This window comes from Zalophus californianus, chromosome 2 (genome assembly GCF_009762305.2).
Source record: "Zalophus californianus isolate mZalCal1 chromosome 2, mZalCal1.pri.v2, whole genome shotgun sequence".
In the NCBI taxonomy this organism is placed as follows: domain Eukaryota; kingdom Metazoa; phylum Chordata; class Mammalia; order Carnivora; family Otariidae; genus Zalophus; species Zalophus californianus.
Window position 1 is genome coordinate 96,848,900 of NC_045596.1, and position 144,179 is coordinate 96,993,078.

General features: G+C 36.1%; 1 protein-coding gene, 1 long non-coding RNA gene and 1 other non-coding gene across 3 annotated transcripts; 2 read left to right on the forward strand and 1 right to left on the reverse strand.

Moving 5' to 3' along the window:
- The first annotated feature begins 31,726 nt into the window (after positions 1 to 31,726).
- LOC118356491 lies at positions 31,727 to 84,221 on the forward strand. The gene is made up of 3 exons (XR_004819802.1): positions 31,727 to 31,872; positions 68,126 to 68,198; positions 82,562 to 84,221. It is a non-coding gene; the product is annotated as an uncharacterized LOC118356491 (long non-coding RNA).
- On the forward strand, positions 55,551 to 55,685 carry LOC113925998. Its single transcript, XR_003521106.1, has one exon. It is a non-coding gene; the product is annotated as a U4 spliceosomal RNA (small nuclear RNA).
- On the reverse strand, positions 79,609 to 82,531 carry TRAM1L1 (translocation associated membrane protein 1 like 1). Its single transcript, XM_027597283.2, has one exon. It carries the CDS (start codon positions 81,972 to 81,974, stop codon positions 80,862 to 80,864), a length of 1,113 nt encoding a protein of 370 aa, XP_027453084.1. The 5' UTR covers positions 81,975 to 82,531; the 3' UTR covers positions 79,609 to 80,861.
- Positions 84,222 to 144,179: the final 59,958 nt, after the last annotated feature.

Below are 144,179 nucleotides of genomic sequence, written 5' to 3' on the forward strand. Positions count from 1 at the left end.
TTAGACATAGTCTAGTTTTTCCCCTTAAATAGCTTATTTTCAGAATAAAATATCCATGCTTTAGTTAAATGGCTTAAATGCCCTATAGCTGTTGTGGCTTCCTCTTTTTATATAGGACTATTATTTTAAACTCACAAATTTTTAAATATTCAATGTAAGTCTATTCATTATAGTTACAATTCTTTTTTATACTTAATTGACTCACTTTTGGAACTGGAGACCTCAATGTAGGTTCTTGCTTCCTTTGGTATAAGTCCAGTAATGTTCATTAATTTCTGATATCTTCATTGTTTTTTGGCAAAGAAGAGTCCCAAGGTCTTCCATATTTTTCCTCCTCAGACCTGGAATAGAATTTAGATACCACAATTCAAATGCTAGTTTTGTCTACTGCTACTGGATTGAATTGACATCTAGACTAACTCAGCTAACAAAGCAAAAAAAAAAAAAAAAAAAAAGTATTTTTTAAAAACAAATATTCCCAATTTATATTAAATGTTGTAAAATTGTAAATGTTTGTATTAATTCTATCACACTGCATACTTTGGTTGCTAAAGATTAAATACTTTAGGGTGCCTGGGTGGCTCAGTCGTTAAGTGTCTGCCTTCAGCTCAGGTCATGATCCCAGGGTCCTGGGATCGAGTCCCATATCGGGCTCCCTGCTAGGCAGGAAGCCTGTTTCTCCCTCTTCCACTCCCCCTGTTTGTGTTCCTGCTCTCGTGCTCTCTCTCTCTCTCTGTCAAATAAATTAAAAAAATCTTTTAAAAAATAAAAAAATAAAGATTAAATACTTTCATTATTTTCTGAAATATGCTCAGAATTCCAAAATGATACCTGTATTACTTAGCTAATTAAACCACTGAACACAGTTTTAAGTGTTTATTGCAGATCTATTTATCCTCAGACTATATCTTCCAAAAAATGTACAGTTAGCATTCAGTGTTTAAAATCACTTGAAATAATTATTTTTGATTTGGTTATTTTACTACACTTATTTATTTGTACTTTTTCAATCTTGGGGAATTATATTTTCCTTCTTAATTTTATTTTTGTATATTTAAATCACCCATAAATTTTCAATCCAAACCTATAAGATATATTCAAAAGTCTATAGATGTGTGTAGAGAACTTTTTCATTCCTTTTAGTTGCTGGAAATATGTTAAGTCATTATGACATAGCTTCTTCAAATGGTCTTCTCTTTTCATTTTCTTGAAAGATAAAATAGGACAAAAATACTACCTGCTCCACAACATTTGGGGAATGATTCAGGGAGGGACACTTCCACAACTTATATTTATGCACAGAAATTTGGCAAATTCTATACATGTTTATTGAATAAACTCAAAATGGTTTCAATTAATTCTAGTTACTGTATTTATTATCTGTAAGTTCTGCCATTCAAAATTCATAACAAGTGTAAGTAACAATCTAAGTAATTTCCTCCTGATTTGCATTTTGAATGGAGAGAAGATTACCCAGTCAATGAATTAAAAGAGAAATAAACTAAAATTCTAGTCCTTAAAAATACAAGAAGTCTGGATAGTGCCATGAGCTCTATTACCCACTCATGTTCTATTGAGTACATTGATCATAATTTTCTGACAATAAGAGTTGTAATAGTTTACTAAAGTTGGGGATATCATTTCAGAAAATTCTTTTGAATCTTTCTGAATTCACTTGGTATTAACCTGAAGAATATCAATGAACTTTCTTTTTTTCTTTCAAGATTCTGCTCCATTTGTCACAATTACATAACTAACAAGTTTTATGCTTAATGCCAGTACGTAGAAAATGTCAACCATCTATTACATCTACCTCCAGTGACCCACAGGAAATGGGTATAACTTGGAACAGGAGTAATTTAGATTTGATATGAGGAAGTAGTTCATGAATGCAAAAAACTTTATGGATACGTACGTTATCAGATACGATTGTAGAATCCCTTTCTTGGACGTTTCTAAGAATAGAAAAGTCATCTTAGGGTAATTTGGGAGAAAAACTCAGTGATAGTTCTTGGATGCTAATTCTTTAGCAGGGAAAAATAATACTAATAAATACTACTACTAATAATAATATACTACAAAGAAAATAATCACAAACAAGGGTCAAGCAATAGGGAACAGGGACATGATAAAAAAAATCACATCAGATTATCAATTTAACATCTGTGGGAATATCTATATAAACTACTTTTAAATAGGATTGTTTGAAAAAGTATTTACATAGAAAAGAAAATAAGCCATGTATTTTAACAAGGATCATAACTGCCTCCTTAGAGAAAAGGATTGTGGATCAGATGAGTGCTTTTGGGCTTTGTTTTGTTTTTTAGATGAGTGCTTTTGAATAGTTTCTTCATTCTTGGTCCATCATGGCTCATTTTTTTAAAGATTTTATTTATTTATTTGACAGAGAGAGACATAGCGAGAGAGGGAACACAAGCAGGGGGAGTGGGAGAGGGAGAAGCAGGCTTCCTGCTGATTAGGGAGCCCGATGCAAGATTCGATCCCGGGACCCTGGGATCATGACCTGAGCCGAAGGCAGATGCTTAACGACTGAGCCACCCAGGCATTCCATCATCATGGCTAATTTCTTTGTATTTCCACTTACCACAGATTATTGCTCTGTCATCTCATCTACAGCAGATCTCAAAGATCCAACTTCTCAACAGCAGAAGTGCTATAGGTGGTATAGCTGTTCACATGTTTCCAAAATCCCCTTCTTAACCCTGCATTTGTTTCCCTATATGAGGCCAACAGCATGAACTGCATTCTGAAAAACAGCAGCAGAATCTGAAGGATCAGCATTGGCTCTAACTAAAGGTGAATTCTCACTACAGCTGTATTCAGTTGTCCTGGGCATGATGGAAGAGACTTCATATGGTGAGGGTCTAAAACCAGAAGCTTCATTTATGGCAAAGAGAAGCCATCTCACTTCTATTATTTGTATTTCCAAGCATTTCCTCTGGCACAGGAAATATAAGTAAAATAGATTGTTTTTAAAAACAGCCAAAACTAACTAATGCATATCCACAAGTTGCTATTTTTAAGATTTGACTCAAATTTGCTGTAATTACCAGAAAAACAAAATACTGCCATATAGGTAAGCTCTAATTTTTATAACGATAAATTTCTTACTAATTTTTTTCTTACCAATGTTTTATACACATTTCTGAATGAGCAGTGAAAAACTAAACAGCCATCCAAATGCCAAATATCAGAATATTTTGCCAAGTCAACATTTTTAAGACCACTTTTCTTCCAGAAGTTGTTCATCACTGTACATTTAATCATCCTTGATGAATTTTGTCATATTTTGCAAGTGCAAAATGAACAAAAAAAATTAGCACATTTTAATTCTCATAGAAATCAAGCTTAATTTGGGGCAGGCATCTGGGTGGCTCAGTCGGTTAAGTGTCTGCTTTTGGCTCAGGTCATGATCTCAGGGTCCTGGGAGAGAGCCCTGTGTTGGGCTCTCTGCTCAGAAGGGGGCCTGCTTCTCCCTCTCCCTCTGCCCTTTTGCCTGCTTATGCTTTCTCTCTCTCAAATAAATAAATGAAACCTTAAAAAATATAAAGCAAGCCTAATTTTATCTTCATTGTTTGTGCTAGTGACCATATTCCAGTCTCTTGACTTGTCAACAAAATAATATTTATAATAAGTTATGAAAATGTATTATCAATTTGAAAAAAATACATCATTTCATCATTCTGCCATTATTCTTTCTATTGCTTAATCACCATAATATATTGCAACTAAAGTACTCTTTGTAATTAATAGCTATTATTAACATGATGGGTTTCATCCTGGATAGCACTTTCATTGTTTTCTACAGAAAATGTAAAAGTTTAGAGCATGTTACCCCAAAATATGCCACTTTTACATGTTGAATATTTTGAGTTAAAGGCACTTAAGAAATAGCAGATGCAGGAGGGACACTTGGATCTTTTTTTTTTTTTTTCATTCTTGAAAGCAAGAGATAAAACTCCCACATGAAAGGTACCCTCCTTGTACAAGAAGAAAGGAAGGGAGGCATTCTTAGAACTAGAGATGGGGAGTCAAGGCTGAGAGGGATCCAACAAACAACCTGCTAAACCACCCTTATCTTCTTAGTTCTTTTTCCTCCATTGACTTCCCTAGCTCAAATCCCCATGTCTGACATGTTTTCACAATTCACCACTACTCTTTGTCCAACTTACTATGTAAGTGATCAGTTCTAACTGCTTCTTTGGGGGTCTTCAATTTTCTTGTGAAAGCTCTCACTTACATGTAAAATTTCCTAGAAATTTGTATGTTTTTCTTCTCTTAATCTGTTTTATGTCAATTCCTGCAGGAGACCCTAGGAGGGTAGAGAAGAAATTTTATCTCCTCTACGAAAGTGGTTATTAAATCAATCTCATTTACTTTTTTTGTCCACATTGAAGTTTCTGTGCTGTCCTCACAGGTTTTCCACCTTTTTTTTTTTTTTGCTTGATTCATCTTGATGGACTTCCAGTTTGTAGTTTTTAGATTATTTAGACCCATCTCTAATAGGAGAGCCCATATTGGGTACAATATATCCATCCATTGTCATTATTTTATGGGAATTTTTTTCTGTTGGTTAAAACCTTACTTTCCTTGTTCAACAGAAAAACTAAACCCATTTCAAAACCTACACACATTTCAAAGTGCAAATATGGAAATGGTCTGTGGGTCCTAGCTTATACTGGATGAAAGTATTCTATTCAGTCTAATCATTTCCTAATAATATTGTTGGATAAATAAATTTGTAGCCCAGATAAAACTAAGGATCTATCACAAAGTTTATGCACTTGAAAACAAAGAAGATAGCATTACACATATAGTGCATCCATCTTTTTACAGTTCATCGCATCCTGACAAATTGATATTCCTTCTCAATTTATGTTGTGATTAACTTATACCTTCCTCTTGCTCCATCACTATAGGAAAAGAAGCATTCACATCATGTTGGTTTAAAGTATACAATTCAGGAGTGCCTGAGTGGCTCAGTTGGTTGAGCATCTAACTCTTCATTTTGGCCCAGGTCATGGTCTCAGCGTCCTGGGATCAAGCCCCACCTCAGTCTCTGTGCTAGGCTGGAGCCTGCTTAAGATTCTCTCTCTCTCTGCCCCTTCACCTGTCTCCCTCTCTAAAAATAAACAAACAAACAAATAAGTAAAATATATGTATACAATTCAAATATGCAAATTTGGTTATTTATCTGAGAGTTCCAGTTCTGTGAACAATAAAGCAAATATGGGTTATTTTCATTACCTTAATAGACCGCAAATCTGGAAATATTAAAAGCAAAACTGAACATTTCAGGAAAATGCTTTCTGTAAGCACACGTTATATAGATAATTACTAAATAAGATTTTTAAATATTCTTCTCTACTAAGGCCTGTGCTAGCATTCCAAAGCATACATATCAGCTCCCCTCACACGCTGCCCCTCCCCCCACAATTTCTTCCACTTCAGACCTAGTTTGGAAATCTTTGGGATTGAATTGTATGGGTAAAGAAAAAAATCAAGGGCACATCTAGTGTGGGAGACAACTTCTATTTGACACCTACAATATAATACTGTACATAGACTATCACAGAAAAAGAAGAACTCAAGAGCTCACCATTTTCAAATCACTACCCTCTCTCTAAATTCCTGTATTTGTAGAATTCCTCCTACGGTATGTAAATTTGTCTTCCAAAGTAACATTTTGGATGCTATATAAGGAAACTAACAAGTATCTAGTACCTTACATCACACAAGATGATAATGATTATTTTCCATACCTTAACTTGCTAAACTTTCACAACCAATCTTTTAAGGCATAAAAATTTACTAACACCATTTTACAAATGAGAACAATGCCAGTAACTCGTAGAGCTGCAATTTGTACTGACACCATCCAGCTTCATAGTTTGTGTTCTCATTCAATCCACTCTATTGCTTCTTGGGTTCAGTTATGGGCTCAAAAACTTATGCCATATTGCATGAGCCAGTGTATCCACTCAAGATCACTGTGTTGTAGTGAATAGAAAACATGGATTAGAATGATAAAATCAGTATTTGAGATTTGAGCCTGGAATGACTTTGTTCACTTGCTTTTGTTTTTTGTTTTTGTTTCTGTTTTTGTTTTTTGAGGGAATGCTACCTTTAAGAGACCCAAACTGATGTACAGTATACATACAGGAAAGCGCACAATGAAAAGTATATATCTTATTGAATGTTCAAAAAAGAAACACATTTGTCTAAGCAACACCCAGATCAAGAACAGAACATTACTAGCATGTCCAAAGCCAGCCTTGTGCTCCTTCCCAGTCACTAATCCCCTCAAGAGTCCTAGTAGCACAGACTAGTTTTGCCTGTTCTTGATTTTATATAAAGAAAATCACAGTGTGTACCTTTTATGTCTGGCTTCTTTTATTCAACTTATTTTTGTGATTCAGCCATATTGTTGTATGTAGTATTTGTCCATTTAATCCTCACTACTATGTAGTGTTATATTGTAGGATCATAGCAAAATTTACTTTTTTTCCTACAAAATTTTCACCATAATAAGTCTAGTTATCATCTGTCACCATTACATTATTATTGACTATATTCCCTATGTGGTATTTTACATCTCTGTGACTTAATTATTTTATAACTGGAAGTTTGTTCTCCTTAATCCCCTTCACCTGTGTCACCCACTCCCCCACATCTCTTCCCTCTGGGAATTCCCAGTTTGTTCTCTGCATTTATGAGTCTGTTTCTGTTTTGTTTTTTCATTTGGTTTGTTTTTAAAATTCCACGTATTTTTTTAAATTTTTTATTGTTATGTTAATCATCATACATTACATCATTTGTTTTTGATGTAGTGTTCCATGATTCATTGCGTATAAAACCCAGTGCTCCACGCAGATTGTGCCCTCTTTAATACCCATCACCAGGCTAACCCATCCCCTCACCCCCTCCCCTCTAGAACCCTCAGTTTGTTTTTCAGATTCCATTGTCTCTCATGGCTCGTCTCCCCCTCTGATTTCCCCCCCTTCATACTTCCCCTCCTGTTATCTTCTTCTTTTTTCTTTTTAACATACATTGTATTATTTGTTTCAGAGGTACAGATCTGTGATTCAATGATCTTGCACAATTCACAGCGCTCACCATAGTACATACCCTCCCCAATGTCCATCACCCAGCCACCCCATCCATCCTACCCCCACCACTCCAGCAACCCTCAGTTTGTTTCCTGAGATTAAGAATTCCTCATATCAGTGAGGTCATGTATCATATATGATACATGTCTTTCTCTGATTGACTTATTTCGCTCAGCATAATACCCTCCAGTTCCATCCACATCGTTGCAAATGTCAAGATCTCATTCCTTTTGATGGCTGCATAATAGTCCATTGTATATATATATATACCACATCTTCTTTATCCATTCATCTGTCGATGGACATCTTGGCTCTTTCCACAGTTTGGCTCTTGTGGACATTGCTGATATAAACATCGGGGTGCATGTACCCCTTCGGATCTCTATATTTGTATCTTTGGGGTATAAAATCATATGGTATTTCTCTTTGTCTGACATATTTTACTTAGCATAATACCCTTTAGGTCCATCCATTTTGTCAAAAAATGGCAAGATTTTATTTTTTATGGCCAAGTGCTGTTCCATCATGTATACATGCCACATCTTCTTTATCCATTCATCTACTGAAGGACACTTGTGGTACTTTCATACACTGGCTATTGTCAATAACACTGCAATGATCATAAGAGTGTATATCTCTTTTGGAATAAGTGTTTTCATTTTCTTTGGACAAATACCCAGAAGTGAAATTGCTGGATCATATGATAGTTCTATTTTCAATTTTTTCAGGAAACTTCTCCTCAAAAAGCTAAAAATAGAACTACCATATGATTCAGCAATTGTACTACTAGCTATTTATTCAAAGGATACGAAAATACAAATACAAAGCAGTACATGCACCCTGATGTTTATAGCAGCATTATCAACAATAGCCAAACTATGGAGAAAGCCCAAATGTCCATTGACTGATGAATGGATAAAGATGTGATATATAGGTCATATATATATATATATATATATATATATATATATATAGGTCATATATATATATACACACACACATATATACACACATATAAATTAAATGTATAAATGTGTGTATGTATATATACATATGTATGTGTATATATATGTATGTATATATATATAGAGAGAGTGGAATAATATTCAGCCATCAAAAATGAAATCTTGCCATTGACAATGATATGGATGGAGGTACAGTGTATTATGAAAAGTGAAATAAGTCGGACAAAGAAAGACAAATACTATATGATCTCACTCATATGTAAAATTTAAGAAAGAAAACAGTTAACATATGGGAAAGAGGAAGAAAAAAGGAAGAGAGGGAAACAAGCCATAAGCGACACTTAATGATAGAGAACAAACTGAGGGTTGATGGAGGAAAGTAGGTGGGGGATGGTCTAGATGGGTGAGGAGTATTAAGGAGGGCACTTGTGATGAGCACTGGGCATTGTATGTAAGTGATAAATCACTGAACTCTACTCCAGAAAGCAATATTTTACTGTGGGTTAAAAATTTTTTTTCAGAAATCTCCATACTGTTTTCCATAGTGACCATGCACCAATTTACATTCTTACCAACAGTGCATAAGGGTTCTTTTTTTCCACATCATCACCAATACTTGCTATTTCTTGCCCTTTGGTAATAGTCATTCTGACAAGTATGAGGTGATATCTCACTATAGTTTTGATTTGCATTTCCTTGGTGATTAGTGATGTTGAGCATCTTTTCATATGTTTGTTGGTCAACTATTTGTCTTCCTTGGGAAAATGCCTAGTTAGCTCCTCTATCCATTTTTTAATTGGATTGTTTGTCTGGTATTGAGTTGAGTTGGTATGAGTTCTTTATATATTTTGAATATTAGCCCTTCATCAAATATATCATCTGCAAGTCTGTAATGGCTTCACTGAACTTTCTTGTCCTCAGTTTTCTCATCTGTGAAATAATAAAAAATTCTGCTTTGTATTGCTTCAATAAAGTTTTAAGAGTGCAATGAAATAGTTAATGTAAAAAGACATTGAAACTATAAAGAATTACAATTTAAGACACTTTCTTCCTACAATGTAGCCTATTTGTGTTTTTTTTAGATTTTATTTTTTTTTTAAGATTTTATTTATTTGAGACAGAGAGAATGAGAGAGAGAGAGCACATGAGAGGGGGGAGGGTCAGAGGGAGAAGCAGACTCTCTGCCGAGCAGAGAGCCCAATGTGGGACTCGATCCCGGGACTCCATGATCATGATCTGAGCCGAAGGCAGTCGCTTAACCAACTGAGCCACCCAGGCGCCCACAATGTAGCCTATTTGAATGGTAGCCTATTTGAATAGTTTTAATTATTAGAGTTTTCTTCTGAAAATTGAAATCTGCCTCCCTAATATCATGTGCCCACTAATTTTTTTTTCCTATTGATATTAAAAGTTCAGATTCTTCAATACACTTTCCAAGTCTTTCATCTTCCTCTTGATAAATTCAGGTTTGAATGCTGTTCTAGATTATTCAACATTTTTTTCAAATATTACATAATCCTCTAGATAAGCTCCAGTTTTAAAGCAGTGTTAACATTAAAGAGACAAAATAAATAAAATAAATAAAGTGACCAGTGCAGATATATCCCAGATTTTTCTGGAGAACCTATCTATTTTCTCAGTAATTCTAGGAATATACATTTACTACTAAAGCCTTTCTTTCTTTTTTCTTTTTACTTTTTTATTGGCCTCCACATATCATTAATGCTGGATTTTGGATGTGTCTAGTGAAATCTTTAGATCTTTGTTATAAATCTAGAAAGGTGTCCGACCCCACATACAGGTAAATTTAAAAAGAAGTGTCCCATCTATCAAATGAATAAACTGTGGATTTGAAGACAAAGAGAGAGAACAGTCAAAATTTTTATATTTGTTCCAGCACTTTGTATGTGTGCCTACATATTATAATCTTAAACTTGAACTCACTGATATAACTTGTAGAAATATGAATAGCTGAAATGTTCTTTGCATCAAACTAAATAAGATCATTGCTTCTAACCCTGCTTCCCCTGTACACACACACACACACACAGACACACACACACACACACACACTTTTAGAAGTAATAATGTTTATAATCAGAATTTTCTACTGCCTTTCAGACAACTTTTTAAGAACATGGGCTGTAATAAAACCTCATAAATGGTCATTTGAAAACATGGGAAACAATGGATGAATTAGGAAGAGCATCCAAAGAAAAAAATATCCTATAAAAACTAAGTCTATATTGTCTTATTGTAAGCTAATTAGAAGATGCCACTTTAGTTGACATTAAAAGTTCAAACTAATTTAATTAGGTACTGCTATAAAGATATATGTTTCTCCTCAGAATAAATAGTTGAGGTCAGAATCTCTATCACCATTGGAATAAACAAAGTTCACCCTGGTTACCTGATTGCAAATTGCCCTAAATTACAAAATGACAGAATCCAAATGAAATTTTCTTTAAAGAGATAGTTATAGAGCAAGCTTAAAGCACCTAAACATATTTAATCTGCTTTTTTTTCTTTTAGACAGAGATTTCTGAGTCTTAGAATTGATCACTTACAGTATCTCCTTCAGTAATACTCACCTGATGTATTCAGAAATCCGTTACAATTTATCCCTTATAATAAGAATGCATTCTTTTTTATTGAAGTATAATTGGCACACAACGTTTCATTAGCTTCAAGTGTATAACATCCCTTGTAATATGAAGTAATTGCACTCTTTATTGCAAGGAGTGTGTGTGTGTGTGTGTGTGTGTGTACAAAATCATGGTTAAAAAAAATTTCTCTCTTTAACTCAAGGTGGGACTTAACTTATTTACCAAGAAAAATTTCTTAATGCTAATATAATTTTATCTTTTTTAGTACTGTCCATCAAGTACAATCCTTAGAGGCAATCTTAGTTCCTACATAATTATTTTATTACTCCCCAGCTATTTTCTTTCTTATGTGGGGAAAATGGCTCAAATTCCTCCCCAGCTTTCTGTCCTTGTGAGTATCATATGCAGGCATCATTGCCCATGCTTACTCATGTAGTGAATGGAGCAGAAAGACAGTGCAGCAAGCCTATAGGGTTATGGTCAGCCCAGAAATCTAATGAGGATATCTTAGAAAACACACTTATATTAAGTCAAGATTCTAGACTGAAGTTCAACAATTTCAGACACTTTTGACAATGAAAGAGAATCTTGACATTTTCTTCTTAGGCATATAAGTGTTCTTTGTCATCACAGAAATTAATTATTTCAAAGGCAGGAGTTGAAAAGCAGAGACTGCAGTGTTCTGTCTCTGAAACAGATTTCAGTAAAGAAAGTAAATATTGAGTAACTTCAAATTAAAATGGTATTCACATATAAATATATAAAAAGGAAATGGATACAGATTAAATAGAAGTACTATATGAATATGGACTTTAGAGAACTAAAAACATTAAAATGTGAAGCAATTATTGAGGGCATTCCAACATCTGAGCAGAGCAAAGTATATGCTTTATAAAATCTCTTTTGGTTGCAGATATTTAATGATTTGATTCATTAATTCACAGTAATATTAATACTCTGAGATAGAATTTTTTTAATCCTAGGGGAGGTTTTCCATGATTATTTAACTCACTTTTCAGATTGGATTTCAATTCCACAATCTGTTGGTTATATGGATATGGGTTTAGTCAGATTATAAAACCCTAGTGCTTCCACTTTATTATATGTAGATTGAGAATAACAGTACTAGCCTCAAATTGCTTTGATATTATTAAAGAGATAATCCACATCAGGAGTTTAGAAAATACTTACCTTATGAGTGCTCAGTAAGTAACTTATTATTAAGGGAAATGTGTTATCCATATTTATGACCCCAAATATGGTGACAATAGTTTTGTATAAATTTATGATTGTCAGAAGCCCAAATGGTGTTACTCTTTGCACTGTTTTCAAGAGTGTTTGTGGTATAAGATTTTTAGGTTTAAGCTTCCAAATTATATAAGTTTTAGAGGGCTATTACATGAAGTTAAGTGTAAGTGGGTTAAAAATCATGTGATAGATTTCATGGCTTTCGGAAATAGGAAAAGGAAACAGAGATCTCCTAGTACCATCATATCCCATCCTTGGAATAATTCAGTTAGGTGGCAAAGAGAGAGGAAGAGCAAGGCAGGGGATGCTATTATCAGTTTCGTCATCTCAAAACAATCACACTACGAAATTAAAGTTTAAAAAATTGTTGGAGGGTGCCTGGGTGGCTCAGTTGGTTAAGGGACTGCCTTCAGCTCAGGTCATGATCCTGGAGTCCCAGGATCCAGTCCCACATCGGGCTCCCTGCTCGGCAGGGAGTCTGCTTCTCCCTCTGACCCTCTTCCCTCTCATGTTCTCTATCTCTCATTGTCTCTCTTTCAAATAAATAAATAAAAATCTTTTAAAAAAATAAAAATAATAAAAATAAAAAAATGTTGGAGAACTCTCCTTTTTCCTTAGAGCAAACATTTCTCCCTGTGTATTTACTACAAAGAAATAGTTTATTATCATCCAATAAAGAATAGAAGCTAAAACTTAATAGACAAATGGATGAGGTTATAGACTAAAATACCATAAATAGAACATCTCTGCTGAAAGAAAGAAAAAGTAACGTTATGTCGATAGATACTGATTTGAATACAGGATTCACTGAAGCAGAGATAGAGCAAATGAGTTTGTAGACCCCGTTGGGTGTCACTTGAGAGAACATTTGAGCTATATTCTGGTTCTCTTTGAAGATTTCCTTCCAGGCAAGTACCAGATGGATTGTGTATTAGAAAAGATTTCATCTGGAGCATTTCCAGATGTCATTATACAGATACTTTCTTATGAATCTTTACTGCAGCAATCTAGGTTGACTCCCTGATGAAACCTAAACAAGACTGTATTATTTCTGAGTACAATATAATATAATGTGAATATATTGTTGCTGGAGGCCACGTGTTTTTGGTTTTCTCGTTTTTTGGTTCTTTCAAACAACCTATTTTATAAATTGTAAAATAAATATTTATTTTTTTTAAAGATTTTATTTATTTATTTGACAGAGACAGAGATAGTGAGAGCAGGAACACAGGCAGGGGGAGTGGGAGAGGGAGAAGAAGGCTTCCCACTGAGCAGGGAGCCCAATGCGGGGCTGGATCCCAGGACCCTGGGATCATGACCTGAGCCGAAGGCAGACGCTTAACAACTGAGCCACCCAGGCATCCTGTAAAATAAGTATTTAATAGGTTGGTATCCACTTAAAACTGAAAGAATAAATATCCTAGATAAAACATCGCTGGTATAAGAAATTTATATTTATTGCTTGGAAAGTGACAGAGCCAAATGGCATTGATTCTGGCATAATGTATGATAGCCCTCATCCATCTGTTAGAGACCTGATGTAGAGTTCAATTTGTTCTTTGCCTGGAGAAGTACAAGGCATCCTTTGGCTTTAAACAGAGTCTCTACATTGCTGATGTGATTAAAGAATGATCAAGGTCTATTTTAGAAGCTTTATTTCCAACACAGTGTAAAAGGAAAGTTTTTACTTCAAAATTTTTTTTCTGATCAAAATTTGGTCTTTATCTTGTTTTAGTTCTTGCAAATCTATCATAGGGTGGATTTATAAATTATATCTTTTGAGACTCCCAACTCAGTTTAAGTAAAGGACATCCGTATAATAATCTAAAACCTAGCACTAAGTACAATGTAACTCTTTTTAAATTATCAGTAAATATTTATGATGAAATATTATGCTGCAGCTTGAACACTGTTTAAGACCTCTGTTCTGAAAACCAGTCAGTATTATATTCTTTAAACAATTGTCCACAATTTTGTAGATTTGAGGATTGTTTAAAATGTTTCTAAATTTTTTGGTAGGTTTTTTTTTCTAGACTAAAAATAAAAACCATTAAATATGTAGTGTAATGCTAGGACAATTTTAAACCATTAAAATTTATACTACTTTAATTACTTTACGGACATTAGTATAATACACTAGACATCTTAAGCATAGATTGTTCTTCAGTTTAAATAAATTTACATAAAGCAGAAAGAACTCTGTTCTTCTGAATCAAAGAAAAATAAAAGCTTTCTGTTAAAAAAATATAATATGAAAATGCCTGCAATGCATGCTGTTCTTCTGAGTGAGGGCTGGTGGGGAGGGGCCTTTGATATAAATAAGTAATTGAATAAATTCTTATAGTCTCTCTCTTTCTTTCTTTCCATACAGAGTTAAGTCTTACTTGAAGGGCATTTAAAAAAATACATTTGTACCAAGAAAAGTAATTTGGAATGGAAAATACAAAGCAAAGATAAACATTCTCACACCACTTCAAATATTCAATGATTCCACTGATTAGATCCAAGGCAAACTGACTGCAAAGCAGTGACATTTACTTAACAGATATCTGTACAATTATGTCATGGTTTCAGAAAATGTTTCACAGGTTTTAATTTTATATTATATTATAGGATACCCATTAGTGGGTATCCTATCACTATCAATGAATGCTTCATAGAAAATGATTTTTTTTTGAGATTTTTATTTATTATTTTTGTAAAAGATTTTATTTATTTATTTGACAGAGAGAGAGAGATCACAAGTAGGCAGACAGGCAAGCAGAGGGGGAGGGAGAAGCAGGCTCCTTGCTGAGCAGAGCACCTGAAAGGTCTCGATCCCAGGAACCTGAGACCATGGCCTAAGCCTAAGGCAGACGCTTAACAGACTGAGCCACCAAGGCACCCGTTATTTATTTATTATTTGAGAGAGAGAGAGCATAAGCAGGGTGGGGTGAGGGTGAGAGGCAGAAGGGGGAGAAGCAGTCTCCCGGCTGAGCAGAGAGCCTGATGCGGAGTTAGATCCCAGGACCCTGAGATCATGACCTAAGCAGATGGCAGCCAATTAACATACTGGGACACCCAGGCATCCCCAAAATGAAATTCTTGTGTAGGACTTTTATTCAAAGCAGAGCCATAGTTACCATCAAGGACAAATAATGGAATATGATGATTGTTTTTCAGTTACCATGTTATCTAAATCTGCCAGGCTTCACAGTGACTAGCAGTTGCTATCCTTTGAAGAAATATTTAATAGCTGATAAGAAATCTGTGGTATCAGTTTTGTTCCTGGAAAACACCTGATGGAATTTTAAGACAGAAAATGAAGACAATTGACCTAATAAGCCTTAAATTGAATGGGAAGAGAGTCATGTTAATAATTATCAAAAAATTATAAAGCTGCTGAGGGACAAGATTTTGAATTATTTTATATTTTCTTAAATAGAGGTCTTTAACCAAAATAGTTGATTATTCATTGGACTATAATATTTTCTATATGGTGTAATGATGTAAAATACTATCTGCTGGATTCAGGATTGGGTTATGACATCAATATCAGTGATCGTCAAAAAACCCAAGATTGTTCATATAGCAGTTTTCAATTTGTGATATGGTTAGAAAAGTATAATTATATGTTAAATTGAAATAAAGACAACAATTTAGCCTGTAGACTTCACATGGATGACTTCATTTCAAAAGTTTGAACACCAAAAATTATATAGTAAATTTTGAATATATAAGTTAATGAAAGCATGGGACAAAATATATTCAGAAGATGCTTTGGGATATTTTATGACCTTTCAAGTTCCTAGTTGAAAAGAGTGTTGTGAGGAACATCACTAAGTTTGGTCAAGAAAAGAGTCTGTCACCACTCCCTATGAGTTTGTATCCTTTTCATTGTTTTTAGATAATGTCAGAAAAATGCAATCACATACCTGTAGGAAACCTCACATATATTCTTTCTTTATTCAATGTCTTTGTTTTGTAGACTTAAATATGCTGATAACCAAATAAACAACTTACTAAAGAATCCAGAGTAGAATCAAGTTCCTTTGACCCTATATTCATATTTTAGCTTGCTTTATAAATGTTTCTTCCACTGATGTATATTGTCTTTTTTAAAATAGGATAAACTTTCCTTTCTAAACAGGGAATGTATTTTAATAGGGTCTATTCTACCAGGCAATAATAAAACAGTATCTTCTTCAACTTCAAAATGACATTAAGAAACTGTTGACTGTAAAGTCCTTCTGAAGTTAATATTAAATGAGCCTGGGGGCCCCTGTGTGGCTCAGTTGGTTAAGCATCTGCCTTCAGCTCAGGTCATGATCCCAGGGTCCTGGGATGGAGCCCCACATCGGGCTCCCTGCTCAGTGAGAGCCTGTTTCTCCCTCTCCCGAGGCTTCTCCCCCTGCTTGTGCTCTCTCTCTCTCACTCACTCTTTTGCTCTTGATCACTCTATCTCAAATAAATAAATAAAATCTTTAAAAAAAATTAAATGAGCCTTTGGGAAATCTTAGCAATTAAGATATAAATCTTATAACTAAATTTTTGCTTTGGCTCTGTAGATAGGCTCTAGGATGCAGTGTATTTAAATGCAAGTACAAAAAAAGAAGAAGAGAAAGGAAGGTGAAGGAAAAGGGAGAAGAGAAGGAGGAGAGAAAAAGAAGAAAATATACAATAGAGGGGAACATTTTTGATTTAGCTGGCTTATCTAAAGGCCAAGCTTCATTAACTTTAAACTCTTCATGTCAAAGTAATACATTAGCAAGAAAATTTAATAAAATATTCTTTTGGAATCTGTCCACTTTAATTTACTATCCAATATAACACTTTAAAGTGTCGCAATACATTACACTTTACATGATGTAATATACAAATAATTACCAGCAAGTTAATACATGTCTTTTGGGGTTGCCTTTAAAAATGCAGTATTAAAGATAAAAAGAAAACATTTTTAAATAAAAGAATAGTTCAGTATATATATATACATATGGAATTATTTCCTTTGCTGGTACAGGGGAATGAACATTTGGTTCATTCTATTTTTCCCAGCCCAAAGAAAATTAAAGTTTTGCTAATGATAAAATGTGTTTTTTTATACAAAATATTAAATACACTGTATTCATGTAAAATGTTCCTTCCGACATTCTTCTAAATTTACCCTCTTGAATTATTTTGATCATTTATTGAAACCACAAAGGATTGTTTGCAGAAGTAATACATTGTTTTTCCTACTATTGTTGGCAATGGGAATGCAAATTACAGGGTTAATTTCATTAATAAGCAATAATTACTTTTTTATTTCAAATTTGTTATAGCTGAAGCAAGGATCTGCAGCTTTTTATTATTTAGAAGATACCTTCCCAATGCCACAATTCCGCATTTGGGAAGGATATAGATTGATAAATAGATACATACATACATACATACATACATACATGTATAATGATATATAATGGTATCTCAATATATAATATATAAATATAATTTTGACTGATTATATAGCATATATAAACATTTTTAAATAAATATATAGTATATGTACAAAATATATATATAATTTTGATACTCTTTGTAACAGCCACAAAACATTTATCTAATTAAAGAGGCAATCAATTACCAGCATGTTATTTTAAAAAGAGCTTCTTAAACTCTAGTAAAATCTTTGATACTAAAGGTAATATAAGTTCTTCATTTGAAATAACATTGAACTCAAAAGGAACTACATGTTCTATGGACAGAATATATCTTGTTTTATTTCACTTGAAATGCTTTCTGGCTATAAAGAAAGAACAAACAATAAAACTGAAACAATGTGGAAATAACACAAAATCCAGCAGTAATATGATATTAAGGTGGGTGTGTGTATGTGTATGTGTGTGTGTGTGTGTGTGTGTGTGTGTGTGTGTGTGTGTGTCTTTCTCATTGGGCCAACTAAGGCTTTGTGCCTATTTTATTTCTAAGGAGAAACCACTGCAATGAAAGTAGCTTAATTTGGATTTATGAATGCGTTGACGGTCCACAAGACCACTCTTGGGTTTGATCATTCCATAGAAGGACTCACAGAACTCAGAAATTGTTATAGTCACGATTACAGTGTATTACAGATAAGGATTACAAATCAAAATCAGCAAAGAGAAAGGGTTCATGGGGCATAGTCCAGGCAAAACCAGGCTCAAGCTTCCAGCTATCCCTTCCCATTGAAATCCTATGAGGAAGCACTTAATTCTCCCAGACAATGTGCAATGACACATGCAAAATGTTGCCAAACCAGGGAGCTCATCCAAGCTTTGGTGTCACAGGTGCAGTGCCTGGATAACTGACTTCAGCTCCTCGGACTCTATCCCTTACACTCACCATCACAGGCATTCATGGTCTATCACATTGTTAGGATATACTTATCTGTTCATACAGCATGGCCCAAGACTACAGGCAAACCACCTTACCAGGCAGAATATTCCAAGGGCTCAGAGGTTATTTCCCAGGAGCTGACTGAAGGCCTTTCTTTGGAATATTCAGGGTATAAGAACAGTCCTGCAGAGTTAACACTTTTCTGACCAGTGAGCCAAACACTGACAAGGGAGATGGGTGTGATGACTGGGCTAAACTAATCAGGGCCTACTCCTGGATCTGAGTAGGTGTTTTCCCAAAATTTTATCTGTTGAACCAAGGAGAGAGGGATGGAATGGGCATCAGTCCTCAGTTATAACAGGGAAATTTCCCCACTTATTAACACTGTATAGCCAAACATAAAGGTGAAAGGAATAAAGAAACTGGTTAGGAAAAAATGTCAGTGAATAAATATGCTAATGAATGGAAACAATATTTTCAAATGTCTTAAATAAAAAACTACATCCTTATTTGGGGAAACTGATTAGTCATTAGAGTATTATTTGCCTTTTTTGTTGTTATTGTTATTCAAGCACTAAGTAAAGTATGAAGATAATATATATATTATATTTAATTTTTAAAGTGTGTTGCAATTATTTTGCTGATGGAGGATCTTACCTTGATGTTGATGGCCACTGACTGATCAGGCTGGTGGTTGCTGAAGGTTGGGGTGGCTGGGGCAATTTCTCAAAATAAGACAGTAATGAAGTTTGCTCTACCGATTGACTCTTCCTTTCATGAATGATTTCTCTGTAGCATGCGATACTGTTTGACAGCCTTTTACCCACGTAGAACTTCTTTCAAAACTGTCAGTCCCCTTAATCTCAGCCCCACTTTATCAACTAAGTTTGTGTAATAGTCCAAATTCCTTGTTGTCATTTCAACGATCTTCACAGCATCTTCACCAGGAGTACAGTCCATCTCGAATCCACTTTTTTTTTTTTTCCTCATCCGTGGAAAGCAACTTCTCGTTCGTTAATGTTTTATCAGAGATTGTAGCAATTCAGTCACAGCTTCGGGCTCAACTTCTAATTCTAGTTCTCTTGCCATTTCCACCACATCTGCAGTGACCTCCTCCCCAACTGAAGCCTTGAAACTTCCATCATAAAAACCACAATATCTACAAAGAGCAATAAACAAAGTGAAATACAGTTTAACATAAGGTATGCCTCTATTCCAAAGTACACTGGGATTTAGGAAAATCCCAGTCATTGAATCTCTTTTCCATTAAATACTAGATGTGTGACTTTGGGTAACTTCCTTAATCTCACTATTCCTCAATTTTATCATCTCTAAAATCAGATGATGATCCTTACACCACAGAATTTGTATAAGCAATAAACAAACAAATAAATAAATAGGGATTTGTCAAATAATGTACTTCTTTCTCTAAGTTGTATTCAGGATGACTGGAATTACTCTTGTTTTAGCACATAGATATTAAGGACCAGAACCTGGAATAAATTAATGTCAAGGTTAGGTAATGGCTCACACGCCTCAGCCATTAAACTTTTAGGAGCTGCTATTCACCTACTTTTGGTTTTTTGTGGAAATATACTTTTCTTTATTTAATTATATGAAATGTATGAATTCTTTATTATGGCACAAGAAACGGTCTAGATTTGAGCTAAAATCCAAAATACCAAATCATTTTTAATAACGTCTCTGGGTGTTTGCTAAATGTGAGTTAGGCACATAAATGCCCATAAGCATGTTACCTAATAGCATTTAGATTTATTTCTTACCCCAGATTAGAGAAAAATGTAGGTAATCTCTCCTCCAGACTTTTCCTTTTACCTGGGATTTGAGGCCCAGGTGTTTCCATCTTTTCCTTAATGAGGTTTTTTTTCTTCCAATTTTGCCTCTTCTTGCATGGTTCTTCAATTATTTGTACTCTACTAACAGCCTTCCTGAGCAAGCAAACATTCTCAGGACTCTATCTTAAAAAATGAAATGCCCTTCTCCAAGCTTTATCTTTTTCTAACAATATTATACATCTACATTTCTCGATTTATAGAGGCCTTGAGAAAAACAACCTGAAAAGATCAATCAGAAATAGAAAAAAATGTAAAAGTAACAGAGCAAAAAAAAAAAAAAAAAAAAAAGGAAAAAGAGAGAGAGAGGGGGAGGGTAGGGGAGAGAGAGAGAGAGAGAAACAGAGACAGAAACCAAAAAACAGACTCCTAACTCGAGAGAACAAACTGAGGGTTATCAGAGAATAAGTGGGCGGGGGCCTGGGTGAAATAGATGGTGGGGATTAAGGAGAGCACTTGTGATGAGAACCAGGTGTTGTATGGTAGTGCTGAATCACTATACTGTACACCTGAAACTAATATAATATTGTATGTTAACCATACTGGAATTAAAATAAAATAATAACAGAGAAGTATCAGAGAAAGAATGACATGAGACATCTCCCTTCTGCCCCACCTCCTGCCAAACACACAGAGACAAACACTGTAGAGAGTGGTCAGCAATGTGAAAGACCAAGGAAAGAAAAGAAGCGCAAAAAAAGTATCCAATAAATTTGACAAGGAAGGTTTTCTCTATGATTTTATATCATTTTTTGAATTTCACTGAAAACCCAATTTTTCTTTCCTTTCATTATTAACATTTATTTTTCTTTATGCTTATGTTCTCATTTTACAGTGATGGCAAACATGTTGATGCAGTTCATATCAACAAAATAGAAATTAGCAATTAAACAACTATTTTCTGTTGTTAAATGTATACAGATAGTGAGATTAGGACTAAATATTCATTTTGGGGGTATATAAGATGTCTTCATATCTCTTTGATGCCTAATAGCTTCTGTTTACATTTTCCATACAGAGTAAAATCTGAAATAGTAGCAGTAATGATTAGGTGGTAAATTTTATTTTTTTTATTTTTTTAAAGATTTTATTTATTTATTTGAGAGAGAGAGACTGGGAGGGGCAAAGGGAGAAGCAAACTCCCTGATGAGCTGGGAACTCACCTGAGCTCCATCCATCCCAGGACCCTGGGATCATGACCTGAGCCAAAGGCAGACGCTTAACCAACTGAACCATTCAGGTGCCCCTTACTGGTAAAATTTAATGACATTAATATTTACAGAGTAGAATCCATGGACACAAAATATCTCTAAGAGAATTTATTTTATCTATAATAAAATCTTCCTCACACACTCTCATTTCCACTTATTGAAGGGAAAGACAAAAGTGTAGAGAATTAAATATGTCATTATCCCCCCCTCTTTTCTTTGCAGTCTAAATGAGTTATTTTTTTGAGTTATTTTATTCAGTCAGTTCAGTGTTCTCTCTGTGCAATCTGTCCCCTGGGGTACTCCCACACCCTCCTCACTTCCTGATGTCTACAAGGACAGAGAAATACTATTTATTTTTTCAAGAAGAGGGTCCAGCCACTCTCTGCAAGATGCCCTGACACCCAGTTGTGTTTGGCCTTTAAAGAGGGTTGTGTGGGTCAAACTTTCTCCTCACTGAAGTCGACCTGGAGCGTTTTCAGGAAAAGAAACTTTCAGTCTATTCTCAGGGCAGGGTGACAGTCCCCAGGAAGCTGAGCTCTACTGCCTCCCTGCCCTGGCACTACTCATCCCTCACTGGTCTGCAGACCCCCTGAGGTCCGGCTGCAAGTACTAAGACCCCAGGCTTCAAGATCCTTCCTGCAGGGGCTCCCAGGTGGCTCAGTCGTTAAGCATCTGCTTTTGGCTCAGGTCATGATCCCAGGGTCCTCAGCAGGAAGCCTGCTTTCTCCCACTGCCTGCCGCTCCCCCTGCTTGTGCTGATGCTCTCTCTCTCTCTCTCTCTGACAAATAAATAGAATCTTTAAAAAAAGAAAAAAAATCCTTCCTGTGGCAGTCAGTTAAAAGATCCTTCAGTTCTTTGATGATGGGCCTTCCCCAGTATCTCACCAGTCAAGTCAGCTGTGTTTAGGAGGTCCCTCACAGCACACAGGGCCTTTTTGTAGTCTTCAGGCCACTAATAAGGAAGAGAATGGAGGAGAGCTGGCCTGAGTAGACACTTCCCTCTGCTCTTTCTGCTCTCCTCTCCTGCACCACATTGTGGTCAGTAGGGACATAGGAAAATTGTGCAGGTATTCCTGTGGCCCTTTGCAATCTCCCTATCTCAATACCCAACCATCCCTAGGTAGGGTGTGTTAGGTTCTTCTTCATCTCTCTTTCCTCTAGGTCATTTCTCTTTACACTCTAGTCTCTAGCCCTGCCATCGGGGAGGACACTCCTCTTCCTTCCTCAACAAGGTGGTGTTAACCATACACCAAGTTCTTTCTACTTTGCCTATCTATATTAAGACACCAAAATATTGATTCTGATAAAATATGTTCTCATTCAATAAAAACAGACCTTCAACATTCCTGCCACAAAATTATTTCAGGAGTTTTCATATTTAATTATTTAATCGGCAGCAAATTTATATTCTGTATAAGGCTTGACATTAGGTTGACTTTTAAATAATTGCATATGGATTTCAGTTTTTCCAGCAACACATATTAACTAATCCATAAGATTAAATTAACAGCTATATTAAATATTAACTTTTCATACGTACCAAAATCTCTTTCTGCATCCAGAAAGCAGAATTTATTCTGCTTCCCTCATTTATTTGTTTTTCTCCTAAATCAATACCATATTGATTACCTTAGAAATTCATCACTTATTGTGAAATTTGGTAAGTCAATTTTGTCTTAATGATCTTTCATTAATAATGTTCTTGGACATTCTAATATATTTACTACCCTGTTTCTTTCTTTCTTTCTTTTTTTTTTTTAACAGAGAGAGAGCAAGCAGGGGGAGCAGCAGAGGCAGAGGGAGATGCGGGACTTGATCCCCTATTTATTTCAAGATCATTTCATAGAATTTTGAAAAATCTAAATTATTTAAAGTCTGAAGGAAATATGTGTAAAAAATAATTAAAAGTAGGGCGCCTGGGTGGCTCTTTGGCCCAGGTCATGATCCCAGGACCCTAGGATTGAGTCCTGCATCAGGCTCCCTACTCATTGGGAAGTCTGCTTCTCCCTCTACCCTTCCTCTCTGTTTGTGATCTGTCTCTCTATCTCAAAATAAATAAATTTTAAAAATCTTAAAATAATAATTAAAAGTAATTTTATTTTCTATGACATCAAATTTACCTCTCTCAGAACAGCATATGCCATTCCACTTGTTTATTTGTGATTTTGAGACTTTTTAACTATCATACTACATGTGTTGTTCTTAAGGTTCAACCATTAGGCAAATCATTTTTCCTCAAAACTGCATCTAGTAGCCTGTTATATGATGCCATTGATGGATACTTGCATTTGTCAATTTGGCTGGGCTAAAGGATGCTCAGAGAGCTGATAAAACACTTGTACCACTCCTATTCACTATTGTGAGTAATGAGGATCACGGCATGGAGATGTGTTATTGTTGTTGTGGTTTTCTCTTACGAACCACAATTTTCTGAAAAAGTGCTATATTCACTCAAAAATATATGGTAGACATATTTCGTTTCTGAAGTACTGTTAAATTGAGAATTCTGAGGGAATCCCAAACTATCCTTCAGTGAATAAAGGGAAAAAGGTATTTCCCTCAGGAGAATTTTTTATGAGTAGTTGCCACAAACAGAATTTTCTCTCCTAGTGGCTTTGAAATTCCAGGGCTGACACTGGCAAACATAGACTTATTTTACTCAATTTAAGTTGAAATAGTTGAACTGGTTGATTCCAAATTTGATCATAATAACTCATTGATCAAAAAGACAAAATGATCAGCAATGCTTATTTCTAGCCATTTATTTTTAATAATTTGTAAACTTGCACATATGGGGTGTTTTGTCACTTTTTTGCAACTTGAAGCATTTTCATTCTTTTGTCTAAATCTGGGGGAAATTTTTGCTATCTCTGAGATCGTTTTGAAAACTTACACATTCTTAGCATCTTAGTTCAACTTTCTATGTCTAAACATGTCACTGAATGTGACTGAGATTTCACATGATTTCTTCTAAAACCTTAGTCTTGAAAGGAGAAATTGTTTTACATTATAGCAATATAATTACATTGAGTGGTAGAAATTATATTTAAAATTCCACTGGAAATCCTGCTTTTATAGAATAAGAATGCAAATAAAATGCTGAAAACATAAGTAAAGAGTCAATACAACAAGCATTGATCAAATATAACCTATATTTTTAAAGTAAAAATACTTGAGAAAATGTAAAAATTCTTTCAAATGGCATTTAAATTCTTAATCATTTATTTTCATGAAACTACATATATTTGGGCAATTTCAAAACAATCATTGGTGGCTTTCTGCTTTCAGACAATTCTCTAAGAGGCAGGACAAAATTTTAAGTGTCTGAAAACAGGCAAAACAAAAATAATTGACTAAAAATTAGATAGGAAAATATTTGAAAAAGAGACACACACACACACCAAAAAAAAACCCTGAAATGTTATAAAACCATCCCTAAGATGCAGACATTCACACATATGAAAACAATTAGTGACTAAAAATACATTTGTAATTTCAACCAAATTGTTTTTGACCCTGAAGTAACTGCACATAAATATTTTAACTGTCTTTTTTATTTTCTGGCGGTATTCAGTTCCTCACCATGCCTATAAAAATGACTGAGTTCAAATGTCAATGGGATAAACTTTCCATCTTTTCATACATGACCATAAAACAAATCTTTATTAACAGCATCTGACTTATATAAAACCTTTAATGACATTTTACTCACAATAGATTAAATTTAAGACTTTGAAAATTTATCATGCTAAAAATTCCAGTAATGCCTTAGATATAAAAAATAAACACCTATTCTTTTGATGAAATCATCCAACTCATTCAAACTTTTCCACTCAAGGTAGAAAACATATAGAAAGATAAATCTCGCTCTTAACGGCCCCTTTATTCCAGCGAGGCAGTTGACATTGTGAAATAATCTACAACCTAGAGACTATGGAAAGCTGAAGGGAAATTGAATATACTGGGTCAGTGAATCTTAGGCTAGTGTCCCCATGGTATTAATGAAGTATGTTTCCCTCCTAAATTCCATCATGTTCTCCTATCCATCTGTTATCATATTCAACTCTCAGGTGTTTACAAGTCCTCAATCTATTGGAAAAAATATCTTTTAAAAGACAACTTAGCACCGTGACTTTCTTGTGGGATCAAAGAGGAGATTTCAACAGAGAAAAGTCTCTTATGAAATGAAAACTGAAATTATGAAAGTTGTAAAATATGACCATATCACAGGATAAATCTAAGGTTTGATGTTGAAAATGTTTTCCTGGGAGGTTAACACTTTAGACTTCTATCAGTGTGAAAAATAATTCTCTCGACAAAAAAGGAAGAATATAATTTTAGACTTATTTTATTTATTTGTTTATTTATTTATTTAATTTATTTAATTATTTATTTATTTTACTTTGTGATCCTGAGCCCCGCCGCTAGTGAAATATTTTTGCTTACAGAAAACAACATATAAATATTTGGGTAAAATTGGTGTAGAGTTTATGTTAGCCTTTCCATTTATCATGGATCAAGCCCCCTCGACAGCTTTCAGAAACTCTGTAATTCTGAACTAGTTCACCATAGAAACTCTAATCTATTTCTGCTTAGAATAGAACTTTCCCATTACTGTGTTATTTTTTTATAGAAAGCCACCAATCTTATAATGTGTCTGGTAAAATAACTAATTTACTCAAGTTTCATTAAGATACAGAAGTATTCACAAAAATCAAGCCATTTCTACTTTCTAGGACAGAGTTTCTCAACCTTGTCACTATTGACATTTTGCACTAGGTAATTTTTTGCTGTTTGAGGGTGTCCTATACACTGTAAAATGTTGTAGTGTTCCTCTCCTTTATCCATTAGACACCAGTAACCCCACCTTTCCCAGTCATGATAATTAAAAATGTCTCCAGACAATGCCAAATGTCTCCTTGGGGCTGGGGACAAAATCATCCCTGATTGAGAATCAATCTTCTAGATTCATCTAAGCTTGTAATATAATATGAAATGAAATTAGAATAATAATTTAAGGACCAATAATGTTTTAAAATACGCATGAAAATGTATGGTCTCTAAAAATATGCTTCTAAAATATACATTGTCAAATTTCAGTCTGCATTCTTGTTTTCTTTAAGAAATATGCAAGCATAGTAATGATGGCTCTACCAAACTTTTACATTAATAGAAACATCACCAGACTATTCATTGTAGAGCTACAAGAAAATTACCTGGGCATCATTAAACATGAAACAGTGAGGCAATTTCAAAGGCTTGTATTACCTTAGCAGAATGAAGGTGGGGTTCTTAGGGAGGTTTATCATGAGGATGTATCGGCTAGTTTCAGGAACAGTTGGTTATGATTGGTTGAGGGAAATTGCTCTCCATTATAGCAGCCATTGATGGACAATTTGGTTTTATCAAAAAATGTTAGGGGAAAACAACTAGGGGAAGTCAAGTTCTTTCTGTCCACAATGAACATTTTACATCCTTTAAGGTATTTTCCAAATTCATCTTTGAAGTCTGGCAATGGTTGTTGTTTTTGAACAGAAGAATTTGGGACTCTTGCTCTTCACTTATAAGATTTGTAGGTCTTCCAATGTTGCTGTCCAAGCAAAATTATGCCAGATAAAGTTAAACAGGCAAGGAAGACTTTATTTAAAACTATTGCAATAGGGAAGACAGACTAAATTCAGTTCTGCTAAAACAAAAGGTAGATGGGTTTTTAAGCCCTGGGGTGAGCTAGTGTAGGGTATTGCAGAACATTAAAGAGGAGGTTGACCAATGAAATGTGAACATATTGGGTTATTTCTGAGTTGGCAAATGTTTTTCTCTGTGATTAAGCCATCTGTATCTTCTAATCGGCACTCATGGAAGTTACACTCTTATCCTGGGACAGAGACGGGGAGATAGGGATGCTATGCCCTTTGATGTTTACATTTCAAAGAGAGGATTTTTAGGTCCTTGTGAAATTCAGTCCTGAGTTATAACACTGGGGAGAAGATTTATATACATTTAAAAGGGACAGAGAAAGAATTAACAATCACAGTTTTCTCAAAGTAAAAGCTCTAAGGAAAGAGAGGTCAGTGACCTATAGTCGGGAACAAATCTATCCAAAGTTTAGTTCAGCTGATGGAAATATTAAGACTGTCTTGGTCAATGCTCATAAAGCTGAATGGATTGGGGCACCTGGGTGGTGCATTCGGTTAAGCATCTGACTTGATTTTGGTTCAGGTCATGATCTCAGGGTCATGGGATGGAGCTCCGCATCAGGCTCCATGCTCAGTGTGTAGTGTGCTTGGGATTCCCTCTCCCCTCTCCCTCTGCACCCCCCGAAATAAATAAATAAATAAATCTTTAAAAAGATAAAAAGTGTAATGGATTCACACTTGTAAATGGAGTTCACTATTTTTACTTCCTTACAGGCCAAAACCTGTAAGGTTTTATTAAATGCTTTATAGGTATGGTAGAACCCAGCAAAGGAAACAAAAATTGGTTTATATTTGACTTTCAAAATAGAACCTTGTAAAAAGCATGGTGTTGGTCCACTGCAAAAACTTTACAGGGGAAGTTTATTTTCTGAACTGCAAGTTTTTCCTAAATGCCATAAAATAGGATAAGTGATCAAAATACCACAAGAACATTTTATCTCCTATTAGAAGTTGAATTTTGGGAGAAGTGGAATTTCAGGCAGTAATTTAGTTGGGATAAAACTAGAGAGAAAATCCTTCTCTTTGAATGAGTTCTCAGTGACCATCCCTTACTCTTTCCTGCAAAAAAGAAAAAAAAAAAAAACTGGGAAAATGTGATTGCCATCAGGAAAATTCCAATGAGAAAGAATTTGCTTCCCATTAGGAGCTCTGGAGGAAGAGAGCCTTGAAAAATACTCACTGCCTCACAGAGTGGCTGAAGGAGAGGTAGAACGGCTTGGATAGATGGAGGGAAGGCCCAGGATAATGCTTTCTGCTTCTCATGACCTGGTTATGCAGAAAACTAAAATATTATTTTATGCCTCAGTGGAATAAAAAGGCTTAGAAAACCTGCATAATTGACCCAAAATTCTGAGTTTTGGACAAGAAGAACCCCAAACACGGAGATCCCAAAACCAGGGGCATTTGAGATAGTTACATACATCAGGAATGGAGATCCATACACATCCAAAGGCTGGGTTGGACCCATTATATCCCTGGTGGATGTCAACAAGGATTTGTAGAAGAGTTTAGGGCTAGAGGTATCTTCTTATGACAATTTGTAAGCTTCTCCTAAAGCTAGGGGCTATCTCAGAAGAAAGAAAAAAACATGCAAAATAGAAAAAAATATGTAAATTGGTGTTTTTAAGATTGTAACATAGGCAGCATTCTGGATTCAAAAGAAAAACAATTAATTAAAATGAAGTCTATTACTAAATTAGAAATATAATGAAACCTTCCTGTTTTAAGAAAATTATTGATATTCTGGGTATGTGTTTTTCTCTAGTATGTTGTTACTTAACAGGAATTATTTTTGAAAACATGAAATAATTTAAAAATAATAAGGGAATAGGGCACCTGGGTGACTCAGCAGTTAAGCATCTGCCCTCGGCTCAGGTCATGATCCTAGGACCCTGGGATGGAGCCCTGCATCGGGCTCCCTGCTCCACACGGGAAACCTGCTTCTCCCTCTCCCACTCCCCCTGCTTGTGTTCCCTCTCTCGCTGTGTCTGTCTCTGTCAAATAAATAAATAAAATCTTTTAAAAAATAAAATAAATAAAAATAATAAGGGAAATGAGGCATGACAAGATACCTGATTCAATTAAATAATAAAATTCTGAAATAAATAATTTTGAGTGCCTACTGCCTGCCAGGCTCAGGGCTAGGGGCAGAACTTACATTATTTTACAACTACCTATTAGTGTTCTGCTCAAGTTTCCCTGATTTGTACACAATGAGCTGTTAACAATGAGTACCATTAATTTTTATTGTCTCCCATCCAAGTACTAACCAGGCCCGACCCTGCTTAGCTTCCGAGATCAGACGAGATTGGGCGCGTTCAGGGTGGTATGGCCGTAGACAATTTTTATTGTCAAAATCAGATGCTGCAGTGATTGCAAAATAAAATTACTGCTGAATCATTCTGGACTAATACAGCATTGAGAGCTGAATTCACAGGCATGTGACCAGTAGATGTCCAAGTGCACAGGGCCCCGCACTGGGTTGGGGGGGCATGCCTGGTTTCAAGCAGGAGATACACTCACTTGTGTATGCGCTCAGGAGGCTGCATGAGCTCAAGACTCTGGTGAGCCAATAATCCATAGGAAAGGAGTTCAGCGAGACTCAGTTCAAGTACAAGGTGAGAGCGTGAGGTCTATGACTAAGCGTGGGTACCAACAGAACTGGGAGGCCAGGCTTTTCACGTGAAACAGATCTTGGTTTTGCTTAAAGAAGGCGATGGTGTTCTAAGAAATGCCAACAACCAAGGGACCCTGAGGTATTCTTTCTTACTCCTGAATCACTTTGCCATTTTAACCAACCACTTAAATGATGACACAGAAGGAAAGGGAAATGGAGGGCAACCCATAACTCCTTTTCCTTTCAGTTCTTCCTCATCGTTAGCCAAAAGCAGAAGGTGTTGGTTGACTGTGCGTGAATAAAGAACCAAAACAAAAACGTTTCATTGGCTTGTGTAGTGTTACCCTGTCCTGGTAAGAATGGAATACACATGCATATACAAGCTATGAGATACAAGCTGTGTGATTTTGGGAATTCTGTAACGGACTAAAATGCTCTTACATTTACATTTAAAATGTCATTGTACAAGATATTAATAAATGGTAAAATTCATGCTCATAACTTAAAGTATTATTTTTCTTTACTTAGACTGACATTAAATAGCAAATAAAAACACCATGAGAAGTCAGACAGACACTGCAGAAAAAAATGGAAAAACTTCTATGTGTTGGTATCTTTAAAGGCATCTTTTTTCTGCATTTTGAACAAGCTGCTCCCTGTTTTCATTTCTCACTGAGCCCCACAAATTAGGAAGGTGGTGTTGACAGTACTCTTTGTTGAAAATCTGCTGGTTCCTAGAATGTTTTTCCCTTACTGATACTACGCTTTGCTGTTGAGGTTAGGATTCCAACAAAACCAATGTTGACAACACCAAAAAGTAGAACGCATTCTCAAGAGCTGTTGTTTAATAACTAAACATGTCCTTAACTTTGGAAACCAAGGTTGTTTAAAATAGTTCCCTTGAGACTTATCAAAAAGTTTGATGTCAGTTGTCCTTCTTCCTAGGATTCATACATTCTGACATATTCAATCTAGCTTGAAGCAGGCAAAATAGAGAGCTATGGGGGAAAAGTGTGCTGTGGTCTGGGGTATAGGTGGAACCTAAGCAAATATAAAATAATTTCTCGTTGACAATAGAATTATGGAAATCTGGTCTATATAATTCTCAATATCGACATAAATATGTCAAAAATAGACATCCTTGATAGAGACAGTGTTGCTATTTATACTGCTTTTTATCAAAATGATATTTGAGATGTCCTAAATGATATGCTGAAGAATTACCTTTTATATGTAGTTAAAAATAAAGCTTTTCACTTTTAAAATGTTTCTGAAACAAACGTGACCAGTATAAAAATCCTTAAAAAGTGCCTAAGCACTAGCTATTACAGAAACTTGAGAAGCAGTTTCTCACGTAAATAGTGTACAGCACGTGTGAGCAGAATAAGGTGCTAACAGAGTCATCAAAATATAAGAAATGCACATTCTGGATGCCTGTTCATTCTGCAGAAGGTGACAACAATCCTTGTTCTTAGGTTCAGACTCTGAGCCTGAAGACTCTGACAAGTGAAACACCTTCTTGGGATGCCTGGGTGGCTCAGTTGGTTAAGCAGCTGCCTTCGGCTCAGGTCATGATCCCAGAATCCTGGGATCGAGTCCCGGGTAGGGCTCCCCGCTCAGCAGGGAGCCTACTTCTCCCTCTGCCTGCCACTCCTCCTGCTTGTGCTCTTTCTCTCTCTCTCTCTCTCTGACAAATAAATAAATAAAATCTTTAAAAAAATAAAAAAATGCCTTCTTGAGCCCATTCTGTTCCAAATTTTTTAAGGGGGTCGAATTCTAGTCAGTATCTCAGCACTCCCACAACCTGTCGTCAGAGGATGGCATAATCATAATCATAATCATAATCAGAGGTTCCCTGTTATTATAGCAGGTAAGTTTTACAATGTTGGGAGAGAAGAGATAAATGTCATGAAGGATGTTTATAAAGAAAAGGACTTGCGATGCTTCTGTGCTACATCTTTTAAAAAAGGCAAGAACACGGCATATTCTAGGCAAGCTGCCCAGTACATTCTGCACTGTGCATAAACGACAGGCTTGGCTGTGCAGGAAAGCGCTATGACTTAGAGACATGGCAGATGAACACAGCTCTAGAGAGCTGGCTCAGGGTAGTGCTGCTGACACACATCGCAGGAGGAAGGCTGGATGCAGCAGCGGAGAGCCGTGTTTAATATAAAACATTGCATCCAATGCTGAGTTTATGGGCTGGCTGCAGAGTAAGTGGTTTCTGCTTCTATATCTAGTTAAGTATCAGGTACTGGTACAAGAAATGTAAGATTTTCAGATGAACCTGTTCGCATTGCCTCAATGTGTGCTCTACTCTGTTTTCTTTAGACTATCTAATGACTTGTGCCATTACAAATAATTTAGTTTGAATTAACTAATTAGTATATTGTGCAAGTTTCCAGAATTCTTCTTTTTTTTTTTTTTGCTCTGTTTGTATTAGAGGGTTGAGAAGGTCCTAGATTTATCTACCTATTTATTTTTAATTTTTTAGCTTTGAAAATTACAGTCTTCACCATTTTTAAGTATACAATTTAGTAGTGTTAACTTTATTCATATTGTTAGGCAACAGGTCACTAGAAATTTTCATCTTGCAAAACTGAAACTCAGTACTATTGAACAACTCATTTCTGCCCCCACCCTCAGTCCCTAGCAACCATCATTCTAATTTCTGCTTCTGTGAGTTTGACATATACCGGAACCATACAGTATTTTTCTTTTTATGACTGGTTTATTTCATTTATCATAATGTCTTTGAGTTTTGTCCGTATTGTAGCATATGGCAGGCTTTCCTTTTATATAAAGATGAGTCATTTTCCATTTTATGTATGTACCATATTTTCTTTATTCGTTCATCCATGGACCTTTGGGTTACCTCTACCTTTTGGCTATTGTGAGTAGAGTTGCAATGAACATGGGGGTGTAAATAGCTCTTCAAGATACTATTTTCAATTATTTCAGATATACACTCAGAAGTAGGATTGCTAGCTCATATAGTAATTGTATTTTTAATTTTTTGAGGAAACTCCCTATTGTTTTCCTTAGCAGCTGCCCCATTTTACATTGCCACCTGACCCAAGTGTTCCAGTTTCTCCACATCTTCAGCAGTACTTGCTACTTGCGCTTTTTTTGGTTTGTTGGTTTGGTTTGGTTTTTCTTTTTTATAGTGGCTTCCTAATGATTCTGAGATGATATTACATTGTGGTTTTTATTTTTATTTCTCTAAAGATTACTGCATTGAACATCCTTTCATATGCCTGATGGCCATTTGTATGTCTGCTTTGGAGAAATGTCTATTAAACTCTTGCCTATTTTTAAATTGGATTATGTGTTCTTGTTGTTGTTGTTGTTGTTGAGTTGTAGGAGTTATTTATGCAGTCCAGATATTAGCTCCTAGTCAGTACATTATTTGCAAGTATTTGCTCCCATTCTGTAGATTGCCTTTTCACTCTATTTGTTTGTTTTTGTGCAGAGGAGATTTTCAGTTTGATGTCCCATTTGTCTATTTTTGCTTTTGCTGCCTATATTTTGATGTCATAGACAAGAAATCATTGTCAAATCCAACATCAGGAAGTCTTTTCCCTATGTTTTCTTCTAGGAGTTTTATAGTTTTAGGTCTTATGTTTAGTTTAAAGACTCATTTTAAGTTAATTTTTGTGCACGGTGTAAGGTAAGGGTCCAAGTTCATAGTATTTCATGTGGATATCAACTTTTCCCAGCACCATTTGTTGAAGGGACTCTCCCTTCGCCATTGACTGGTCTCGCATCTTTGTCAAAGACCACTTGGCTGCACTTGCAAGGGTTTATTTCTAAGCTCTCTATTCCATTCTATTGGTCTATGTGTCTGTCTTTACCCTAGTACTACATGTGTTGATTATCATATTTTTGGAACATGTATTGAAATCAAGATGTGTGACACCTCCAACTTCATTCAGATTTTGATGGGGACTGCATTGGATCTGTAAGTTGCTCTGAGTAGTATGGACATTTTAACAATATTGTATCTTCCCATCCATGAAGATAGCCAACGGATCCACAATTCTTAACATACTCTGCAACTGTGTAAATGGGGTTACAACAGTGACTCTTCAAATGTTCTTAGAACTATTCTCTAATTTTACATAATTTGTGAGAACGAAAGTTGTATTTGGCTAAGTAAAGGAATCTTTGGAAATCAGTTCAGTTCTCCATAAAATATGAGTCCATCTTACCTAATTTCAGTTTTAAAAGGCTTTTTTCCATGACAAGTAAAATCAGTATGAAAAGATCCCTATAACACATACAACTCCCTGTGTCCATCTTTTTACACATATACATTTTTCACACATATAAATATAATATATATTCCTTTTTTAAGATTTATTTATTTATTTGAGAAAGAGAGAGAGCAAGCATGAATCAGGGAAGGGGCAGAGGGGGAGAACCTTCAAGCAGACTCCCCACTGGGAGTGGGGAGCATGATGAGGGGTTCAGTACCACCATCCCTGAAATCATGACCTGAACTGAAACCAAGAGTCAGACACTTAACCCATGTCCAGGAACATCCCATATATATGTCTATATATGTATATACATTATATATACATTATGTATAATTATATATATATATAATATACATTATATAATATATTTAATATATATGAAACAGTGTGACATTTATTTACTTATTTATTTATTTAGAGAGAGTGAGAGTGGGGTGAGGATGGGGCAGAACGAGAAGGAGAAAGAGAATCCTAAGCATGTTCCACACCCAGCACAGAGCCCAACGAGGGGCTTGACTTCACAACCCTGAGATCATGACCTGAGCTGAAGTCCAGAGTCGGACACTTAACTGACTGAGCTATTCAGGCACCACGAAAAAGTGTGACTTTAAAAAAACTCCATAGCTGAGCTCTAAAATGAGATAAGGAAATTTACGACTTCCAAAAACAAAATAGAAACTCAGAAAAGACAAGGTTGTCAATGGGAGCTGAAGTAGGAAAAAAAATCATGATTCTAAAAACCAAATATTGGCCTTAGAGACCAATTTTAATGACAACACAAAATTAGATAATTACGAAGTGTCAGCATTGTGAAGCTACAGAGGGATAGCAGTCTGACAGGGTTGTGAATGGATAAAGAATCACGAAGAAACCATCTGAACTTTAAACTTGCCCCACGAGTTTTGTGGAGTCTTAGATAATGCTACTATATTTGTTTCCTTGGGCTGTGGTAATACAGTACCACAAACTTGGTGGCTTACAGCAACTGAAATTTTTTCTCACATGGTTCTGAAAACCAGAAATCCCAAACAAGATGTTGGTCCCTTCTGCAGGTTCTGAGTCAGAATCTATCCCACACCTTTCTCCCAGCTTCTGGTGGATGCTTGACACTTCTTGGCTAATAGACACATCACTCCAATCTGTCTCCATCCTTACAGTACTTTCTTTGTATCTGAAATCTGTCACTCATAGCACATGGGCCATTGGATTTAGGGCACACCCTAAATTCAAGATGATTTCATTCTGAGATACTTAGTTACACCCACAAAGACCCTATTTCCAAATAAGGGCACATTCACAAGTACCAGGGATCAGGACTTGGAAGTATATTCTTTTTGAGGTCACTTAAATAAACTATTACCAACATCATGGCAGAACATGAATCCAAAAGGTTAACACAATGTCAGTCCAGAATAAATGAAACTTCAGATGCTGGCCAAAGGAAACTTAAAATCTTGTCTGGACAATTCAGGATGGTGGGAACTCCAGTGAAAAATATCCCTGATAGAATATGAATTTACAGTTATTAACCATGTGAGAGGAAAAAAAGACAATCTCCACACCATAAAGATTATGTTTAAAATATTCAGAAATAAAAAAAAAAAAACACATTTTACTGCCAAAGTGTATCTTCTTCCAAATGTCCATTGAGGCGAATCAGGAGACTGGGGTACATCAATTTCTTGCTTTTTCTTTTTTTTCATCTTTTCTCTGTCACTCTCAATCCCTATTCCCCTTCCCTTCACCCTCTCCCTCCTTCTCTTAAAATCCTCCTTTTTCACCTTTTCCTCTTTTTTTCTCATTCTATTCTTTCTTAATTTCCATGATTGCAAGAAATAGTCCAAGATTAGGGCTGTATGATTTATGGCTTGCTGGCTATTTTCTATGAAAGAACAATATATGATTCTGATAGCTGGTTTTGTTCCTTCTTTTTCTCTTAGAAATAAAATGTTTCAAAATTAGAGTCCTCCCGGGTAAAATATTGCCATATAACATCTTACTGCCATCAAAAGAAAGAAGTTATAAAATACAAAAATAAGGATTTTAACCTCATCTCAATATACTAAGCTTCTTCGTGATTTTCACTGTTATGTTTTGATCAATTTCTTTCCTATGTATGTATCTTCAGAGCAATACCACTGTATTTGACCTTAAGCATTTCATGAAACTGGTCTTTTGTATTTGAATGTATTTGTATTCTGGCTTTAAGCAAGAACTTTTTTCCTAAGCAGTGAGAGTAATGTATCTTTACTCATTGTTTACCTTGTAGCTATTTATAGATTTATAGTCTAGTGACTCCAGTGTTTTATTCCATAGCATCTGAGTTTTCATAAATTTAACATCCCATTATTTTAAAGAATCGACACATACACAAATTGTCCAATCTTACTCCGTAGGTTGTAAAAAACTTGTTGAAAGAAATGAAGAAAAAAATAAAATTATGACTTTGAATTTCAGAGAATATTATTAAAAACTAATCATCAGAATTCTCTCAGAAAATTGAAGACAACACTTCTTAAGTATGCATACTGCACATAACTTTTTTGATTATCATGTTAACCAACACCGATTCTAATTAAGAAATGCTTCTGGGGGCGTGGAGCAAGATGGCAGAGGAGTAGGAGACCTGGATTTCGTCTGGTCTCAGGAATTCAGCTGGATGGATCAAATCATTCTGAACACCTACGAACTCAACAGGAGATTGAAGAAAAGAATAGCAACAACTCTCTGAACAGAAAAGAGACCACTTTCTGGAAGGTAGGACGTGCGGAGAAGTGAATCCGAGGCAATATTCGGGAGGATAGACAGCGGGGAAGGGGGCCGCCGTTGGCCCCTTCTGGCAAGTGATAGAGCCGCGGAGCACAAAATCGGAACTTTTAGAAGCCGGCTCTGCTGAGGGACGTCGATCCAGTGGCTAAGCTGGGGATGGAACCCTTGCTGGGACAGTGTGGTCTCAGGACCCTCAGGATCATAGAAAGACCGGGCATGACTGAGTGCAGCAGAGCTCCCAGGTATCGGAGGAGGGAAGCCGGCTGCAGAGATGGAGCCGAGACACGAGCTCTCAGCTCAGGGTTGCCATAAACCGTGATCTGCGGCCCAGTTGGGCCACTGCTCCTCCAGCAGGGACCCAACAAGCAGCAGATCCGGGGAGACTCCCCTTCCTCCCCTGGGGGGAGCAGCATGGGAGCGCACCACAGGGATCCGCTGGGTTTGGAGACTCTGCACTGGGTCGGGTGCCAGAGATAGAAACGCTCGGTCACAGGCCGGGTGAGCACGGAGTGCGGCTGGAGACCGGGGAGACGGGAGTGGCTTACTGCTTTTCTCCGGGGGTGCACTGAGGAGTGGGGCCCCGAGTTCTCGGCTCCTCAGGGGCAGAGATTGGGAGGCCGCCATTTTCGCTCTCATCCTCCAAAGCTGTACCAAGAGCTTGCAGGGAACAAAACCTCCCGAGAGCAAACAGGAGCAGATTACTACCCCGGACCGACAAGGCGGGGCAATTCCACCTCCAGCAAAGACATTTGGAAACCATGACAACAGACCCCTCCCCCAGAAGATCAACAGGAACAGCCAGCCAAGACCAAGTTTACTGATCAATGAGAATGGCAGAACTCCAGCGCTAGGGGAATACAGCACATAGAATTAATGGCTTTTTTACCATGATTCTTTAGTCTTCCGAAGTTAATTTTTTAACTTTTTTTTAATTTTTCTTTTTCCCTTTTTCAGCCAACATCTTATCAATCCCTTTTTTTTAAAAACATTTTTATTTTTCATTTTTAGAGTCATTATCTATTACTTCATAGTAGTTACCCTTATTATTGGCATATATATATATATATATATATGTTGTTCCTCTTTAAAATTTTGAGATACAGTTTCTTCTAACAGATCAAAATATACACTAAATCTCTAGTGTATGGCTTTGTTCTAGACTTCTGCCTGATCACATTCTCTCCCCTTTGTTTTTCTTTCTTTCTTTTTCTTTTTAAATCCTCTTCTTTCTTTTTTCAAACAACTTCTTATCAATTCCTTTTATAAATTTGTTTGCAATTTTCATCTTTACAGTCATATTCCATCCCTTCATTGTATCAACTCTTATTTTGTACATATGTAAGTCTTTCTTTCTTTAAAATTTTGGGAGGCATTTTCTTCTAACAGACCAAAATACACCCAAAATCTAGTGTGTGGCACTGATCTATGCACAAGCATGATCATATTTGATCATATTCTGTTTTTTGTTTTGTTTTGTAGTGTTTTTGTTTGTTTTTATCTTTTTCTTTTTCTTTCTTTTCTTTTTTTTCTTTCTTTTATCTTTCTTTTCCCCTGGTTTCAGGTCTTTTCTGATTTGTTTATTGTATATTTTCTGGGGACGTTGTTACTCTGTTAGCATTTTCTTCTCTCATTCAACTATTCTCTGGACAAAATGACAAGATGGAAAAAATCACCTCAACAAAAAGAACAAGAGGTAGTACCGACTGCCAGGGACCTACCCAGTATGGACATTAGCACAATGTCTGACCTAGAGTTCAGAATCATGATTTTAAAGATACTAGCTGGGCTTGAAAAAAGCATGGAAGTTATTAGAGAAACCCTTTCTGGAGAAATAAAAGAACTAAAATCGAACCAAGTCGAAATCAAAAAGGCTATTAATCAGGTGCAATCAAAAAAGGGGGCACTAACTGCTAGGATAAACGAGGCAAAAGAGAGAATCAGTGATATAGAAGACCAAATGATGGAAAATTAAGAAGCTGAGAAAAAGAGAGATAAACAACTACTGGATCATGAGGGCAGAATTCGAGAAATAAGTGATAACATAAGACAAAACAATATTAGAATAATTGGGATCCCAGAAGAAGAGAAAGAGAGAAATGCATAAGGTATATTGGAACAAATTATAGCAGAGAACTTCCCTAATGTGGGGAAGGAAATAGGCATCAAAATCCAGGAGGCACAGATAACCCTCTCTCAAAATCAATAAAAATAGGTCAACACCCCAACATCTAATAGTAAAACTTCCGAGTCTCATAGACAAAGAGAAAATCCTGAATGCAGCTCAGGAGAAGAGATCTGTAATCTGTAGTGGTAGAAATATTAGATTGGCAACAGACCTATCCACAGAGACCTGGCAGGCAGAAAGGACTGGCATGATATCTTCAGAGCACCAAAGGAGAAAAATATACAGCCAAGAATACTATATCCACCTAGGCTGTCATTGAAAATAGAAGGAGAGATAAAAAGCTTCCAGGACAAACAAAAACTAAAGGAATTTGCAAACATGAAACCAGCCCTACAGGAAATATTGAAAGGGGTCCTCTAAGCAAAGAGAACCTAAAGGCAGCATAGAACAGAAAGGAACACACTCAATATACAGTAACAGTCACCTTACAGGCAATACAATGGCACTAAATTCATATCTTTCAATAGTTACTCTAAATGTAAATGGGCTATATGCTCCAATCAAAAGACACAGGCTATCATATTGGATTAAAAAACAAGACCCATTGATACGCTGTCTGCAAGAGACTCATTTTAGACCCAAAGACACCCCCAGATTGGAAGTGAGGGGGTGGAAAACCATTTACCATGCTAAGGGACACCAAAAGAAAGCTGGGGTGGCAATCCTTATATCAGACAAATTAGATTTTAAACCAAAGACTGTAATAAGAGATGAGGAAGGACACGATATCCTACTTAAAGGGTCTATCCAACAAGAAGATCTAACAATTATAAATATCTATGCCCCTAACATGATAGCAGCCAATTATATAAGACAATTAATAACAAAGGCAAAGAAACACACTGACAACAATACAATAATAGTGGGGGACTTTAACAGACCCCCTCACTGAAATGGACAGATCATCTAAGCAAAAGATCAACAAGGAAATAAAGACTTTAAATGACACACTGGACCAAATGGACTTCACAGACATATTCAGAACATTCCATCCCAAAGCAACAGAATACACATTCTTCTCTAGTGCCCATGGAACATTCTCCAGAATAGATCACATCCTAGGTCACAAACCAGGTCTCAACTGGTACCAAAACATTGGGATTATTCCCTGCATATTTTCAGACCACAGTGCTTTGAAACTAGAACTCAATCACAAGAGGAAAGTCGAAAAGAACTCAAATATATGGAGGCTAAAGACCATCTTACTAAAGAATGAATGGGTCAACCAGGAAACTAAAGAAGAATTAAAAAAATTGATGGAAACCAATGAAAATGAAAACAACTGTTCAAAATCTTTAGAATGCAGCAAAGGCAGTCCTAAGAGGACATTATATAGCAATACAAGACTTTCTCAAGAATCAAGAAAGGTCTCAAATACACAACTTAACTCTACACCTAAAGGAGCTAGAGAAAAAACAGCAAATAAAGCCTAAACCCAGCAGGAGAAGAGAAATAATAAAGATCAGAGCAGAAATCAATGAAATAGAAACCAAAAGAACAGTAGAACAGATCAACGAAACTGGGAGCTGGTTCTTTGAAAGAATTAGCGAGATTGATAAATCCCTGGCCAGACTTATCAAGAAGAAAAGAGAAATGACCCAAATCAACACAATCATTAATGAAAGAGGAGAGATCACAACCAACACCAAAGAAATAGAAACAATTATAAGAACATATTATGAGCAACTATAGGCCAGAAAATTAGGTAACCTGGAAGAAATGGATGCATTCCTAGAGATGTATCAACTACCAAAACTGAACCAGGAAGAAATAGAAAACCTGAACAGACCTATAACCACTAAGGAAATTGACGCAGTCATCAAAAATCTCCCAACAAACAAAAGCCCAGGGCCAGATCGCTTTCCAGGGGAATTCTCCCAAACATTTAAAGAAGAATTAATACCTATTCTTCTGAAATTGTTCCAAAAAATAGAAATGGAAGGAAAACTTCCAAGCTCGTTTTATGACACCACCATTACCTGAATCCAAACACCAGACAAAAACCCCATCAAAAAGAATTACAGACCAATATCCTTGATGAACATGGATGTAAAAATTCTCACCAAAATCCTAGCCAATAGGATCCAACAGTACATTAAAAGGATTATTCCCCACCACAACCAAGTGTGATTTATCCTGGGCTGCAAGGTTGGTTCAAAATGGCAAATCAATCAACGTGATACAATACATTAACAAAAGAAAGAACAAGAACCATATGATTCTCTCAATAGATGCAGAAAAAGTATTAGACAAAGTACAGCATCCTTTCTTGATCAAAACTCTTCAGAGTATAGGGATAGAGGGTACATACCTCAATATCATGAAAGCCATCTATGAAAAACCTACAGTGAATATCATTGTCAATGGGGAAAAACTGAAAGCATTCCCCCTAAGGTCAGGAACACGGCAGGGATGTCCACTATCACCACTGCTATTCAACATAGTATTAGAAGTCCTAGCAACAGCAATCAGACAACAAATAGAAATCAAAGGCATCCAAATTGGCAAAGAAGAAATAAAACTCTCACTGTTTGCAGATGATATGATACTTTATGTGGAAAACCCCAAAGACTCAACCCAAAACTGATAGAACTCATACAGGAATTCCGTAATGTGGCAGGATATAAAATCAATGCACAGAAATCTGTCGCATTCCTATACACCAACAGCAAGACAGAAGAGAGAGAAATTAAGGAGTCGATCCCATTTACAATTGCACCCCAAACCATAGATACCTAGGAATAAATCTAACCAAAGAGGCAAATGATCTGTACTCACAAAACTGTAAAATACCCATGAAAGCATTGAAGAAGACACAAAGAAATGGAAAAACTTTCCATGCTCATGGATTGGAAGAACAAATATTGTGTAGATGTCAATGCTACCTAGAGCAATCTACACATGCAATGCAATCCCCATCAAAATACCATCCACTTTTTTCAAAGAAATGGAACAAATAATCCTAAAATTTGCATGGAACTAGAAAAGACCCCAAATAGCCAGAGGAATGTTGAAAAAGAAAGGCAAAGCTGGCGGCATCGCAATTCCGGACTTCCAGCTCTATTACAAAGCTGTCATCATCAAGACGGTACGGTATTGGCACAAAAACAGACACATAGATCAATGGAACAGAATAGGGAGCCCAGAAATGGACCCTCAACTGTATGGTCAACTCATCTTTGACAAAGCAGGAAAGAATGTCCAATGGAAAAAAGAGAGTCTCTTCAACAAATGGAGTTGGGAAAATTGGACAGCCACATGCAGAAGAATGAAACTGGACCATTTCCTTACACCACACACAAAAATAGACTCCAAATGGTTGAAAGACCTAAACATGAGACAGGAGTCCTTCAAAAATCTGAAAGGAGAACACAGTCAGCAATCTCTTCGACCTCAGCCGCAGCAACTTCTTCCTAGAAACATCCCAAAGGAAGGGAAGCAAGGGCAAAAATGAACCACTGGGACCTCATCAAGATAAAAAGCTTTTGCACAGCAAAAGAAACAGTCAACAAAACCAAAAGGCAACCGGCAGAATGGGAGAAGATATTTGAAAATCACATATCAATAAAGGGCTAATATCCAAAATCTATAAAGAACTTAATCAAATTCAACACCCAAAGAACAAATAATCCAATCAAGAAATGGGCAGAAGACATGAACAGACATTTTTCCAAAAGAAGACATCCAAATGGCCAACAGACACATGAAAAAGTGTTCAACGTCGCTCGGCATCAGGGAAATCCAAATCAAAACCCCAATGAGATACCACCTCACACCAGTCAGAATGGCTAAAATTAACAAGTCAGGAAATGACAGATGTTGGTAGGGATGCGGAGAAAGGGGAACCCTCTTACACTTTTGGTGGGAATGCAAGCTGGTGCAACCACTATGGAAAACAGTATGGATGTTCCTCAAACAGTTGAAAATAGAGCTACCATATGATCCAGCAATTGCACTACTGGGTATTTACCCCAAAGATACAAATGTAGGGATCCGAAGGGGTACGTGCACCCCGATGTTTATAGCATCAATGTCCACAATAGCCAAACTGCTGAAAGAGCCAAGATGTCCATCGACAGCTGAATGGATAAAGAAGAGGTGGTATATATACACAATGGAATATTATGCAGCCATCAAAAGGAATGAGATCTTGCCATTTGCAATGATGTGGATGGAACCGGAGGGTGTTATGCTGAGCGAAATAAGTCAATTAGAGAAAGATATGTATCATATGACCTCACTGATATGAGGAATTCTTAATCTCATGAAACAAACTGAGGGTTGCTGGAGTGGTGGGGTTCAGTGGGAGGGATGGGGTGGCTGGGTGATAGACATTGGGGAGGGTATGTGCTATGGTGAGCGCTGTGAATTGTGCAAGACTGTTGAATCACAGATCTGTACCTCTGAAAAAAATATTGCAATCTATGTTAAGAAAAAAAAGAAGAAGAAGATAGCAGGAGGGGAAGAATGAATGGGGGGAAATCAGAGGGGGAGATGAACCATGAGAGACAATGGACTCTGAAAAACAAACTGAGGGTTCTAGAGGGGAATGGGGTGGGGGGATGGGTTAGCCTGGTGATGGGTATTAAAGAAGGCACGTTCTGTCTGGAGCACTGGGCGTTATGCACAAACAATGCAGCATGGAACACTACATCCAAAACTAATGATGTAATGTATGATGGTTAACATAACAATACAAAAATTTAAGGGAAAAAAAATACAACCTGGCACAATTGGTACAGCAAAAAAAAAAAAAAAAGAAGTACATTTTTTGTGATGAGCACCAGGTGATTAAAATAAAAACTTAATAAATAAATAAATAAATAAATAAATAAATAAAGACTTGAAAAAAGCAAAAAAAAAAAAGAAATGCATCTGATTAAGAAAGTCATTTGCATCAACTTTCAGACAATGGTTTTACCTCATGGAACTTACTAGTGTAATCACATATTTGCCATCAAGAAAGAGATTAATGTAACATATTAAAATAAAATTTAAAAAAAATAGAGCTGGCCTGATGTAGGTGACATGGCCTTTTAAATGTGTGTTACGTGAGATAACATACTGAAAGTTTGAGATTCAGACTAACAGGATACACTGTATTTATAACAAATGCTTATAGCTTTGGAAAACGAATTTTATTTTCACTATCTGAAAGCATATTAAAATTTAAAGCTTTTTTCACCCCAGAATCCCAGCTTCTGTTAGTATCTTGACATTATTAATTTATTATGGAAGAAATGAAAAAAACAGATTGATACTCTATTTTATCTAGTATATTGATCATTTTAAAATTTCACTTTATAGCTTGAAAGTGCTTTTACCTCTTTTAGCTAAGAAAAAGGTCAGCATACATAAGTGACTTCTAAAGGAACAAAGTAATATTCAGAGTAGTTCTGTCACATACCTAAGACATATAGCATATGCTCAGAGGTTTTGGTTTAATTGCTTTAATAAAAATATACAGGTCTGCAATTAAATAATTGCCCCATTTCTCAAACTTTTATATCCTATCAGGTATATTCATATGTGTAATGACAAAAAGTGTTTAAAAGTCTAGATTTTATTCTTCAAAAGTCAATTGAAAAGAACATACTTTAAATAAAGATGTATTTTTATTCATTACTCAGATAGAATAATGTTTTTACCATGGCTTCAAGTATATCTCTCTTCTTTATATAATCATTAGTGGAATAAAGAAAAGATTTTCTCTGTAGAAGAATATTGAAAATTAGGCTATACTACGTCAGCACAGCGCTTTTTTCTAAAATATGTGTTCTTGGTTATCCTAGAAAATAAATACTCAGAATAAATGTACCTAACTAGATGAACTACTGACCTGTTCTACTGTGAAAATTCCTCTACACCTCTGTTTTATTATTAATTTTATTATTTCCATTTCTTCTAAGTGAGCACTCATTTTCACAGCCTCTGTTAACAAAATAAAGGTGAGTAGGCTGAAATACAAGCAGAGATTTGTGCTACACAAAGTTGGCTTCTATAATAATGATGTTTTCTCCCCCATCAGAATTAACTATTGCCCTATTTAGATAGAACCTGATACTTTCACTGTGTAGAAAAATGACCATGGAAAAAAATTCATCAAAATTTTGTAATTCAGTGAGTTTCTCAAATTTAAGAAACTCTAGTTAATTTATCTTTGTAGGACACATCAGCACTTTTACATTGCCTGGCACATAATAGATGACCCACAGATGTTTTCAAGTTTATGAGAGCTATATTTTGCAAAATATGGTTCCCTCACCATACTTTTGACCACAAAAATAAAGTTAATAATTGATTAATATGATTAATTTTTTACTGGATTCAAACAACAGCTCCCTGCCTGCAATGAAATAATAATTCATTGATGAAACATGCAACCACACCACTTCACTATTTTTGTCCTGATGTTGAAGTAAAACTGTTTTTTATTAATGATTCTAATTAATCTTCTAAAAACTGCACATGACCATCACCCCGCTCTGAGCCCTGTAGACTATGAAAATACACCAAAAGGTAGAGATGCTAAACTCAAGCTACATTTATTCCCCCAAATAAGTGGTTATATATTTAAAATCAGCTAAAGAAATAAAATAAAGGATGCATCCTAAAACCTGGGAGTTTTCTTGTGAAATTGAATTTTAGTGATATAAAAGCTAATGAGATTTGCAATGACTCCCCTGTAATTTTAGTCATGTCTCAAAGACATGAAATATTAAGGTGGAAAAACATTAGGGTATAGTTAGGAAACATTTTCATTTTAAGAGGGCCATTAAAAATAAAGAGGAATATTATTAATAGTGTAATGATATACAGAATACATTTCATTTATGTGACACAATTTGATTGTACCTATTACTTTGGCATATATTACTTTGGATAGTTGAGGCATTTATAATTATTAGGGCAAATTTACAAAATAAGAACTGAAAATTAGTTGTTAGATTGGGAATAATAAAATTTGGGAATAAAGAGTTTTCTATTAAATAAAAATTCACTACGGAGTTTTCTAGTTTGGTTTTAATTTATCTTAATTTTAAAGTAAACACAATGATCTTAATATATTATTAATATACTTAGTGAAGAAAATAGAAAAATCTTAGCAAATTTTATAAGAGTAAAACGACTTAACTATTCAAGTTTTATTTTTTCTTAACATATCAGAAAATTGGAGGTAGAATTTTGTGTTTGTAGCACTTTAGCAGATACTCTTAGTATTTAGAGATTGAATATATTTTAATCTAAAAAAGTCCAGCAAATAAATGTGTTTTCTAAACTCTGACAGCAATACAGAACAATTGGTCAAATAAATTTAGTCAAGAATCCTTCAGTCGAATGTATGTTTAAATCATGTAGACAAATAAAAAAATACAATTTATGCTTTAATTTTATAAAGCAAAGCATTTTTATGAATTTTCAATTGGAACTTTTAAATTGCTGGTTTGCAATTAAGTTTAGGTTCATAGTAGATGTTCTTTGTAGCTGCCTTTTCCTGAGTCAGGAATTCCTAAATTTAAAACTAAAAAGAGGGACTGGTGTAGGGGTTTAGCGTATGCCCTAAGACTCTCTTTTGTACATTTTATTAATTTTCAGAAAGGAAAAGGAATTCAGTAAGAAGCTTTCAAATGCATGATATTTTATATAAGAAGAGCTAAAGGGCGCCTGGCTGGCTCGGTTAGTTGGGTGACTGCCTTCGGCTCAGGTCATGATCCTGGAGTGCCGGGATCGAGTCCCACATTGGGCTCCCTGCTCAGCGGGGTGTCTGCTTCTCCCTCTGACCCTCACCCTGCTCGTGCACTCACTCTCTTTCTCTCTCTCTCAAATAAATAAATAAAATCTTAAAAAAAAGAAGAGCTAAAATAAAAAAATATGATTATAAATGGTATTTCACAACTGATCGATCAATTCATTGAAACCTAATTTATCCATACGTATATTAAGCCAAATATTATATATATGTATATATGTGTGTGTGTGTGTGTGTATATATATATATGTGTGTGTGTGTGTATATATATATATATATATATATATATATATGTATATATATATATATATATATATATAGGTCGTATAAGAAAGTTTTATGTTCTCTTTCTTATAGGCCTTAAAAAGACAATATACTCTGAGGGCTCAATCTCTGGAGAACATCAGCATCCTATTTGTTTCTATAAACTTTCCATAGTGATCTGTTTCTTCCCTTTTCTCCTTACATCTACCTAAAACCTATGTCCCCTCTCCCAAAGCACATATTCTCCTGTCAGTCCACTCACTATTTCCAAATACCAGATTTGGCTAAAGACTTTAGGTAGCATAAGATGGCTATAATAGTGAAAACCAGATCCATTCTCATGTTTTATATACAGTGCACATTTATTATCTCCAAGACAAATGTTACTTCCTATTAGGGAATGTTTTCTACTATAGCCCCTCCATCTAGAATTATTATCCTATTGTTGCCTAGAGAAATGACTTATTCTTTAAAAACTCACCTCAAGTGTCACCTCTCCTGGGAAGTTTCTCTTCACTTCTCTATGCACATTAAGTGCCCCTCTCCTAATTTCCACTCTGGGAAGTCCCAGTAGGCCTCTGGTATATGCTTACCACCAAGAATGTGGGCAGCCAACAGCAGGAACTTTGTCAGCCTTGTGTCCACAGCACTAGAATGTTACCTTACTTTTTCTAAATACTGAATAAAATTGTGAACAAATAAATATGCTATAAAAATATTAAATATTTAAATAAACACCCTCATAATCAGTATTTTATTGTTCTAGTTACAACAAATAAGGAGAAAGTGTGGGTGTTCTAACAGTTTAATATGTTTTTATACATAGCTTGAGTAACATTGATAAAGGTAAGAAAGTTATTACTGATAAATAATTTGCTATCCTGGGATACTCATTAATGGAGATAAAATTTAATAATATTTTGATTATAATTGGTACCTGTTCTTATATAGTGAATTCTGTTTTGAAAAAAACCTCTCCCACCACCCAGCTACTCAGGATCTGACTTTCTATATGGAACTGTGAATTACACTAGTATAAAAAATTCATCAGGATTTGGAAATCAAAGCAAACTTAGGTAATATCTCTTGTGGAAACCATCATTGGCCATATTTTTGTCAGCGGTGTCAAAGAACAACTCAGAGATGTTATGTTAGAGCGCAGCTGAATATTCTCACACACCAAAGACATCAATCATATGCAGTTTGTAAACACAGGGAAATGTAATATTTATAAGGGCAAAATTGAGTCTGTGGAAAAGGGAGTCTTACATTTTGTTTCTGGGTGAACTTTTGGCAGGCAGTTGTCAAGAAAGGCAGTTTGCTCTTTAGCTGACCAACAGATTTATCAGGGAAAGTGGCTTTAATTCTTTGTGGTTTTCGTAACATAATGTATGGTTTCAAATTGGAGAAACTGACAATGTTTCTAGCTCTCTCTGAGGACAACTAGGCTAGTGTCTTCTTGTTAGTACCTCCGCCCTAGTTAGGCCATGCCTGCCCCTCCCTCGACCTGCATTCTCAGCAGGGATGTTCCCATCACACAATTTAGAAGCTTAATCTCAGGAAACAAACTGAGGGTTGCTGGAGTGGTGGGGGGTGGGAGGGATGGGGTGGCTGGGTGATGGACACTGGGGAGGGTGTGTGCTATGGGGAGTGCTGTGAATTGTGTAAGACTGTTGAATCACAGACCTGTACCCCTGAAACAAATAATGCAACATATGTTAAGAAAAAATAAAGAAGGAAGAAGATAGCAGGAGGGGAAGAATGAAGGGGGCGGAAATCGGAGGTGGAGACGAACCATGAGAGACTATGGACTCTGAGAAACAAACTGAGGGTTCCAGAGGGGAGGGGGGTGGGGGGATGGGTTAGCCTGGTGATGGGTATTAAAGAGGGCACGTTCTGCATGGAGCACTGGGTGATATACACAAACAATGAATCATGGAACACTACATCAAAAACTAATGATGTAATGTATGGTGATTAACATAACATAATAAAAAAAATAAAACTAAAGGCACACCTAAACCTCTAGGATACTGTCAAAAACAAACAAACAAAAAGAAGCATGGGTGCAAAGGTACTGATGATAGCACTTATTGATATTTACCTATCATTTCCTTCTTAATGAAAGTGCCATTATAAATTCCTTTACTTCATCACCAAAACTGTAATCCCAGGGGCACCTGGGATAATACCAGGGGCTCATTCGGTCTTGATTTTAGCTCAGGTATGATCTCAGGGTTGTGAGATCAAGCCCACGCAGTGGGGAGTCTGCTTGGGATTCCCTCTCTCCCGCTCTCTCTGCCCCTCCCCCTCAAATAAATAAATACATCTTAAAAAGCAAACAAACAAACAGAACCCTGCAGTCCCAATATTCATTACCAATGTCTTTAAAATTTATGACAGCAATTTCCAGCAGATCTTTCTGTCTCAGTTTCTAATTTAAATACAAATTTAGCCCCACCTAGTGTTCTTAAAGTATCTTTTTTATTACTTAACTCCCCTGCATAATTTTTTAGTGTTTCACATTTTGGTAATTTAAATGCCTAATAATTCTTTTATTTAAGACTCTCAAATGTGATTAATCTAAATTTCAGCTGATCTTCATTGCTTTTCTGTAGTTTTCCCACACTCCACTACATTTCTCAGTGGCTTTTAACCATGACATGTGCATTATTCTCTGAGCCTTAGCTTATGCTGTTCACCAGACGAGAAGTCTCTTGATCATTCAGACAGACTAGTTAAATCACCCTTCTTTGAATTTTTACAGAATTCATTTTATATACAACTAATTTGACATTTACAATTACTGCCTGGTACAACTGATTTTCTTTTTACTTATATAAGATTTATCTTAAGTTGGATTTTAAATAGATCAAAGAGAGAAAGTCCTAGAAGTTTAACCCACATTAAATATATCACAGATTTTTTACAAATCATTACCAGTAATATATTTTTGTATGAAAACCTTCTTTCAGTCCCCTTTATTACATATTTCTAAACTCTTTTTTCCCTTTTATTAAAGTTCGTGTCCCTAGAAACCACAGATTTCTGAAAAAAATGTTTCCCATGAGAAATGCTAATATTAGGGATTAAATTTTTTTTTAACTTACTGTTATCTTTCCAGTTAATAAGAAATACTGAAGGCAACATTTGAACATTAGAGCCCAGAATAATTGTTTACATTTATGGCAATCAAAGCACATGTTTCTTTTATTTATAATAATTATCTTATGCTTCTTGTTGCACATAGATTATAAAAATTGCACCAACTCTCCACCCTTCCCTGTTATTATGCCATTTGAAATGTCACTTCGCCTGAATCAGGGCTGACCTCGTGAGTGGTTTTGGCCTACAGAAAGCAGTGAAAGTGACAGTATACAAATTTGTAGGCCAGACCTCACAAGGCATTGCCACTGCCATGTGAACAAGCCTGGCCTCGAGGATGGGAGACCATGGAAAGCTAAGCCATGCCATTCCAACCGGGCTATCCTAAACCTACCAAACCCACAAAGAGCCAGCTGAACTGAGAACAGCAGAATCACAAAGATTAGCAGAACTGTGGAGTAAAACACACGGGGGAGCTTTTCCAGAGAGCAGAACGGAATCCTACAGAAGGAACACATAGTACCTGCAGATGGGGAATCTGGCAACATTTACCCAGTGAGATTTCAGAATTGAGAGGAACTGGTGACTGCTGAGTGCTTGTTTCCATCCCCTTTCAAATATGATACCTCATCTAAGTTCTAAGACACAGTGTCAGAATAATCCATTATTAGTGATTATTTTTGTCATACAATTATTCTAAAATAATTTGCTCACTAGTTCCTAGTCAGATATCCTATGCCCAATCCTTCTGTCACTTGAAAAGCTTTCTGATATTTATTGCTTAGCCTTTTATTTTTCCAAGTAATAAAATTTCTATTTATTCAATTTTTCTTTATGAGATTTGATTTTTGAGCTGCTTATCTCTGGAACATAATGTATCTTCCACTGTCTCTTAAAATGTGGTGCCCAGGACATAAGGTCACCCAGATACGTCCTGACAAGAGTATGAAATTCAGAGGGAACTATTTCTTTCCTTTTTTTCTGTTCATGAAATACTGATGGCTTATTGGACTTTTTTTTCCCACACGATCTGTAATTAGACCAACTTCCTCACTGACAGTTACCCAGAGTTGATCTGCAAATGGACTAGAATAGCAGTTTCTAGTTGTCCATATACAGTTCCATTATTTTATTATGGACCGGGTAACAGACTGAGCAGATCTTTAAAAAATTTTGCTTCTATAACCATACTCTTTTGTTTACTTTGTGGCAAAAGATGATAAAATAAACATTTTGGTCTTTAAAATATTTAATGACTACAGAGTCAAGTCTGAGCCCTGAGTCACATCCCTAAAGATACCCCAAGAGGCCAACATTGAATATATTTATTGGCACACTTTGAATATGGTTATTATAACAGCTGTTAATTTATGTAACTCAGCCAAAATCCACTTCATATTTCTACTGCCCAGGAAAAATAATTACTTAAGAAACTTTGTCAAATATCTGACAAAATAGATAAACAATGTTTACATTATGGTATCCAAATTTCTAATTCAAAAAATCCTTTTATAAAAATAACTAGATTAATTTCACAGGATGAATTCTTATTCATGGTTAATCTATAATTATAACTTACAATAACCAAAATATTGCCCTTGGGTTCATAATCATTGGGTTAAATATGGCACACAGACTCACAGAAGAGAATCTCCATGGTCACTAAGCAATGAATAACCAATAGGTGGTGTGGCAAATGCTGTTATTTACCAAAAAATATGTTTCCCCTTTTTCTTAACTGTAACTAACCTCATGTTACAACCTCCCTTGCATTTAAATATTGCCATATAACTGAGTTCTAACTGTGAAATGTAAGCAGAAGTGATGTCTGCTACATGGGAGCCAAATCTTTCAGGATGAGAAATGTTCCCCTTACACTTTCGATTCCGGGTGGGGATGTTGATTAGTAGGGCTCTGGGAATTGCAGAGCCACATCGGGGATGCACCCTGTGCCTGAATCATCACATTGAGGACAATAATCTGCCAGTGAGAAATACTTACTTTTTAGAGAGGGAGCGATCATCAGTGTGTGTGCACACGCCCTCACGCTGGCTCACTGGTAGAGCGGAAGCTTGAGTCATTCAATTTGGGGCTGTTGTTACAGAAATGAAGTTAACCAGTTATACCATTTTAATCCTTTATGTATCTTCCCTACCAAAAGACTTGGCTATCTTTAAAGACTCTATGCATAGAATTATTAATTCCCCTAAGGTATACATTTAATCAATGAAATGCAAAAGCCTGATTATGAGAAAAAAAATTGTTACTTCAAAATATGTTCACAGAAAGATTTTCTAAACCATTTTCCTTCTTTCACAGATCAACTCTTTACTTGTCTAATAATAAAAATTATTTAATAAATAAAGTTACCCTTCACTTCTTGTGTGGTGTTCCAAGGTCAAGCTGAAAAATGGCTGAATGTTTAGGTGGAAGTAAAGCAGTAGCACCAGGTTCTGAACTCATAGTGCACACTATCCTCGAATTCCATATACATGGATTATGTTCTATATCTCACTCAGTGAACATAGCTAATTTATGCTACTTTCTGAAATAGCACATAGCAGTTTGGAGCCTATGCCAGCCATTTCTGGGCACTGTGGGAAGTGGTCTGTGAGATGCTGTTTGACATCCCCTCCTCTCATAAACATGCAGTTTTTCTGACCATACCACAAACCAGAGAATATCCCTTTCAGACTATCCAAGATTGGAGGAGCTCCTTTATTGGAAACTGACACGGGAACCATCTTCAATTTCAAAATCAACCTAAAACTTCTCAGGACTTTCCACCACAGTGAAGCCTGAACCCCAATTCCAACCTACCCCTCAAGAGGTGAGATGTTAAAGGAAAAGTGGTATTGTAAATTGTCTCTCAATCTTTACTTGCCCCAAACAACCTATAAACCATACTTTGGCTCATAAAAGCAAGCTGCGGATGTTACGGAGTTGTCTTGGTAATTAATTATATTTGAAATTCCTCCTTTAGCCTATTACACTTATTCTTGGTATTCCATTTGCATGGTTTTCTGACTGCCCCTATATTATGGGCTTTATGCTGGAGCTTCAGTACATCACTCTGGGCTTTGTCATGTTGTAAAACGTGCAATAGCCTTTCCTAGTTTTTCAGACAACAGTGTTCCTCACTTTTTCTCCTGGCTTTTTAATCTTTCAATGACGTGAGAAACCTTGCCTCCTCATGTTACAGGAAAGTCCCTCCCTTATCTCTCAACCCTCCCTCACATAATGCTGTCATTGGTATTAAATTGTCCTGAACACCGTTCACACTAATAGCTAATCTCCTGCATAATCAGGCCCATTACTTGTTAAAACTCATCTTCTATTGCTTTCTCCAGCATCCAATGAATCCTTTTGCTACAGACATTTTCACTGTAGTTCTCCCCCACAATGTGGATGAATCTTGAAAACATTAAACAAACTGAAAGAAACCAGACTCGAAGTGCCACATTTTGTATGATTCCATTTATATGAAGTATCAATAGGTCAATCCACAGAGTCAGGAAGCAAATTAGTGGTTGTCAGAGGTTGGGGGAATGGGGAATGACTGCTTGATGTGTACAAGATTTCCTTCTGCCATGATGAAAATGTTTTGGAACTAGATAGAGATGATAGTTTCACAAACTATGAATATACTAAATGCCACTGAATTGTACATCCTAAAATGGTTAATTTTATGTTATTTGGATTTTACCTCAATAAAAGTTACTAGAAAGGAAAAAAATAAAAATTTTAATATGATGACTTCCTAAAGTCTCTTCCATCCAATGTTTACATTGCTACTTTCCTCACCTCTTTCCAGGCATTACTCAAATGAGGGTTTTCCTAATTAATCTATCAGAAAGTGTAACCTTCCTATTAATAGTGCTCATCCTCCTTCCATTTTATTTTTCTACTTAACATTTGTCCTCATCTAATGTATTATGTTTTTCTTTAATTATACTGTTAATTAGCAATCCTCCTCTACTAGAAAGTAGGCTATATGAGATGAGAAGTTGGTTTTTTTTTTTTTTTCAACGTTTGTAACCCCAATTCTTAAAAAAGTGCCTGGCACAGAAGTGCTTAATGGATATTTATTTAAAAAATAAATGAAAAAGAAAGAAAGAAAATGAATGAATGAACCCTATATGTAATTTTTGTATGTGTTGCTATGGTCTCTTTATTCAGTTGGATCATTTCAATATGTGGCCTAGAACACATGCATTTTTATTTAACCCATTCAACTATATCTTCGGAGAATTTTAGCCCATCTTCTAGTCTGTGCTGAGGTCAAGGTGAGGTAGTCAAATGAGTTGACGTTTTAGAATCACTGAGATATAGATTTGAATCTCAGTTCATGGATGCAGCCGTGTGGGTTACAATTACTTTAATAATTTCCTCTAGGGTTCTGTTGCTTCAACTGTAAATGTGTATATTAGTCAGAGTTCTCCAAAGAACAAAACCAGTATATCTCTCAGTATATATGAATTGGCTCCACAGAAACAGCAGAGAGAGAGAGAGAGAGAGAGAGAGAGAAACAGAGAGACAGAAAGAGACAAAGACAGAAAAAGAAAGATTATTACAAAGAACTGGCTCAAAATTTCAAGGTCTGTAGTCAACAACCTGGAGACCCAGGAGAGCTGATGGTGTATGTCCAGTCTGAAAATTGGCAGGCTCCAGACCCAGAAGAAGCCAATGTTTCAGTTGAGTCTGAAGGCAGGAAAAAAAACAATGTCCAAGTTTGAAGGTAATCAGGCAGAAGGAATTCTCTCTTCCTGGGAGAGGTTCAGCCTTTGGTTCTATTCAGGCTTTTGACTGATTGGATGACACCCACCCACATTAGGAAAAGCAATCTCCTTTATTAAGTCTATTGATTTAAATGTTAAAATTATCCAAAACTACCCTCACAGACACACCCAGTAATATTTGACTGAATACTGAGCACTCTGGCCCAATCATGTTGATAGATAATTAACAATCACAATATATATATAACGATATCTAACTTAGAGTGTTGATTTGAGGGTTCGATGAATATATTAAGTGCTACAGAATTAAAGCTTAATATTTAAATTACCTTCTTTTTTTTCTTTATGTTGAGATATTCTTAACTTCAGCTAAATGTTACTCTTGCTTTCTATCTCTCTGATCATATCATGACCCAACTGTTTAACAGAGTAAGATTAAGAATAAAGTATAGGTTATTTTATAAATATGAATCTGTCTAGACTGATAGTGGTTATATCACATTTTATTAAAATTTCGATTAATTATCTATTTCTAAACCAACATAAAAATAAGTACATTAAAATAATTACATTTGCCTGCTCTCAGTGGTCTGGTAATTTCTACCGTTTTCACCATTACGCAGTGATTATTTGCCATGGTCAAACAATTAATTTGCAGCTACTTTCAGTATAATGGGATGTAATCATTCTTAGCCAAGAGAACCGAATTCATAAGGGAAGCTAGGGTGATCCTATAATCACTATTTCATCTTAGATTTCAATTCATTCTTACAAATCCTTCCTGTATCTTTTTCAGTTCAAAAATTATTCTTTTCTAAGCTTTGCGCAGTGGTAGTATCGTAGCCAATGAGGTTTATCCAAGGCACGATTATTGCTCATTGAAAACTTTTCCCAAATAATCTTCTTTTCTAGAGAAAACTGGAGTAGGAGCTGGTGGATTTTGCAACTGCAATATTATCCATAAACATTAAGCCATCAGCCTCAAGCAGTGATCCAATTTTCTCACATCATTTAGTTCTAAATATATTTAATAAAGCAATCTTTGCAATTATTAGCAATTATTAATGCACATATAATAAAATCAGTTCTATTGAAGCTTAGGACCTACCAATATTATTCTTAAAATTCTGTAATGAGTTCCTCATATGCTTTATGTTCCTCATTTCCATTTTAGGTAAATACTCTCTCACCCTTTAATTTTCTCATAACTCAAGTGCAGCTGTACCAACTTTTAAAATACACCTCCATTTCTTCTTTTACACTAAGGTTATATATAATTGCACAGAGAGATACAGGCTTTTTAGTGCTTTCCAGCCTGCCTGAGATATTGTCCATTTCAGAGATATAAAATAAATAACTTGTATCTGAATTTTTAAAAACCTGTTTTCCTAAACTCTAGGGTCCATGAGTAATTATGACATATCTTCATTTGCATGGCTATTATAAATGTGAAGATGGCATGATAATGGTTACTCTCTTTCAAGTGGCTGCCATTCCCTCTTTACAAACTACTTCCTTCTTGTTTTTTTTGTCCTTGAGATTGCTTGAGAAACCTTTTCACAAGCAGATACATTCCAGTTTACCCATTATAATTGATGAGTCTCAATATTTTATTTTACCAAGTAAAATAATAAGCTGCACTACTTTATCCTAATCATCAGAAAATATATAGCTGTTATTAAGAAAGTTAAAATTTAAAATAAGCCAATGACCTCCAAACCTACTTAGAAGATCTTTGTGCTAATATTCAGAATATGATAGATACACAATATATAGAACACTATTGTAGTCATATTTGCCATGCTGAGAAAAATAAAACTTTTAGCCATATGAGAAATAAGCTTGACTATTTAGTTTCAGGAAAATAAAACCCGCCAAACAATTTATGGATAGATAGAGTCTCTTTATAACCATAGTGGCTTGCCTGGGAGTCAGTCTTGTAATCTGTGTTATGAAATAATTAGTCATATCCTCTTGAAGGCACAGTTGTTTAAAGTCTATGTCCACAATAAAATCACTTGCTTTCATCGCTTCACTGAATCTTCTCTAAACATTAAATCAACTATGAGAATTATGAAACTTCCATATTCTATACTATATTTGACTCTTGGGTTCTAGATGTAATTTTAATTGAATATCTCCTTGATAATACTCTGCTGCTCCACTCACACTTTCTTTGGTATCTCTTTTATTGTTGTTACTTTTTTTCTGTTTTTGTTTTTGCTTTTTAAACAAAGATCTTGAACCGTATCTTTGCTCTTTATGTATTAAATGTACATGCATAGGAGCATGTTCAAATTACTTTTACAAAAGAAATATGAGATCAAATTTTCTATAGTTCTGGTTTACATATTACTAAAGAAAAGCATTGCCAAGAGAAGCATTCCTTCTGAAAAAAAAAAAAAAAATCGTCACCCTGACCTCTGTAATGTCTCTGCAATTTGTATTATTAAGATAATGGTTTCAGGGGCACCTGGGTGGCTCTGTCAGTTAAGCGGCTGCCTTCGGCTCAGGTCATGGTCCCAGGGTCCTGGGATCGAGCCCCGCATCGGGCTCCCTGCTCCGCGGGAAGCCTGCTTCTCCCTCTCCCACGCCCCCTGCTTGTGTTCCCTCTCTCGCTGTGTCTCTCTCTGTCAAATAAATAAATAAAATATTAAAAAAAAAAGCTAATGGTTTCATCATCCTGCTCATGAAATTGAATCAACACTTTCCTACCTCTTGAAGCTTTCTACATTATTTGCAGCTGTTGACCATTTTTTTCTGTTTTGAAACGCTTTTCTCCTAATTTCTCTAAGATTATAATGTTTGATTTTCCCCCTGCATTTACTTCATTCCTTCGCATGATTTTCTTCCTTCAGTCATCTGTTACATTTTCTATTCCCAAGTCTTTCTATGCCCAAGTCTGGGCATTCGTTTCTGTTATATGTATTTTCCTGAGTCACCTCATATAACAATATGGCTTTTAGTACGATGTAAACGCTGACAAATCTCAGATTATGATTGACAACTAAATCATCTCTGTTGAGTGCCATACCAAAAGTCCAAACACATAGACATCCCAAAGCAAGATATTTATGATATATTCTTGTCCTCCTATTTTCCTTATCTTGGTGAATGAAATCAGTCAGCCAAGACCACTCCCAGTCCCTCTGATCTCACTCATCCTATATTTCAGTAAGCCCCAGAGTTAAAAGAGTCTATATTCTTAGTTTCTTTTATATTCGTTCTCTTCTCTCAATTTCACCTGTCATTACCCTCATTTAGGATTTACCAATTTACCTGAACAACTGGAATAACTTCCTAATAAATTTCATACCCATTTTCATGCTTCTCTCCACACCAGAGCCAAGGTGATCTTCCTATAACATTCATTGGTAAAACCATTTCTCTGTTTACGTTTCTTCAGTGGATTCCTATAGGCTCAAAAGCCTTAACATGGAGCCAAAGGTGTTTCATTTTCTCGTAGGTACTGACTGCTATAGTTTTGTTTCCTGTCAGTTTCTCAGGTGTTCCCTCTTCTTCTTCTCTGTAAAACTCATATATTTCCCTGGCAAGGACTACTACTGGGGAAACATGTCATTCTGCACTGTTCTTTCCTTTCTTTACCTACTATCCCATGACATACACACATATTTCTTGGCTAGCCAGACAAGTTTCCTAATGTGTGGGTGTGTGAGGTATGCATGACTGTGTGTGTCCATGTTATCCATTTAAGTCATATTTCTCTTATTCCATATTTTTGTACATAACTCTTCGTGCATACCTCTTTCATCTGTGGCACTCACCTGTATATCCATGATTATTTCTACTATATTTTAAATACTCTGAGAGCAGACTGTCCCACTTTTTTTTTCCTCCAGCGGGGTCAAACAAAGTATAGTACAAGAGGCCACAGACATGTATTGTTTGAAAAAATGAGTAAAACTGGAGAGAATAAAAAATCAGTAGCTCAAAATTTATCATGATATGTGATAGCTAAATATTTCCTAAATGTAAGTAAATAAGATATTGTTTTATTCTCTTGTCACAGAAATATACGACCAGAAATGTTGCTGGTGATTGACTTCTGAGTCTTCCTAACCATTGATACATGGGACATCTGTTCACAGTAATATTCACAGACAATTAAATAATTTATTTCTCTGAACTTATACTTGAAATCCTTGGCATATGTGACCTCTCTACTCTTTCCCTTTCAGATTGTACTCTCTCCTTCCCATGTCATCCTGGGATACCAAAGAACAGACTCTTTCCTTTGTCCATTGTCCTTCAGAGTTCAGTTGTTCAGTCTTCCCTCTTCTGAGTCTCCTCAATCACTTGACACTAATCCGCACTTTGATACTGTGACCTAAAAAATGCTAATCTATCCCCATTGTTGTTGCAGATTATATTTAGAGCCCACAATTTGAATAGTATTTTATCAGAAAGTTTCCTCACAAAATTCTTGTCTGGAGACAAGCTAAGAATTTTTTCAGATTTACATTAGACTTCCAGACTACAACCTTTATTGTTATTGTTGTCCTTCACTGTAAAATCATACTACACAGCAATGTTTTTGCCATCGCCTGTTGTGGCAAAGAATGCTGGTGTTTACCAATATTCATATTTCTCCTCTTCTGCCTGTGCACGCAAAGTATGATTCCCAGCTCTCACGCAATTACATGGTGCCTTCTGAGTTCCAGGACAAGGAAGTGAACCTGAGTGTACCACTTCCAGGGCTGGCCTCTGAAATACCTCCCTCCAACCTCCTCACTCTCCCATCTCTCATCTCCCAGCAAATCCTTCCAGGGCCCAAGGATCTGGAAGAATCCTGGGCACCTTGATCACCCTACCACATAGTCATTTGCACTGTGCTGTGTATCAAAAAGAGAGATTTCTGGTTTTAAGGAAAGAGATTTGAGGATAAGAATAACTATTGTTATTTTTCTTAATCAGTACAGCTAAATATCAGGCTATAGCCTTTCATTCCAAAGAGAATGTGATGAGCTACTCATTTTGGTTTTCTCCATTTCCACAATTTTCATTATCCTGAGTAACAAATTTCTTAATATTTTTTTACAACAATGATATCCCATGATTTTTCTTCAGCAAACTCCTCCTGAGGCCAAAGGCAGGATTTATAAACCCATAAAATGAACTGCATCCTAAATCCCTCTCTCTAATAACAAATGCTTATCATCACTAAATATGTCCATTCATTCACTTAGGTCTTAAATCTCTCTTCATATGTATAGATTTCATATCGTGCTTCTTGACTTTACATTCCTAATGAGCTTCATCATCATGTTGGGCCACTTCCTATCACCCTCATCTTCAATCGCCCTGTGATCCTGCCTTTCTCCTACTTCCATCCGAACACACTCTCAACCTGGATCGCCCTAATCACATCCTCCATCTTCTGAGCTGCTGAGATTTCCTGGAGAAAATCACATAACTCTGCCAGGTGGGGCAGATTTATAGTTTCCAATTTCACTTGTGTCCTCAAAACCTTTTACTCAAATCCTTTTACTCAAATGACTCTTGAGTTTGATAGCCCTGACCTGGGTAATGGTGTGAGCACAGCTCTCCCTTCCACAGCATCTTGTTCTTGCTTCGGGGTGCTTGGAGGAGCCTTTGGCACACACTCATCCGTGAATTTGAACTGTAGTCCCCATGCTGTATTACCCTGCGCTCCCACCACTCCCTCAGCTCCCACTTGCCCCCCACTGCTTCGCACACAGTTGTTTGTGGGAGCCTCGCCACTGCCAGTCGCCCCTCTGAAATGCTCTGTGTATTTCTCTTCCTCACAATCAGAATTGGGGATAGTTCACCCTTGTGGCAGAAGAAAAGGGTTTCATCTCAGTGTAAAATCCTATGTGGTCACCTGGACATCAAAGTAGCTGGACTTGCAGCCAGAGACTTGCACAGTTTTCCTACGCAACCCTGAAAACCTACGGCCTGTACCCCTTGATTGTAGCTGCTCAAGTTTCTTTCCTGGAGCCACAGAGGAAATAGATGTCATCATCTGTCTTATACTCACTCTTTTCTCCCGCCAGGTTTTTCTCCAATAAAAATATCTTTTCCACTACTATATTAAAAAAACAGACAATTGTACACAACAGATACAAGGTGTACAGAGGTAGATTAATGTTGCCTAATCCACTTTGGGAGTAATGAGCCAAATATTCCTTGTTACCTTTCTCTGTGTCCTCTCTCTTTACATTCTCCTTGGCTGATTTAGGAATGAAGAACATTCTATCCAAGCCGTCAAATAAGAATAATGTTTATCGCTTCTCGGCCTTTTGGCTAAGATCAAGTGTAGAATAATGTTTGATATACAAGCCTATATGGAAAAAAAAATTTTCTCCATACATTCACTCAAGAAACATTCATTCATTCATTCATTCATTCATTCAACAGGCGATGTTCTTGGAACTATACTAGTTGATGAGGAAGTATGTGTACTTTTTAAAAGACTGTATTTATTTATTTGAGAGAGAAAGAGAGAGAGAGGATGAGCAGGGGAGGGGAAGCGGCAGAAGCAGACTCCCCGCTGAGTGAGGAGCCCGACGCAGGGCTCGGTCCCAGGACCCCAGGATCATGACCCGAGCCCAAGGCAGATGCTTAACCAACTGAGCCACCCAGGCATCCCAGGAAGTATGTATTTTTAATGCCTTTTTTCTGTCTCCAAGATAGGCTCAATGTAGGGGTGGGGCAGTTTCATAGAGAAATAAGTACAATAAAATATTAAAATTACTATGATAAAGTTTGGTATAATATAAAATGGAGTCACAGAGGAGAGTGGATAATTTGATTTGAGATGAAAAATAAAAGCTTCTTAGAGGAAAGGATATATGAGAAGTTTGAATTTGATTATGTAAGTAGTGGCTATCTTTCCTACATAAGATTATTGTAAGCACCAAAGTTTATGAAAGTTATAGAATCATTTTGACAAGTTCAAAAAAGTAAAATAAAATGGCTTCTTTTTTTCCTATATAGATATGTATATACATAGTTGCACAAAAAGGTTAAAAGCCTCCTATTAAAGATGAACTATCTCTGTCATTCTGTTCTTATTCTTACTCTCCCATGGATGGGTCCTACCACATTTATGCAGTAAGTATAATCGGACCACAGTTTGTTTGTTTTTTTTATTTTTTTTTATTTTACCCAGTATAGCTTTCTGTCCAACCTCCCTCATTTGAAGTTAAACTTTATTATTTTAATTAAAGACATTTAGAGAGTACCTATTTATGTTCAAGGCACTATGCTGTGTGCTGTGGTTGAGAAGGCAAAAGGTATGTATGTTGATAAACAAGGACTGGTCTTTACCCATAATCAGTTTATGCTAGAAGTAAAAGGATAAAATATTATCTGAGTGAGACAGACCTTCTTCATTTATTTTTTCCAAAAAAGACAACACTGATATTTTGTTTTAAAGACCACTTTTTAAGTTTTGTCTCAGCCAAAAGATGATCATCATTCTCTGCTTGAAGATAGTAGTTAGGACCAGGTAGAAATGAAATTAATAAAGTACATTAGAACAGCATGGTTTGGGAAAAAATAGCATGGTTTGGTAGAAATTGCAGCCCTAGATTTATTGTTCACAGTAAGATATATATGATGGTTTAGAGCAATACCACTTCAAGTATTCGTATGTAAGAGGAAACAAAAACTTGCCAAGAATTGCTATTAAGGAATAAAATTTAGGTTATTAACTTCCATGTGAAAGGAAGCTTCTTTGCTTTTTTGTAATTGTTTTTTTTTAATTGTTGTTTATTTGGATAATGGGCCAGCCCTGCCTTGAGATGGCACACAGAGATAGCAAGTATCCAGAAGCTACAAAGCTACTTTATTCCCATCAGTGTTATAGGTCTCCAGTGTAGGTCATTAAGTTCGAAGCAATACATCTTTTTAGTGAAGATCATCATTCTATACTTTGTCAAGTAAATAGAGGCACACTAAGTATTATGATTCAAAAGGGATTCATAAAATATTTAGGGCTTTCACATTTGTAGAGAGAACAGAAGCTGTGCAGACAGATCACAGGGCTGTTGCTGGAAGGTCATGGAAACAGTCACAGAAGACATCAGCCTACATAACCAAAGGAAATGGTTTTCAAAAGTTTGCACGGAAAACACCAAAATTCTGAATCATTTGAATACTACCCTACACACTATATCAACTTGCAACAGGAGAGCTGGAAATTGCTGAGAAAATTGAGTAGCAACCATATTTGGTCATCAGTATCTCTTAAGAATATAATGACTTCTTCCTACTTCTGCTTTTCATATCAAAGCTGAGGGCCATCCATTGGTAAATACTAATCTGGAACCATTGAGGGAAGAAAAAGTCCTAAGAAATGTAGTACATGAAAGGAGAGTAATGCAAAGTTTACTAAAGCACAAGAAAGATCTAGTATTTTTTTAAAGATGTTATTTATTTATTTGACAGTGAGAGAGAGAGACAGTGAGAGAGGGAGCACAAGCAGGTGGAGTGGGAGAGGGAGAAGAAGGCTACCCCCCAAGCAGGGAGCCCGAAGCAGGACTCGATCTCAGGACCCTGGGATCATGACCTGAACTGAAGGTAGGCACCCAAAGACTGAGCCAGCCAGGCACCCCAAAAGATCTAGTATTTTAAACAGAATTTGATATTTGCTCTCCTAAGACATTGCTACCCAGTATGTTTATAGTAGCAAATAAATAATTTGATTATGATTTCAATTATGATAAGTTAGCCTAGTTTTATAATCTAACTTGAAATTTTAGAGATAATAAAGAATATTAAGCTTTCATTTCCTAATACAATCTAAAACACTGAAAACAGCACACTGAAATCTATTATTTATGAAAAGTTGTTTTTCCTCAGCTTGTCACAAATAATGTCAAAACAATTTTATTAGGTTGACAATATGGTACAAAATTTGATTCTATCACTAATTTATTATATTAAGAATGTACCCATTTTCTGTAAGATCAAAATATACTGTCATTTCTATTCTCTATTTTTCATGAGAAGATAAAGCCTTTATTAAAAAAAAAAGATGGGGCACCTGGGTGGCTCAGTCAGTCAAGCGTCTGCCTTCGGCTCAGCTCATGATCCCGGGGTCCTGGGAGCAAGCCCCACATCAGGCTCCCTGCTCCACGCAAAGACTGCTTCTCCCTCTCCCACTGCCCCTGCTTGTATTCCCTCTCTCGCTGTGTCTCTCTCTGTCAAATAAATAAAATCTTAAAAAAAATGATTAACAATAATAAAAATAAAAAATTAATTAAAAAAAGAAACAATCTATGAGATGCCCAGTGCCACTGCTCCTATGATATATTTATGGTTAATGTACATACACGCATATGGGTGAGTAATCTCACTCTCTCTCAACACACACACACACACAGGTGGAGTACACTTTTATCCAAGTTGGTTACTAAATCTATCAATAGAAATTCTATATTCACAGCAACACAATTTTCTTATTAAACGCCAGGATTTTTTCTTTCTGAGCCAAATCCAATATCTTCAACTACTGAAAAATGCTTTTTTCTTAGTACTGCCAATATTCCCAGAGTTAAAGCACTGATGCTTTTCTTAAAATAATTCTACCTTCTGGCCAACAGGCATTTTTCAGCATTAAATAAAAAAATTGGTTTTTCAGCTGCTATCTGTTTTATTGTGTGTCGACCTGTGTTAAGATACTTTTTAAATTAAATGTCAAATCCAGATTGACGTAGGAAACATGGCAGTGCTTGATATTTGATGAGAAGCTGTCAGCTTGCCTCTCCCTGTCAAATTGCTAGCCACTTCCTCAGGACTAGTTTCGTAAGTGATGATGGCAAGCAGAGCTCCACACAGAAAGGTCTCAGTCCTATATGATATGTGTGTGTGTGTGTGTGTGTGTGTGTGTGTGTGTGTGTGTGTGTGTGGTCAGAATGGGCATGAGACGAGTTATTTATTATTTGGAAATTGAATTCCATTCTCTTAATTATTAAAGTTATTTTAGGAACATTTCTTGTCGGTGAATCAATAATTCAGAAATAGCATTCAGAGTTAGGCATGAAAAGGCAAGTTGAATGCCTTCTCGGTAGTAATTTCCATGAAAAATTACATCTTTGAACGCTAGGCTATAGTTTTGAGGGAAGTTTTCATTCTGTTATTTGCCACCGCAATAGTCTATCTTAGTATTTCTTAGCCTGTCATTTTATTTCGTTTTTACTAAGTACCACTACTGGATACATGCCAGTATGTATGTGTGTAGGTGTGCGCACGGCTGTGTGAGTAGCCAGAACATGGAAAGAAACTGGTAGTCAGCATGTTGTGGCCCTATTTTACATTCTTAAATACACACACACACACACACACACACACACACACACACACACACACACACCTCATTTTGAGTGGTCATATATTTCTTAGGAAATTATACAATCATTAGTATTTCAGAAAATGGAGGCCATTACCTAAATATTTGAAGCTCTTTATCTCACCCCTAATCAAAACCAAACTTAAAAACAAACCAAAAAAAAAAAGGACACAATATTGTATTATTCCCAACATGGGAGCCCAAAGGGACAGATACTTCTTCCCTGATTTCTAAAAGCTATGACACAAAGGGGTGCTCCTGCTCTGGACCCCTGACATTACACAAGTAGCTCAAAGATGAAACGGGAGAGTATGCAGTTGACTCACCAAGGCAGATCCCGCTCAAGGGCAGCTAGCATCTGGCAGGGGCAGCACCCTGTCGGGCAGCTGTGCCCGGGGCCTGAACCCTGACTGTTCCTTGCACCATGTCCTTGGGTGCAGGTGTTAATGACTAGAACTCTTTTCCATTTCCTCATTGTCTTTCTGCCCTCCAGACATCATAAGCTAATCGCTTCATTTTGTATCAACATTTGTCTTTTCTACCCAAGCTGGTTGTTCTTTGTGTTGCTTGAAATTGGAGAACCCTGACTCAAAGATCATTTGTAAAGCTATATTCATAGACGCAGGCTAACTTAAAATTGTTTTATCTTCCTGTTAAATTGAAGCTTTAATCATTGTGCAATTTTCATATAGATAGCCAGTATTACTTTTTTCCTTAAAGCTTCTTTTGTCTCATATGAATATAGCTACAACCACTTTTGTGCAAAATAATTATGTATAAATATACATTTATGTACACATCTATGTGTGTGTGTTGTACAAGTGTGTGTGTGTTCTTAGATTTCAAGATTTTCATTTTTATATTTTACATGTGCTTTTTCTAAACAGTGTAAAAATAAATATATATATATATATATTTTATCTAGTCTGATACTCTATCTTTTGCCGAAAGAGTTGCACCATTTAGATTTAAGCTGACTACTGATAATTTTAATTTTTTTGTTTATAGTCCTGTTTTATGTTTTCTGTTGGTCTTGTTTAATTTTTATTTTTCTATCCTTACCTTCTTTGGAATATTTGAATTATATTTTTAATTCCTCTTTCATTTTTCCTTTTGAGTGAAGCACTGTCTTAATAATTATTTAACAAAATTCTACTGTTAACAAACATTCTGAAAATCTCTTTAGATATACCCACCCTTAATATTTTTTAGAGCCCAGTGCAAGAATACACTTGGAGACTCCTGGTGCATCTCTTCCCTCCTACATTTCTGACCTCCTGGGCTCCTAAGTACCTGAGTACAGACACCTTGTCCACATGACTGTGCTCTGTTCAAAATCCCATCCATCTCTCAAAGAGGCATCTTTTGGCTCCTCCTCAAGCCAAAAGAGAGCAATAAGAGTTACAGCAGAGTTTTCATCCAGCCAGTGGCCGATAAGCCTGGGAAAATGTCCTGCACAGGCCTAAAAAGTAACTTGAAGCTATTGTGCAGAATTCTAGGGTTCTAGATCCATAGAGCACAATTTAGAAGGAAATGGGTCTTGGGCTCTGGAGGGCCTATCCCCAGGTCCCCAGAGATTCAGAGCCCTGTCAGTTAGTTAGCATCATGCTAAAGGAGACCCAGAAAAGAAACCCTAAAGCCAAGATGTCCAGGCGGAATTTATAGTTGCCTGTGAGTGGCCTATGAGTGGTACTATTTCTCCATGAAAAATATTTTTACAGATATAGACTCCTAGCTTGACAATTTCTCTCAGTACAGAGATTTACATACCATTATCATCACTGTAAAGAATCAATTCTTCTCAGAGTATCCCCTTTTCTGCTCTCAATTTCTCCTTCTGTTCTAGCAATTTTTAAGACCATCTCTCTGCATTTAGTTTTCTGAAGTGACTCGGCATGTCTATGTGTATGTGTGTGTGTATGTGTGTTGTGTTTTAATTGTGTCTGAAATTTATTAGGCTTTCTGGATGTGAAGATATGTGTTGCTTGATAATTCTGGAAATTTTCCAGCTGTTACCTTTAAATATGCTCTCTGTCTGTTTTCTCTTGCCTCTCTTTCTGGAACTCCAGTTAAACACACATTAAACCTTCTCATTATAGTTTTTTGTTCTCTGTTTCCTTGTGTTATTTTGGCATAATTTTTTTGACATCTCCTCCAGCTTTATATGTTTCTAATTTGTTGTCTATTTCATTGAGTTTTATATTTTCTTTGTTATATATATTTCTTTTTCTTGAACTTCTATTTTCTATCCAAGTATGCTACATCACACTTTATAGTTTTCTGTTTCCTGAAAATATGTTGGGGCTCACATTATTTCTTTTAACATACTAATCATAGTTTTAAAATCTTTGGTATTTAGTACAAGAAATCTGTCAACAGTATATAAAAAGTCTTTTTCATCATCTACCATATGTTTATGATGCCTTGCTTTCTTGTGTGCTTAATTATTATTTAATTTATTGTGAGATGCTTATTTCTTTGTAAAATAATTTGTGGCAATTATTTCAACAATTTTCTGGAATGAAAGAAGTTCCTTTTGCTAAATAATTTAGCCAATTTAATGTCTCCAATTCTTATCTCAGACTGTACATTTTGTTGGATCACACAGAAGAGAGTTCCCAGGAACAGAGCCCGTTGGTTTTAGTGATTTACTTAAGCATTTGCCTTGGTAAAGACATTATCTGTCCATTCCTAGAAATGCTGTTTGGTGTTTTTAAGGATTCTTTCACAGGCCCTTTCATGTTTTTTTCTTTACCTATCCATCCACAGAGATTTCATGAATCCTTGACCATTTTCCCTCTACACGACCACTTTTGAGATTTCAACCTACAATGTGACTTCAATTATCATCCACGTAATGATGACTTTCCAAAATATACCTATTTCCACCTGAGCTCTTTCTCCTCATTTCCAGTCTGGTATATTTTGATAATATTGATACTCTCTATTTTGATATTTTTTGTTGTTTCAAGAGCATCTCAATTCAAAGTATCTAAAAATTCAATTGCTGTTAGTCTACAAACTTATCTCTCCCCCCCTGCATTTTTTTGTCTCAGAAAACTACCTTCAGTGGCTAATTTACCCAAGCCGGAGAGCTGAAAGAAGATATTAGTAAGAAATTAATCTCAGGTCGGTATAAAGTTCTTAGCATAATATTCAAAGTCTTCCTTTCCTCCCTCATCTGTGCTCTATCTTCTAATAATATTGCTAGTGCTCAAGACTGTCATGTCCTTGGGCAGTTCTGAGCCTTTCCATGCGCCCCTCTCCATCTGGAAAATGTGCACTCCACTGTTGGAACTGTCTAACCTCTACGTTTTCCTACAGATCTCACCATCGTCATCAGCTTTTGGTTCTTCCTTAAACCAATCAGATAAGATGCGTTTCTCCTACAGTATGAATAGCCCACCCAATTACCTAGCTTGTTTTAGAGTATCATACCAGCTTGATCTCTTTCAGGGAGGCACTGTGTTTCCTCACTGTTAGCTGCAGGCTGAGCACAGTGTTAGCCCAGAGGGCACTCAATTAACATTTGCTGAGTCGAGAATTGAATTACACTTTTATACCAAGGATAATCAGTAAAATATATAATTTAAGTGTCATCTTTAACAGGTCATCATACTGTATGCTGTGGAATTTAAGGCATATAATGAAGTGTAAGATCTCTGTACTCAAGTGGTTATAATTTAATAGGCCATAAATTACCTAAACCTATTATGACTCTAAGCAGATAAAGATAATGAACAATAAGCTGTTTACTATTGTCAAATATGTATTACAGGGAACAATTCACATAGGAGATCATTGGAGCATTTATCCTAATAATTCCTTGAAATTTTATCACACCTCTCTTCTGCGAAACCCTAGTGAAGCCCAACTTCTTGCCTGTAAATAATACCATTCCCATGATAAATAAGAACAGCCTTAATCAATTTGAAAAATAAACAAGCATTTTGCAAACAGACACATTCAATTCCACAAATTTTTTCAGTTTTCTTCACATACTTACAGTTTAGTGAGGGAGGTAGTGATCAAAATATGGAATTTAAGGCAGCATAGTAATTGTAATGATGTTCCTAATCAGAATGTAATAATATATAATGGTCAGAACTAGCTTGAATAACTATGAAGCTTTGACATATTTGATGTCATAATAATGTGTGGAATCAAGTGAATAACATAAAACAAATCTAAATATAATTATTCTAAAAATGCCATTTAAATTTTGTTAGGCATTTTTTTCTGATATTGACAATGATATAAATCTTTTAGCCTCTCTATTATATGTGTTTTAGTTAATGAAACCGATTTCAAGAACGATAACAAAAATGGAGAATTTAAGTCTTCATTATTTGTGAATAATTTTGTCTCATAAATTTTCATATATAGGTTAACTTCACCAGAACCTTACATTATAGTCAAGTTTTTATTACTATTATTATTATTTCCAATATTTTAAAATAATGTACTGAGGGAAAAAAAGAAATTAAATAATGAGGAAATCTTAGTAACTTCAAGAATTTAAGGCTATTGTCATAATCACCAAGAGGATTAATTTTGTAGTGCAGAAACTGAAACATTTTGTGTATATATATATATATATATATATATATAAATAACATTTTGACATATATATCAAAATCAATGTAAATGTAGTGAAACGTTTCTTACAAGTTTTCTAACATGGTAAAAGTATTTCTTAAGTAACATGCATGGGAATAACTAAAAAGAGGTTTTTGCTCCCCCTTATGTTTTATTGTTTAAAACTAGAACAATTGATTTAAATTATTTCAGTCAATACTGAAATTGCTTTCTTATGTAAAACAATCCCCAATACATGCCAACTACTTTTCTTTTTAGAATAATTTAGAAGAAAACATTATTAGGCAGCTAGTTCAGTATTTTTAAAGGGCATGGTAATGTCATTCTCTAAGCCTGCCTGTCGGCAGTGGGAAGGCAAGCGTTGTGTTGCTTTGTGGTTTTTTTGTTTTGTTTTGTTTTGTTTTGTTTTGTTTTTCTTAAAAACCTTGAAAACAGATGCGAATAAATAGCATTTCCCCTGGAAGCAAAATCAATCTCTGAGAACTTCACAGGATGCGTGCTGCTGGCCAACAGCACGGCACGTTTAAAAACTCTGCTGAGTGAGTTGGAGGTCGTCCTGATAACACCGCCCCCGCGGCGAAGGATTTGGCACTCAAACTGTAGATTTCCCTGCCAGAGCCTATTCCTGTTTGACACTTTCATTTGACCCACTCATGGTTTCTTCTCTCCACGGTTTAAAACCAGGATCAAGTATATCTCTTTAATAATGTCACATTCCAAAGAGTGACTCCGATGAGAGGACTGTTGAAGGGCTTAGTTATTCACATAAGGACCATCACGCAGGGAGATAATAAATAATGTAGTACAGAGGTGCTGCCGTCGGGGCACCAAGGATTAATTCAAACAGCTGTCACAGAATTTCATAGGAAGTTTGAAGTGGATATACGTGATTCCATTTCTGATTTACAAATATTCTCATATTGTCAGCTATTCTCACACAATCATACATTAAACTTTGGATGCGCCTATGTTTTGGTAAATTAAGCATGTTCTGTGAGGTTTTCAAAATGGTTTCCATGTGATGTATCACACTGAATTAGCTCCACTAAGATCTATTTTAGCGGGCCAGTTGTTCTCTCCAGACCTCGCCAACCAGATCATTCTCACAGGAATTTCGTCAGTGACTTACTTCCAACAAGTGTGACTTCAGGAGTGGTTGACTCCTTTAAGTTCGCCCTCCTCTCTCTCATCCCTAGTCCCACCCACTCTCCCAAGTTGGTTCCGGCTGTTCTTGCCTCTACCATTCCCATCTCGCCACAGATCAGCACATAACGTTCCTCTTGCGCAAGGTTTGGGGCCCTTTCCACCGCTACCGTTTCAGCCAGCACACTGCTTCCACCACACTGCTGGGGCGCTCCGCTCTCCCGCCACCTTGAGCGCTGCACCACCTGTGCACACTGCAGCCCAAGACCCACACAGTAGCAATGCCGAGCGCACTGGAGCTTACTGACTGACTGTGTTCTTCTGAACAGCTAGTCAAGACTGTGCTGAAGTCATGATATGTTATTTCGCCAGTCTTTTACCTCTGCGTTGCTGTTGGAGCCGTTCTAGGGGACGATGCACACTCCACCACTGTATTTGTCTTTTCAAGGAAACTTGACACTCTGCTTGTCTAGACAGCTTCTGAATATTGCGCTGTAGCTGATTCTCAAGCTGTACATACCACTTAACGACAGCCTGGTCACTGGGTATGTTAGTTATCATTATCTCCTCCCTGCCTACCACCAACTCTGGAAAATGCCCAATAAATATTTGAGGAATGGTTACTGAGACTCACTTTTCTTCTAAAGAAAACAGAGTAGAAGTTTTGGCCTAAGAAGTTTAGGTTAGTTAGAACAGTTCTTTGGTTTTACAGAACTTTGTGACTGCCAAAGTTGGAGCAAGTTCGAGTTAACAGACATGCCATTTTACCTGGAATGACCGTTTCATGTGACATTTAGACACTGTAACTGCTTACCTAAGGTAACTTCCCAGAGGTTCACTGAAACCTTCCCTTGCTGGCTTTTTTCTTGGAGTCTTTTGGACATCTTTCTCCGTCTACCCAATCACATGATTTTATCAGACATGTTATGTAAGTGTGTTATGTAAAGTTATTCATAGTTGATGGTTGTTTTACTTTGTACTAATATGTATGTATGCAATAGAGTATGACTAATAAGCTATTTTCAGATGGGAGAAATTGCATTCAAAATATGTCCTTTTTGTTAACACATAATAATATTAAAAAGTCAGCCTCCAAAATATAGTAAAATTATCTCATTTTAATTTAAGTAGTGTTAATGAAATTCGGAGTCTTTGGATGTCTTATTATGAATTAGCATTATTGACAGGAATAATGAAGTTGATTAAAAAAATCAGCAGGCCTTTCTCTTCTTGGTGTGGATTTTCAAAAAAGCATACTTTATTTTCTTTCCTTTATTTTTTAACTTGTCATTAGCTCTGTTTAGTCCTAGGCATGATAATTGAATGGAAAGATAGAAACTTCAATTAAAAAGAAAACACAGCTCAGATTTCCTGTTTTGAACACCACCTGGTGCCTTTGAAATCCATTATATTTATATTATATTATATATTATATTATATATTATATTATATTATATTATTTGAATTTGTTGGAAAATAAGGGTGGAGAGAAAAAAAACTAGGACCAAGAGGCAAAAATAAAGCAAAAAAAAAAAAAAGATATCTGTACATTATGGCTAGAGTTATATTACTTTCAAATATCTTTTCATTATCTGCTGATGCCCTACATACATACATGTAGTATTTGCTAAAACTCAGCTTGCTGGCATTTTTTTTTTTTTACTATTTGACTTTTTTTCCCCTAAAAGTTATACATTTGTTTACAGTTTTGACTCTGCTATGTATAGGTTGGATATAGCATTTTAAAATTTGCTATATAATTTTAAAGATACGAAGAGCTAACCAAAAATAAAAGTACATTTGTAAATGTACATTTTGTTCTTTAATATAAGTTTTAAGCACTAGTATGATAACCATAAAATTTGTAGATATTAGATTTCACCCAGTTTCAGCAGGCCTATATTAATTTCAATTCTAACTTGGAATGTGATGACATACATAAAAAATCCAGCAATAATTCTGTGGTTAAAAATATTGTATAGGTTCTGAGTTAATAGTTGCTTGGGTTAAACTATTTCCTGATAAGAATTTAGAGGTGTCTGGTGGTTGGTTGCTTGAATTTCTCTGAATAAATGACCTTGCAAGGTAAGATGGTTGAACCCATGGAAATCTAGAATTGTGTTTTAAAAAAAATGAAACTTTAAACTCTTATAATGTGACATGTATTTACCCATATTAGTAATGGTTATGTGTTGCATCATTAGAAAGAATTTAAGAGGACTCATGCATCTAAAGTACCCCTGGGATTTGAGAAGTGTGGAATATGTGCTAATAGAAGCAATCAGTTTTGCTTGAATAAATTATATTTGCACACATTTCACAACCTTTATGATGGCAACTTGTTGCTCTTTGGGGATAATTACCCTCTGTTAAGGTTGACAAGTTCTTTTAATTGACAGAAATAGACATCCACCCAACCCTTACAAAATGATATGAGTTGTTTGTCAACATGTCAGCCAAAGAGAGAGGTCAACTACAAATGCTTAATTCAATGTCTTCTCCATTTGAATAGATTTTAATTTTCATTTCTGGGAGGAAAAAAAATTGCTTAAGTTAGAACAACACATATTGAAAAAAAAAAAAGGAAAAAGATCACCTAACGCCATCCCTTAAAATATTTTATACTACTACCTCTGCTCAGATTTTCATGGTCATAATGGTAAATCTACATCTACTATAATGCAATAATATAGAATAAAGGCAAGAAGATATATACATCTCCTTATATGTGTCTGTTGTCTGCACGTTTCAAAGGTTGCCTGAAAATATGCAAACTGGAGAGTTAAAAGTGTTCTTTTCAAATCAGGAATCCGTGTTGTCTACGCATTTCTTCGGTGGACTTAGGTAACTGGGCTTTGCTCTTGCAGTTGTCATCCTCCATTCTGTCATGTGTTTTTCAGCATACAAATATATAGATATTCCTAATATCTTCCATCCTAAAAATAATTACAAAAATAACAACAAAACCAACTCTCTTGACTCCATGTCCCTCTTTGTTTATTGCATAAGAGAATGCATTACTCTTTTCCATTTCTCTGTTCTTCACAGAGACATTTGGTACAAAAGTATTTGTAATATCATTTTAATCCATTCCAGTAGGGCTCTCATCCCATAATTCCATTGAAACTGATCTTGCCAATGTCTCCAGTGACCTAAATGTTGCCTAGTGCAGACTTTGTTATTTCTAATCTTAAGGAACTTGATTGAACTCTCAATAGTATTGGCTAAAACTGGTATCTTCATTCTCTTATTACACTTTTCTTTTAGGTTCTGTGACACTATTTACCCTTGTTTTTTGCCTATCGCACCAGCCATTACTCAGGTTTGGCTTCCCTGCCTTAGTCTTTTTCATCTTTTCAAAAGCACTATTCTCCTTGTTCTTTAACATTACAAAACTGCTTTTCAGGATGTAGATCAACTATCATATCTTTTATTCATGTGCACATTAAAAATGGCATTCTGATTCATATATTGAAGATTTTAATAGTAGCTTCACATTTAGAAACCATACTAGCTCAATTCTTAGAAAAAGCGCTCAAGTTTCAGAGTTTGACAAATTACAAACACCATTAGGATGATGATACGTGACTCTCAGATATTTCTAAAGAAAAGCCCAATGTTTGGAACCACAGTTTTCATTTAAGTAGCTTAAGAACAAAATATCAAAGTTCACATATGTTAGGTTTTGTAAGATATGTTTAGGTCAATAAATAATATATACTCTGCCACAAATCAAGTTCCTTGTCAGTCAACACATTTTTACTGAGTGCACCCACTGTACTAGGCATTGTGCTAGATGCTAAGTTTACCTTAGTGATTTAAAGACTTGGGGGCACCTGGCTGGCTCAGTCAGTACAGCATGAGACTCTTAGATTTCTCAGGGTTGTGAGGGCAAGCCCCACATTGGGCATGGAGCCTGCTTAAAGTAAATAAATAAAATCTTAAAAAAAAATAAAAAAGGACTCATGATCCCAGACCTCAAACTGGTATGGGAGACCGGCAATAAATTAGTAATTAATACTTCCAACTGGAAAAGGGTATAAAAGGGAAAGGAAGTCAATATTAGAAAAGATAGCAAAGGAATGTTGTACTAAATTTTGTTTGCTTATTTGTTTTAATTATGACATAAAAGGTTATTTCAACTGAGTTCAACAAATTCTGAGAAACTACTAAGAGACACTATGTTAGTTAATGAGAATGAAATGACAAAGAATATACATTACTTGATACCAAAGGAGTGTGTTGTCTAGTACTCATAACTACTAAAATGGTTGTTGATGCTCTTGGATTTTCCTAAATAAATGCTTAGCTCATTTATTTAGTCTGAAATGTAATTCTGAATATGCTACAAGCTGAATTTTTATTGGTAATGTAATTTACCTAGACCAATGTTTTCAAATGCTTTCAGTATAAAGACCTATATTCAGAATTAATATATATCAAAAGTTTTCACATGAAGTCATTTATATTTTCCATCATTTATGTCAGAAAAATAGTTCATAGTTACTATGAATTTGGTAACTCTTTAAAATAAGTGTGCATTTACTCAGAAGAGAATTTCTATGCATTTTAAATATGGCCATATATGTATTTATGATGTGCATTATTTAGTCAAAATAATTCATACATTTAGGAAAGGATTCCTTACCAAGTATCAGCTAAATACAGAGTTGGAGCTACTGCTATACTTGAATTATCACCACACTTTTCCATTGCCTCCTGCTGAGATATAAGGGAAAACTCAATGCCATACATCTGTATAGTGTTTAAAAATGAATAGAGGAGAGTTTGAATAGGTAGAGCACAGAGGACTTTTGGGCAATGGAACTATTATTTACGATACTAAATTAGTGGCTATATTAATAATAGGGAAGGTTGGGTGGGGGAGGGACTTAGGAGTAATTTGGGGACTCTGTATTTTCTGCTCAATTTTGCTATGAACTTAAGACTTCTCTAAAAAAAGTCTATCAAAAAATAAACAAGTGGGCGCCTGGGTGGCTCAGACAGCTAAGTGTTTGTGTTCCCCTCAGGTCATGATCCCAGGGTCTGGGATGGAGCCCCAGGTCCAGCTCTCTGCTCAGCGGGGAGCCCGCTTCTCCCCCTCCCTCTGCTCGCTTCTCTGCTTGTTCTCTCTCTCTGTCAAATACATAAATAAAATCTTTAAAAATATAAAATAAATAAAAAATAAAGTAAATGTAGAAGAGAAAACATCTACTTATGTGTGTGCATACATTCACATACATATGTTAAATGAGATTAATAATTGTATATAAGTGTATATATGTATGTATGTATGTATGTATGTATGTATATATATATATATATATATGGACAACATATGAACCGGCCTATGCACCTGCAATTTATGGACACTGTATATACATATATTTTCAATCTTCAAAGCATCTTTTGAGATAAATATCTTTGTCATTTTAGAGACATGCAATCTAAATACTTAGAATGTTTAAGTGTTTTCCAAAGTTCACACAGTTCTAAGGACCACAGCAAGGATAGCCATAATTTGTTTTGTTGACCATTATTTATAATAATATTATTACCTTTCTTTTCAATACAACTGAAATTTAGGAAATGAAAGTGGAATGTGATATGTGTCAAAGGTTTGCTTGAATTTAAAAAGGAACAGCGTTAAATTAATGTCACACTAATGATGTACTAGCATTGCTGACAAGAGATGTGGCTACTCAATAATTCAGGCAAAATATCTATTTTAAATACAGGGGAAGTGAATTCTCAAATTAAAAATAAAAAAATGCTCAGTTTCAACACCACCAACACCATTTATCAAATCATCTCAGTGCCCAGAATCTCATGACTTGAGAAAATATGAGAAAACAACATTTCTTAGTGCTAAATTGAGATTTCATGCAAGCCACACACACTGAAAGTACTTACATCTCAAGATAGAGTTCATATTTCCACATCTTGCTGGTCTTATTGTTTAATTAATTTAAAAAAGCTCTCCCTCAAACCAATAAATAAGTTGCCAACATAAATATTAAAATATAATTTGTAAATTTGAATACATTGTTTTTTTAAATACATTGATTTTTTCATTTCCTAAATTATGCAAATATCCCCCAAAGTGGTCAGTTTGCACGTCAATGCATTTTTCAAATTGAAAAAAAAATTAGCTGACCCAGTGCAGTAGCCCAAAACACTTGATGGCACCTGCCAAGATTGAGGAAGAAGCAAGTGATTCACCCTGGGAGGTATCCTAACGTTTGACTTCTTTCATTAGTTATTGAATACTTAAAACTTCCATATGGTGCAGGTCCCTAAAAGAATTTGTTTATAGGGATTTAGAAGGTAAAATTTAGACAGTCATATGATTGTATAATCATGAGGAAAATTCCAATTTAATACTGAGAAGTGTGTGATTTTTTGTATGATGGATTTATAATTTTCTACATAATTGATAGGAATTTGCAGGTATTACTGTGTTTTATTCAGTGTGGATAGTTCCTCCCAGAAGACAGGTTTGATTGAAAGATGGCAGTGAAAAAAAACAAAACCTCCTCTATATCCAGAGAAATTCAGGAGATGGGAGTGTGTGAATTCTCTGGTAATCTGATCTGTCATTAAACCTCAGTTACTTCCATACACTCACTCATACTGTCTTTTCTCTCTGGCCATGCCAGGCACCTTCTGTCTCCAGATTACAATGTCTGGGCTCCCAAAAGGCATTCTCTGCCATAACAAAAGTACCCAAGTGTCTCAGCCCACTGTGCAGGTCACATTCTCAAGCATGCTTTCCCCTGCAAGAACTTCCTCTCAGGAACTACTCCCATATGTCTAGTATAAAGCACCAATGATAAGTCTTTTATTACTTTACTTAATTATTCTCATTTAGTCTGATTGAGAACTTAAAATTTTACTTGTTTTTCCAAATTAAAATAATATCAGAATACATCCTGTCTTCAAGAAATCTTTAAATTATTAATGTTGCAAGTAATCTTCTTGACTCTGTTCCAGGTTAATACACTATTGGCTATACATATTTACTCTACAGGTAAACAAATACTGATGAGAGATAAATGAATAAATATTTATAAGTCTTTTTTTAATTGAAATGAAATGGAGAATTATACTGATCACCAGGAAAATAATAGGACCTAAAACTTGCTTGTCTTCTATGAGATATTTAGGCGGGGAATTAGAGGGGGAGACAAACCATGAGAGACTATGGACTCTGAGAAACAAACTGAGGGTTCTAGAGGGGAGGGGGGTGGGGGGATGGGTTAGCCTGGTGATGGGTATTGAAGAGGGCACGTTCTGCATGGAGCACTGGGTGTTATGCACAATGAATCATGGAACACTACATCAAAAACTAATGATGTAATGTATGGTGATTAACATAACATAAAAAATTAAAAATTAAAAGATACACATTTACACTATTTAAGAAAAATAGGATACAATTTTAGTTAAGTGCTAGAATAATATTTTTTTTTTAAAAATCTACTTTGAATCCATCCTAGGAAATCTGTACCTGTAGACTTATTTAAGGAATAAAGTTTGGCAACCATTGAAACCAATAAATCAGAGCAGAAACTTTAAATTCAAATATCAAACATACCTTTATTACTTTTGCAACTTTTGGTGGTTATGAGTTTTCATAGGGCTGGTGAACATCTACTTTAATAACACTGAGTAATCATAATGGGAATTTTGTTTCCATGTGGTCCATTTTAACAGAAACCAACTTATTGCACTAGGATCTATTATAGCATGATTTTTTTTTTTTTTGGAGTGTAATATTAAAGAGGGACTTAATTTGTATTGCTGAATGTCATTTGTAGCATTGCTTTCATAATTTATTTGGCATACATTTATATTCTGGCAACTCTTATTTTTTATGGATAGTTGAGATGTACACAGCATCCCTCCCCCTTTCTAATAACCTTGCTACCTTTCATGAACCTGTATCTTACAAGAAACATGCTTTGCCTTTTTCCACAGGTGAAGCTTATAACCTAACTTAACCAATCAACCCAGTATACCCCTCTTATCAAATGAGTTCACTAAAGGTAACTCTCAGTATTCCGAATTCTAGAAATCTGGTTTTCTCTCTTCTTCTCTACCATGTAATGTGTAGGTATGAAGTCTAGGACAGCTATAATCATTTGCTACCAAGCAGAAAGTGAATCTGAGAGGGACAAAGCCAAGAAAATCGCAGGGAAATCCATCTAGGCCCTAATCCTATTTAATGTTAAACCCAGTTTAACTCTTGGCATTGTCACATGAGATAGTGATTTTCTTGTAATCACTTACCAGCTTGAGTGGGGCCTGCACTTACTTTCAGATGAAGTGTATAATGGATAAGAAATTTGTTACCAAGAGTGGGGTTACAAGTAACAGGCCAGAATTCTTTAAAAGTGAGGAAAGTGAGAAAGACCACTCTCTCACATGAGAAGTTGAAAATCTTTCTTTTACAATTTGCAGAATGGTTGGTTAAAGTGGAGTTACTGTAATTTGGGCCTCAGGGCATGTGCTACCAAGACAGCCTTAGGCAACTGAAGGGGGAAAAAAGGATAATTGATTCTATAGTCTAAAAAGAACAATCTTGCTTTATCGTCTACTTCTCAAACTAAATAGAAAAGAAACCTTGGCCAAGTGACTCTTCTGTCTTTAGTCTGCAATACAAGTATACTAAATTTAATTTTCAAGGACCCCCATGACTGGAAAAGCTGAATTACCCACAACAAACCAAATAGAAGGCTATCGAAAGCAGAGATGAGAGACACGGTGGGAGAAAACGGAGGAATGGGAAATCTATGGCCTTATTCTAGCATATTTTTCAAGCACTGCCTCCTGAAAAAAGTATAAACACTCGCATTATGGAAATGAAATCAAAATGAAGGTTGAGAAAAAGAGATAAATAAAATACTCACCCACTACAGTCCATTCTTTCTATTGGCTTCAATAAAGATATTACCTATATACCTATATATCCACATACACTTTAGTATACACAAATATCCAAAATAGGACTCATACAGATGAACGTTTCCCAATTAAAGTTGGCAGCAGCACTATATTTATAACAGTATTTTTGACAGGCCTTTCATAAGACTATCCATCTGATTTTCAAATTACTTCAGGTTAGTGTGTTAAGTCCTTTCTGTGTGTAACTAGCTGACATTCTTTTTATAGATAGAAATCAAGTAAGCATTGTTTTTCAAAATGATTTGCAGGTTAAACAACATTTTTCCAAGATGGTGTGGATACCAAACTTTTAACAAGCCTCATTAAAATAATTTTTAATAAACATAGCAAAAAAGACTAAGTCTGATTTCCTTTTACAGTAAATATTTAATTTTTTTATTTCTAGTTTACAAGTGTTTAAAATGGACAAGATGATTTTTACCTCTTCAGTAACACTTTTATATTAATTCATGGTATTTTGATTCAATATATGGTAATAAATCTCCACACATTACCCATTAGTATTTTTTTTAATGGGGATGTAATATTAACAACCACTACCTATAAAACACATCATTATTTTGGTGCTTTTACAAATCTTTTCTCCAGTTGTAAGTTCTAAAAAAAAAAAAAAAATTAAATTCTAAGAATTAGAGAACACTGAAAACGTAATGAAGTTGAATTCCACCTTTATAATATTTCCATGTTGTCCTAAAAGAGAACATTAAAAAATGTGACGTTGCTATACCAGACCACCTTGCTAATGTTATAAAAGATTGGCAGGAGCAAGAAATTGTGTCACTGATAATGCGGCTTTTTTTAGTTATTATCTACAAATCATTAGGAAATCATTGTTCAAAAGTAACAAAACAAAATGTGGTGATCCCTGAACCATTTGATGATTCTTAGTCTGTATCATTTTGTTTCCGTTCATAATCATCCTCCCCTCAAATGCCTTTAAAAAAATACATTACACAGTACAATAATAGAAATCAAAGACAGCACAAACTATCTTCAAGAACAGAAAAATCTGCAGCACACAAAGATATCTTATAGTAAAGAGCAGACTTCTTTGGGGACAGTCATCAACTAGCTTGTAATTCATTATGAAGATTTCTCTTTCCTTTTATGGGGAGAGTCTACTCTATTTGAAGTTGCCACACCATTTTCTGTTCCTTTTCTAGAAGACCTCCCTTTAGTCCGTTTCTTCTTCACACTTGGGGCCTGAAGAGCAGTGTCTTCTTCCATCCACCTTTGAAGCTGGACATTAAATAAATTCCATGTTATGTATGCTTGGATGGTGCAACTGGATGACAAAACAGCAATTTTAGCTGCCAACACGTTTACGTTTCCAGTAATGGCATCCGGATTCTGATTCTGCCCTCCGGCCAGGTGAAAGCCCACAGTCACTACTGAAACAATTAAAGTCACAAGTCGACCCAAAATAAACACAACTGCCCACAGAGAAAACTCTTTCTGGTACTTTTCATCACTAAAATAAAACAGGTCACAAATGTGGGAAAGTAATTCAACAAAGTAGTGCATCATCAAAAGAACAAGTCCCAGATGATTCAAGTACAAGAGGTAAGCTCCAGCAATGTGAAAGAGGTGAAGACCGATGTAGACAAGTTGACGAGGGATATCTTGCTTTTTGGTTCTCTGGAAATAGAGTTCGGGAAAGGCATGAAACCAGTAAGCCAATTGTGATATGTAGAAAAACTTCATTTGAAATGTCATCATATTATGGGGATGAGCCCTCCATAAGAGAGTTGGGTCTGACAGACAGTTTTCAGAAATTAGAATGAATGTGCCCCAAATACAAGAAACAAGGTAGAATACACTAAACTGGCCAGATTCATTAAATTTGCTTTGTTTCGCTTTGGGGAACTGCATTCGCCTGTTAATTTTATCCAACACATACTCCTGAATTGTGGCGTGAATGATGATTGCCACTAGCATGTAGAAGAAAACCGTGGCCAAATCTTTGATGCCATAATAGTAAAGGAACTTTGATTCTGTGGCTCGTTCTTCTGCTGCAGGAAAGGTAACACTGTGCTGAAGAGTAATAAAAACGATAGACGCTTCAGCTGTTCCCTCGAACATAAGCCCCAGCACGAAGAACATCCCCACACAGGCGACGAGGTCCGCATGATTCTGCAGGATGAATTCGTGACTCAGGACTGGGGGGTTCTTGGTGCTCTTCTTACGAAACGCCATGGTAGCGCTTCCCAGATACTCACCGACGACCCGCAGCTGCCTCCCCCTGGCTGCTCCTCACAGCGCCGCCGCCGCCGCCGCAGCTCCGGGGGCTTCACTTCCCATCCCGGAGCCAGTCCCGGGTCGCCGCGGCCGCCCAGAAAAAAATAAATCAAAGGCAAGGGCCGAGCAGGACTGAGCATGCGCACCAGGGGGACGGCGGAGGCAGGGAAGGAAATCGAGTGCCGCGCCCCTGCCCGGCGCCAGGCTCGGGGTTGCGAGCGTTGATCTTCCACGTTGATCGTCGCCTCTTGAAATCCACTGGCACCGTCAAGATGCTCCTGAATTATTTTTCAGTGGCATCTTCGTCAGTAATCATGACAAAGCAGGATAGAACTCTGGTTATTCTTCATCAGCATGATTATGAAAACAGCATCAAATAATAATGATGATAGAAGCAAACTCTCATAGCGCTTAGCATTTACAGGTGCTGTTCGGAACACTTTGCTTCTATTTATAAATGTGTCCTTTCTGGAAAACCCAATGAGGTAAATACGGAGTGATCATTTTTTTTTTTATTTTTTATTTCTTTGTTTTTTTTTTTACAGATGAGAAACTAAGGTACAGAGAGGTTAAGTAATATGCCCAAGATCACACAGCTGGTAAATGTCGGAACCAAGATTTGAATCGTCTGGATCCAGAGCATGTGCTCTTCACTGTTGTACTGTATTGCCTCATTGTAAATCCTTAACACGTGGAAATATTTCATTACAGCAACAACAAGACATTATTAAAAAAATAGTTGCCGTGTTAGCAATAATAATAATTGTGGCATTAATTGTACTTATATTTTTAAAGGTTGAGTGGTGGTTAGACGGGGACAAGTATATGTCAGTTCATAGGAAGATGTTTTGGTTATAAAGCCCAAAACTGATTTTCCTTGCTCTAGCAGATAATATCCTCGTGTTTCATTTTTATGATTGTTCCCTATAAATTTCCTAAAATACGCATTGAAAAACAGCTTCTTTTGTAAATGCTAATGCCTTGCTCTATTCGAATTTCATGTCAGTCTTCAAATTTCTCTTTGGATCCAGAGCAGTTTTCTTGTTTCTTCTGGGTCCCGTGTGATCATAATCATTACTGATAGTTAAAGTTTGAAGTTTGGAATATACATTTCAAAAGAAAAGTGCTACATGATTTAAAGAATAAAGCGCAATTAAATTTAGAATGGCCAATTGCCTTTTATCACTTTCTCTGCGTGCTGTGCACTAACAAAAGATGCAGTCCAACTGGTGTAATTACTTCTAAGACATTGAACAAAATACTCCGGTCAATGTGTGCCTACATTTCCTAGGACAGCCAAATAATTGCTGATGGAATTTGTTGTGGACAATGTTCCTGAGTTAGGGAAAGTACTACATATTTTACCATAGTAAGACTTTTCTATTTGGTTTTCCTAGCTGTTACTCAGCTGTTGGCTCTGACAGCTTAATTAGAGGGCTATTTGGTGTTAACTAAATCAGTGAAGAAGTTACAAATAGGGGTGCAAAAATTAGGGCATCAAGAAATGAAAAAAAAAATCAAACTTGTTAAAAGTAGTTAGGAGGGGAACAAAGAGAAAAGCAGTGCCTTGTGGGAATTATCAAGAGTTTATTCAGGAAAATACATATCTACCTTTTTGAAACTAATCATTTTAAATAGAGAATTCATCAGTCTTTCTATAGGAATACACAATGGCTGTGATCCTTTTGTGGCATACTAACTAAATATAAAAAACACTTGTGCAATTTCTGAGCTGAACTTCTGTTTATATCTCTTTGGCATTATTTTTGACAGGCTTTCCAACTTATGCAAATGTGATAGATGTTGCCCTCAGAAAAACTCCATATCAAAGTGAAGAGCACAAGTGCTTATGCACAGATATGAAATGTTATTTTATTACTAAAAGGGAGAAAGACCATTATGAGTTAGTCTAAAATTGTCCCTTAACTTTAAAAAATCTTCCCACTCTGCTCTTTCCTTGGTTTTTAAGTAGAGAAACTTTTTTAGCCATATATCTTTCCTTTCTTTGAGTTTGTAACACCAAATGATATTCTGTAGTTTAAATTGTCAATTTAAGCTTTGCATTAAATATAGTCCAAGGGCAGGGCTTGAGTTTTAGATTTCACATTAATATCTTTATAAAACTATAAAAATGTCAGACTTCTGAAATTATTGGAATCTGTAAGGGTATTGTAGTAATATATAACATGATGTTTGTTTCTGGTAGTTTTATTGGCACTTTTATTTGACAAAGAATAAAGTGTATATAACAAAATTTTCAAAAATGTTGGTATCAGTCTATTGGTTATATAATTTCATGTATTTGGAGAGTGGGTTTTCCTCCTTTATGCAGAACCGTGTGCATATGGTAGATAATTATTAAATTCAAATGGAGACTTCTGCTTTCAGTCATGAGGGAATAACTGATTGAACTTACACTCCTGTAAATAATTGGCAAACTGGACAAATTATATGAAATAACTTGTTTTCATATATTGGAAAACATAAGACCATAATCACTGACAGAAAACAGACAAGTGAGGTGAGCCCCATAATTGCCCTGATTATCGGCCTGGAAGCATTTTCCAGTCCACTGTGCAGGTGTCACCAGCTAGACCCCAAGGCCTTACTTTCACTGTCCACCTGCTTGTACTCACCAACCTATGTCCCACATTTTTCCTTAAGCTCTTCTTTCTACCCTATCTCTTAACTCAGGCAAATGGAAACTGAAACCATCCCTTGAGTGATAGCGAGTGCCCTGACAGGACCTCCAGTCAGCCCAGACCACAGAGACCAGTTTGAGTGTCATCCCCAACTTGCGCCTATGCACATGGAGTGATCTCCAGAATGATCAACACCTACCTTTACCTCATTATAATACTAAAATATCCACCCATGGAGGAGTACAAGCCTCATTTACATAACATACAATGTATGTATAGGCATGTTTCCTTAAGGTGCATGTGTGACCTTAGGTCCACCTTGACATCTGAAGACAAGGCTTCCCTATCTAAATATTATTCATCCTAATCCTAAATAAAAGGAACCCATCCACCTTCGCTCAGGGAGTCACAGCTTTGGAAGCCATTCCCTTGATCTCCTTATTTGTTGCAAATAAAAGTTTTCTTTGTGAGTCAACTCAGCCTGGTGCAGTTTCTGACTCACCAAGGAGCAAACACATTGGTTCAGTTACACAGGGAGGGGAAACCTAAGAAGAGCCTGGAAACCTTGCTGAATTGAGAGACAGGAGTTAGGAGATGCTGAAGCCACTGTTATTTGCTAGGCATAATAACTGCAGAGAAAGTTAGGTGATTAACATGCTTCAGAAATTTGCAGAAGTGTTCTCTAGACACTGGTTAAAATACATGAGACCAACCAAAGAACGATGGAGGAAATGTAAAAGTTTCCAAAAATCCCGATAGGACTAGGAGACTTTCAAATTTGGAACAGTTAGAAATTAGAATTCCCTGGGAATACTCGTGAAACTCTACTTTTAGTAGAGAATCAAGAAAAGTAAGTCTACGCTTGCAGTAGGGAAAAAGCTAATTCACATTTGTCCACATAAAGTTTTCAAGAAACTTTAAAGGATCAACGTGCCCTGCGAGGAACTTTACTGTCTGCCAGAAAAATCCAGCCCTCAACAATGTGAAATTCACATTGTCCAGCGTCTAATAAAAATTATGAGGCAAAGGCTGGGTTCAGCTGAAACTATCAGAATGCCTATATGTGGCCTCTCCACATGGTATTGTCATAGAGCAGTGACTTTAGGCCCTAAGAATGAGTTTTCTTGTGAAACACACAGAAATTTTATGGCCCTTTGTGACCTAGCATTGGAAGTTATGTCCTATCACTTTTCTTGTCAAAGTGGGCACAAAACTTTCAGGTTCAAGATGGGGCAGGTATAAGGGGAGGGTGGGGAGCATAGACATCCCCTCCATAAGAAGTTACCATAGTATTTGTAGGTAATTTTTAGGTAGCCACATTCTTTCCTTTGATGAGAAAAGTTTCCTTTCACATGAAATATACACCATTTCTTCCAGATGCAAACAAAAGTCTCACCCGGATAGAGCAACAGTCTCAAGTTTTATTAGGTAGGAACTTGAAAGCTAAATTAGATCCAGGCACTGAAGGGCTCCCTGGGCTCTTCTCTTTGTTGCATTTATTCCTGACCTGAAGACATGTGAACTAAAGAAGTTTCTGATTCCCATACATCAGGCATAGGAAAAATGCAATAATCACTTCCATTCAAGAAGTGGGCAAGTGGGATACACACCGCATTCAATGTTCAAGAGTAGTTATGAGATCTATCCCTAAATTCCCTAAATCTTTGATGTGAACCCAGTCTTCCTCCCTGGGAAGTGGTGGAAGATTATATATATTTCCATATATATGCCTGCCCTTCAAAAACATAGATTTCAGGTTGATATTTTTGTTAGTTTGCATATTTTAAAAGATAAAAGACCCTAGAAGCTAAGTAATGTTAATTTCTTCATGTTAATTTTTGTCTTTGTGATATAATTGTCGATTATACTATTAATTACAGAGTATCAACTATACTATGGTACTTCAAAGAATTATCATCCCATCAACAACTCTTCAGTAGAACCATGAGAGGAATGGAAGGATCAGTGTATGAGTAACCATTAGAGAGAATTGCCACATATTTGGGCAAAGTATCTTTTAAAATGTTATATTGATTTTGTAATGAGAAACATTTGATTAAAAAGTAGAAAGCCCCACTATAACTTGGGTACTATATCTTAAATCAATACAAATAATTAGTTCTTTTTATTAGGTATGCAATATAACATTTTGATGTCAGTATTTTATAACTTATCACTTACATAAATAGCTTAGCTAAAAGCATCTTTTCAATTACTTATGTCTTTTTGAAATGTAATTTTCCAAAAGAGGTTAACTGATATTGATTGTGAGTTTTGATAACATATAAAGTACATTAGGAACTTTATGATATAGACAGTGTCAATGGCTCAGTCTGTTAAGCATCTGACTCTTGATTTCAGCTTAGGTCATGATCTCAGGGTACTGAGATCAAGCCCTATGTAGGGCTCCACGCTGGGCATGGAGCCTGCTTAAGATTCTCTCCCCCACCCCCCCAGCCCTCCTGTGCTCTCTCTTTCAAACAAATAAACAAGCAAATAAATAAATAAAATATATAATATAGATAATGCCTCATCTCGTATATTTTTCTATCTCACAATGAAAAAATATATTTTATACCTCTATACTACAAACCTTCTAATCATGCAAATTTGGATAACTCAAGTAAATGAAATAAACATTCAAATGCTAGAATTCAATGACATTTAAAGAAGCAATATGTTGGAAAAGAACTGCTTCAAGAAATCAGACCCAAGTCACTTTAAATCAATGTTTGTAATTGGCATAATAAATAGTCATAATTAACTGAAATCACTAAATTCTTAGCTACATTAAGCAAAGCATAATACAGTTTAACTTGTGCATGAAATTACAGCCTCCTGAGATTTGACTGATTCAGTCTTATTCAATTAAAGAGATTTTTATTATATTTAAGTCATTTTTATAACTGATAAGATGTGAAAAAGGCTTTAGAAAAACACATTCTGGTATGTGATTGGATATTGAACAGATAAGGAAAAACCTCAAGATTTAGCATTTCTAAATTCTAAAATGTCTTTTTGCAAATGTATTGGTTACCTAGAGAGTAAAAATAATATGAAGGTTTGTCTAAAGATAAACTCCTGAAACAGATTAATAAGGGCATTCTCTCATTAAAATAGAATAATTGATAAAAATTAAAATAAATATGTAGTAATTAGTTTTGTCAAGTGCCACCTTCATTGAGCAAAATAACTTTGAACTCACCTGAATGGAGCTAACAGGGAGATTTAGAGGTCACAAACATTATATATATAATTTGCAGATAGCTGGTGAAAAACTGCTAGGCAGAGAAGTTGGATAAGACAATGAAGCACAGTGTGGATAGCTACCTAGACAGGGTGGGCAGCGGGCAGGGAAAACCTCTTGGTTAGGATGCATTTGCCTAGAAATTTGCAAGAAGTTAGAGAAAAGCACGCATGTATCTGGACAACGTCCTATGACATAGCAAGTCCAAATGCTTTGAGACAAATGCAAAAATGACTGTTCCGTGAACAGCAGAGGCCAGAATGACAAGAGTGGAGTAAAAGAGATGACAGAAGTAAAAGGGCTCAGTAGGGGGCATACCATGTCATGTCTTACAGACCATGGTAAGGACTTGGAAATTTGGTCTCACATTGATAGGAAGACTATTTGAGGATTGTTTTAAAGGGGCAGTTTGCCTTCTACGTGAAATAACTATTTGTGGAAGGGACAAAATTACAAAAATGTCACGGCAATTTGTAAACATTATCACTGAACTAGTGTATTTCATGACTTTTTTCTTTTCCCTTTTTTTAATACTTAAATTTGGGTGTTGCCTATGAAGTTAATTAAATTGACGAGGGATATTCCTGTGATCTTAGTATTCCCATGATCCTATTTTTTAACTCATTTGGTTATTTAATGCATACAACATGGAATATAATAGAAAACCCACCTAATAGGGTTTTCTACATTTAGAAAATAATGCTGCTATGATTATATCTATTTTTTTGGTAGGAATGTTCAATTCACCTGTAGGCATTTGCTAGATGACTTCTTCAAAAAACCTACTTCTTCCTGATAGAATCAATCCCTCTCCAATGATTTCTATGGAGTCTCCAAAATTTCTTCACTCTCTAGGGGTTTGTATTTAAAATGAACTTAAAAGTTATAAGTGACGTGAAAAGTAAATCATCATTTTAGCATTATCGTTGCAATTCTATTTTGATGCTAATATAGATGGAAAATTCTGTAGTCTCTTAACTGTTTATAAACTTTCTGACCAGAGTTAATCAAACTTCAATAAACCAACCACCCATACAGATAAATATTGTTTCACTATTCATTGTAAATGTCATTTTCTATTTCTGCAGGAAAGAAATGATTCTTAGAGGGGCACCTGGGTGGCTCAAGTCATGATCCCAGAGTCCTGGGATGGAGCCCTGTGGTGGGCTCCCTGCTTAGCAGGGAGCCTGCCACTCCCCTGCTTATGCTCTGTCAAATAAATAAATAAAAATCTTGAAAAAAAGAAAAAGAAAGAAATGATTCTTAGAGTTACTTAAAGCATTGACAGATTCTCCTTCAGATTTTATGATGTTGACCTAAGGGTCACAAAACCCTAGAGTAATTGAAGAATTTTTCCGAGGTGGCTATCCTTTGAAGTTTTGTGTTTTTTAGGGTTTTGTTTATTTGTTTGTTTTTTTTACTTCTAATCTATTTGTATTGTGATCCTTTAAACTGTGCTTCAAAATATATGCTAAAAGAGACTAATAATATTCCTTTATGTATAGTTAATTCATATGATTAACTTAGATATGCTAAGTCTGGTAACAGAGCATTTATTCCTACTTAATTGTTTCAATGTGAATAACAATTTTTAGGAACATCCAAAAATTACAATTGCCCAAACAATATTAGGAAATTTCAAACAGACTGGCATACTGTCTTTCCTCTTGATGAGCATTTTTTCACTCAATGAGAGTCTTACTATTGTCAACTCTTTCATTCTGTTTAATGTTCATAAACTGTTACCGAATTTCCCCATCTAAAAACTCTGTTTTCTGGGGGCGCCTGGGTGGCTCAGTCGGTTAAGCGGCTGCCTTCGGCTCAGGTCATGATCCCAGGGTCCTGGGATCGAGCCCCGCATCAGGCTCTCTGCTCAGTGGAGAGTCTGCTTCTCCCTCTCCCTCTGCCTGCCTCTCTACCTGCTTGTGCTCTCTCTAACTCCCTGTCAAATAAATGAATAAAATCTTAAAATAAATAAATTAAAAAAAATAAAAAATAAAAACTCTGTTATCTGATGTAACAAAACTCATTTAGAAAAAGCTTTCTTATGCAAATGCCCCAATGATAAGCTTAAAAATGGATTATTAATGAGCTTGTTTGAAAAACATATTTAAATTTATATATTCTGACGTTTTGAGAGTTCAAGTTATGATATAAAATTGATTTCTGTCACCAGAATATGGCAAAATTGATTGCACATGATCCCTCCACAAAACCTTCTCAGACATATTTCCCCAAGATTTAGAGTTCCTAGTTTCATGTGCTTATTCTCGCCAATGAATGTGTAAGCAGTTAACAATCTCGCATAACTATCTGCAGCTGAGCTTTAGGGAAGCACTGGTGCCTTTGCTCTATATGGATAGAGGAGAATGGGAGTCATCATTCATTGAGAGATTACACTGGCCTCCTACTCTGCTCTGTTCTTTACATATGGTAGAGCTCATTTAACTCCCATAAAATTCTTTAAAGTAGGTACTATTTCCTCCACTTGAAAAATAAGGAAACCGAAGCTCCTAGGGGATCACAAATTGCCAGAGTGAAAGACTAAGTAGCAAAGCAGGAACCCAACTTGGGCAGTCTAACTCAGAATGGAGCATCTTGTTACTGTAATACCAGTCGGCCCGCCACTAACTCTATGAAAAGGACGTCATGTGGTTGAAGACAGGTGATGGGTGTCAGTGTTTCAGGTTATTTGGGGTTAAATGACTTCAGGGTTCCTGGGGAGAGGGGAAGGATACTATTGTCTCCTACATCACCAGGAGCCCACGCCAAATTATGGGCAGAGACTGATCTTTCCTGTGGCATCCTCTGTGCTGTGTGAACATGAAGACAAAGCTGGAAGGAGAGCAGAGGGGGAGGAGGCTGATTTCCCTTGGCCTCTGGGATCCAGATGGCTGGGGCCGAGTGCAGGGAGAACTTGCACAGTGTGACTGCAGCAGCTGCTCGGGCTATTACCGCTCACTGACCACTCCAGATAGGGCCCCAGAAACGGTCAGGGCATTCGGAGCCGTAGATCACACTGGTGGCACCTTCAACTTCCCACAAGACCCCACTTGCCCCTGCAAAACCAAAACAACATGTAGTAATTTTTAACTATTGACAACAGCAGGGACATGTAGTTGAGTGTGACTTTCTTAGTTTTCATTTACTTATACAATTTAAGAATAAGTTTATGATTTATGAACTATATTAATCTGGTTTGCCTTGAGATATCATATATTTACATGAATTGAATATGTTTCAAGTCATTTTTAATTAATGGATATGTGTATTATGAGCATATGTACAGTCAAAACCTTGCATATCTTACATGCTAAAATGCCTTAACTTTTAGAAATTATAGAAAAAATTCTAAAAGAGCAAATAATCATGGGAACAAACTGCAACTCAACAGTGACTAAGATAGAGTCAGTGTTGAGAGAGAATGATTGGAAATGACAGGTGCAAAATACCATAGTAATAAACAACACAGAAATTGTGTGAGCATTGCAATAAGCCCGCATAACATTATCTCTTGAATACTGATTTGTAAGGTGGGGAAAAGCTTTCCATATTCAAAAGTGATGTTTTCCTTTATGTTTAAGCTTTTGAAAGACTAGCAATAATTTTTGGAATAGATTATTGACAGACTTTATACTCCATCAAAAGCAACAACTGTATCAAATCATAGTTTTATTAATCTTGGTATCCCCATTGCATTAAATAGTGCCTGGCACAAAGTCTTTAGTACATGTTGTTGAGTAAATGATTTAGAAACTGATAACTTAAGCGATGTGTCTGAGGAGAATGAGATTTACAACTGTCTTTATAATGAAATACGTGAATAAATAAATGAAATTGATTGGCACTGTATTAATTGCCCAAGCTGGCAAAAACAGAACAAGCCAGACTCAGTATCATTATAGTAGCACTGTTACAGATTGGCTGGAATATTAGAAAGAGTCTTACGATCAAAACCTTCACTTCATACCTGAATCTTCTCCATAGCTCCTGTTGTAAGTAGTGACTTTTGTTTGGGTTACTTCCCAGTGGGGGAAATCATCTCTTTAGTTGGCAGCTCATTACATTTCAAATAGTTTTCATAATTTTTAAGTTTCCTCACATGGTATCAGAATTGTCCTGCTAAAATTTACATTCTTTTAGGCATCTTAATTTTTTTTAAGATTTTTTTTTTTTAATTTATTTGTCAGAGAGAGAGAGAGCGTGCACAAGCAGGGCAAGCAGCAGGCCAAGGGAGAAGCAAGCTCCCTGCTGATCAGGGAGCCCAATGCTGGGCTCAATCTCAGGACCCCGGTTAAGGCAGATGCTTAACCAACTGAAACCAGGTGTCCCTCTGTTAGGCATTTTAGTACATGTTAAAATATGTGTATATACGTACATATATATACACATATGTTAAGAATGAAATTTGAATCTTTTGAATTCTGCTTAGCTATCATATTATAAAACAAGCATTTCTCTATGATATAACTTTTAAAAACACACTCTTTTTTTTTTTTTTTTTTTAATTTTTATTGTTATGTTAATCACCATATATTACATCATTAGTTTTTGGTGCAGTGTTCCATGATTCATTGTTTGTTCATAACACCCAGTGCTCCATGCAGAACGTGCCCTCCTCAATACCCATCACCAGGCTAACCCATCCCCCTACCCCCCTCCCCTCTAGAACCCTCAGTTTCTTTTTCAGAGTCCATCATCTCTCATGGTTCGTCTCCCCCTCTGACATACTCCCCTTTTCTTCCTCTTCTGTTATCTTCTTCTTTTTCTTTTTTCTTAAAATATGTTGCGTTATTTGTTTCAGAAGTACAGATCTGTGATTCAACAGTCTTGCACAATTCACAGCGCTCACCGTAGCACATACCCTCCCCAATATCTATCACCCAGCCACCCCATCCCTCCCACCCCCGACCACTCCAGTATAAAAACACACTCTTAATGATGGGAAAATAATCTATAAAATGAATGTATAATTCCCATATTATTTAATGTTTGTTTTCATACTTTCCATTACGATAAGCAGTATTGAAAACCAATGTATAAAGTTTTTCCATCCGAAGTATTTTTTAAACATTTATAAAATATTTTGAACACACAAATAAGGATAGAGACTATAATATAAAGAGTATTTATACTTCCAATACACAAATTAATTTTTTAACATTCTTTTATATCTGTGATTTTTTTAAGGAACTATGACATTAAGAACTCAGTTTAAACCCTTCTAGGGGCGCCTGGGTTACTCAGTCGGTTAAGGTTAAGTGTCTGCCTTCGGCTCAGGACGTGATTCCAAGATTCCAAGATTCCAAGGTCCTGGGATTGAGCCCTGAGTCAGGCTCCCTGCTCTGCAGGAAGTCTGCTTCTTCCTCTGCCTCTGCCCTTCCCCACCCCAGCTCCTGTTCTCTCCCTCTCTCGCTCTGCTCTCTCTCTCAAATAAATAAATAAAATCTAAATAAATAAGAAAACCCTTTCTACTGTAATCAATGAATAGTATTTTGATCTTTTAAGTGTTCCATATAATATAGTATATATTATTGCATAATTTGATTTTGATTTACTCAACATTCACTTATAGAAATAAACATTTCCATCCACTTCATTCTCAGTTTTAACTACTAAATGGAATGTGAATGAGAAGAAACCATTCCTCTCAGCAGATTACAGCACTCAGGCAGAGTGACAGCAAATGTGGACATGCCAGTGGACTCCAGCTTCCAGCTCTTCTTCCTGACTACTGGCCCCACTGACCAGTAGAATTTCCCTAACCATGCCACTGCGGTTTTCTTTGCGGTGGCAGCTCCTACACACCTGTCCATGAATTCTTTTCTGACCCCGCTTTGACAGTCAGACATGGAAAGCATCTGGAATTTTCCTGCAAACTCCAACCGACTATCTCCCACAGATGCCTCAGCCTATCATGGTTTGTAACTTTCTCTGATCCTCCAAATCCCTTAAATTACTCAGACCTTCCTTTCTATAGTACGTCCTATATGTATGTGAACTCCAATTTCTATTGTAAATCATCCATTTCCATAAAACATTTGCTCTGTTTTCCTAAGTAAACACTGTTTATTGCCGAATATGTATCATCTATAGATGTGCTTTTCTATATCGTCCCAGCATAGTTGCTATAAATAAGCATAAATTTATGATAAATAATTTTTTGCAATCAACCCTAAGAAAAAGTCAATTATTAAAATTATAATTCAGATAAATACATTAACATTTATTTTTTGACTTTTAGTAATTCTAAAATTCTTGAAAAACAACAAATTTCCTAACTTCTCTTTGTAATTCTTCCTGTTATTAGAAGTGTATTATTCAGTGATTTTATGACACTAATTAATATCATTATCTAGCAGAGTACATGTTTATTATATGGACATATAATCACTGATACTAGTCAAAGTGCTGACCTGACACATCGTTCAACTCTACTGAATCACTAAAAAAATAAAATGTCCTTTTTAATTAGGAAGTCCTACAATGGTCTTTTAAAAGATATTGCAACATTGATCATTAAAGAATCCAATATATAGTTTTTAATTGATATATAATTCACCTAATGTAAAATTCACCCTTGTAAAGTGTTCACATAGGCAAATTTTAGCATATTCACAGAGATGTGCAAACATTACCACCAACAAATCTTTTTTTTAAATTTTATTTATTTGTCAGAGAGAGAGAGAGAGCACAAGCAGGGGGAGCGGCAGGTGGAGGGAGAAGCAGACTCCCCACTGAGAAAAGAGCCCGATGCAGGACTCGATCCCAGGACCCTGGGATCATGACCTGAGCCAAAGGTAGGCATTTAACCGACCCAGCCACCCAGGCATCCCTCCCTTGAAACAATTCATACTCATGGTAGTCTCTCATTACTTCTCCTTCTCAGCAGCCTCTGGTAACCATTTATTTTTATCCATCTACTTTTTATTTTTATTTTATTTTTTTTAATTTTTATCCATCTATCTTTAACTATTTTTATCTCTAAAGAATTTTCTATTCTGAACATTTCATATAAGTGGAATCATTCAATATATGGCCTTTTGTGTCTAGCTTCTTTCACTAAAACAATCCACTGTATGCTTAAAATATTTTGTACTAGAACATTTACATATTTCCCAGATGTAACCGATGAAACAATAAAATGGAAATTTTTGCACTGTAAACATGTTATTTATATTTTAAGTGCTGCATTTTGGTATTTAGTTGTCTTAATGACAAAGGGAACAAAATAGTCCAATATGGTCCTCAATATAGAGAGAGTACACATTTAATAACATAATATAATTAGATAATAGGTCAAAATATGGAGAAAGTGGTAGGAGTTTAGCAACTTTGGCTCAGAAAATAAAATCCTAGACGAACCATGAGAGATGATGGACTCTGAAAAACAAACTGAGGGTTCTAGAGGGGAGAGGGGCAGGGGGATGGGTTAGCCTGGTGATGGGTATTAAAGAGGGCACGTTCTGCATGGAGCACTGGGTGTTATGCACAAACAATGAATCATGGAACACTGCATCAAAAACTAATGAGGTATGGTGATTAACATAACAATAAAAAAATTAAAAAAAATCCTGAATAGTGACATCTATATATTTATACTAATGCCATCATCAGTGGACAGGGTTTATTAAAAAATGGCCACAGATATGTGCAGCTCCTCTCCTCAAGGGGCAGTGTTGATTTCAACCCTTTGCTCTGGGCTTGCCTTACAATTTGCTTTGGTGAATAGAATGCAATAAAAGGGATGCTGTACAAATTTTGGTCCTGGAGGAGATTGCCATAGTTTTCTTTTATCATAAAAAGAAATGATTTGAAGATGTTAAAATCTGTTCAAGTTTGCTATGTATGGATTAATTGATGTCTACAAAATAAAACGGGAAATTAGGCTTATGTTGGTCTTTATCAATTTATTTGTTAAACAAACTTTTGTTGCTAGCATGGCCACTGACATCACAGGCCATTTTGCTCTTGCTGAGTTCTGTTCAATCAAAGCAATTCTCATGGCACTATAGTGTCATGGAGTGTTCTAAGTTTCTGGTTAAAACAGAGGGTATGAAAAAACAGTTTTGGTAGACTGAATCCAAAAGTGAAGTTTGAAGCCTAATCTAAAGAAGAAGGTTCTCTTTTATATGGTGGTTCTAGGAACAATTAATTACCAATCTCCACTGTTTTTTCTCTGATGATGTAGTTGTGGATAGTAATTACTTTTATTGTTTTTAAATTTGTCTCATATACAATAGCATGAAAGACAAATACTTCGAAATCCTAAGTCTACAACATGTTGGCAAGGGCCAAGAAGGCTGTGCACCATTTTTTTCTGACAAGAAAAAGGATTTTAATATCGCTAACGTACCGCCTTTCTCACAAACCCCCTTCTACAGAATTCATCGATCAGTGGATATCACTTTTGTGGGAGTCATGATGAGTATTCCCCAGGTCTTTTATTTTCCAGACCCTCCAATAGGTTCAGTGATAGCTTACCACTGCAGGAGAGCAGAAATCCATTTCCTGTATCTGTTGGGTGGCTCACCACCATTTGATGTTATTGTCTTTCTCATATTTGCCACAAAGTTATTGGTAATGTTACAAAATGGACAATTACATCTTTTCACACAATCTGATAATTAAATAATAGGGAAAAAACCTACCTCTTAAAAACAAAGTAGAAATATTTTACAATAAAGGTCCCGGGGATAAAAGAAATCCTTATTTTCTCTGTTACAAAACTTATAATTTGCAAATAATGCAACTAAAGGTGCTCTAATTTCATGTTGTATCTTTTTGTGACTCTTATCCTACAATAATTCATGCTTTTTAGAGGTATTAAGTGAATGTGAAATTATTTCTGGCTTCACAACCACGAGCTGTTTGTTTTTCAGTGCTAACTCGTCTTTTACCCAATGCGTTGTAGCTAAACTGTAACAAATTTTAGATAACAAATAATGGGTCATTGTAGATTTTATTTTGCAAGTTAAGATTGATTAAGCACCTTTCTTTGATAATATTCTGGGACATAATTTATTTTGAAGTAGAGTAACTATTTTTAATAAGGAACATATTTGAGTATTAAATAATTTCTAAGACACATAGCGTGATAGGCATGTGCAACATAATGCTAAAAAATTCAGGATCAATTAGTATTGTAATAATATTAGGAAGAAGTCTGTCAGCAGATACAACACTCCAGTCACTCAACATGGGCTCACAATAAGGGTTTCAACTGTACGAAGGAGAAAGACAACATAGAGGCCAGTGTCACCATGACAAGCTGCAGAGATACCAGAAGCTTGCACTACTACCAACTGTCAGCAGGCACACATATAAAATCCCAGTCAGCCTGCAAATGATAGAGAATGACCCCTCTCTTGGGGTGCTAGAGGACTCTTTTGGGGTACATTTAGAGTATACACACACACACAAAAAAAATCAGACTGCACCTATGCATAGTTACTGTTATAGAGCAGGTGTAATGATATACAGAATTCTTAAAAATCGCCAACTTTTTCCAGAACCCTACATGGATATTGCCTCCCATGATTACAATTCCCAGTAGGAACCAGAATCCTACATCCACCTGGCATGACTCAGATCCTCAAATCTGTGTGTACTTTTGCTTTGCAATAAAACCTCTTCTGTTTTACTTTGACTCATCCTTGAATTTCTTGTGGTAAAGTCAAGAACCTGGCATAGACTGGTGGTTCAGGTCTCAGGTGCAGAGAACTCCCCAAGTCTCCGGTATCACTATGACCTCAGTCTAATCATTAGAAAAATAATGAGGCAGGGGCACCTGTTGACTCAGTCAGTTAAGTGTCCAACTCTTGATTTCGGCTCAGGTCATGATCTCAGGGTCCTGGGATGGAGGCCTGCATCCAGTTCTTCGTGTAGCTGGGAGTCTACTTGTCTCCCTCTCCCTCTGCCCTTCCCCCTGCTTGCTCCTCTCCCTGTCTCTCTCTCTCAAATAACAAATAAATCCTTAAAAGGAAAAGAAAATAATCAGACAAACGTGAATAGAGGGAAATTCATTACATACCCATACCCATGAGCACTAGTCCTCAAAATTCTCAAGATCATCAAAATCAGGGAAGTCTGAGACACATTTACAGCCCAGAGGAGTCTAAGGAGGCATGATGACTAAATGTAGTGTGGTATTACATTTAGGTATCCCCTGTTTGTTCAAAGTTCATATTATGCCACTTCTTTTTTATGAAAGACCTACATTCATACCTGTTAACTGGAAAAAAAAAATCCAAAGAGGATTTTTGCTTCTTTTGAAAAAAGGCAAAAAATCAAAAGTAGCATTTAGGGTTTTTTTTTTTTTTTTTGTAGCAAAAAAAAAAAAAAAAAACTCTGTTATAAAGGCAGTGCATACCCTTTATGAGCACCAAGAGTGGCCGCACCAAGCTCCTTCCCCTGGAAAGACACTCAGCATCTCAGTATCAAGCCACCATAGCTTTGAACGGTGCCCGTGGGCATTGTGCTTTAACTCCATTTACTTTGTGCATCCCTTAGCAAGATGTGTCCTGAGTTACCAGAAAACCTAAGAGGTTATTTTGGGGATCTGGGAATTCTCAAAAATGTCTCCACATAAATTAATGGCAATTACTTCTTCATTTTATGCCATTTCGGCTTTGCAAGCTTTCATAGGGATGCTCTACTTTTGGACAGCAGGGCAACCTGTATAGATTAAAGGTCCTTTCATGGAAACTAAGACAATCTAAATAAAGCATGAACTTTAGTTTATAATATTGTTTCACTATTGGCTCATTAGTTGTGGCAAATGTAGCACTGGACATAGGCTAGAGGGTATACTAGAAAAATCTCTGTAGCATCCTGACAACTTGTCTGCTAATGTAAAAATATTCTTACATAAGAAAACCTGTTTAAAACTGTACTGATGTTGACCCTAGTGTATATGTCTATAATTTACCAGTATGAAATTAGGATAAAGTCACGAAAATCTGTAGTGTGAGCCTGCAGTTAAGGAAGCAGTTGCCTTATTGGAGGAGAGGAGAAAACAATGAAGGCTAGAAACTGTTATTAAAAAGGACATACCAGATTTTTTTCTTTATTGTACTTTTATTACTATTTGATACTATCTCTGACTCTGTTTTTATTATTTCTCCCTGGTGTTAGAATTTTCTTTTTTACTTGAACTTTGTAGTCATGAATTCAGATGTTAATATATAAACACTTTATTTTTTTAAAAGTTCTTAATTAAATATAAGAACACAAACCTGTTTCAAACTATGGTGCTTTTTGCTGTACTAGACAGGACTGTGTTTTCTTTTCTTTTGTTTTCCTTTTAGAAGGTTTTATTTATTTATTTGACCGAGAGAACAAGAGAGCACAAGCAGGGGGAACAGCAGTGGGAGAGAGAGAAGCAGACTCCCTGCTGAGCAGGGAGCCCAATGTGGGACTTGATCCCAGGACCCTGGGATCATGACCGGAGCTGAAGGCAGACACTTAACCGACTGAGCTACCTAGGTGCCACAGGACTGTGTTTTCTAATATATATATATATCTATATAGATATATTAGATATATATATATATTAGATAGATATGTATATATATTAGTATATCTATATATCTAATATATCTATATAGATATATATATATTTAAGATTTTATTTATTTACTTGAGAGAAAGAGAGTGAGCACAGGTGCGGGGAGGGGCAGAAGCAGGGAGCCCGATGCTGAGCTCCATCCCAGGATCCCAAGATCATAACCTGAGCCCAAGTCAGACTTTTAACCAACTGAGCTAACTTCTTCATGTAAATTACTCATGCCTTCAGGGCCTGCTTGGACCTTATCATGTATATATCACTTTCATTTGATGTTAAAGTGTTGTGCTCACTCCTAACATTATGGCTCAGTGGATTAGACAATACCAAGATCATGGTGGGCAGCTTAGGCAGCTCATCAGTGGCCCACGTTTAAGTGTTCAATCTTTACTAAGGCTCCATAGCAGGAGAATAGTTATCTGCAGAGGATGGCAGGGCTTTGCTCCAAAATCCTAAATGTCTGCACTGTGATCACCTCCAGGGACTGGCCAAAGGCAGCAAACAGCAACTCTGTTCACACTGACCGTTAGATATGCTGGACCATATGATCCAAGGGGCAGAGCAGCTTGCCCAGCAACCTGGACCTATTGCAGAACCTTCTCTTGGTTTTGGTTCCACTCAAATCTAGCAAGTTTTCAGGTCACTTAGCAAATGGGCTGTAGTAACACACTGAAATGAAGAATATGTTACCTCCCAAATCCAAAGAGGCCCTTTGCTTTTTTATTGTAGGAGGGGCCTGATGCAACAACTTTTCTTTTGCCTTTGAACGGATATCTTGACATGCCTTATACTACTGGACCCCTAGAAACTTCTCTGAGGTAAAAGTTCCCTGAATTTTTGTTGGTTCTGCAGTATTTCCCACCATCTGACATGCAAATGTTTTACTAAGAAGTCTAGAATAGTTGTCACTTCTTGATCACTGTATCCCAATCAGCATGTTGTCGTTAATGTAATGGACCAGAGTGATATCTTGTGGAAAGAAAAGACAATCAAGGTCCCTGAAAACTGAATTATGACATAAGGCTGGGGAACAGATATACCCCTCAGGTAGAACAATGAATGCTTATTGTTGGTCTTGCCAGCTGAAAACAAACTGCTTCTGGTAGTCTTCACTGAGAGTTATTAAGAAAAAACTTTTGCCAGATCAATAGTCGCATACCAGGTACTGGAGGGGAGGGGGTGCTAATTTGCTTAAACAATGAAACATCTGCTTCAGCGGGCCGTACTTGGAGCCATCACCTGGTTAAGCTTATGCTAATCCACTGTCATTCTCCAAGGTATCTGTCTTCTGCACAGGCCAAATAGGAGAGTTATGTGGGGATGTGGTGGGAATCACCACCCTTACAGCCTTCAAATCCTAGATATAGCACTAATCACTTCAATCCCTCCAGGAACTTTTCCCACCATGATAGGCCTCACTTCACAGGTTAGGAAATCAATGTAGGGATTCTGCCACCTGCTGAGTTTATCTATTCCAATTGTGCATTCTAGAATTGGAGAGATAATCACAGGATGGATTCAGGGACCAGTGGGTACGATGTGAGACGAGCCCAAACTCCATTGCTCACCTGACTCCCATAAACTCCTGCTCTGACTGGTGGACCACAGTAATATCTCAGGTCTCTTGGATTTAATGTCAGTCCACAGCCAGTGTCCACTAGTCCCTGAAAGGTAGAATTTACCAGTGCGACCACCCTGGTAAAAAGCTGTAGGGCCCTTTGGGGAAGGGAGGGAGAAACATTATCCAAAATAAATTTTTGGTAGTTTGGTTACTGGGGTCCTGGTCCTTCCTCAATGGGACCCAGCCTCACCTTCATTTAAGGAACTCTGGGTCTCTAAACTGGTACAAGTTCAGGAATTGATTGAGGGGCTCTGACTCTCTTTTTATGATTCAGATTAGACCTTTGCTTACTTGGCCTAGAATGTTTCTGCTTAAACAGGTCAAATAAGAATTTAGTAAACTTCTTATCTATTTCATTTCTAGTAATACTGTGATCAACTAGTCAATGCCATAGGTCTGTGTGAGTTAGACTATTCTGATGGCTACTTTGAACACACTAATGGTAAACACACTAATCCTGTTTTTGGTAGTTGAGCACCAAAATTTACCCTGTTACTCCAGAATCTAATTACTCCCACTGCATTTAGGTTTCACAGTTCAGGGGCCCCAGTTCCCACTGTAAGGACTGGTCTAATGAGAAAAGCAATTATGGTGCTCTTCTAAGATGCTGAGGCTCCCCTCACAAGTTCATGTCTCACAGTATTGGTGAAAGGTATGTATGCTTCTGTATCCTCCTGCTGTGCATACTTCTTCAATGACAAATCTACTCTGGAATTCCAATTTCCCTAAACCATTCAAATCCCTTCCTCTACATTAAACTAAGACAGGTCTACATTTGCTATTTCACCAAATGGTGGGTTGCTTTTTGGTCCATGTTTCAGCCAGCCAAGCAAACCAATTTTGGAAATCTTTTCTAACTGCCCAGCTGCCATATTAAGTGCAGAATCTCAGTTTTGTGAGCCCACATAAAGAAGTATTGCCTGATCCAGCTTTATGTTCTTCCCATCATTGTCCCACACTCATAGTATTCATTCCCTCACATCTTTCCCAGATTTCTGTGTGCACACATTCAAGTAGTTCATTTGGTGTTTTAGAGGATGATCTCTTCATGGGTCACACTTTGCATCTCATCTTCAGGGATCTATAGGAACTTGAGTCTAGTCACAGATCTAGAAGCAAACAGAAGTGGTTGTGTTAGGTCCTGAGGAGGATCAGTACTGTCTTGCTTGGACTGCCTCAGTGGGGTCAGTTCTAACCAACTCACACAAATACACACACAAAAAAACACCAGGGTAGAAAAGAGAACAAGTGTTTGCAGCAATGGATCTTCCACTCACAAAATCAAACTAATCAATATTGTTGCATTATTAGTGGGTGTGAAAAGGGACCCATGCACTCACAGAAGCATCTATTTACTCACTAATACAACCTAACATTTATAAATTGTAACAGTTGTCTAGTAACATTTCTTAAAATACATGTTACAGAGAGAATAAATGACAGGACAAAGACTTTAACTGTAATTAAAACAAAACACAGGACTACTCCAGACAATTGAAGTTATACTTCAGTTGCTTACTTTTCCCCCCAGTAAAATGCAAAACTAGATGCATCCCTCAAAGATATTGTGGGTACAGTCCCAGACTATTGCAATAAAGCAAAATGTCATGATAAAGTAGGTTAAATGGATTTTTGGTTTCCCAGTGCATATGAAAGTTATGTTTATACTATACTGTAGCCTACTATGTGTGCATTAGCCATCATATATGTGTGTGTGTATATACATACATATATATATATATATACGTATATATATATATATAATTTTAAAAGTACATGCCTACATAAAAAGTACTTTATTGCTTTTTTGCTGTTTGGTGCAAGAAGCCTAGCTTTCAGCCAATCTCAGCTTTTAACATGCTTTCCTCACTAAGCTTAATCAATTCTAGCTTTTCATTTCGAGTAAGAGAGGTGTGACTCTCCCTTTCACTTAAACACTTAGAGGCCATTACAGGGTTATTAACTGGCCTAATTTCAATACCATTGTGTCTCAGGGAATAGGGAGGCCCTAGGAGAGGGGGAGAGATGAGGGAATGGCTGGTTGGTGGAGCACTCAGGACACACACAGTATTTCAGAGTTTTTCATTATTATTATATTTATTTTGGTGATCTGTGATGAGCGATCTTTGATGTTACTATTGTAATTGTTTTGGGGCATCATGAACCACACCTATATAAGACAGTGGATTTAATTGCCAGATATTTAACCAAGTTGTGAATGTAAATGAGGTTTTTTTTTTTTTTCCAAGGCAAAGTTCTTGAAGGAAATTAAAAATGCTACTTCAGTGAACACAACAAATGATAAGAAAGCGAGACAGACTTATTGCTGATATGGAGAAAGTTTTAGTGGTCTGGTTAAATCAAATCAGTCACACACAACATGCCCTTAAACCAAAGCCTAATCCAGAGCAAGGCCCTCACTCTCTTCAATTCTTTCAGTGCTGAGAGAGGTGTGGAGGTTGCGAAGAAAAGCTGGAAGCTAGCAGAGATCAGTTCATGACGTTTAAGAAAAGCAGCCATCTCCATAACAGAAAAGTGCAAGGAAAGCAAGCGCTGAGGTGGAAGCTGCAGCAAGTTTTCCAGAAGCTCTAGCTAAGGCAATTCATGAAAGTAGTTGTAATAAAAAATAGATTTTTGATGTAGAGGAAACAGCCTTATATTGGAAGTAGATGCCATATGGGACTTTCATGGCTAGAGAGAAGTCAATGCGTGGCTTCAAAACTTCCAAGCACAGGCTGACTCTCTTGGTAAAGGTTAATGCAGCCGGTGACTTTAAGTTGACGCCAATGTTTACATACCATTATAAAAATCCTAAGGCCTTTAAAAATCACACTAAATCTACTCTGCCTGTGCTCTGGACTGTGAGTGTAACCAAGCCTGAATGACAACGCATGTTAACAACATCATTCACCCAATATTTTAAAACAACTGTTGAAAAGGACGCCTCAGGAATTAAAAAAAAAAAAAAAAACAAAGATTCCTTTAAAAATAGTAATGCTCAGGGGTGCCTGGGTGGCTCAGTTGGTTAAGCGACTGCCTTCGGCTCAGGTCATGATCCCAGGGTCCTGGGATTGAGCCCCGCATTGGACTCCCCGCTCCGCGGGAAGTTTGCTTCTTCATCTCCCACTCCCCCTGCTTGTGTTCCCTCTCTTGCTCTCTCTTCCTCTCTCGCTGTCTCTCTCTGTCAGTTAAATAAATAAATAAAATATTAAAAAAAAATAGTACTGCTCATTGACAATGCACATAGTTACCCAAGAGCTCTGATGGAGATGGACAATGAGATTAATTTTTTCATGCCTCCTAACACAATATCCATTCTGCGGCCCATGGATCACGGAGTATATTTGACTCTCAGGTGTTATTACTTAAGTAACACATTTGCCAGACTATTGATTCCTCTAATGAATCTGAGCACAGCAAATTGAAAACCTTCTGGAAGGGGCGCCTGGGTGGCTCAGTCCTTAAGCGTCTGCCTTCAGCTCAGGTCATGATCCCAGGGTCCTGGGATCGAGCCCCGCGTCGGGCTCCCTGCTCAGCGGGGAGTCTGCTTCTCCCTCTCTCCCCCCCACCACCCTTCGCTTGTGTTCCCTCTCTCGATGTGTCTCTCTCTGTCAAATAAATAAATAAAATCTTAAAAAAAAAAAGAAAACCTTCTGGAAAAGATTTACTCTTCTAGATGCTATGAAGAACATTCGTCATTCATGGGAAGAAGTCAAAATATCAACATGAACAGAAATTCAGAAGTAGTTGATTCCAACTCTCAGGGATGACTTTGAGTGGTCTCAGACCAGGGGAGGAACTAACTGCAGATTCAATAGACATTGCAAAAGAACTAGAAGTAAAAGTGTGACTCAATTGCTAAGATCTCATGATAACACTTTAAGAGATATGCAGTTACTTCTTATAACTGGAACCAAAAAAGTGGCTTCCCAAGATGGAATCTACTGGTGAAGATGCCGTTAACACTGTTGAAACGGCAACAAAGGATTTTGAATATTACATTAACTTAGCTGATAAAGCAGTGGCATGGATTGAGAGAACCAACTCCAATTTTGAAAGTTTTCTGCGTACAATGCCATCAAACAGCATCACATACTACAGAAAATTTATTCATGAGAGGAAAAATCAACTGATGCAGCAAACTTCATTGTTGTCTTATTTTAAGAAATTGCCAGAATCACCACAACCTTCAGCAAACACCACCCTGATCAGTGAAAACAAGACTCCAGTAATTAGCAAAAGCTAACAGACAAGATGGGTTTGCTAATGTCAAGGAAGAGAAACTAAAATTTGAATCAGGCCAAAAGACCATGGTAAACAAAACCAGTCAGCATAGCCTGAGGTGAGAAGCTTTCACAAAATTCAGCAACATTCAAGGAAAGACCCCTGCAACACATCTTGTCATGCTCTTCGGAAGCTGCCACATCCTGAAGATGCTACCAGAAAGAGCCCTGAAATTTTATAAAATAATGAGTTACAAAAAAAAAAAAAAAAGATTTTATTTATTTTAGAGAGAGTGTGAGAATGAGCAGGAGGGGCAGAGGCAGAAGGAGAGAGAATCTCAAGTAGACTCCCCGCCGAGTGCAGAGCCTGATGCGGGGCTTGATTTCACGACCCTGAGAACATGACCAGAGCCAAAACCAAGAGTTGGACACTTGACTGAATAAGCCACTCAGCCGCCCCTAACAAAAAGTATTTTAAATTAAGGTATGTACCTTGGTTTTTTTTTTAGATATAATGCTACTTCACACTTAATGGACTAGAGTATATTGTATTCGTAACTTTTCTATGCACTGGGAAACCAAAAATTTCATTTGATTCGCTTTATTATTATATTTGCTTTATTGCAGTGGTCTGGTACTGAACTTGTAATATCTCCAAAGTAATATGTATAATAGATTCTAGTTTCTCCCTTTTAGTGTTATGATTTTAATAGACCAGACTGGCAAATGGACAATAAAACCTTAGAAATTTGATTGCTAACAATCTTTTCAGACAAACCATATTTGCATGTTGCATTTAACTTCCTCCTGGTGATCTAATTCCTCCTTTGTTTAAAACTATTCTCTGCCTTCTTTTGGAACTTTTAATCATAGTTTTTATACTGCAAAATGAATTGAATCCTACCTCTTAAATCCCTTCCTTGCTCTTTTTTCCCCCCCTTTGATTTACATTATTGATCTGGGGCCAACTTAATTCACTTATAGCTATGCATATTTTCATTATGTCATCGCAAGCGCTGAAATCCTCGTGTTTCTCCCTTTGGCAGTTTCATCAGCTCTTGCAATTTGCACTTCCAGGCAGGTAGCAAGAGCTGAGCAATGTAGAAAATAACAAGGACTTCTTAGAACTGCAACGTGTTTTTCTCTGGAGAACTATTGCTATTGTGTGCTGTGACAAGGAATTTATGAATACCACTCTTGTATGGTTATGATCAGATAAGCTGAGCAAACCCTGTACTGTAAGACTTACACTGAATGATTTTCACAGATTCTGCTTTGTCAACTTCCACACTCTGCTGATATTTTGTTTATGCTTTTGGGGAACTAGAATAGTAAATTTTAGTTATAAACTTTCTTTGTCCAGTTACTTAAGAATAAAGTTAACAAAAAGCATATAAGAACTGTATGCTGAAAACTACAAAATAACATTCATGGAATGAAAAGGATCCATGATTGAATGCAATTCTGATAAAAATCACAAGAGGTTTGCAGAAGCTAACAAGTTACCTGATCAATTTACATAATGCAACAAGGACCTAGAAGTGAAAATAATCATGAAAAACCATCCCCATTTTATATCCTACAACATCTGATTATAAGTTGTAGGGATAGACAGACAATAGATCAATAAAACAGAATAAAGTGTCTAAAGGTACTGACAGCCACATATAAACCCACATACATTCAAAATGGGATTTTTCTGGAAAGGGCTTTGAGGGAACTTTCTGGCATGATGAATATCCTCTATTTGATGCTATGTGGTGACGTGTGCAGGGGTTTGCCAAATTTTAGGCAACTGGAGTCTTGTGCTTCCAATCTGTATACCTTATTTTACTTATATTTTACTGAACTACAAAAAAACAAAAACAAAGGGACCCACAATTTAAAAAAAATTATATTTTAAATTATGAACTATTAGAAAGATTAGAGAGTATGGCTAAACTGAACTGGAATTTGAAATCATCTAAAACCTCATTTTAGCAAAAAGTAGATTTGTAACAATGATAGCAACTATATTAGCAGCAATTTTATTTTGAGAGAGTAATGTGATTTAAAAATAATAATAATTGGAAATGGCAGATTTGTGGTAATATGTCATTAGCATTAGTGTATTTCTATTCATATCTCAATTATTTAGTTTTTTCAGTACAAAGAATAACATTACAGACCATTTTTATTCTATTTAAATCTATTTAATTATATTTGCATCAAACATTTTTAAAGAATAGAAATAATTCTGATTCCAGTGATGGTCTTTATATGTCTCTCCTCAACTCCATCCCTTCTATCCTTATCTAGAGACCACAAATACATTCGGTTTGCTTTATAAATTTCCCGTTAACAGTCATTACATTTGTATATATCCATAACATATACAACATTTATACATACTTTAAACTCTAAATAAATAATACTATGTATTTATTCCCTTCTGCATTTGCTTATTGCTCACCATTATCTTTATGAGATTTATCCACGCATGAAATTATGTGTGATTTTAACAAACAAGACTCACTTAGTTCTTTCTTTCATTTAACTGTATTAATATCCTTTTTTTTTTTTTTGGAGCACTTGGAAACTCGGCCCATACAACAAGAATTTCTCCAGGAATGTCTGGGACATAATGGAAGGTAGGTTCCATATTTAGTCAGTGCTCTGTTAAAATCTGGATGCGGTCCAGAATTAGAGTCACTGGTTCATAAAGAAAACAAAGCATACCCAAGTGCTTGCTGATCTACATGCTTACTATATAGCTTGCTTTGGTAATCAGTATTGTTTTGCTGACCACAAGGAATGGCAATGTCACATTTCCATTGACTAACCTCTGAAATTATAAAGAGAAAAACATTTTTATGAAACAGAGTGACCATTTACTCCCCATTTTTTAAATGCCATGTAGTATATCCTCCAGCACCACTGAGCCGTTATTTTAGAGGCCCGCTTACAAAGAGCTGTAACTAACACCCATTGCTTTGTGAATGTTCTTTTTCTATTCTTGGAACAAGATCTCTAAAGAAGATGATTTTGATAAACACACAGAAGAAAGCACAGTTTCTGCTTGAAACACCCATTCATGAATCTTTCACTCTCTAAGCAGCTATAGTATTGTGATCAGGTTTTGTCTCTAGACATTATCTCACAGATAGCTCGATGATGGTGCTAAACTCCCAAACACAGCTCAGTACCATATGATACTCACTTGTGATTAATATGCTGTAGTGGTCGGCCAGGGTGGCCATAATAAAATACCATGGCCTGGGAGGCTTAAATCAAGAAATTACTTTTCTCACAGTCTGGAAGCTGGAAGTCTATGATCAAGGTGCTGGCAGGGCTGGTATCTGGTGATGTCTCTCTTCCTGGCTTGCAGAAAGCTACCTTCTCTGTGTCCTTACATGGCCTCTACTGTGTGCACATGTGCAGAGAGAAAACTCTGGTGTCCCTTTCTCTTCAAATAAGGACACCCGTCCTAGCATATTAGCCCCCCCCCACCCACCGTAACTTCATCTAACCTTAATTATCACCCTAAAGGCCCTATCTCAGAATATAGTCACATCAGAGGTTAGGGCTACAACATATAATTTTGGAGGAATACAATTCAGTCCATAATATTCAACCATATATGATTAAAATTACCAAAATTTACATGATTCACTTAGGCTGCCCTCTGCTTTATTTATACTATTATTTCCCCCTGATTTAGTCACGATTTATTCAACATGGTATATTTATTTTATTTTTTTAAGACTTTATTTATCTATTTGTCAGAGAGAGAGAGAGAGTGTGTGTGTGCACACACAAGCAGGAGGAGAGAGAGAAGCAGGGAGCCTGATGTGGGGCTCAATCCCAAGACCCTGAGATCATGACCTGAGCCAAAAGTAGACACCTAACCCACTGAGCCACCCAGGAGCCCCATCTAATTTTAAAAAGTATTTCACATTTATAACATGTTATGCTGCTCTTTTTGGACTGCATGAAACTTGAAAACCTGCATGAAATTTTTAAACTATATGTAGGTAAAAGGAATATTTGAACTTGGTCCAAGCGCTAAGTGGAATTTTTAAGGGTAACTTAGTACAATACTAAAGTAAGGTCTTTTATTATTGCCATTTCTTAGAAAAACACATTTTTTTAAGTTCAGCAAACACTTTTACCCTATGAATTATTAATTTTAAATAATGATTTTATATAGGTCAAGTGTCTTGCTTTGAAAAACAATTCCATCTACATGTAAAAAAAGTAGTTAAATCGTAACACAACTTCTGAAATACATCAGAGTAACCACCCCTAGAGACTTGAAAATGAATTGCATACTGTAGTCTTTTTAGTACATACATTAATTTTTATTGGAAAAACAGCTATATAGTATGGGCTTCCTGGAACAGAGAACACTTCTCCCAGCTCGTGGTTTTGGTAGAAAAAAGTATTCACTTAATTTTCTTCCTTTGTTTACTAAGATGTTTGGTGCGGTTTTAATGTTTGTTTGTTTCTCTGTTTTTTTTTTCATTCTGCCCTTTTGAGAACAAAGTCATTATACTGTGCTCTGACAATTCTCACTGCAGTTTCCTACCTTTATAAGGAAGAATCATATAAACAATTTGTTACAAGCAGAAGACCCTTACTATCCATTTAGCAAGCCCTGGAAATTGAATAGCAGGTTTATACTTCATCCTATGTTGCATTTATCTTTTCTTTTTCTATTTTCTCCTGAATATCAAAGATGTCTTTAAAAACCATGTATATGAATAGGGGTATTAATTCTTAGGGATTACTTAGAGTTGATACATAAATGATATTAATAAAATGTCTGTGTTACATAGGACAGTGTTTAATCCTGTGCCCTGGGGCGCCTGGGTTAAGCGTCTGCCTTCAGCTCAGGTCATGATCCCAGGGTTCTGGATTCAAGCCCCACATGAGGCTCCCTGCTCAGCAGGGAGTCTGCTTCTCCCCTCTCCCTTTGTCCACGATTTAAAATCAATGTGTGTACACACACATAAAATATAATATATATCATTATTGTATCCCCTGCCTATTGGATGAGTGACTGTGATTTTATCTGTCATTATTGAATGAGAAGTTGAAAATAACCAATCAGTTTGACAAACACAAAATGAAAGGGAAAGACATGGCTTGTATTTAGGATCATAACGGGAATGATTGACAGAGAGTATATTTAGGGAGTCATATTTCAATCACATCAGAAAGCATAATATCATTATATTAGCCAGCTTGGGCTGTTATAATAAAATCATAGACAGGTGGCTTAAAACAACAGAAATTTATTTTCTCATAGTTCCAGTGGCTAGAAGTCTAAGATCAAGGTGCCAGCATGGTTGGTTTCTAGTAAAGAGTCCCTTCCTCTTCACTATGTCCTCACATGGCAAAGGGAGAGAGCTCTAGTATCGCTTCCTCTTTTTTTTGTTTAAGATTTTATTTATTTATCTGACAGAGAGAGACACAGCGAGAGAGGGAACACAGCAGGGGGAGTGGGAGAGGGAGAAGGAGGCTTCCCGCTGAGCGGGGAGCCCCTTGTGGGGCTCGATCCCAGGACGCTGGGATCATGACCTGAGCCGAAGGCAGACGCTTAACAACTGAGCCACCCAGGTGCCCCTTTCTCTCTTCCTCTTATAAGGGCACCAGCTGTATTGGATCAGGGTTCCACTTCTATGACTTCATTAACTGTACTTTCTCAAAGTCCCTCTCCAATCCAGTACCATGGGGGCTTATGGTTTCAACACATAAATTTTGAGAAGAACACAACTCAGTCCCTAGCACTGAGCATTCAAATGACATACTTGGTGTTGTTGACAAACATATTATGGTGCTAATATCAGCAAACCTCAATTCACTTCTTAAAACTTCACACACGAAAGTACTCTTTCCTTTTATGGTAATTTTGACACATAGTGACTGCTAAATGAGCTGAAATCATCATGATAAAGCTGTTAAAAAAATGATTGCCCAGTATGTTGGTTAATAGGAAAGCAATTAGGGGCTCCTGGATGGCGGTATCAGTTAACGTCCAACTCTTGGTTTCAGCTCGGGTGGTGATCTCAGGGTCATGAGAATGAGCCCCGTGTGGGACTCTGCACTGAGCACAGAGTGTGCTTGAGATTCTCTCTCCCTGTCCCTTTGCCCCTCCCCCTTGTGCTTGCTCTCTCCTTCTCTCTCTCAAATAAATAAATCTTTAAAAAATATATTGAAAGCAATTAAAAAAACAGTCATTAATGTTCAACTACTTGAATTCCTTTGCATTTGTTAGGATTAGAGTAATTCATTTTTATTTTTTTAATTTTTTTGGAGTAATTCATTTTTAATATGCTTTTGTTTTTGCAGTATGTTAATATGACCAATGATGCTAACCTCCAAAACACAGCTCAGTATCATATGATACTCATTTGTAATTAACATACTATATTACTCTGCTAGTATAAAAATATCAATAATTCTTATTACAGTTATTTTAAAATATACAAAATAAGGGGCCCTATGCATAAAGCATACCTTGATATATATATTTCCTTGCAAGAAACTTGGATAGAAATATTACTAAGAGCTCCCAGCACTATGGCCCCTTGATTAATTTTGATTTTTTTTCTCTACTGTAGTCATACCTGCTATCTCCACTTTGCTGGCTGACTCCTCTTAAACACAATGGTATAATGAATTATTTTCAACTCAGATTATGAATTAAGGATGTGAGCTCATGTTTACACTTTGCCCCTAACAAGCTATATGAACTCTAAAATGTCATCTTATTACTCTGATGTTATTTTCCTTGTCTTTTAAAATAAGAGAACAAAAACAGATCACCTCTAGTGTTTTTTTTCTACCTTTAATTATATCTTATTCAATATCTGTCCTCTGCCCAAGAATTTGGCTATTTGAAATCTTACTTCACTATATATGTGACTTCATTTTCTTTACCTTCCCAAGGGGGAAGTTTTCTCCCCAAATAGGATTTATTTGCCACTAATTTTCTTTTATTTTGGTCTCAGAGCTTTTGCCAGTACTGAAATAAAACAATTGCCAAGCTCAAATTCTTTATCCAATGCCATATACTTAAAAAGGGAAAAATAAAGGCAGTTTAAGAGAAAACTTAAAGAATTAACCAGAGCAGACCCACACTGAATTAACATGAATATTGGGTAATTCCCAATGGAATGGAAGATGGACATCTTCCATCAAAAAACCAAAACAACAACAACAACAACAAAAAACAACACCACAGGCTCAGATGGCTTCAGCAGTACATTCTATTAAACATTTAAGAAAGAATAACACTAATCCTATACAATACAGATATTAGGCCCACTTCTCAATCTAATTTATGGGGCCAGAAAAAAATTTTTTTAATTTAAAAAAATTATTTATTTATTCATTTATTTATTTATTTATTTTGGAGACAGAGTATGAGAGAGATGGAGCATGAGCAGGGGAGAGGGGCAGAGAGAGAGAGAAGCAGACTCCTTGCTGATCAGGGAGCCCCATGCGGGGCTTGATCCCAGGACCCTGGGATCATGACCTGAGTCAAAGGCAGACACTTAAGGGACTGAGTCACCAGGTGCCCCAAGGGCCAGAAAATCTTGATAACAACTGACAATAAATGACAGGAGGAAAGCAAATCATTGACTAGTCACTCATATAAGCATAGATGCAAAATTTCTACACAATTTTTCAGATTTAATTGCAACATTGTATAGAAAGGTCAATTCACTTTAAGTGGGGTTATGCTAGGGAGGCAATGATAGTATCATATTTGAAAATCCAGGCACACCTGGATTGGTCATTCGTTTAAGTGTCTGCCTTCAGCTCAAGTCATTATCCCAGGGTCCTGGGATTGAGTCCGGCCTCAGGCTCCTTGCTCAGCAGGGAGCCTGCTTCTCCCTCTTCCTGCCACTCCCCATGCTTGTGCTCTGTGTCTGTCAAATAAATAAATTAAATAAAAAAAAAAGAAAATCCATGACATTTACTTTTATAAGTAAAAAATAAATTAAATGAACATTTTAGGAGATGGAGGAAAAAAGATAATTCAACATCTACTAATTAAAACAAACCTCTAAGCAAACTAGGCATAGAAAAAATTTCCATAATACAATAAAGTATATATACTATACCTTACAGTAAACATCATAATGCATGGCAAAATGACTTATTCTTAAAATTAGGAATAGAACAGGTTTTCTGTTATTGCAACATATTCAACATTGTAAAACAATTCCTAGCTAGTGTGATAAAAAAAGAAAAAGAAAATGAGTGAAATTTGAAAGGAAAAATAAAAGTCATTATCAGCCAAAGATACATGTGTTAGTTATCAGTTACTGAATAACACCAGACTAGAAACTTAAAACCTCCATCACCATCACCATTTTTCTCTCTCATGGTTTCCGTTTGTTGGGAATTTGGAACAAATTGAGTGGGTGGTTCTAACTTGGGTTATCTCATGAGAAATTATCCCAGATATTAGCTGGGACTATAATTATCTAAAGACTTGACTGGGCCTGTAGGCTTGAGGTTCAAAGTGGCTCACTCACAACACTGACAAACTGAGAGGCTGATGGAAGGAGATCTCAGTTTTGAGCAAGAAAATATATTTCAATAAAACTAGAAAAATTATGAATCTTTCATATTTATTTATTTATTCTGTAATATTTCTGATGCACTTTATATTTATTTATTTATTTATTTATTTATTTGACAGAGAGACGGAGACAGCGAGAGCAGGAGCACAAGCAGGGGAGAGGGTCAGGGGAGAGGGTCAGAGGGAGAAGCAGGCTTCCCGCTGAGTAGGGAGCCCGATGTGGGACTTGATCCCAGGATCCTGGGATCATGACCTGAGCCAAAGGCAGATGCTTAAGGACTGAGCCACCCAGGCGCCCCTTTCTGATGCACTTTAGTCTTTCCTAAATATCTGAGTTTCCTACTGGTATGCTTTCTCTTTAGCCCAAATAATTTTATCTTATTTTTTCCTAATATTTCTTATAATACATTTTTGCTGGTAATGAATACTCTCAGCTTTTATCTGTCTGAAAATGTCTTTATTCTATCACAAATTTAATATTTTTTTGCTGTATCTAGTTTTAGGTTGACATTTTCTTTTAGTATTTTTAAAAAATATTGTTTTATTTTCTTGAGCTTTTATAGTGTTTAGGATTCACTGAGCTTCTTGGATTTGTGGATATATTTTCATCAAACTCATAAAATTACACTGCTTTGACTGTAACTGCCTAAAGGTATATCTACTTAAATGTTTGATGTTGATGCCTAGAGAGAGTTGGCCTTTCACAAGATCTTTGTATTCAGACATTCCAGGCACAATATGAATATGCAAAACTCTATGGGCAATTTCTGCTTATCAGTGCTACATTTCCATCACCTAGGCAAAATTTAAAAAGGGCATGGAGGATTGCTATGCCATGCAAAATACTGCTGCATTTGTGGTTGTTCCAGTTCAGTGTGTCCCAGGATGACTTTATTTCTCACTTGTCCCTTCTAGATGCAATGAACTCTTGCAGTGTTTGCCAAGAAAACAAACAAACAAACAAAAAACCCTCCTTGTTTTGCCAACACACAGACCCAGTATCTCAAGGACAATAGCTTGCTACTCATCTGTGAAAGGCTCTGCCCACTTCAAATTCATACACCAAGGGGCGCCTGGGTGGCTCAGTCCGTTAAGCGTCTGCCTTCAACTCAGGTCGTGATCCCATGATCCCAGGGTCTTGGGATTGAGCCCCCATTTGGACTTCCTGCTCAGCAGGGAGTCTGCTTCTCCCTCTCCCTCTGATCCTTACCCCGCTCATGCTCTCATTCTCTCGCTCTCTCTCTCTAACGAATAAATTAAAAAAAAAAAATCTTAAAAACAACTCTTCTACAGCCCAAAAGACAGATGAGGAAACAGAGTAAACCACTGTCCTAAGGATTTGAGAGACCAAGAATAATTACTTACCACATCAGACTTGTGTGGAAAGCAACTCAAGAACCAATACTGAAGTAGGAAAGCCAGAACTGAAATTGATGGATTTGCTGGAGGTTTAGTGTGGACAAGTCTTACAGTAAAATACTCCTAAAAGAAGCCAGTCAATCTCCGTACCACCACCACTATTTTGTGAGATTTACTACCATGAGCTTGAACAAAGTCCCACAGTAAATATTGTAGCAACATCCCCTTGAGCTTCCAGCAGGGGAGTATGAAAAGAAATCATTTTGAAATATACCAGAGCATTCTGTTCTTCTTAAAGCCTTGCCTTCAAGAAGAACTAGTTAACCAGCACCTAACCTGCTGGGGTATTATCAGAGCCTTAGTGACATGAAGAAGGGAAATGCCCAACTCCGGTCCATTCTAGCCATTTTCTTCCACCTGAGAATGAGAGAGGAAGAGAGAAAAACACTTGAGAAGTTTACAGTCCAGAGGCATAGGCTCAAAGACTGAAACTTAATCATAGGACTGTAGAATGCTTCCTCTCCCCCAAACACTACATTATCACATCACTAAAGCCTATTTACAACATTTCCTTTTACTCAGTACATCTTTTCTGAGTATCGAGAAAAATTTTCAAGACATATCAAATGACAAAACATAATTTGAAGATGCAGAGCAAGCATCAGAATAGGACATGGCAACAATGTTGGAATTATCAGAGCAGAAATTTAAAACAACTATGATTAGGGATTATGACTGAATGCCTCTAAGTCAGAATACCACCCAAGCAGAACAATACAACAGCATGGCAGGGCCCTCGGTTGGCCTCTAATAGCTGGCCTCCATCATCCCCACCAGTGGGCTGCCATGCACTCCTTACATGGGGAGGCATGACCTGCTGGGCAATGGGACTGAGGTTTAGTGAAAAGAGTCCCTTGTCCAAAGAAATGAGCCATGGCTGGAGGAGGTTTGTCCCCTCACCCATCATGCAACACACATTTGTGGGGAACCTTGCGCTAAACCATTCTTAGAAGACTTGTTTCTGGGGGGTTAGGGTTTGATAGGTAGCAGAACAACTCCCTTGCTATGATCTATTAAAAACCAGCCCTCCAAACAAAGATTTGTGAAAAGAGAGAGAGAATAAATAAATAAAACAACTATGATTAATATGCTAAGGATTCTAATGTATAAATAGACAGCATGCAAGAACAGATAAGCAATAGGAGCAGAAAAATAGAAATTCTAAGAAAAAAGCAAAAAGAAATGCTAAAAATCCAAAGTACTATAACAGAAATTTAAAATACCTTTGATGTCATTCATCTTTGTTCACAGATGGCATAATCATCTATGTAGGATATTTTTTGAAAATAACAAATTTCTCAAATGAATAAGTGATTGTAACAAGGCTGCAGTATGTCAAGTTAATTTACAAAATTCAATGACTTTCCTATATAAAACAATGAACAACTGGAATTTGAAATTAAAAATATGATTCCATTAAAACTGAAATACTTAAATATAAGTCTAACAAAATATGTACATTATCCATACAAAAAAATACTATACAACTTATAAATGAATCAAAGAGAAACTAAATAAATGGAGAGAAATTCCACAGTCATGGAAAGGAAGACTCAATATTGTCAAGATGTCAGTACTTATCAATTTGATCTATAGATTCAATGCCAATCAAAATCCCAGCAAGTATATTTTTTATATTGACAAAATGATTGTAAATTTTATTTGGAAAGGAAAAAGGCACAGAATAATTTACAGGATATTGAAGGAGAAGAATAAAATCAGAGGACTGACCTGATGCTTCTTGACTTCAAGACTTAGTGCAAAGCTACAGTAACAAGACAGTATGGTATTGGTGAGGGACAGACAACTAGATCAATGGAACAGAATAGAGTCCACGAATAGACCCACATTAATATAGTCAAATGATCTTTGACAAAGGAAAAAAAATAATGCAGTGGAACAAAGATAATGTTTTCAACAAAATGTGCTGGGACAACTGAACATCCTTGTGCAAAATAACAAATCTGGACATGGTCCTTATAACCCTCATAAGATTAACTAAAAATAGATCATAGATCTAAATGTAAAATACAATTTAATAAAACTCCTAGAAGGTAACTTAGGAGGAAATGCAGATGATTTTGAGTATGATGATGACTTTTTAGATACAAGATCAAAAGCAAAATCAACAAAAGGAATCATTGATGAGCTGAATTTTATTCACATTAAAAATTCTTCTTTGAGAAAGATAATGTCAAGAGAATGAGAAGACAAACTACATACTGAAAGAAAATATTTGCGTGGACACATATGTTAAAGAACCGTTATGAAAATATACAAAGAATCCTTAAAACTCAACAATAAAAACTAACACAATTTATAAATGAGCCAAAGATCTTAATAGACACTTCACCAAACATAGGCATATGGCAAATAAGCATATGGAATTTTGCTCCATATAGGAGCAAATTTGCTCCATATCATCAAGGAAATGCAAACTGAAGCAATAGTGAGATATTACTACATACCTATTATAATAGCTAAAGTCCAAAACACTGATAATGCCAAATGCTAGTAGACTGTAGAGAGACAAAAACTCTTATTCTTTGCTGCTGGGGATGCAAAATGTTACAGCCACATTGAAAGATAACTTGGTGGGTGTTACAAAACCGAACATACTTTTAACATATGATCTTGCAATCGTGCTCCTTGGAATTTACCCCCCCAACATTTGAAAACATATGTCCACACTAAAACCTACACATAAATATTGACAGAAACTTTATTCATAGTTGCCAAAACTTGGAAGCAACCAAGATGTGCTCCAGTAGGTAAGTGGAAAAATTGCTGTACATACACAGAATTGAATAGTATTGAGCAGAAAAAGAAAGAGTCATCAAGACATGAAAAACATGGAGGGAAATTTAAATGCATATTATTGAGAAAAGAAGGAAATCTGAAAGGCTACATACTGTATGATTCCAACTATATGACATTCTGAAAAAGGTAAAACTCTCGAGACAATAAAAGATGGGTTTCCAGGGTCTGGGGGAAGGGAGAAATGAAAAGGAGGAGTACAGAAATATTTAAGGTGGGGAAACTATGATACTATAATTATGATACTATAATAGTGGAAACATTTCATTATACATCTCTCCAAACCTATAGAATGTACACACAAAGAGTGAACCCTAAGCTCAACTATGGGTTTCAGGCGACTATGATATGTCAATTCAGGTTGATCAATTGCAACAAATGTACCACTGTGGTGTAGGATGTTGATAACTGGGGGAGTTGGTGCATGCCTGGGAACATGGGAACATTGGAATTCTGTACTTGCCACTCAATTTTGCTGTGAACCTAAAACTGTCGTGAAAAATAAATTTCATTAAATTAAAAAAAATAATTTCATAAACACTTTACTTTTTTAAAAATTTTTTATTATGTTACTCACCATACATTACATCATTAGTTTTTGATGTAGTGTTCCATGATTCGTTGTTTGCATATAACACCCAGTGTCCCATTCAGTACGTGCCCTCTTTAATACCCATCACCAGGCTAACCCATCCCACCACCACCCCTCCCCTCTAGAACCCTCTGTTTGTTTTTCAGAGTCCATCATCTCTCATGGTTCATCTCCCCCTCCTATTTCCCCCGCTTCACTCTTCCCCTCCTGATATCTTCTTCTTCATTTTTTTTCCTTAACATATATTGCATTATTTGTTTCAGACGTACAGATCTGTGATTCAACAGTCTTGCACACTTCACAGTGCTCACCATAGCACATACCCTCCCCAATGTCTATCACCCAGCCACCCCCTCCCTCCCATCTCCCACCACTCCAGCAACCCTCATTTTGTTTCCTGAGATTAAGAATTCCTCATATCACTGAGGTCATGTGATACATGTCTTTCTCTGATTGACTTATTTCACTCAGCATAATACCCTCCAGTTCCATCCACGTCGTTGCAAATGGCAAGATCTCATTCCTTTTGATGGCTGCATAATATTCCATTGTGTATATATACCACCTCTTCTTTATCCATTCATCTGTTGATGGACATCTTGGCTCTTTCAGCAGTTTGGCTATTGTGGACACTGATGCTATAAATATTGGAGTGCACGTACCCCTTCAGATACCTACATTTGCATCTCAGTAGTGCAATTGCTGGATCATATGGTAGCTCTATTCTCAAACTTTTTGAGGAACCTCCATACTGTTTTCCAGGGTGGTTGCACCAGCTTGCATTCCCACCAACAGTGTAGGAGGGTTCCCCTTTCTCTGCATCCCCACCAACATCTGTCGTTTCCTGACTTGTTAATTTTAGCCATTCTGACTGGTGTGAGGTGGTATCTCATTGAGGTTTTGATTTGGATTTCCCTGATGCCGAGCGATGTTGAACACTTTTTCATGTGTCTGTTGGCCATTTGGATGTCTTCTTTGGAAAAATGTCTGCTCATGTCTTCTGCCCATCTCTTGATTGGATCATTTGTTCTTTGGGTGTTGAGTTTGATAAGTTCTTTATAGATTTTGGATACTAGACCTTTATCTTACATGTAGTTTGCAAATATTTTCTCCCATTCTGTCGGTTGTCTTTTGGTTTTGTGCACTGTTTCTTTTGCTGTGCAAAAGCTTTTTATCTTGATGAAATCCCAATAGTTCATTTTTGCCCTTGCTTCCCTTGCCTTTGGCAATGTTTCTAGGAAGAAGTTGCTGCGGCTGAGGTCAAAGAGGTTGCTGCATGTATTCTCCTTTAGGATTTTGTTGGACTCCTGTCTCACATCTAGGTCTTTCAACCATTTGGAGTCTATTTTTGTGTGTGGTGTAAGGAAATGGTCCAGTTTCATTCTGCATGTGCCTATCCAATTTTCCCAACACCATTTGTTGAAGAGACTGTCTTTTTTCCATTGGACATTCTTTCCTGCTTTGTCAAAGATGAGTTGACCATAGAGTTGAGGGTCCATTTCTGGGCTCTCTATTCTGTTCCATTGATCTATGTGTCTGTTTTTGTGCCAGTACCATACTGTCTTGATGATGACAGCTTTGTAATAGAGCTGGAAGTCCGGAATTGTGATGCCGCCAGCTTTGCTTTTCTTTTTCAACATTCCTCTGGCTATTCGGGGTCTCTTCTGGTTCCATACAAATTTTAGGATTATTTGTTCCATTTCTTTGAAAAAAGTGGATGGTATTTTGATAGGGATTACATTGAATGTGTAGATTGCTCTAGGTAGCATTGACATCTTCATAATGTTTGTTCTTCCAAACCATGAGCATGGAACGTTTTTCCATTTCTTTGTGTCTTCCTCAATTTCTTTCATGAGTATTGTATAGTTTTCTGAGTACAGATCCTTTGCCTCTTTGGTTAGATTTACTCCTCGGTATCTTATGATTTTGGGTGCAATTGTAAATGCGATTGACTCCTTAATTTCTCTCTCTTCTGTCTTGTTGTTGGTGTATAGGAATGCCACAGATTTCTGTGCATTGATTCTATATCCTGACACTTAACTGAATTCTTGTATGTGTTCTAGTAGTTTTGGGGTGTAGTCTTTTGGATTTTCCACATAGAGTATCATCTCGTCTGCAAAGAGTGAGAGTTTGACTTCCTCCTTGCCAATTTGGATGCCTTTGATTTCTTTTGGTTGTCTGATTACTGTGGCTAGGACTTCTAATACTATGTTGAATAGCAGTGGTGAGAGTGGACCTTAGGGGGAGATAGATGACCTTAGGGGGAAAGCTCTCAGTTTTTCCCCATTGACAATGATATTCGCTGTAGGTTATTCATAGATGGCGTTTATGATATTGAGGTAGGTACCCTCTATCCCTATACTCTGAAGAGTTTTGATCAAGAAAGGATGCTGTACTATGTCAAATGCTTTCTCTGCATCTATTGAGAGGATCATGTGATTCTTGTTCTTTCTTTTGTTAATATATCGTATCATGTTGATTGATTTGTGGATATTGAACCAACCTTGCAGCCTGGGGATAAATCCCACTTGGTCATGGTGAATAATCCTTTTAATGTACTGTTGGACCCTATTGGCTAGTATTTTGGTGAGAATTTTTGCATCCATGTTCATCAAGGGTATTGGTCTGTAATTCTCCTTTTTGATAGGGTCTTTGTCTGGTTTTGGGATCAAGGTAATGGTGGCCTCATAAAATGAGTTTGGAAGTTTTCCTTCCATTTCTATTTTTTGGAACAGTTTCAGAAGAATAGGTATTAATTCTTTAAATATTTGGTAGAATTCCCCTGGGAAGACATCTGGCCCTGGGCTTTTGTTTGTTGGGAGATTTTTGATGACTGTGTCGATTTCCTTAGTGGTTATAGGTCTGTTCAGGTTTTCTATTTCTTCCTGGTTCAATTTTGGTAGTTGATACATTTCTAGGAATGCAACCATTTCTTCTAAGTTATCTAATTTGTATTTCTTTGGTGTTGGGTGTGATCTCTCCTCTTTCATTCATGATTTTGTTGATTTGGGTCATTTCTCTTTTCTTTTTGATAAGTCTGGCCAGGGGTTTATCAATCTTGTTAATTCTTTCAAAGAACCAGCTCCTAGTTTCATTGATCTTTTCTACTGTACTTTTGGTTTCTATTTCATTGATTTCTGCTCTGATCTTTATTATTTCTCTTCTCTTGCTGGGTTTAGGCTTTATTTGCTGTTTTTTCTCTTGCTCCTTTAGGTGTAAGGTTAAGTTGTGTATTTGAGACCTTTCTTGTTTCTTGAGAAAGGCTTGTATTGCTATATACTTTCCTCTCAGGACGGCCTTTGCTGAATCCCAAAGATTTTGAACAGTTGTGTTTTCATTATCATTGGTTTCCATGAATTTTTTAAATTCTTCTTTAATTTCCTGGTTGACCCATTCATTCTTTAGTAGGATGCTCTTTAGCCTCCATGTATTTGAGTTCTTTCTGACATTCCTCTTGTGGTTGAGTTCTAGTTTCAAAACATTGTGGTCTGAAAATATGCAGGGAATAATCCCAATCTTTTGGTACTGGTTGATTTGTGACCTAGGATGTGATCTATTCTGGAGAATGTTCCATGGGCACTAGAGAAGAATGTGTATTCTGTTGCTTTGGGATGGAATGTTCTGAATATGTCTGTGAAGTCCATTTGGTCCAGTGTGTCATTTAAAGTCTTTATTTCCTTTTTGATCTTTTGCTTAGATGATCTGTCCATTTCAGTCAGGGGGGGTGTTAAAATCCCCCACTATTATTGTATTGTTGTTAATGTGTTTCTTTGCTTTTGTTATTAATTGCCTTATATAATTGGCTGCTCCCATGTTAGGGGTATAGATATTTACATTTGTTAGATCTTCTTGTTGGATAGACCCTCTAAGTAGGATATAGTGTCCTTCCTCATCTCTTATTACAGTCTTTGGTTTAAAATCTAATTTGTCTGATATAAGGATTGCCACACCAGCTTTCTTTTGGTGTCCATTAGAATGGTAAATGGTTTCCCACCCCTTCACTTTCAATCTGGGGGTGTCTTTGGGTCTAAAATGAATCTCTTGCAGACAGCGTATCGATGGGTCTTGTTTTTTAATCCAATCTGATAGCCTGTGTCTTTTGATTGGGGCATTAACCCATTTACATTCAGAGTAACTATTGAAAGATATGAATTTAGTGCCATTGTATTGCCTGTAAAGTGACTGTTACTGTATATTTTCTCTATTCCTTTCTGGTCTATGCTGCTTTTAGGCTCTCCCTTTGCTTAGAGGACCCCTTTCAATATTTCTTGTAGGGCTGGTTTCGTGTTTGCAAATTCCTTTAGTTTTTGTTTGTCCTGGAAGATTTTTATCTCTCCTATTTCAATGACAGTCTAGCTGGATATAGTATTCTTGGCTGCATATTTTTCTCAGTTAATGCTCTGAATATATCATGCCTGTCATTCTGGCCTGCCAGGTCTCTGTGGATAGGTCTCTTGCCAATCTAATGTTTCTACCATTATAGGTTACATATCTCTTCTCCTGAGCTGCTTTCAGGATTTTCTCTTTGTCTCTGAGACTTGTAGGTTTTACTATTAGATGTCGGGGTGTTGACCTATTTTTATTGATTTTGAGAGGGGTTCTCTGTGCCTCCTGGATTTTGATGCCTGTTTCCCTCCCCACATTAGGGAAGTTCTCTGTTATAATTTGCTCCAGTATACCTTCTGCCCCTCTCTCTCTTTCTTCTTCTTCTGGGATCCCAATTATTCTAATGTTGTTTCATCTTATCGTATCGCTTATGCCTCGAATTCTGCCCTCGTGATCCAGTAGTTGTTTGTCTCTCTTTTCCTCAGCTTATTTTCCACATTTGGTCTTCTATATCGCTGATTCTCTCTTCTGCCTCATTTATCCTAGCATTTAGTGCCCCCATTTTTGGTTGCACCTCATTAAGAGCCTTTTTGATTTCGATTTGGTTAGATTTTAGTTCTTTTTTTTACTCCATAAAGCGTTTCTTTAATAACTCTATGCTTTTTTCAGGCCCAGCTAGTATCTTTAAAGTCATGATTCTGAACTCTAGGTCTGCCATTGCACTAATGTCCCTATTGAGTAGGTCCCTGGCAGACAGTACTACCTCTTGTTCTTTTTGTTGAGGTGATTTTTTTCGTCTTGTCATTTTGTCCAGAGGAGAATAGATGAACGAGAGAACAAAACGCTAACAGGTTAACAACGTCCCCAGAAAATATACTCTAATGAAATCAGAAAAGACCTGAAACTAGGGGAAAAGAAAGGGAAAGAAAGAGAAAAAAAAAGATAGAAACAAACAAAAACAGAAGACAACAAAAAAAAAAATAGAATATGATCAAATATGATCAGGCTAGTGCATAGATCATTGCCACACACTAGATTTTGGGTGTATTTTGGTTTTTTAGAAGAACGTGCCTCCTAAAATTTTAAAGAAAGAAAGACATATATATAAGAAATAAGGGTTGATACACTGAAGGGATGGAATATGACTGTAAAGATTAAAATCATAAAAAAATTTAAAAAGAAATTGATAAGATGTTTGAAAAAAAGAAAGAAGAGGATAAAAAAAGGAAAGAAAGAAAGAAAAAAAAGGGGGGACAGAGAATGTGATCAGGCAGGAGACTAGAACAAAGCCATACACTAGAAATTTAGGGTATATTTTGATCTGTTAAAAGAAACTGTATCTCAAAATTTTAAAGAGAGTACAACTTATATTTATATCTGCCAAAAATAAGGGTAACTACTATGAAGGGATAGAATATAACTCAAAAAATGAAAAATAAAAAAAAATTTAAAAGGGATTGATAAGATTTTGGTTAAAAAAGCGAAAAAGAAAAATTAAAAAGAAAAAACAGTTAAAAAAATTAACGTTGAAAGACTAATGAATCATGGCAAAAAAGCCATGAAATCTATGTGCAGTATTCCCCTAGCACTGGAGTTCTCCCGTTCTCATTGATCGGTAAACTTGCTCTTGGCTGGCTGTTCTTGCTGATCTTCTGGGGGAGGGGCCTATTGCCGTGGCTCCCAAACGTCTTTGCAAGAGGCGGAATTGCCCCGCCCTTGTGGGTCTGGGCTAAGCAATCTGCTTGGGTTTGCTCTCGGGCGCTTTTGTTCCCTGCAAGCTTTCTCTACAGCGTTGGAGGATGACAGTGAAAATGGCGGCCTCCCAATCTCTGCCCCAGAGGAGCTGAGAACTCGGGGCCCCGCTCCTCAGTGTGCCCCCAAGACAAAAGCAGTCAATCACTCCCGTCTCCCCGGTCTCGGGCCGCACTCTGTGCTCACCTGGCCTGTGACTGAGCGTTTCTATCTCTGGCACCCAACCCAGTGTGGAGTCTCCAAACCCAGCAGATCCCTGTAGTGCGCTCCCGCGCTGCTCCTCCTGGGTGAGAAAAGGGAGTCTCCCCGGATCTGCCTCTTGTTGGGTCCCTGCTGGAAGAGCAGTGGCCCGACTGTGCTGTGGATCACGGTTTATGGCAACCCCGAGCTGAGAGCCCACGCCTCATCTCCGTGTCTGCAGCCAGCTTCCCCGCTCCAATACCTGGGCACTCTGCTGCACTCAGGCACCCCTGGTCTTTCTGTGACCCCAAGGGTCCTGAGACCACACTGTCCCGCGAGGGTTCCACCCCCCGCTTAGCCACTGGAGCGACGTCCCTCAGTGGAGCAGACTTCTAAAAGTTCTGATCTTGTGCTCTGGGGCTCTATCACTTGCCAGAAGCGGCCGACGGCGGCCCCCTCCCCCGCTGTCTCTCCTCCCGAATATCGCCTCGGATTCACTTCTCCGCACGTCCTACCTTCCAGAAAGTGGTCGCTTTTCTGCTCAGAGAGTTGTTGCTATTCTTTTCTTCTATCTCCTGTTGAGTTCGTAGGTATTCAGAATGGTTTGATCCCTATCCAGCTGAATTCCTGAGACCAGATGAAATCCAGGTCTCCTACTCCTCCGCCATCTTGCTCCGCTCCCAACACTTTACTTTTTAACTACCACCTCCTATCTTGCATTCTTTTTATATGGATACTTTCAAAGAGAATAATTTAGTTACAGTTTCCAATTACTTTCTATTCTTTCCTGAGACAACCATAAATGCACTTTGGCCACTTCACTAAAATGCTCTTACCAATGTCACCCGTGATTTCCATTCAATGTCAATTCTTGGTCCTCATTCATTTGAGTATGGATTAGTGTTTGATACAGTTATTTCATTGCCAGATCTTCACAGTCTGGTTTTCTTCTGAGTTTGTTGGTGTCTCTTTTTCACTTACTGCTTCTTAATATTCTTCCAAGTCTCTTGTTTGAGTGCTTACAGAAACATAATTGAGACCACTTTTATTTATTATCTATACTCACTGCAAAGTGATCTCATCCAGTTTCATGTTGAAATCTGTCAAATATATGTAGTCTAGATCTTTTCTCTAAATGCCAGACATATGCATTATAGACACTTTTCGATTTCAAATGTAACATGTCCAATTTCAATCTCCTGACTTCCCTTTCAAAACTGCTCCTTTCATAACCTTCCTTTTATTAAATTAAGGCAATCTCATTTTCTACTAACTCAGGCAAAATATTTGGTATTATCCTTGACTTCCCCCCTGTGCCACAACTAATATATTGACACATTTTGTTCTTCCCAGGATATTCAGAATACAATATTTCTTATCACCTCTTTTACCACAACTTTGGACTGCACCACCATCATATTCCTGATTCCAATTTTTGCCATCCCACCACCTTGCAGACTTTACTCAAAATAACATCCATAGTGATTTTATTAAAGTATAAGTTGTATCAATTCATTGCTCTGCTCAAAGTTCTCTGATTTACCTAAATCAGTGAAAAATAAAGATTCTTACTTAGACCAAAAGAACCCTACATAATCTGCTTTTTTGTTATATCCCAGCCTCATCTTCTAATATTCTCCCTCCTACTCATCACATTTGTTAACATTGTCATTCTTCCATTCCTCAAATATTACAAAATAACCTCAACCTAAGGCTTTTTTTTTTTTTTTTGCCTGTAATACCCTTCTTCCAGATACATTTTAGCTTACTCCATCAGCTACATTGGAATTCAAGTTAACAGTTACCTTAGTGACCGTTTCCTGATTACTCACTATATTACACTACCTTCCTCAGAACTTCCTATGTCTTTTTTTACTTTGTTTTTCCCTAGAATTATTTTCATTATTAAAGTATATCATCATATACTGTACATTGCACATACTTATTTTTATTTCTTGCCTAAGTCTGTAAATTCTCTTATGAATGAAATTTTGGTCTCATTTGTTACCTCCTATATCATGAAGTCTTGTATCTTCTTAAAATGTATTGAAGAATAAATAAAGCAATTATACCTCAAAAATTCATTATAAACAAATAATTTTGTTATAACTTTATACCAATGTTATTTCTGAAAAAAAAATATTTGCTAATTTAACATGGGTTTCCTTTAGTATTTACCATTCTTGGGTGTAGATGTTAAGCCTTCTACTACATTCTTTAATCTGAAATGGAACCTGGATTTCATTTCTAGGCTTCTCTTCAATTTATATTCACAATTGAAAAAAATATGTTATCTAAATATTTCAACACATACTTTTATTTATTGAGGAGAAAGTCTTGTTTGTTTTATACTAAATATGTCAGAAACATAAATTTGCAAGAAACAAATCAAATCTTAGAACTAGAGTAGACTTTCATGCTGTCTGGCTGAACATTCTCATTTTTCTTGAAAAAAATATTTTCAAGCTTAGTATTTGCTTGGATAAATATTATGAATTACAACTAGGTTATGTGTGTTTATTCATCCCATCCATTTCTAGGGCCAACAATAGCACATTTCTAAATTTTCCTACCCATTAAAACTTAAAAGGCTGAGTTGAGAAGAACAGATGAAAGTACATTATGGTAAAAGAAAACTGTGGTCTTCACAAAAGTTAAACTACTAACTGACCCAAATCATATAACCAATATACATAATAGCAAAATGGGACTATTACAGCAATGAAATTAATTTTTAGGGGAGCAATAAATAGCATGTAATGGATGCTTGGCTTTCTTTCCAGCCATTATAATCACAATAGAATGCTTCCTGGGTTGTACTCTCATTGGCCTTTATAGGGAAGGCAGAGCAAACAGTGTTAATTTGTTAGGTTTACAAGGACAAAGACAATTATAGTTTGGTACTTAATGTCCATTCTCCAATTAGAGGAAATAATTGAGCAAGAAAAATAGAGATAGATAGAGACTTCCGATCTTTTCTTCTAGCCTTTTCTAGCCAAAACATTTCATTAACCGCAGTATACAAATGTCTACGGTATCTTCTGCCAATGAAAACTAATTAAAAATTTAATATCAAAATACCCTGGGACTGAAGATCTTCCTACTTTGTTTGTCCCATCACTGTCAGTATAATTGCTTTGAAAATGAAGAGTTAATCATTTCCTCACTGGCTTAAAATGCTTCTATACTGTCTGTTCCTTTTTAATAAATTAGATTTAATATCCTTCTTCCACCTAACCTCTAATCTCATCTCCCATGAAGCCAATATTCACCCTTTTCTTCTCCTGAATCAACTTGTTTATGTACCTTTTCATGCCTCTAAAAATTCCAATAGCTTCCCATCTTTTGCTTTTTCTTTTACCTGAAAACACTTCCCCCCCACTCTATGTTGTCTCAATTGGTTAAACCCAATTAAGACTAAGCTACAGTATTACTAATAATTTAAAACATTTCTTTAAAAAAAATTATTTATTTATTTTAGAGGATGGGGGAGGAGCAGAGGGAGAGAGAATCTTAAACAGACTCCCTGCTAGGCATGGAGCCCTCCATGGGGCTCAATTAGATCGTGACTTGAGCCAAAATCAAGAGTCAGATACTTAACCGACTGAACCACATAGGCACCCCTAAAACATTTCTTGATGTCCTCTTACTTGTTTTGTTACAACTGATTCATTGTTAAGTTTCATAACCCCCTTTTTTTCATTAAAAAAGGCTCACTCAGCCCCTGCACTTTGAAATCTTTAAACACAATTCAAAATTATAGTATCTTTTTAATATCCATATTCAATATGCCCAATCAACTAGTATATGTATTTAGTACATGCTTGATAATTCATTGTTTAATGAACTACTCAATCATTTTATCAATTACTCCGAGAATTAGATCTATTCATTTTCTTAAAAGTCATACACTGTCTTTATAGTCTCATCATTGAAACTCCAGGCAAAGTTCTAGATTTGAAGGATCTGAGCAGTGTTAAAGATTAAATAAAACAGTCCATATATGTGAGTATAAAACAAATTTCCACTTAAATTTCACTATTAAATAGCATATTTAGTTCTCTTATTTACTTGATAGTGGTCGAATCTGTATAAAGTACAAACTTCAATGAAAGGAAACATTTCCCTGCTGCTGAGATGTGAATGTGATGCTTTTCAGGGGCCAAACACAATGGAGCTAGAGTAGCTTGTTGTCAAATGCAGAGTAATTTGATACTCAAGCAAGGTTAACCAGTGAAGGCATTTCCATTTAAATACATTAAACAATATGCTGGTAAGACAAAACATAACTTCCCAGCATCCAACTTGCAGACCATGCCTTGTAACTAGAGACTACAATCATTTTTTTATTCTCTTGCTATAACTGACTATACCGTATCGCATCTACTACTGTCAAGTGCTGCCTGAATCAATGCTCTGACCTTTAGTAAGCAACCAGCAAACCCTCTCCAAACATTGAAAGAGCAATTCAGACTCAAGGTAGGGAGAATGAGAACAGAAAACAATATTTCAGAATAGATCCTGTGAATTTTCTAGCTGATTGATGATGCATTCCCTGAGACATTGTGTCACAGAGTTTAGTTGGGTGCCTAGAAGAAGCTTCCCATTTACTGGCATACATTCATCCCTTACTGAGATATGAGCTACTTTTATTATAGATTTGGGGATACTAACACAACGGGATATATTAGATTTCATTGCAATGTCATGTGTCCTTGTAGCAGTTATATTTCATTGTTTTATGTCCAGGCTAGATCGTATTTGTGGAGCATACAAATATTCCTTTACATAAAATGTCTCTAAAAGCTAAATATTTAAGAAACTATTATAAAGGGGTGGGAGACTGACAATTCCGTTTGTTTTGAATCTATATTGTAGACCCTGTTAAAGTTATATCAAACTACATTTGTGACTTTGCTGACAGATGTCTTCCTTTTAGTCCACTTTGATCTTAAACACAGTACTAATTAACATACAATGTTATTCTTAAAGAATTTGTGTTTATTGTTACTGATATTGTGGATAATGGTAGTGCTTTCCTAATTAAAATAGTAGTGATTATTTACATAGAAGAAATTTGAGATTTGATCTAGGTATGAATTACTCTCACTTTAGCTACTCTCTGAAAATACTGTCATTAATGATTTCAAGTGGACTCTCCCCCTTCACACACACATTTTTTTCAGAGTATAGAAATGACAGAAAATGAGGCCTTCCCATTGAAAAATGTACAAGTGTCCTCTAATTACATCAACAAAAAATATGTACTGAATGTTCCACAGTTCAAAGTTCCAAAGTTCAACCACTCTGTTATCTCCTCTACAGTCAGAAAATATAAAATGTCAAGGGCAACCAATATTAAAATTTTACAGATGATCAGAAAAAGTTACTAAAAACATCAAATCCTGAAATGATGATACTTTGAGAATGATAAGCATTCCAAAGAATTTTACTGAAAATCATGCCTTCGATATGTTAGTTAATTTAATCATCACGTTCAAACTTTTAATTCAAATAGGTCATATTACCCTGAGAGAAACATAAATGTTTATTTAGCTAATCATTTTGGTAGCTAATTACTTACTTTATTTTGTGAGTACATTGTACTTCAATACCTTAACCATTAAAGTATTTCTCTTTTTTAAAAGATTTATTTATTTATTAGAGAGAGAGGGAGAGAGAGCATGCATGCATGCATACACACACAAGGGAAGGGACAGTGGGAAAGAATCTTCAAGTGGACTCCCCACTGAGCACGGAACCCAACACCAGGCTCAGTCCCACAACCCTAAGATCATGACCTGAGCCGAAACAAAGAGTTGGACACTTATCCCACTGAGCCCCAACAAGTAAAACATTTCTAATATTAGTTATGAAAACTTTCTGACTTGACAACTGGTGATGTTCCAGATAGAGGCCACTCCATTAGCATAAGTCTGGGGCCTAGAATGTAGCAGCAAATTGTGACAGAGACACAGTTGAGCATGTAGTAGGAGGGAAAAAGCAAACCTTTGCTGACAGACTGAGAACTTGGGACAGTTTAAACTATTTATTTATTTTTATTACAGCATAGCCAAGTCTGTCTAAACAAATGCAAACAACAGTAACAAAACTGAGTGAGTGTACATACATATTAAGGTTAAAATTCATGAACCAAACAAAGGATCTCTCAATTAAAATTATCAACAGTCTCTACGCTCTAGATAACATTGCATTAGAAGATATAATGCAAAATTTCTTGAAATACCAGGAAAAATAGAAATTACAAAGAGTGGCATCATACTTTAGTATATCCTCTTCAATGTTTAATTAATTAACTGTCAAAAATAAATATAATAATATAAAGTAGAATGAAATTAGAAAGATTAACAAAATAAATCATAATATACTGACCAAAATTTCAGTGAAACTAGAAATGAATAGCAAATTCATGCTTAAAGAATTAGCCTCTTGAGAAAATATATTAAATAACTCTTGGAGCAAGAGGAAATCTCCATGTCAATTATAGATTATTTAAAAATGACTCTTAAATTGAGATTGGGGCATATTAAACACATGAATTTGGTCTAAGCATTCTGTTCATAGGAAACAATATATAAGAAGAAATGAAAATATAAATAAGTAAAGATAGAATTTAAAAACAAGAATATAAAAATGAGAATAATAAAATAGATTTAAAGATAAGAGGAAAGGTATTATATGAGATTTATTTTTAATTAAAAAGAATAAGTCAACTAAGAACCATGGCAAATATTGCAAGGATTTTTATAAAAGCCACGAGGTCTAAAATGTTTTATTGATTAAAAGAAAATTTTTATGTATTACATTACCTTCCATAGCTTTTAACCTACTCAAAAGTTTGAAACAAAAGGGAAGTTCTTCAATTTACTTAACAAGTATGGCATAACCCTTATACTAACACTTCACAATTATGTCACAAACTCATATTACTGAATAGTTTCAGTTGTCTGTATATTTGCATATATATTAACTATAATATTAATAAGTGATAATTATTACATTCAATAAATTATTACCATATCAATATAGTGGTTTCCAGAAATATTAATTTTGCTGTCTATTGGCAGTCAATTAAAATACTTTATTACATCAATGAATAAGAAAAAAGTATATGACTACTTTATGATTAATAAGCATTGCTTAAAATCTAATATCCATTTCAGTTTTTTAAAAATTATGAAATAACTTGTTATTCTATTATTACTCATTTGTGAAAACTAGAAGATTTCTCATTTGGTATAGGAGAAATTTCAACTCGCCAAAAATGTAAATTCAAACAATAATTATCACACATTAGATAGATGTAAAAATTAAGTAGTACCTCTGATGTGGTATCCGTGAGGCTTCTGGAAACAGCCCTTTTGCTTTGCTTACAAGAATATAAATTGGTGCAAATTTCTTTAATGTCTATTTGATGATGTATAACAAAAGACTTTAAAAGGTGGTTACGTTAAAACTGCTATTCCTACTTCTTTCTTTTTTTTTTAAAGATTTTATTTATTTATTTGAGAGAGAGAGAGAATGAGAGATAGAGAGCGCGAGAGGGAAGAGGGTCAGAGGGAGAAGCAGACTCCCCGCTGAGCAGGGAGCCCGATGTGGGACTCGATCCTGGGACTCCAGGATCATGACCTGAGCCGAAGGCAGTCGCTGAACCAACTGAGCCACCCAGGCGCCCTATTCCTACTTCTTTGAGCTCTTGCTCTCATTGGATGTTTTGTCCTTTCTTCCATGGTCTCTAAATGTTCAGGACTTTATCAGTCAACTTCCCTTTGCTACCTGCACTGACCCCTTGGTGATCACACCACTACATACCCCTCTACTTGTTTCTATCTTTTTAAATTTCTCTCAATAATATTATATCTGATTCTAGAAGATGTCTTATATAACTTAGACTTATTTTCAGATCATTGATAATTTTCATGCTATTATATCTTATCTTTTATTTTGTGCCTGCTGCTGGTACATACGAAAGACAATTGTGAGGTTGATTACAAAAATACACATTTATTTCTCAGTAAATATTATCTCACTGTATTGTATATTGTTCTTAAATTAGATTAGTGCTATAAGATCACTCAGTAAGTTTCTGATCTCATTCTACCTTTTTCCTGTAACATTTTTCACCAAGCGCGGTCTCTAAATCTTCTTTTATTTAAATTCTTGAGGTGTGCATCTTAGTTATACTTATAAGCTATCTTTTAAAATATTAAACACAGAACAGATACTCAAATTCAACCTAAAGTATGAGTAAATAAGAAAATATGAATGGACAGCCCAGGAGGGAAACATTTATACAGGTCTCCATTGCTAAATAAATGCATCTTTTAACTGTTATTTGGGCCTGTTTGCCAATAGACTGACAACGAAGATTATATAAAAGTCATCTTACCCAGTGCCTGGTGTAATCTTGTACATCATAGGAGTTCAGTTAAATACCTGTTCAATTAATAAGTTCAGGAAGAAATGATATATATAATGAGAGGAAAAATAATTATGATGATTCTATCTAATAGAGGCATAGAGAGAAATAAAAATAAAATAAGCAAACCTTTCAGGATCTACCTAGTAGAAAAAAAGAATAGATATTGTCTGAAAGACAATAAGTAATCATTTAAAAAATAATTACCATTAAATGCAATATGCTTCATTATACACCGGAAAATACGCTAAGACATTTATGGGGCTATTTTAATCCTCTAAACTCTATTTTGTTAATGAGGAGAAAGCTTAAAGATGTTAACATGTCAGAGGTGAACAATCACTAAGGGGATGCTCAGAACATCTGTCTCTGGGGAAAATCATTTATTGTTTCTCAAGGGTTTAGACTAATTTTTTAAAATCTATTTTTCTAAATTATTACAATGGTCAAACTATAAGCTCAGGTCAATTGATTAATGAATGGTAAATCTAACCCGATTAACATGTGAATCACTGGGCTCAGAGTTTGAATCATGAATGACACAACTTATTTTCTGTACAATGTAAGCCTGTGGGGCATTCCTATTTCCATTGCACTAAATTTTGATTTTTTAAGTCAGTTCAGTCTAAAACAGGAACACTGTAAATACATCAGGAAAACATCCTAAGTTAGGCCAATTTTTATAAATATCTGAGAAAAATAGTACCTACATAATCTCAAACAGTTTTTCATATAATAGAGGAAGCTTTCCTTAATCAGAACCATGTATTTTACACAGAGAATGCAGCCCATGCTGTTCAGCTAGTATTCACACATTGTCAGCTGAAAAACAGTTAATATATGTGCAATTTTATTGGACAATGAGGCAGCTGCATTGCCTTGTAGTCAAAACGATGGAAAAGACCTTCACTCAGAACCATAATCACAAAGCACAGCTTAGCAAAATTTAGAATGCAAAATAATATGTGTTTCAGATCAGATCTGGGTAAATCTTCCATTTTGTTCTGTCAATCTTCCCGTCAGTTTTGTTTGAGAAAGTAAAAGAATTTTCAGGAGAATGTATTTCTGACAAAGTGGACTTTAAGTCATCTTTCAAATCTTGTTCTTTGACCATTAATCTTGTATGTGATTATATATATTGTGTATATTGTGTCAAAGAACAAGATTTGGAAGATGACTTAAAAATGTATATATATATATATATATATATATACACACACACACACACATATACCCAATTACATATATGTATAACCAAATTACATATATATATACCAAATTAAATATGTATGTAACACATTTATCGAAGATTTGTTTCTAGGTTTAACAAACCTCATTTTATCAAAATTGACAGGTTTACATTCAGCAATGCATAAGAAAGCAAACATATTTATGGCAGTTTAAGGAGCAGGCTTTCTCATATTAGTCAATATCAAATCCACATTTAGATCACTTTCTGTTGGGAAATAGGCATATGGCCTGTGTCTCTTTTGCCACGCTCACTTATCCCCACCATTTACCTAATAAGAATATGCCAACATTTCAAAAGGATTTCTTAGAAAGGTCTCTGCCTCACACATTAATTTCTCTAGTCATCACTTTCAGAACATAACCTCTTCTCTGGTTGGTCAATTCTTGGAAGTACAAAACCTTTCTGAATTATAGAACAATAAATGAGGAACATACTTTGGAACACAGTAAGAACGTTACATATGGACAAAAAAAAAAAAAAAGATACCGAGGTATATGCCTGTAATGCATTGTAACTCAGAATCTTCTAACACCTGGATTTATTTACTTTATTTACTAAATTTTAAATTTATTAGCAATTTTAATTTTTTTTCAGATTGCTGTGGCATTTGGTTTCTTAAATGATCACACCAAACTATTTGACTAGCTCAATGGAACTAGTGCATTTACCATAATATTGAGGACAATTCAACATTTTAACAAAACTATATCAATCTGTGTAGGTTTATAAATATCTAATAGCTTTTTGGCTATGTATTAATTCTCTATCTATTAATCCTCTACATGAAAATTTGGACCCTTCTGTTGTGGTTAATGTAGAGCATGAAATCAGCCATACTACCTGGCTTGCTAAGTCGGAGGCCGCTGAGGGCAGGGAAGGTTTAGGAATGGGGCATGGGCTTTTGGAATGCCGAGGCCTGCCTGACACTCTGCCGTTGGAATGGCCGGGGGAGTTGCCATCCCCCACCTCCCTCCCCAAGCTTTCTCAGCCCAAACAGCCGCCCTGTGATCTAAGACATATGTACATTGTCCCTTAGGTTATGTTTAGCAGAATTCAGAACTCGCAGATTAGCATATCGTATCTTTCCGTAAACAGATCCTCCTAGTAGTTTCAGTAAGACCTCCTGTCACACATCTCCTGCTTGAGAAACAGTGATAAGGTTTTGTGATTATCCTGAAGGACCAATAAAAGCGGGAGCAAAGAAGAAAAAAAGGTCTTCATCTCTGAGCATTGACCCCCTTGCCTTCTCCTCTCTTTCACAGTAAAATTTGGAGTCATCTTTCTTTTTTTTTTAAATTTTATTTTATTATGTTATGTTAGTTACCATACATTACATCATTAGTTTTTGATGTAGTGTTCCATGATTCATTGTTTGTGTACAACATCCAGTGCTCCACGCAGAATGTGCTCTCTTTAATACCCATCACCAGGCCAACCCATTCCCCCACTCTCTCCCCTCTAGAACCCTCAGTTTGTTTCTCAGAGTCCATAGTCTCCAATGGTTCAATGGAGTCATCTTTCATCTATTGGTACAGGGATCACGGGCCATTCCCGGCACAAACTATGATGACTAAACCAAAGCTCTTCCTTTCACTTTCTCTCTTTGTTGTTTATATTTCAAATAAAAAGCAAGGAAGGAATAATGGAAACTTACAGGAAACCAAGAATTATCTAACACATTATTAATAGTAAGGTAAGTAGCTGGTAGAATTACACTCATTAACATATTTGATAAATCTTGATCTCTCCTTATATAATAATTATAAAGAAGTAGCACTTTTCAACTTTATCCCATTTTTATCTATTTGAGAAAATACCTGCAAAAGCAAAATAGTAATTAGTTAGTAACAATTTTTTTTTTTTTTTATCTATTTCACGCAACTTTCCACCCACCTCCCCTCTGGGAACCACCAGTTTGTTCTCAGTATTTGAGTCTGTTTTGTTGTTATTTCTTTTTTCTTTATTTGGTAGTTTGTTTCTTAAATTCCACATATACGTGAAAGCACATGACATTTGTCTTTCTCTGATTTATTTTACTTAGCATTATACCCTTTAATTCTATCCATGTTGTTTCAAATGGCAATATTTAATTTTTTATGGCTGAGTGATATTCCATTGTATGTACACCATATCTTCTTTGTCCATTCATCTATCAATGGACACTTGGGTTGCTTCTATGTTTTGACTATTATAAATAATGCTGCAATAAACATAAGGTTGCATAAATTTTTATGAATTGCTGTTTTTGTTTTCTTTGGGTAAATACCCTATAGTGGAATTACTGGATCATATTGTAATTCTATTTTTAATTTTTTTGAGGAAGCTCCATACTGTTTTCCACAGGGGCTGCACCAATTTGCATTCCCACCAACAGTGCATGAGTGTTCCTTTCTCTCCACATCTTCATTGACTCTTGTTATTTTTTGTGTTTTTTATTTTTAACCATTCTGACAGGTGTTAAATGATACCTCATTGTGACTTTAATGTGCATTTCCCTAATGATTAGTAATGTTGAGAGTCTTTCCATGTATTTGCTGGCCATCTGTATGTCGTCTTTGGAAAAATGTCTATTCAAGTCCTCTGAGCATTTTTAATTGGATTATATGTGGTATTTTTAGTGTTGAGTTGTAGAAGTTCTTTATATATTTTGGATATTAACCCCTTATCAGATATATCATTTGCAAATATCTCCTCCTATTTAACAGTTGCCTTTTGTTTTGTTGATGGTTTCCTTCATTATGCAAAAGCTCTTTATTTTGGTGTAGTTCCAATAGTTTAATATTGCTTTTGTTTTCTTTGCCAAAGTAGACATATCTAGAAAAATGTTTCCATGGCCGATATCAAAGAAATTACTGCCTATATTTTCTTCTTGGACTTTTATGGTTTCATGTCTCACATTTAAGTCTTTAATTTATTTTCAGTTTATTTCTGTGTATGGTGAAGAAAGTGGTCCAGTTTCATTGTTTGCATGCAGCTGTCTGTCAAGAGTATATACAATAGGCATAAAACAGTCTCTTCAACAAATGATGTTGGGAAAACTACTTTTGTCATAGATTAATTGACCATATAATTGTGAGTTTATTTCTGGGCTCTGTGTTCTATTCTACTGATTTTTGTGTCATTACCATTTATGCTAGTAACAATTAATTTTTAAGTTCTATAAAAGTTCTGAAAAAACATTCTCTCCAAATCTCTCTATCCAAGTTCCTAGAATTCAAAATTTAGAATAATATCCTGATCATCTATATATTTTAGAATATCTTGATTATCTATATATTATTGTCTTGACCAGTGAAAAATATGACATCTCCATGTACTTAATGATATGCTTAAAAATGGAATTAATATTTTTATTTCTTAAAGATTCATTTATTATTTATTTTAGAGAGAAGGGGCGGGGTGGAGGGAGAGGGAGAGAAATCCTTAAGCTGACTCCCCACTGAGCATGGAGCCCAAAGTGGGGCTCAGTCCCAGGATTCTGAGATCATGACCTAAGCCGAAATCAAGAGTCAGATGCTTAACAAACCGAGCAATCCTGCATTTTATTTTTATTATTTTCTTTCTTCCAAGATTTTATTTAAATTCAAGTTAACTAACATACAGTGTGGTATTGGTTTCAGGAGTAGAATTTAGTGTCACTTACATAAAACACCCAGTGCTCATCACAAGTGCTCTCCTTAATGCCCATCACCCAATTACCCCATCCCCCCACCCACCTCCCCTCCAGCAACCCTCAGTTTGTTCTCTTATGGTTTGCCTCTCTCTCTGTTTTTGTATTATTTTATTTTTCCTTCCCTTCCCCTATGTTCATGTTCTGTTTCTTAAATTTCACATATGAGTGAAATCATATGGCATTTGTCTTTGACTGACTTATTTTGCTTAGCATGATACACTCTAGTTTCATCCATTTTGTTGTAAATGGCAAGATTTCATTCTTTTTGATGGCTGGGTATTATGTACACACACACACACACACACACACACCCACCCCATATCTTCTTTATCCATTCATCAGTTGAAGGACATTTGGACTGTTTTCATGATTTGGCTATTGTAGATAATGATGCTATAAACATTGGCATGCATGTATCCCTTCAATCAGTATTTTCGTATCCTTTGGATAAATACCTAGAAGTGCACTTGTTAGGTCTTAGGGTAGCTCTATTTTTAACTTTTTGAGGAACCTCCATACTGTTTTCCAGAGTGGCTGCACTGGTTTACATTCCCACCTACAGTGTAAGAGGGTTAAAATGGAATTAATATTTTTAAAATGTGTTCTTTAGCCTACTTATTCAAAGAAAGGAAATCAAATATTTTTTTTTAAAGATGTAGACTTTCTCCTTTTTCAATTGGGAAAGTTACATTCATATGTGCTCTGCGTGTGTGTGTGTGTGTGTGTGTGTGTGTTTGTGTGTTGAATTCTTAGAATCATGGATTCTTACTCTTTCAGATTAAAAAAAAAAGATAACTATGGGGCACCTGTGTGGCATAGTCAGTTGAGTGTCTGACTCTTGGTTTTAGCTCAGATCATGACCTCAAGGTCTTGGAATCGAGCCCTGCTTCGAGCTCCACGTTCAGTGAGGAATCTGCTTGAGATTCTTTTGCCCTCTGCCTCTGCCCCTCCTGCTCCTGTGTGCTCTCTCTCTCTCAGATAAATAAATCTTTAAAAAAAAGATAAATTTTACATAAATTTACTTAAGCCCTAAAATTTCTAGCTTCAGGGAGAGGGTTAGTGAGACAGAGGACAGACAGGATAGAGTTGTTCCCAATTGTTAACACTTCCTTCCCCCACCACCCATTCCAGAATCCCCTCACTCTTGACCAGCATTTCTGTAATTGCTTATCCTCAGGGATAGTTCAGTTAAACAACATCTACTGAACATATTATATGCCAGCTTCTGATCGAGGCTGTGAGTTTATATTGATAAGAAAAAGAGAAGAACTCAGACAAAATTCTGACCTTACTGGACCCCTAATTTTTGTCCTACCTTTTCCTATTACTGATTCCTGACTTTAGAATGATAAGGTTTCTATGTGTTTGTTTTCACACTCATATTTTGTCTTGTCCTACAGGTTGACACACAAAATTCTTCCAGAATTCCTTTCCCTTTTTTTCCTTCCTGACTTAATTGTTACTTAAATACTACTTCTGGCCATGCCACTAGTTGTCACCCTTGCTGTCTTTTTGGATCTTTGGATTTTAGCTCTCTTGCTCTCTGAATTGAATTAATTCTGTTTCCCAAACTAAAATATGCTAGTAATTGTTTTCTCTGGGTTGTAAACATTTAAGTGATGATTTTTTTACTGTTATTTAATAGTAAAAAGTATATTGTGGTTAATGAATAGCAAAAGTTTTATAAAGCTAAACCAAATTGCTGCTGGAAAGGAGCTAGAGAGAGAATGAAGATTAAGGGTAAAGAAGTAACAGATGGAGCAACATCTGTGTGGAGGGCATGTGATCTTCACAAAGGTGCAGAGACTAATTTCACACATGAGAAAAGAGCCTTTTCCTTTCTTACAAAAAATGAGAAGGTAAGAACTGTTGTGGAAAAAAAAAGAAAGAACTGTTGTGGATACAGATAAGGAATTTAGGAGATCCTGTATAATTGTTTGAGATGTAGAAATTGAGTTTGTCTGCTAAGAACCTGGGTAATTTGCTAAAAATGGAAAAAAAATAAAAAAAATTGATAAAGAAATGAGAGTGCTACCAGAAAGATTGCAAGGTGAGTTCAGGTTCCTGTTGAGATTGAAATCCTAGAATTTACAGTGGCATCAGATAGTTTGCAGATAGTGGCACTGTGAAAGGTATTTCAAGAAACATTTAGAAAGAGTAGAGAAATGTCTATGTGTGACTTGGCAGATGTTTTTTATTCAAATTCAAAACATTTAACTTTGTTTTCTAGAAAACAAAGCCAAAATTTTAGCTAATCTGTCCTATAAAATCAATGTTTTAATCAACATCAGTATATGGGTCTCCTGGGGATATAAACTTTCCCAAAAATTCATAAGTAATTTTTTATTATTGTTTATCAGACTCTCACACATACACACACCACAGAATATTAACTAAAATAGTGGTGTCTTTTTGATATTTGACCATCAAGAGATGTTCTTCATTTGGATATTTCTTTCAGTAATAGTGTATAGCTTTTAAGAATGTTCAAGTTAGTGTTGAGTATTAAGTCCCAAATTCTACATTTCATTTCTGCCACAGTCTTGGGAAGGAATCCATCCTGGAAAATAAATCTCCAATATAGGCAAATCAACAATGAGACAAGCCTCTCACAGAAACCACCTTACTCCCAGCACCCCATAGCTCAATCTAGTACATAAACCTAACACATGTGCTTGGGTTTACCTCTGACAAATGGTATCCAGAGTGATATTACAATCTGGAGGGGGAAAAAAAAAAAAAAAGAAGGTCCTCTGAAACATTATCCCAACTGATAAAAAAGGAAGGGTAGAATTATAATAGCACCAAAACTGGTCTTAAGTGTTAACTTGCTTCACACTTATATACTCCTTGCTTGCTAACCTAAATCCTTTGATCTATGGCAGAACTAACCTACTTTCCTTGAGATTTACAGATGACTGGCCTTGAGGCATGAAGGACCACACTTCCCAGAAAATAAGGCCTGACTACATTCCAAAACAGCTGCCCCGGATGACAGCAAGTCTGTTTACAGTCATGTCAACATCTGACTAACAGCCTAGGCACCAGCTTCTCCTAAATGGAGCCCGCAATTCTCCCCTCCCCCACATTCTCCCATGTCTTCCCCTTTAAAATCCTCTGGCTTCACCTGGATGGGGAAGATGGTCTCTGGGACATTAGACCATCATCTTCCAGGTTACAGTCTTCCTGATTAAAACATCCTTTCCTTTCCTACCTGTCTCTTGAGAATTGATTTTGAAGCCAGGAGCCGCAGAACCTGAGTTCACAACCAGTTCTCTGTCAGCTAACAGAACCTGGTTCTTAAAAAAAAAAAAAAAAAAAAGAACCTGGTTCTTAACTACGAGTCGGCGATGCCACCCATTAGTAAATAAACCCTCGTGCAATGAGTGTTTCAGACACATTTCAGTTAGAGAACCTAGAGCAGCTGGTGGTGGATGGCTGCCCACAGATGAAGCAAGAAGCAAGAGCATGAAGACAAACATGAGAGAAGGAACAAATTTCCCCTCCTGTGGGTCAAGGGGGAAATTAAAAAATGAGAGACCATCAATGTTATCCTCCTCCTCAACATTTATTAAATCAGAGAACAAAGAATTTGAATATTAACAAGTCCCACAGATGATTTTTAAATACATGAGCACTTGAGAACCAGAGCTCTGAAGGAATAGATAATTAGCAATCCATCCAGACTGTTTCAAATAATAATGATCTCAGTTACAATTTGGGCATGTACTGAAAATAAATTAATTTATTGTCACATTACATGAATGCCTTATATCCTGATAGATATTTTGTGTTATGGATTGAAGATAAATTCTTATTCTTTAGGCTACAGATGCTAACATTAACATTCTGTTGTGAAAATTTAAGAAGGTGGAAAAAAAAACTTATTCTGACAGAAAAGCATCCTTTTCTTATACTAAATGAAACTCAGTGGTGCATTTTAAAATATATTAGTTGAGGGCACCTGGATGGCTCAGTCCATTAGGCCTCTGATTCTTGATTTTGGCTCAGGTCATGATTTCAGGGTCATGAGATCGAGCCCCATGTGGGGCTCTGCACTGGGAGTGGAGCCTGCTTAAGATTCTCTCTCTCCCTCTGCCCCTCCCCACCCTGATCACATGCTCTTTCTCTCTAAAAACATAACATAAAATAAATAAAAATGTTTTTTAAAATAAGAATATATTAGCCACAAAAATATGAATGGCATAAAATAAATAGTATTTAACAAGTCTGTTCTGATTGAATTAATTTGATACCACTAAAAGCAAATACAATACTAAATAACTTGCTGCAAATTTGCAAATGACATAGACTAAATGACTAAATCTCCTTTATATTAAAATCTATATATATAAAAAATACCAAAAATGTGTCTCTTAAAATTCTGATTTGTAGAGAGGTTTATTTTATATTTTAAGAAGCAGAAAGATTTACATGTATTCATTCTCTTAAATTAACTTTTCTAGTTTTATATGAATTTTGGCTCTTTGTCTAAAATTGTTTTATGTGTAATTCACTATATTTAACTACGTGTTTTAAAACTTCTGATTTGGGCGCCTGGGTGGCTCAGTTGGTTAAGTGACTGCCTTCGCCTCAGGTCATGATCCTGGAGTCCCCAGATCGAGTCCCGCATTGGGCTCCCTGCTCGGCAGGGAGTCTGCATCTTCCTCTGACCCAACCCCCTCTCATGCTCACTCTCTCTCTCATTCTTTCAAATAAATAAATAAAATTTAAAAAAATAAAATAAAAATTAAAACTTCTGATATATAGGATCTGGACTTCTTGAAATTCTTATATTTTTCACTGATCATATTTTAGAATATTTTTTCTTCTGAAATCCCAATTTGTCCTTCCTAAGAGTGCAATAGCTATATATAAGTCAGAGTAAGCCTAAAATATGAGCAAAAAATAAAAAAAAAATACCAATTGATAATTAGGAATTAATATACTCTGCCTTTAAGGTACTTCGGAACCTTATTTGTTTGCCATAACAAATTACCATATTTATTTTAGAGGCAGGTAGAAGCAGAGGGAGAGAATTTTCAAGGAAACTCCCTGCTGAGTATGGAGCCAGACTCGGTGCTCAATCTCATGACCCTGAGATCATGACCTGAGCTAACTGAGCCTCCCAGGTGCCCCTCAAATGCTTTAAATTCATTCTAGGATTTCATCTTTATAGCAATTCTATGTAGTAGGTATTACTATTACTACTTGGGTCAGATAACCTAAGTGAAGGCCAGACTCTAGAGACCCTGCAATTATACACCACACATGTGTTAAATATGGCCATGCAAGTTTACAGAAGAGAATCCTTGGTTTACATCATATTCATCTGGTAGATCAGGGACTGGCAGATTATGGCCTGCAGACCAAATTCTACTTACTGATGCTTTTGTAGATAACAGCTGCACCCATGTGTTCATGTGTCATCTACAGTTGCTTTCTCACTATAATGGCCGTCAAGTAGTTGCAACTAAGACAATATGGCCAGAAAAACCCAAAATATTTCTAAATAGCCCTTTGCAGAAAAAGTTGGCTGATTTCTGTTCTAGATTATCATTATCCAATATAGTACAATTGGCCTTTAGATCACGAAAGTTTTTCTTTTTCAAATCAGTCCAAAAAGTGAATATTTACATGTGTTCATGGACTGTTTCATTGTCCTTCTACATACTCTAAATTCAAGCTTCTAAACACCTCTTTACTCAAGACTGGTAAAAAGGGGTAAACGTTTTTTAAATATTCTAGGGCACAAAAATCATGAAAAAGCATGGTCCCCTCAGTCCAGTTGTTTTGGGTAATTCATACACTGTATTTTAAGTCACACATGTTAAA

Coding starts and splice junctions, on each gene's coding strand:
- TRAM1L1 (XM_027597283.2), bottom strand. CDS start 81,974: ATGGCGTTTCGTAAGAAGAGCACCAAGAACCCCCCAGTCCTGAGTCAC.